The sequence below is a fragment of the Trichosurus vulpecula genome, chromosome 6, assembly GCF_011100635.1.
Source record: "Trichosurus vulpecula isolate mTriVul1 chromosome 6, mTriVul1.pri, whole genome shotgun sequence".
NCBI classification, from domain to species: Eukaryota; Metazoa; Chordata; class Mammalia; order Diprotodontia; family Phalangeridae; genus Trichosurus; species Trichosurus vulpecula.
The window spans coordinates 264,441,565-264,585,743 of record NC_050578.1 but is presented as its reverse complement, the minus strand read 5'-3'; the positions used below and the strand labels follow the sequence as shown (position 1 = coordinate 264,585,743).

Below are 144,179 nucleotides of genomic sequence, written 5' to 3'. Positions count from 1 at the left end.
TTGTTATCAGTTTGTTCAAAATGGTGAATATTGTACCAAGGGAATAATTTTCTTTTCTGTTTTTTTTTCATTCTTATTGAACTTAAATGCAAAAAGACAAAAAAGAAAACATTTCCCTGTATACAGTACAACATATAAAGAGAATTCAATGTAAAATAATAAACTTCCATTTCACATTGTTGACTCTTTTGGGAATTTTCAAAGCGACCCTGTTTTTTCTTCGAACTTTTTTTTTGTCCTCTGCTCTGCACTTTTAATTTTTTTTTCTCTTTTCTTCTTCACCCCACTTTACAGAAGGCTACCATTAGACAGAAAAAATTTATATATGTGTAAAACCATCTTATACATGTTTCAACGTATGAGTTCTTTCTCTGGACGTGGATAGCATTTTCCTTCTTTGGTCTTTTGCACTTGATTATTCAGGATTGAACCCCAAAATGGTTGGATCAGTTCACTGGGAATCATTTTAAAGACATCCTTCAAAACTATGAGGCTCCATGACCTCTCTGTTATATTTTAGTTGATAACCTCATTTAACAAAATGCATTATGCCCCAAAAGAAGACACTTTCTTTTTCAAGCATTCACAAGATCATATGATAGATTTTTCTCCCATTATATAGTCCATCTGTTCAATCAACTAACTGAACCTAAAAGCCTGAGTATTTCAGGTACCTGTTGGTTAGCGTGTGCCCTATAAAATTACCTTTAAAGATCTCTTCTGGAGCTATGATAATTATATCTTCATTTAACTTTTTAAGCCTAAAACAAAAGCAAACCAAACAAAAAAACAGCTTGATTCTTCTCCTCACTACAATCAACTCTGCGTACCACAGCCAGTTATCAGTTTACGTGACAGTTTGTTTCATGGAAAGAAACAAAAAACCAAAAGAACCACCACCATATAATATGTTATAACCCTAATCAGATCCCTTCACTTCATTGGTTTCTCATTGCTTGCAGAATATTGACCAAATGGCATTCTGACATTACAGGCCTTCTAGATCACGTTGCATTTCTGGTCTTTCCTTGAGTGATCCCCAATGCCAATATTTTCTGTCTTTGACCACCAAGTCCTTCAGTGAAATGGGTAGGGAGACTGATGCTAGCTACACTCCATCCCAGCCCACTGAGGAAGAAGAATTCTGCAGGATCTACTAGTAGACATCAATCTGTTAATTAAAGAGTCCTGTTTAAAGAGTCCGTTACCCCAGCAAAATTGTCTTCCTTGAAGTTCTCTGAAATACTATGCGCCTCATATTTTCTCAAACCACTCTGTCTACAAAATGGCCCTGAACACACAATCACAGATGCAATTCATAGAGTTGGAATATATCTCTGAAGAAATCTTGTCCAACCTATAATATGAACATGAATTCCTTCTGCAACATCCCTGACAAATGGCCATTCATCTTTTTCTTGAAGACTTTTAATGAAGGTGAAACCACTGCCTTCTGAGGAAACTTATTCTATTGTTGGACAACTCTAATAGCTAGGAAGGTCTTCCATATGTCATGCTATACTTCCTGTTTTGTAACTTCATATATAGTTCTTAGTTCTGCCCTCTGGGACTATGAAAAACAAAGCACATCTGTGACCCTCCTCTTCCTCCCCCAATTGCCGCGGGCCCACGTTGAGCGCCACTTGTTATGGGCTCCCGAAGCCTGGCAACTATGCTCGGGGTTCCCCCCAAGCCCCAGGCCTTTGCCTAAGCAAAGGACCTGATCTCGCGGACAATGAATGGGGCGGGAGCCGAAAAGATGGTGAGTGACTCCATTTATTCAGGGTAGCAGCAAACTTTTATATCTTTAGTGATGTAGGTACATTCTTTAGTTACATGGGTGAAGGACAAGTAAAATTCAAGACACCTGAGTACTAGGACCGCCCCAACTCCGCCTACTCTCCTCCCCTTTTCTTCCCGCACTAACCTGAAGCTCCCTGCGGGCAGGCAGTCCAGGCAAAGAACCGGAAGCTCCATGTGCTCTGGCAAGCCTGGACAGAGAACCGGAAGTTCCATGTGGGCAGGCAGGTCCGAGCAAAGACCTGCCTGGAATCACTAGGGAGGCAACAAAGGTGAGACCCCTTCTCCTGGCTCTACCCATATCTCAAAGCCGTGAGTTTATCTCAGCAGGCCCCTGGGCCTGGAGGAGGACAGGGCTCAGCTCTAACTCGGCCCAAAACACCCAATAGCCCTTCAAACCCTTGAAGTTAACTATTGTATCCTCCATCTTCTCCAGGCTTCCTCTTATTATTACTTTTCATTAATCCAAATTCTGTAAAGCCCAGGTAGAACCCCTAATCTAGCATAAAGCCTTCTCCGATCACATAAGGTCAGGATGAATTTCCTTCTATTGAATTCCTGATTGTTACATTATACACTTCTCTGTAACTAATAGTCTTAGAGATGTTCTTGGAGACACTGAGAGGTTAAGTGAAGTGACTTACCTAAGTTCACATAGTCAATATGTGTCAAAGGCACAAATTTGAACAGTGGTCTTCATAACTTTAAAGCCAGATGTCTATCCATTTTTTCCATGCTGTCTCTTAGTACCAGTCTGCATTGGCAGAGCTGGTTTCCTCTCTCTGAGGAGCCTCATAAATTGATGAAATCATGTAACTTAGACTCCTTGAAATTATACACTTCACTAGCATTTAACTAAAAATAAAGAGAATTCAGCAAACACATTAAGCATCAAAGTTTTATGTGCCAAGAATAGGAAAACAAATAATTGAGGAGGAACCATAGTACAGGAGAAGTGTGTGTGTACTGGGGTTGGAGTCAGAGAGTCTGAATTCATATCCTGGATCTATTATCTGCTAGCTTTGTGACCTTTGACAAGTTGCTTAGTCTCTTTGGGCTTTAGTTCCATTACTTGTAAAATGAGAGAGGTTGGACATGGTGGTCTTAAAGGTTTCTTCTTTTCCTAAATCTATGATCTAATCCTCTGAAGGACTTCATCTTCTTCTTTGTAGAAGAGTCATTTCAGTTGTAACCAACTCTTCCTAAACCTCTTTGGGGTTTTCTTGGCAAAGATTACTGGAGTGATTTGCCATTTTCTTCTGCAACTCATTTTATGATGAGGAAACTGAGGCAGCAGGGTTGACTTGCCCAGGGTCACACAGCTTGTCAGTGTCTAAGGCTAGCTGTGAACTCAGGCCATGCATAATGTCACTTAGCTATGCAATAAAAGAGTGAAGTTTGGGCCTCAGAGATGCATTAGCCAGGCCTCTGAGGACCGCTTCCTTTGAAGCCCTCTAGTGAGGCTAGATGCGCTAAATCAGCACCCACCAATTCCCAGAAGGGGCAGCTTTGAAGTGATAAGATCTTCAGTTTTCAATTTTTACAATCTGCCTCTCTGAAAATTCCCTTCATTGTTCTGTTTTCTGTCCTTTTCAAAGAGGAAGGAAACCACTTCATGACAGTTAGAGATTTTCACACACTAAGCATAATCCCTCCACCTAGGAAAGGCCTTCTAGTATGCCAAGTGAATTCTAATGTCCCCCTAAATCTTCTCTTCTGCGGGTTAATGATCTCAGAGTGAATGTGTTTGACTCATCCCTTAGCAAGGGGGCAGCTCAGAACAGTCTCTTGTAAAATCAATCAATGAATCCACAATATTTATTAAGCACATAGAATTTTCAGAAAAGTGAGAGAGGAATTGGGTACCTTGAGACCAAAGAACAAGTCAAGAAGGGGACAGGCCTATCCTGCCTACATCAATGCATCGTTCCTGGCTGGCCCTAAAAGTGAGTAGGCAGGAAGCTGTGATCTGATTGTGCAAGGGCATGGTTCTCAAAGCCTCTGGGCCAAGTCTGACAGCAATGCCAGCAATTCCTAAATCACAGATAATTGGGCGGAAATATTCATGTCCCTAATTCCTACTTCTGCTGATATCTTCAGGGATTATGCAGCGTGCAATCATTTTTTGTAATTTCTTGGTCCTTTTGAGATATGTGTTCTTCAGGGAACAAATTCAGTTTCTCAGACACAGATATAAATGCTTCTACCTTTTACAGGCTGGGGAGATTCAGACAGAGTTTTCTTTTGCTTTGCAGTGAGGTGTGGACATTCAATGTCTCCAGGAACCCGAGGCTTTTTTATCATGACTAACCTGATCTTGATGAGAAGGACATTATATGACTGGTGAAGGACAAAGTTTGCTTTAGACTGAGGTACAGTAAATAGAGTGGCAGCTGCCATCTTCCATGGGCTATCAAATACTATGGATAAAGATTTTAAAAGTTGTCATTTATCTTTGGAAAACCTATTTCTAAAGACTTAAAATAAACCTAAAAGACTGAAAAAATTCCTTGAAGATGCCTTCAGGGCCATCATTAGAATAACTGTCTGGAATGAGTGGACAATATAATAAAAGTAGGAAAGAAAAAAAGAAAACAAAATGAGAAGTGTTGACTCCTGAAAAAAGAGATGATGGGATGATGCAACTGAAATCACTAAAATTTTTGTTACCAGATTTAGAGATAGTGATGCAATATATTAATGTCTCTAAATGAAAGAGACAAAGAAGGGGAGAGGGCGAGAAGAGGAAGAAAGAGAGAGGCAGAGGCAGAGACAGAGACAGACAGACAGAGACAGAAAGGAAGAATAAAGAGAGAGACATAGACAGACAGATACAGAGACAGAGAGGAAGAAGAGGGACACACACGGAGAGAGAGAGACAGAGACAGGGAGACAGAGAGAGACAGAGGGGAGAGAGGGTGGGGGAGGGAATGAGAGAACATTGAGAACATTGACATGAAAAAAACTGATGCTTTTAGACATGAATTGATTCTCAAGGTCACACAGAGATCCAGTGGAAACACTGAGCACTGAGATTCATGCATAAGTGCATGACTTCACGTTGAAGGCAACTTCTGCTATACCACATTGTCTCTAAACACAAGTATATACAAAGTGTAGAAAGCATTCTGCACTATAAATGAGGAGGCCTGGGTTTCCAGTCTGCATTTATTATTCATTAATTAATTAATTAGTTAGGTGACTTCTGAGGAATCACTTCTCCCAGGAACGCAATTCTGTCCTATTAGATAAGCTCCAGGAGCCCTTTCAGTTTTAAAATTCTGTGTATGAATGAACTTTGTGTGTGTGTGTGTGTGTGTGTGTGTGTGTATGTGCATGTGCTCTATCACTGTTGGTAAAGGAAGAGGGGGGATGACTGGAGCTGATCATCAATATTTTATTTTGAATTTTCTGTAGAATTGAGGAAGGAGTGACCAAGGTGTTAATCACTGGGTTAGTAATGACAGGAATATTTGAAAATGTTCTGTAAAAAGAAAAGAAACTGCCTATGTTGGGAGATAAGGCTGGAACTGAAGCAGTTCCTCCGTCTTCTCTTTCTCTAACCAAATGAAATGTATACAGACAAATCCATCTAGTTCAGAGAACACAGAATCTGGGGGCAGTAAATCTGGGTTTGAATCCTGGTTCTGCGGCAACCTATTACAACCTGTGTAAACCTTATGGAAATCACTTAAGCTCTCTGGGATTCAGTTTCTTCATCTGCAAAATGAGGGGCTTAGATAGTCGATCTCAAAGGTTTCTGGAACATCTGTCTAATAATTAGAATGAAATCTATGGAATCACCCATTAATCCTTTGCATCTCAATGGTTAGTAATCAGGGGTGTTACTGAGAAAATGCCTTAGCATTATTGAGTATATTCCCATCTAGGATTCCATTTCATCACAGGGTCATAGGGTTCAGACCTCAGAAATCACCTCATCTAACTTCCCTTTTTTGGAAGATGAGGAAACAGGCTTGGAGAGTATAACTGATTTGCCCAAGGACATACAGCTAGCTAGTAAGACTCCAAGCCAAGTCTTTTTACTTCACATCCACTGCTCTGTCAATCATTCCCAGCTGCCTTTATGGATAGAATGGAATGCAGATAAAAGAGGGAGACAGGCATTAGTGTACCCCTTTTACAGAGAGGAGACGGGAGGTTTACAAGTATTTTACTGAATGTCAGTGAGAGTTGGTTTTTGAACCAAGACTATTTGACTTCAGATCCCGAACTCATTTCTCTGCATTACACAGGGAAAATCTGCTATTGAGGTCAATGATAAAAAGGTAAGGAATTGTTTAATGGCATATACATTGAAAAATAATTAACTGGAGCCCTGCCTCTACATTGAGCTGAAGGGAGAGATGTGGGGACACTTTCCTGCTAAGGAAAGATTGGGGATTACAGGGAGATGTTCCTCCAACATCTTCCCTCAATTGTGACTTTCTGGCAGTGGGGGAATAACTTAGAAGAAACCTAGTTTAAATACCTTACCTGCTGCAAGGATTTGGTTAAGCATCTATGTCATCTTCTGAAAATACAGTCTTTCTTCTTCCTTTAGACAACTTCATCCTGCTCCCATTTCTCCCTTCCCCCTACTCCACCAAACTCATCAGAAAAACACTCAAACAATGGTACAGGACAGTCTTTCACTGCTGTTGTGTATTTTTGTGATGATATATTAATATACTTTAGCATAATCCTGCACATTCCCAATCCAAGTTTGGGGACTAGTTTCAGCTGTACTCCAAGAACCACTCCATCTCTCCCCCTAAATATTCTAAAAGCTTGTGAGTTTTTAAGCCACTTCACTACTACAGAAGAAATTAAATAGAAGTGGAATTAGAAAATTAGGATTAGTAACAGGTCAATTTTCCATATAGCAGTCTTTTAAGTAATTGAATACAGCTGTCATGTCCCAAATTTTTCTCTTCCCCAGTTAAATATTTTTGGAACTGATCTTCATAAGATGAGGTCATTTACAATTCTCCTCTTCATAAAATATTGTTCATAGAAATGAACAAAAAATTCCAGATGCATCATGACCAGGTAAAATTTCTTTCACAGTCTAGGACACTATAGGTGTATTTGTATATAAAACCATTTATATTCAATATCTTGGCTGCCATGCAATGCTATTGATAAATAGTAGTGAGTTTGGAATCCCTTCTAACTTTGAAATCCTCAAATCAAAACTCTTAAAGCCTTTCAATTTTGCTGCTTAAGGGCAAAACATTAGGATTTATGTTTTTGTGCATTTTTATGTGTGTTTATATGTAGGGGTTTGTGTGTGTGTGCGTGTGTACGTGTGTGCGTGCGTGTGTGTGTGTGTGTTTAGAAGAGAAGGCCTATAGAAAGAGAAAATGACAGTCTGAAGCACAAGAAAATTTTGCAAATTTCTTCAAAAAGAAATGCAGTGTGCATTAATGGGTTAATAATATACTTAGTGGCAACAAACTTACATGTAATTCCAGATGCTTTTACGTTGTAATATTGGGCAGATATTTTATTTTTAACGGGTCTTTTTCCTTCTTAGTAAAATCATCAAGGTAGCATTCACTCTCTATGTTGCTTAGGGTTCTTATGAAGAAAATGTTCTGTGAAATGCAAAGAGCCAAATTACATGACCTTGGATTCATTTCTCCTTTGTTTCCATTGATACCAGAAGACCACAGAGACCTGGAGAAATGTCAAACCAAAACGATAGCACCAGAGTAACAGAATTTATTCTCCTCGGACTCACAGATTGTCCTGAACTACAACATATTCTGTTTGTGGGTTTTCTTGGAATCTATATTCTGACCCTGTTTGGAAATCTTGGAATGATTGTGCTGATCAAATTTGAGCCCCGTCTTCATACTCCCATGTACTTTTTTCTTACTAACTTGGCTTTTGTAGATGTGTGCTATTCCTCCAATGCGACCCCCCAGATGCTAGCTAATTTCTTATCTGAAAGGAAGACCATCTCCTTTGCTGGTTGCTTTGTGCAGTGTTACATTTTCATCGCTTTGCTGCTCACTGAGTTTTACATGTTGGCAGCCATGGCCTACGATCGCTATGTCGCCATCTGCAGCCCACTACACTATAGTGTGAAGATGTCCAGGAGAGTCTGCATCTGCCTGGCTACCTTCCCCTATGTCTATGGCTTCTCTGATGGTCTTCTCCAGTCTATCCTGACATTCCGCTTGTCCTTCTGTAGATCCAATGTCATTAACCACTTCTACTGTGCTGACCCCCCTCTCATCAAGCTGTCTTGTTCTGATACCTATGTCAAAGAACATGCCATGTTCATCTCAGCTGGGTTCAACCTCTCCAACTCACTTGCCATCATTCTCATTTCTTATGCTTTCATCCTGGCAGCCATTCTCCGTATTCGCTCTGCTGAGGGAAGGAGGAAGGCCTTCTCCACCTGTGGTTCTCACCTCATAGCTGTTACTTTGTTTTATGGGACTCTCTTCTGCATGTATGTGAGACCACCCACTGATAAAAGTGTTGAGGAATCCAAAATCATAGCTGTGTTCTATACTTTTGTGAGTCCTGTGCTGAACCCACTCATCTATAGTCTGAGAAACAGAGATGTGAAAGCAGCTTGGAAGAATGTGCTCATGAAGAATTCACTGAGGAAGATCGTTTCAAATGTATCATAGACCCTACTTATTTGAACCAAATGGCCCCATATTTGGAGACATTGGATGAGTAATGTGTCTAGTGTGCCAAAGTCTCAGTTTCTACCTGAGGGACAAGAATGGGATAAAAACTAAAATTACCCAAAATAACTACAGATTTGTTGTACATTATAACCTTATTTCGTATCAGATTTTTCTGTAAGTAGTAAAGAAACTGCCCTAAAAATCATCTTTGTTGGAGCTCCTATCAGAGAAAAATCCAAATGCACATAGAGCCTTTTAAAAATATTCCCCAAATGTGGATCTGACCAGAGTACTCCACTACTTCACGAAATCCTGTGACTCCTTGTTCGTTCAATAATGAAATCCAAACTTCTTTGTTTGCAGCTAAAGTCCTTAACAACTTGACTCCAATTTGGTTTTCCAAATTTATTGTTTTTATTATATAACATTATATCATATTTACTTCATAATATTCCCCTTTGTAGACTCAGTGGTCCAGCCAAATCAATATTCTGTCTTTTCCTTTCATACTCTGTTTCATCTCCTCTCTCCTTTTAATTTTTTTTTAAATAAAATTATTATATTTATTTAAAATTTATGTAATGAAGCAAGCATTTCCATAGCAGTATAATAAAAAAGGATTGCACATGAAACTGCAAATCTAGTTTGTACAAATCCATGTATAACTTACTATTCCTTTTAAATATACAGTAAAGTCACCAAGCAATTTCAATTTTTTTCTTCCCTCTGTCTTCCCTGCCATAGAGATGGTGACCATTAGACAGTATAAGACACAAAAATGATTGTGTGTGTGTGTGTGTGTGTGCGCAAAATTACAGTATACAGCCTTCTATCATGCCTGGGAAGGAATCTATGATTCTCCCAAAATGCAATTTTCCTTTCCTTCAAAGTCCTTTAGTATTCAGTTTTTATCTATTTTGTATAGTGAGTCAATCAGTCAAGTAAGTCAGTCCATGAGGATTTAATAAGCTCTGTATCAAGCTCTAAGAATGCACACACAAATGGAAAGAAATGTAATCCATGCCCTGAAAGAGTTTATGTAGTGCTGTAGAAAGAACACAATTAAAAAGAAATTGAAAAGAAGATTTCTGTCTTCTTAGCACTTAATAATGCTTAATAAATGTCGATTTTAATTGAACTTCCTAGAAGCTTGAAGGTCCATTCCCCATTTGATATTGCATTGTTTTATGTATTTGAAGACTTGTTCTATGATAACGATCTGTTTGGTTTAAAGGATGATCCATGAGGCAACTTGAAGGAGTATTTCCAAACCTGATGATGCCAACTGAAGCCCAAACAAAATATGCCAAATCAACATTCTTGAAATTAAATAAGTCACTAGATAATACACAAAACAAATTCATAATATCACAAATCTAATGCAACATTTCTAGTAAAGATGATTCCACCATTTATTACTTCTCTCTGGAGATATTTGCCTAAGTGACTCGATTCTTTAGAATGGGCTAGAAAATGTTTCAAGGAGAAAAGTGTCAAATTCCCAAGAAGGAATAAGGGCACACAATGAGAGTCATTGAGCATTCCCTTGGTATCTCAGACTAGATCTTTCCCTTGCTCACATGTAGGTCTTTCCATTGTGCAGTTTTGTTTCTCCATGCCCTGTTTTTATCCCATTTAGGAAGTAGAAGTGCGCTAATGGGGGATGTCTGAATGGAAGCTTAGAGGTTTTGCTCAAGGAAATCAGAGAGAGTGTCAGCATCTCCAGGAAAATGTTACAAACGCTAAACTAATTTTAGAAATTCTGGGCTGGGAGAATGCTGTTCTGGATACTTGAAAACATTTCACCATACTCACATAGCTGTTGTGGCTGCAAAGAAAAGCTCTGGGAAACCTCAGGCATTACAGGAACGGCAGCATTCCTCAGATAACTGGAAAAAAGGCTTTATATTAGCTGGGATCTCCTGTTCAGTCATCTGTCCATCTTGTCTGACTCTGCATCATCCTGTTCGGGGTTTTCTTGGCAAAAAATGCTGGGGGGATTTGCTATTTCCTTCTCCAGACGATTTTGCAGATGAGGAAACTGAAGTGACTTGCACAGGGTCACACAGCTAGTAAGTGCCTGAGGCCAGATTTTAACTCTGGAAGATAAGTCTTCTTTACTTCTAGGCCCAGTACTCTATCCACCGTGCCATCGAGCTGCCCAATACACCTCAGCATATTGGGAACAGTGATTACATTGCTCTATCCCAGCTTTGAATTCTTATTGAGCTCGTTTAAATTAATGTCAAAAGATGGAAATCTATTGTAAGTTATTCTAATAATAAAAGGTGATTCAGTTAACTAAGCTTATAGTCATCTTATTTATTTAATTAAATGAAGAGTACATCATACAAAATACCAGGTTGCTGAGCCATAGTGGGTATTGTTGGCCCTCTTAACCACTTCATCTGTAGTTTTAAACTTCATCATTTGTTGGACTGGTCCAAAAACTCTTCATTGGTGATGCTTGATTAAGGTTGCTGGGAGAAATATCAACAACATCAGATATGCAGATGACACTCCTCTGAGAGCAGAAAGTGAAGAGGAATTAAGAAATCTATTGGTGAGAGTGAGAGGAGTGCATAAAAGCTGACATGAAGCTTAACGTCCATAAATTTAAGATCTCGACAACTGGTTCCATCATTTCCTGGGAAAAACGGAGAAGAAATGGAAGCAGTGTCTGATTTTCTATTCCTGGGCTCAAAGATCAGTGCAGATGGTGACTGCAGCCATAAAATTAAAAGATGCTTGTTCTTTGGAAGGAAAATTATAGTAAGTCTGGACAGCATACTAAAAAGCTGAGACATTATCCCGTCAACAAGGACCCATATGGTTAAAGCTATAGCTTTTCCAAGAGCGATGTGCGGCTAAGAGAGTTGGACTTTGAATAAAGATGAGCCCTGAGGAATCAATGCTTTTGAATTGTGATGCTGGAGAAGACTTGTGAGAATCCCTCGAACCACAAGGAGATTAAATCAGTCAAAATGTAAAGAACTTCATTCACACCATTCACTGGAAGGTCAAATATTAAAGCTGAAGCTTAAATACTGTGGACACATAATGGGAAGATAGGACCCATTGGAAAAGACCCTGATGGAGGGAAAACATTGAAGGCCAAAGATAAAAGGGACAGGAGAGGATGAGATGGATAGACAGTGGCTTTGAGGCAAGGAACATAAACTTGGAAATAATTTGGGAGATAGTGGAGGATAGAAGGGCCTTGCATGCTATGGTCCATGTGATCATAAAGATTCAGACATGATGGAAGGACTCACAAATGACAAATATAATAAAAGAAAAAAAAGGAAGAGTAAAGATTCTTACAATGGAGGGAGAATCCTTATGTAAGAAATAAAAAAAACATTTTAATTGTAATGGGAGTGGACATATACACAGAATATATAGTATATTTTCACATGCACATACATACATTGATGCATACATATATTTACAATTACAATCTAAGGTTTTGCATCTACTAGCTATATAATTCCCTTGGGGGAGTCACTTTATCTCTATGAGCTCTAATTTTCTCATCTGTCAAATGTGTATAATAAATAATTTGACTACCTCACAAGTGTTTTGTGTACCTCAAGGTACATAGCCATAATTTACATATCTATGTGAATTATCACCATCACAGAAGTATCTGTCTTTGTAGACCCCACAGTACATTCATATTATTCTCTGTGCTGCTGAGAAAGTCGGATATTACATTTAAAACGTATCAGTGTTATTTGTATATAAGTGTGAAGCGACTGAATCACCATTAGTGGGGAGTTTCAGTTATTCTTCCAATTCTGAAAAGGCATCGATATCACTCTATCTTCATGTTTTAGTTCACATTGTCCCCTATGGCTGAAATGGACTATTTTTCCACCTCTTGTTTCAACTCTCTTGCCTCTTACTTCATAAACAATTTCATACAATTTCAATACCAGATTTAGAGGATCACAGTCAGTGATCCTATCTCCAAGACTTAATGCACTCAACTTTGCAACTCCTACACTGGCCATCCTGATTGATGAGTGCATGAAGACAATTCGCATAGCCACCTATTGCTAGCCAGTCCTGGTCAGATTTGACATTCCATGAGTCAGCTTCTAGCCATTTGTCTTGCTGATATTTTTTCTCCCCATTTCCATCTCTTACAGCCATGATCAAATCAGGCCCATTAACCTCAGCTTAGAGAAGCAGACAAATAAGGCCTATATCTGTCCTGTTAAAAACAAAACAAAAAATGTAACCCCATGCTTAGCAAATAGTCTGGTAAATACTAAGTGCTTAATGAATACTCGCTTGACTAATTGATTTCTCAAGGAGTTCAGTACCTGGCTCCCTTTCTTCCTCTCCTTCCTAACTGCTGTCCTTAAAAGTAGTGTGTGGCACAATAATTCACCCAAAATTAAATAACAATCAAAGGTTTCTCAAGGTAAAGACAGAGGCTTTATCTGCAAGTCTCGTGGGAGAACTAGACATCGCCCACTCCAGAGTGGTCTGGGGTAGGGAGGCAAGTGTCAGAAGGCAGACATGCAGTTTATATACCCATTAAAGGCCCCTCCCAAAACCCCCTTAAAACACAATTCTAAGAAGCCCCCAAAACCCCCTGGACCTCTGTCCCCATTCGTGGGGGTAGTTGGCCTCACATTCTTGAAACAAGGAAAGATTCTTAATCTAACACCTTAACCTCAAACTAACAGACAGCAGTTACAGGCATGCTCACCCTATGTGTATGCAGGATGTGGATATATGTGGTGTATGTGCAAGTTTAAGCGGGGGGGAGGTTAATTTTTAAACTTCAAGATATAGTTCAGGCATTATGGAAGCTAAAATATTAAGTATCCTTTTCCTTAAATGAGAGACTTTCATCCATTCCACTATTGATGCTCCTGGAAATATATTAACCCTCAAGTTCTTTAGTGTTCTCATATACCATACTATTCCAATTCAAACATGTCCTGGGAAGGTTATACCCTGTATCCCAACATAGCCTCTTCTGTGCCCTCTTTCTCAACCTCCAGTCCTTTTACCCTTCACTATTTTTTCTAATCTGGCTTCATTTTCCTCCCTACCCAATATAATTTATTTGTCATCAATACAACATTTTTTTTCTGTTTTCACATAACAACAATTATTTATACAGTGCCAGTTCTGATCCAGGCACCATGCTACATGCCTTATAAATATTATTTCATTTTATTCTCAAAACAAATCCAGAAGCTAGTTGTTATAATTATTCCAATTTTATAGACCTTTTGTTACATCACCCACAGGAAAGTTAACTCATTTATGGACCACTGGTTAATAGGTAAAAAAGAAAAAAAAAAACATGATCATGGATTCCATGAATTTCTATTCATTAGGAAAATCAAGGTTGATTGCTCTTGTGAATATTATGCACTAAGCAGTCTCTCTGCTATGTCTTCATGGTGGGATAAGCTAATTGAACCCCAGGGATTCAGTCCCAAGGTGACAAGGGCCTCATAAACATCATTCAGTTGCCATCATGTTTCTAAGAAATCTTTTTCCTTTCACAGGTAGGGTTGGAAATTCTGTGGGCTCTGGAATTCAGAGTAAATCATATGCTGCTTTGCTTTCATATTTAATTTGCTTTTGTTCCAAGGAGCAATTGTAGAATAGGAAGTGATGAGGAAAATCTTGGTGATGTGGATTGTAATTGGTAGGAAAAAATCAGTGTGTGATTGAATGTTTCCTCAAGAAAGACTTGGATTCCAATCCCCATCTGTCCCATACTAGTTTTGTATCCTTGAGAAAGGTATTTAATGTGTGAAATTTCACTTGCAAAATAGTGACTCTAATATTCCCTTACTCAATAGTTATGAAGAAATCACTATAAGCTTAAAGTGCTATACAAATATAAATGACTATTTTTTATAGGAAGCAAAAAAGAGCATTTCTATTACTTGTGTCATTAATTAGACATATCATCCTGGGTAAGTCATTTTACACCTGTGGATCTTTATGTCCTTATATGTAAGATGAGGGAGTTGAATTGAATGTTATCTCATATCAAGTACATTCAATCCAACAAGCATTTACTGAATTAGTGACATTTGTCAGGCTTTGTGCTAAGACAGAAATTTAACAGTCCCAACCCTCAAGGAACACATATACTTTACTAGAGGAAATCTACATACATACATACAAATATATACCAAACATAAAGAAAGAGAAAACAAAGTAATTTTAAGGAGAGCAAAAGTGATTAGAAGTGAGGAGGAAAGACCACGTGCAGCAGGAAGGGGCAGCAGATATGTATTCTGAAGGCAGAGGACAGGAGGGAGAGAATCCCAGGTATGGAGACAATCCAAGACAAAGTCATGGAAATGGTAGATGGAAGGGCACTTAAGGTGACAACAAACAATCAACCACTCAGTCACTGCATGCCAGGCATTATGCTAAGCACTGGGAAAACAAAAACAAAAAAGGCAAAAAGACAATCCCTGCTCTCAAGGAGTTCTCAGAAGTTTTCAAGACATTCTAATGAGAGAAACAACATGCAGACAACTATGGATGAACAAGTTAAATATGAATTAGTTGAAGATGCACAGAGGGAAAGCATAAGCTTTTAGGTTCTAGTGACCTGGGAACTGGGAAGCCTTCCTTTAGAAATAGGGATTTTAGCTTGGATTTAAAGGAAACTCGGGAAGCCGGGGGTAGAGATGAGGGTGGTGAGCATTGCAGACATGAAGGACAGGCATTGAAAATGTGCGGAGTCAAGATGGCATATCTTGGTCCAAGAAGAGGAAGGAGAACAGTGCAGCTTCATCGCAAAGTATGTATAGATAGATATGGTGTAAGAAGACTGGAAAGGTAAGAGGGGGGTAGCTTACAAAGGACTTTGAGTGCCAAACAGAGGACTTTATATTTGATCTTGCAGCTAAAGGGAACCACTGGAATTTACTGAATGGGTTGGGGGAGGAGTGGGAAGGTGAGACCAGAACTTTAAGAAGATCCATTTGACAGTTGACTGGAGGATGGAACATAATAGGAAGAGATGTGAGGTAAGTAGACAACCAGAAGGCTTTTGAACAAGCCCATGCATTAGGTAATGAAGGCCTGCACCAGGAGGTGGCAGTGTCAGAATAGAAAAAGGAGCAACACATGAGATGTCACAGAGTTTAAACTGAGAGGACTTGGTTGCAAGCTTGTGTGACTGGGAGTATGGTGGTACCCTCAACAGTATGAGGGAAGTTTGGGACAGAAGAGGGTTTTGGAGGAAAGATAGTAAGTTAAGTTTTGGTCATGCTGAGTTTAGAATGCCCAATCTGAGATGTGCAATACTCAGTTGGAAATGCAAGATTAGAGATCAGAAGAGCATTTGGACTGGATATATGGATTTGAAAATCATAAGCACAGAGAATGACAATAGCATCATGGGAGCTGATGAAGTCACCAAATCAAAAATAGTTTGGAGAAGAGGGACTAGAACAGTGCCATGTAGAATATGCACAAGTGTCCAGTATGGCCTGAACAAAGACGTAGCAAAGGAGACTGAAAAGTGATAATCAGATAAGGAAGAGGACCAAGAAAGAATGGTGACACACAAATCTCAAGAAAAGCCTGAAGAGAAATCAAGAAAGGAGAAGACTGAAAAAAGGCCAGTAGATCTACTAATTAAGCAATCATTAACAATTTTGGAGAGAACAATTTTGGTTGAAAGATGAGGTTGGAAACCAGAATGTAGGGAGTTGAGAGTGAAAGTAGAAGTAAAGGCATTGGTTATAGACAACCTTCACAAAGAATTTTGCTCTAAAAGAGAGGAGACATATGAGATAATAGTCTCAACACACCTATAGCATATTAGTCTGTATTTGCAACAATTTAGAAAAAAATTAATTTCCCCCAGAAACATTCTCTAAAGGATTTTGGGGGGTGTGAGTGTGGGGAGTTTAATTTCATCAGATAGCATATAACTTACAGGATAATTTCTGCAAAAGATGATGACCAAAAATAGATTATAAACTAAATTTCTGTATTAATGGAGGTGAATGAAGGGGTAGGTAAGCAAGGACATATTATTTATTTTTTTAAAAAAATACTTTCTAGGTTTTTCTGCAGATTTTTATTTGTATTTGTGTTTTGCTAAGATTCTTGTTAGACTTACCGTAAAGCTCTAAATATTATAGAATGAGTCAAGGCTACTCAGGAAAGCCAAGTACCACAACAACAGATAAATTATGCTCTCTGTGTCTATGTGTGTAGACATAGATGGCTCATCATATTTGCAGGTGATATAAAATTTGGAGGAAGAGTAAACACATTAGAAGACAAAGTCAGCATCCAAAGAGATCCTGGCAGGTTAAATTGATTGTAATCTTCTTAGACAATTCCATTGGAGTAAATGTGAATTATTAAATTTGGGGTCAAATGATAAAATTTACAAGTACAGGATGAAGGATGAGAAATTACACAACTGTCATTCAGTAAAAGATCTAGAGATTTGGCCAGACTGCAAGGTCAATGTGAGTCAGGAGGGAGATGTCACAGCCAAAAAAAGCTGAAGTCTCAACCCTTTCCACTTTGTGCTATGTCTAGTTCAAAGCTGCTCATGGAAATGGTCAAAATTCACATTTACACACTGTGTTTTAATATTGGCAAATCAAGTTGCCTTCATTACCTCCCCTGATCTTCAGTATATCCCTATGCAATAGGTGATATTAATGCCTTCTAACTTTGCCATGAGGAAACTGAAGTTCAGAACAATGAAGTGTGTTGCACAGGTTCACAAAGCTTTTGTGTCTGAGTCAGAACATAATCCCCGATGTCCCTGCCTCCAAATCTAGGACTTAATCACATATCCTTTAAAAAAAAATTCTAGTCTCTGATTTTATTGGTGAAAAAAATAGTCAGGGATTTTGCATTTCATTCAGAGAGGTGTAACTTAGCTCAACAAGTTACGGTATATGATTGTGATGGAAGACTACCATGCTATATGAAAGGAAATAATGAAGAGAGAAATGAGCAGAACCAAAAGAACATTATATACGGTCACAGTGATATTGTTTCAAGAATGAATTTGAACAAATAAGATATTTTGACTATTATCAATATCCAAATTAACTATAAAGGACATATGAAGAAAGACACTGTCTGCAGCCAGAGAACGAACTGATAAAAAGAAGTATGTACAGAATAATTTTGTACACACACACACACACAAACACCACACACTTACATATATATACACACACACACATACATACACACATACCTATTTGTGTCTAATGGTATCCATGTCTACAGTGCGGGGAAAGAAAAAAGAAATTTACATGAGAATTTTGTTGTATATTAGAAAGGAATAGGAAGTCATGCTATAGATTTACAGTTTCATATGCAATTATCTGTTTTTTATCTTTTTTATTGTACTACGTTATGGAAATGCTTGTTTCATTTGGGTGGGGTGGCTTCCATACTGGAGGTGAACAGGTGACAACATAAAACTATTGGGACATTTTGAATAAGTTTTGGTAGAGAAGATATCATTGGGTGAAAATGTATGATAGCAAAGGAAGATGGACCAATTACATAAGGACAAGTAATGACAAGTAGAAGATTGGGGTACGTACCTCACTGGCATTTTCATAAGGTTAAAAAAAAGTGAAGAAGGCCTCCAACACATTCAGAAGGCCCCTTTGTGACAAAATCATGTACAAACTCACTTTTGGCATTCAAAGAACTTCAGATTTTGACCCCTTCCTGCATTTTCAGCTTTATTGTATTCTGCTTACGTCTAGGTACTCTGTCTTCCAGTGACCAATGTCTGACCTCTTTGAGGTACCTCACAAAAGATGATCCATTTCTGGACTGGGAATTTTTACTGGCCATCCTTCATGCCTGGAATTCTCTCCCCTCCTGATATCAACCTGACTTCTTTGGCTTAAAGTCCCAGTTAAACTCCCATCTTTTACAAAGAGCCTTGCCTCATCCCCCTTAATGCTAGTACCTTGCCTCTATTGATTATTTCCATTTGCACTTATTTATGCAGCTTTAAAATAATAGCCACCTTTTAGCTACTGTGATCATATATTAATTAATTATGAATTTTAAGATCACTTTTATTAAGTCTTGCTAGGCACTAAGCCCCAGGCCCATACTCTTTTACTAACTAGGCTTAAAGCCCCAGGCCCACCCCCTTTTGCTGATTAGGTTTGAAGCCTTCAGGCCCTAAGTAGGGTATATATACTGGAGGTTAGCACTTTGCTTTAGGGCTCTTAATCTCTGGAAGAGTGTCATGTGATTTGACCAGATGGGAGTCTGGGTAGCTGCTGGAGCCTGCAGGCTTGAAAACCCAGATGTCAGTGCCTCTCTCTCTGGTAACTATGTATTTCTTTGGTCATACAGCTAGAGGCCTGTGTGTTGATAACTTTGTATGTTTGCTCAGTTTATATTGTCTCTGTTTATAATTTCTGTTCGTATTTGCTCCGAAGTTGAGGGTGCTGACTTTTCCCCTGAATTAAGTGAATGATGTATGTATGTTTGAGTAAAGTGAGATTGTTAAGCCCTTCAAGTTGCTTTCCTTAGAAAAGCAGATCAAAGGACCTGTGTTAGCAGCCTTCCTGTGTGCTGGTGTTGTTGGTCTTACAGCCCTGGTCTTACAGCGGCTGCTAGCAACATTTTTGTTACAAATACCTAATGGGAAATGGTCATGTTTATCTTCCCTTTTTACCTTCCTAGGTATTAATTGAACCAAATGTCCAAGATGAACTATACCATGGTGACCGAGTTCATTCTCTTGGGACTGACTGACCATCCAGAGTTGCAGCCTATACTTTTTGTAATATTTTTAGTAATCTACCTCATCACTGTAGTGGGGAATGTGGGAATAATTGCACTGATCAGGAGTGACCCCAGACTTCACACTCCCATGTACTTTTTCCTTAGCCACTTGTCATTTGTGGATCTTTGTTATTCCACCAATGTCACACCTCAGATGCTGGTCAACTTTTTATCTCAAAGAAAAACCATTTCCTTTGTTGGCTGCTTCATACAATTTCATTTTTTCATTGCCTTTGTAATCACTGATTATTACATGCTCGCAGTTATGGCCTATGACCGTTATGTGGCTATCTGTAATCCACTGCTCTATATTAGCAAAATGTCCAAGAACATCTGCATCTCACTGGTCACAGCACCCTATGTCTATGGCTTTGTCAACGGCCTGATACAAACTATCCTGATGCTCCATCTATCGTTCTGTGGCCCTAATGAGATTAACCACTTCTACTGTGCTGACCCACCTCTCATGGTCCTCTCCTGCTCAGACACTTATGTCAAAGAAGCTGCCATGTTTATAGTTGCTGGTTCCAACCTCACCTGCTCTCTCACAATCATTCTTATCTCTTACATGTTCATATTCATGGCCATCCTGCGCATCCGCTCAACTGAGGGCCGGCGTAAAGCTTTCTCTACCTGTGGCTCCCACCTGACAGCTGTCACTATCTTTTTTGGGACTCTTTTTTGCATGTATCTAAGACCCCCCTCAGACACATCTGTAGAGCAAGGGAAAATTGTAGCAGTTTTCTATATTTTTGTAAGTCCTATGTTAAATCCCTTGATCTACAGCCTGAGGAACAAAGATGTAAAGGATGCTGTGAAGAGAATTGTCAAAAATAAATTACAAACTAAATAAGAATACAATTTCCATCATATCTGCGTTTCTCCAATATTTTATATAGTTGGCCTCTAATAAGTGTTTGCCGATTAATTGACATTAGCACAAACATCCAAAGAGGCATCATGGTAATATCCAAGGGACATGTAGTAACCTGGATTTCTTTTAGTCCTTGTTATCCATGGTTGGAGCATGTACGTGGACACATCTGTATTTGCAGTATATGTATGAACATGTGCTCCATATTGAGACCATATACTTCCTACATTCACTTTAAAGGTTTTAATGTGATGTTTTCTTATGCCAGTCATTTCTTCACATGTAGTCCAAAAGCATGAAGTATAATAGCTTCCCTTAAAAAAAAGAAATCAAGAAAAACTTACACAGTAACCATGTATTGGAATGTATGCATCATTCATTTAACTTAGTCTTCTCCTTCTCTACGTGTCTTGAGGGGAGGAAATATGTTTCACCATTTGTTCTCCGGGACCATGACTGGACATTGGAATTAATCTGAGTTCAGACAATAACTGTGGTTTTCTCACTGACATTACTATAGTCATGCTTATTGTTAGCCTGGTTCCATTTTCTTTACTCTGCATCAGTTTACATTTATTTATGTTGTCTTGAATTCACGTGTGTTTCATATGGTATTACACTATTCCATTTTTTGCACACTTCAATTTGTTCATCCACCCCCCAACTGATCAAACCCACTATGTTTCCAGTTTCCCCTCCCCCCCCAATACAATGTACTGGTATCAGTATTTAGGGCATTTCTTTTATACCCTTGAGGTATAAGATAGGACAAGTCATGGAATCAAAAGATCAGAGACTGAGAGTTGCTCCTTACTATTTATTTCATAATTCTAAATTGTTTTTACAAAATGATCAATGCAATTCACAGCTCTGCCAATACTCTTTCTCTGTCTCTTTATATATAAATGCATACACATATATATGTGTGCATATATATGTATATGTGTGTGTGTTTGTATACACCTGCCTTCTCAGTGTTCCTCAAACGTTGCTTAGTTCCATTATTTATTAGCTTTGTCAATGTAATATATACTTTTAATTAGTAAAATTCATTCTTCCTATTGGATGTTCTAGTCATATTTTAAATTGGAGGTTGGGTTGGGTAATTAAAACGATGGTAAAGTTATAATTTAAAGATTTTCTTTTAAGACCACTGACTAAAAAAAACAGCAACAAACATTAAAGTTAGGGCTGATATCTGTGAGAATAATCCATATCTAAGACAGGTATACGCACCAGAAATCAGTGATATAACCACATGAAATTTACTAACAAAGAATACCCCATCATTCACTTGAGAATTGTCCAGTATTGTCACTCCCCACTAATTTGATGGGGCAGGGGACATATTTTCTTCTTTTGAGCAGTCCTTTAGGAACTTAATCTGGGAAACATAAATAGTTATTCAAATTTCTCCTTACACAGAGGTATCTTTAGAAAAATGGTATAAATCCAAAGCACCCCAGGTTGGATATTTTTATATTTCCTGCATGAAAATGAGCTTGCAGCCCATAAATATTACTTCTGAGAAGTTACCCAGGCTTTGTATGGTTTGTGTCAGTTTATTCAAGATGGTAAATATTGTACTAAGGGAATCATTTTCTGTTACCTTTCATTCGTCTTGAACTTTAATACAAAAAAGACAAAAAAAGAAAACATTTCCCTGTACATAACACAACATAAAAAGAGGATTCAATGTAAAATCATGAACTTCGATTTCACATTGTTGGCTCAAGGAAATCAGCAAGAGCATCAGCATCTCCAGGAAAATGTTACAAATGGGCCAAGATAGTGCCTGGAAAGCAGGGACTTGCGTGAGCTCCACCTCCCCCCCACCCCAGGTCCCTCCAAAACCTATAAAATGGCTCTGAACAAATTCTAGAGCTGCAGAATCCACAGAATAGCAGACAGAAGCAGGGCTCCAACCCAGGTCAGCTTGGATGGTCTCTGGGTAAGGTCTATCACACGGAGCTGGGAGCTGAGTGGAGCAGAGCCCAGTGTAGGCTGTGCCTGGACCAACCAGATCGGGAGCTAGGCAGAACAGGCCCCAGCACCCTGAATCAGTGAGCCGTGGCAGTTACCAGACTTCTCAACCCACAAACACCAAAGGAAACAGAGAATGTTAGTGGGAAAAGCTGGGAAGACAAAGTGAAAGGAGTTCACAGTTTGGCCACTCCCCCAGGGGCAGCAGAGGTGGTACAGCTCTAAGGACAGAACTACCATTACAGTTGTGTCTGGCCTGAGGCCCACCTGGTGGGAGGAATTAAGTGGCAGATCAGAGCAGGAGTTCAGAGCCTGCTTAAGATCTCAGTCAGGTTTGGGTTGGTGGTTCTTGGGGGAGGAGGAGCACTGGTGTGGCAGAGCTTGCTGTGCAGAAATAGCTCTGAAAACAAGAGCACAACCCCTCAAGCTCTACAAGCAGTCATACCCCGACGAAAAACTCAAGGGTCATATAGTTGGCTGGGAACATGGCCAGGCAGCTAAAACGGACTCAGATTCAGACTCACACTTTGGAATCTTTCTTTGGTGACAAAGAAGACCAAAACGTACAGCCAGAAGAAATCAACAAAGTCAAAGAGCCTAAATCAAAAGCCTCCAAGAAAAACATGAACAGGTCTCAGGCCATGCAAGACCTCAACAAAGATTTGAGAAAGCAAGTTAGAGAAGTAGAGGAAAAATTGGGAAGAGAAATGAGAGTGATGCAAGAAAACTATGAAAAACAAGTCAACGACTTGCTAAAGGAAACCCAAAAAAATACTGAAGAAAACAACACTTTAAAAAATAGACTAACTCAAATGGCAAAAGAGCTCAAAAAAGCTAATGAGGAGAAGAATGCCTTGAAAGGCAGAATTAGCCAAATGGAAAAGGAGGTCCAAAAGACCACTGAAGAAAATATTACCTTAAAAATGAGATTGGAGCAAGTGGAAGCTAGTGACTTTATGAGAAATCAAGATATTTTAAACAGAACCAAAGGAATGAAAAAATGGAAGTCAATGTGAAATATCTCATTGGAAAAACCACTGACCTGGAAAATAGATCCAGGAAAAATCATTTAAAAATTATTGCACTACCTGAAAGCCATGATCTATAAAAGAGCCTAGATATCATCTTTCAAGAAATTATCAGGGAGAACTGCCCTGATATTCTAGAGCCAGAGGGTAAAATAGAAATTGAAAGAATCCAACGAGTGCCTTCTGAAGAAGATCCCAAAAAGAAAATTCCTAGCAATATTGTCACCAATTTGCAGAGCTCCCAGATCAAGGAGCAAATACTGCAAGGAGCCAGAAAGAAACAATTTGAGTATTGTGGAAACACAATCAGAATAACACAATATCTAGCAGCTTCTACATTAAGGGATCAAAGGTCTTGGAATAAAAAGGTAAATGGAGCTAGGATTGAAACCAAGAATCACCTACCCAGCAAAACTGAGTACCATGCTCCAAGGTGAAATATGGATTTTCAACAAAAAAGAGGACTTTCACGCTTTCTCAGTGAAAAGACCAAAGCTGAATAGAAAATCTGACTTTCAAACACAAGAATCAAGAGAAGCATTAAAAGGTAATCAAGAAAGAGAAATTATAAGGGACTTACTAAAGTTGAACTGTTTTGTTTACATTCCTACATGGAAAGATGATGTGTATAACTCATGAGACCTAAGTATTAGCATAGCTGAAGGGAATATACAGATAGATAGATAGATAGATAGATACCTAGATACATAGATAGATACATAGATAGATAGATAGACAGATAGACAGATAGATGGCACAGGGTGAGTTGAATACGAAGGGATGATATCTAAAAAAAATAAAATTAAGCGATGAGAGAGGAATATATTGAGAGAGGGAGAAAGGGAGACATAGAATGGGGTAAATTATCTCACATAAAAGTAGCAAGAAAAGCAGTTCATTGGAAGGGAAGAGGGGGCAGGTGAGGAGGAATGAGTGAATCTTGCTCTCATTGGATTTGACCTGAGGAGGGAATAAAATACACACTCAATTGGATATCTTACCTTACAGGAAAGAAGGAAGAAGGAGATAAAAAAGTGGGGACAATAAAAGGGAGGGCAGACAGGGGGAGGAGGTAATCAAAAGCAAACACTTTTGAAAAGGGACTATGGTCAAGGGAGAAAACTGGATAAAGGGGGACAGGATAGGAAGAAGCAAAATTTAGTTATTCTTTCACAACATGAGTATTGTAGAAGGGTTCTGCATAATGATACACATGTGGTCTATGTTGAATTACTTGCCTTCTTAGGGAGGCTGGGTGGGGAGGGAAGAGGGGAAAGAATTTGGAACTCAAAGTTTTAAAAGCAGATGTTCAAAAAAAAGTCTTTGTATGCAACTAGGAAACAAGATATACATGCAATGGGGCATAAAACTCTATCTTGGCCTACAAGAAAGTAAGGGAAAATGGGGCTGGGCGGGGAATGGGGTGACAGAAGGGAGGGCTAACTGGGGAATGGGGCAATCAGAATATATGCCATATTGGAGTGGGGGGGAGGGTAGAAATGGGAAGAAAATCTGTAATTCAAACTCTTGTGACAATTAATGCCGAAAACGGAAATTATTAAATTAATAAATAATGATTAAAAAAGAAAATGTTACAAATGCTAAAGAAATTTTAGAAATTCTGGGCTGGGAAAATTCTTTTCTGGATACTTGAAGACATTTTGCCATACTCACATAGCTATTGTGGCTACAATGTGAAACTTCAAGTATTACAGAAAAGGCAGTATTTCTTAGATAACAGGAAAAAAAATCTTTATATTACCTGGGATCTCTTGTTCAGTCATTTTTTCAATCCTGTCTGACTCTTCATGATCCTGTTTGCGATTTCCTTGGCAAAAATACTGGGGTGATTTGCTGTTTCCTTTTCCAAATAATTTTGCAGACAATTTCCTTGTGAAGTGACTTGCACAGGGTCACACAGCTAGTAAGTGTCTGAGGCCAGATTTTAACTCTGGAAGATAAGTCTTCTTTACTTCTAGGCCCAGTACTCTATCCACTGTGCCACCAAGCTGCCCAATACACCTCAGCATATTGGGAACAATGATTACATTGCTCTATCCCAGCTTTGAATTCAGATTGAGCTGACTTAAATTAATGTCAAAATGATGGAAACCAATTGTAAGTTATTATAATAATAAAAGGCAATTCAGTCAACTAAGCTTATTGTCATTTTACTTGTTTAATTAAATGAAGAGTACATCATACAAGATACCAGGTTGCTGAGCCATAGTGGGTATTGTTGGCCCTCTTAACCACTTCATCTATAGTTTTAAACTTCATCATTTGTTGGACTGGTCCAAAAACTCTTCTTTGGTGATGCTTGATTAAGGTTGCTGGGAGAAATATCAACAACATCAGATATGCAGATGACACTCCTCTGAGAGCAGAAAGTGAAGAGGAATTAAGAAATCTATTGATAAGAGTGAGAGAAGAGAGCATAAAAGCTGACTTGAAACTTAACATCAATAAATCTAAGATCTTGGCACCTGGTTCCATCATTTCCTGGGAAAAACAGGGAGAAGAAATGGAAGCAGTGTCTGATTTTCTATTCTTTGGCTCAACGATCACTGCAGATGGTGACTGCAGCCATGAAATTCAAAGATGCTTGTTCTTTGGAAGGAAAGTTATGGTAAGTTTGGACAGCATACTAAAAAGCAGGGACATTATCCTGCCAACAAAGGCCCATGTAGTCAAAGCTATAGTTTTTCCAAGAGCAATGTATTGCTAAGAGAGTTGGACTTTGAGTAAAGAAGAGCCCTACAGAATCAATGCTTTTGAACTGTGATGCTGGAGAAGACTTGTGAGAATCCCTTGGGCAACAAGGAGATTAAATTAGTCACAATTTAAAGAACTTAATTCACACTATTCATTGTAAGGTCAAATATTAAATCTGAATGTTAAATGCTGTGGACACGTAATGAGAACACAGGACCCATTGGAAAAAAAAACCCTGATGGAGGGAAAACATTGAAGGCCAAAGATAAAACGGACAGAAGTGGATGAGATAGATAAGACAGTGGCATTGAAGCAAGGAACCTCAACTTGGAAATAATTCCGGACATAGTAGAGGATAGAAGGGCCTTGTATGCTATGGTCCATGTGGGCATGAAGACTTTCAGACATGATGGAATGACTGACCAATGACAAGTATAATACAAGAAAAAAAGGGAAGAGTAAAGATCCTTACAATGGAGGGAGCATCCTTATCTAAGAAATCAAAAAACTTTGTATTTGTAATGGGAGTGGACGTATACACAGAATACATATTATATTTTCACACACACATACATACATAGATGTATATATATATATATAGACATATATATATATGTAATATATATATATTAACTCACACACATATATTGTGCAGTGTTACATTTTCTTTGCTTTGCTGCTCACTGAAGGCAGCTATGGCCTATGACCGCCATATTGCCATCTGCAGCCCGCTACAGTATAGTGTGAAGATGTCCAGGACAGTCTGCATCTGTCTGGGTACCATCCCATATGTCTATGCTCTTTGCTAGTCTATCCTGACATTCTGCTTGTCTTTCTGTAGAGGCAATGTCATTAATCACTTCTACTCTGCTGATTCCCCTCTCCTCAGGGTGTCCTGCTCTGATACCTATGTCAAAGAACATGCCATGTTCATCTCAGCTGGGTTAAACCTCTGCAACTCACTTGCCATCATTTTCATTTCTTATGCCTTTATCCTGGCAGTCATTATCTGTATTTTCTTCTGCTGAGGGAAGAAGGAAGGCCTTCTTCACCTGCGGTTCTCACATGGTGGCTGTTACTTTGTATCATGGGACTCTTCTTCTACATGTATTTGAGACCACTCATAAAAGTGTGGAGGAATCCAAAATCATAGCTGTGTTCTATACTTTTGTGAGTCCTGCGCTGAACCTGCGCATCTATAGTCTGAGAAACAGGGATGTGAAAGCAACTTTGAGGAATGTGCTCAGGAAAAATCCACTGAAGAAGATGTTTTCAAATATGTCATAATCTTCCATTACCAGGGAGTTTAGTATTCATTGTATTTCACTTAATTCAATAGAATACATATTTATTATCTGTCTATTATATATCTTGCTAGGCTAGGAATATAAAAGCAAAAATAATATTTCCCCTGCCCTCAAATATTTTATGTTTTACTAAGGTATGGATGAAACAGAACCAGACATATCAAACCAGAAGGTAATTTGAGAAAGGAGGCAACGTTAACTAAAGAGAATTTTAAAAAGCTTCATGGATCATCTAAGCTGATTCTTGAAAAGAAATAAAGATTCTGAGGGGGTGGAGTTACTTGATTAATATTATATATATATAATATATAAATTTATATAAATATAAATATAAATATATATAAATAGCACGTTAATGTTTGCAAATAATTTTAAACGCTATTTCCTTTGATACTTATAACAATCCTGTGACATAGGTACTATTCTTTCCCATTTCACAGATGAGAAAACTGGGGTCCAGAAATGGTAAGAAAGTAGATGGTTAATGAATGCAGGAGAAAAAGCAAGGGTAGCCAAAAGAAAAATAAAACCAGGAGAATGATGTTACAGATGAGGGAAATGTCAGTCTCCAGGAGGACGCATTGAAGAGACTTTCATAAACTCCAGAGAGAACTAAGAAAAAGTCATCAGATTTAGAAATTAGGAGATCATTCCATGACTTCAGGGACAGAAGTGAAAACCACAGGGCAATAATGGTATTAGAAGGATAGATTTTCATGTCATGGAACACTGCATTTTAAGGAACCCAGTAAGGCTTCCCCCAGATGCAGCCAGGCAGATAAATGATGTAGTGGATAGACTGTCTGAGACTGGATGTGAACTCAGCCAATAGTTAAGTGCCCATTGCACCATTAATAGCATCTTGTCAATCTCCTTTTATTTGATAATTTCCAGATTGAAACTGTCCAGGGACAAGTCACTCTCCTGCTATTACTCTTTTCCTCTTAATTTTCTGTGCATTACTACAGAGGTGGATCTATTAACTGCTTTTGGAAATTGTATAAAAATGTTGGAATATATGCTCATGTTCTGTTGGCTCATTGTAAACATCTTTGGGACAAATCTAGTAATAGGACAGATAATAGGGATGACGCGTATCTCTTCCTGTGGAGTCTAAATCTACCTTTTGGGATCTATGATTTGCTGCTAGTTCTGTCCTCAGGGGCAAAACAGAATAAGCCTAAGACATCTCTTATATGAAAACCTTCACATACCTGAAGACAATGAACATGCATACCCTATGTCTTTTCCAGGCTAAATATCTACAGCTTCTTCAACTGATACTTTTATTTTAGCATTCTACATAGTGAATTTCATGTCCTTATTATGAACAGCATATTACTCTGTAGAAATGGTGGGACCTTTGATGTTAGTTTTGAATTAAAATTTGTTTTCTCACAATTTTGGGCATGGCAATTTCCTCAATTGTAACATGTCAAAATCCAGAGTGCTTATGGAGGCAAAATGGTGTATCAGGGGCAGCCACCCAGCTTAACTCTCCCAACATTACCCTCCAAACATCTTTAAAATAATGCCTCAAATCAAATTTTGGAGCCACAGAGCCAACAAAAGGTCAGGGTGAAACATTTTTGTGGCTGAAGAAAACTTGATAGGCAGGAGAAGTCTATGGCCCTGGGGTGGAGGATTGTCCAAAACCCGTATGTGGCGGTGGCAAAAGCAGGCGCAGCAGCAGAAGTAGCTTTGGAAGCTCTCAGCCCAGACATGATAAGGGAGTTAGAGAACTCATCAGAAAGAGATTACAGGGGACTATTTGTTGGCACTGGGTACAGTTGGCACTAATTTGTAATTATATTGCCCATATACAATTTTGGATCACATCTCCAGTGCAGAGAGGAGTGCTAGTGGTTGGTCACAGGGGAGAAGGAGTCCTGGTAACAGTACCAACGCAAAGAGGAAGGCTGCCACTGGCCAGTGCAAGGGAAAAGGAAGCCAGAAAAACACAATTCAAACATTGTGGAATCACAAGGAAGATCACACCAGATTTAGTGGCTTCCATGTTAAAGGAGTAGAGGGCTTGGAACATAATATTCCAAGGCAAAGAAGGCAAGAATAACATCAAAACTGAGTGTAATTCTTCAGGGAAAAAGTGGATTTTTAATGAAATGGAGGACTGTAAAGCACTCCTGATGAAAAGATCAGAGCTGAAAAGAAAATCTGACATTCAAACACAAGACTCAAGAGAAGCAAAAAAAAAGTAAACATGAAAGACTAATCATAAGGTGTAATGTTAATGGAATATAAAGATCTTCCCTGCCCATTAATAGGCCTCAGGTGGAGCCTATTAAGAGAAGCTTGCTTGTAGGAAGCCTCACACCTTTTCATAATTTTTTAATTAGGCACTGAATCAGGAGGCTTGTGATACCCTCTGGCTCTGAGAAGGGCATATATACTCTGAGGCGAGGTTTTGCTTTGGGGGCTCCATTAGGAGATCGACCTTGTAATTCCCTAGTCTAGATTCTGAGTAGCCTTATGTTCACAGCTCCCCCACTGTTCGGAGGTAAAGGCTCTCTTGATCCAATAATGTATGTAAAGTGTATAGCAATATTGCCTTGATTCAGGCAGTTAAGAGCCCTGTCTGTTGGTCTTTATTTCTCTGCTTATACCTTTTCTTCTTTTTTTCTTCTTCTCTGTATTTTCTCTGACATTCAGGGTGTTGACCCATCTCCTGAACTAGTGAATGTAGTTAAAAGATTATTGACACCTTTTTGAGCAGTCTTTTGGAGTAAAGCAATAAAAGAACCTGTGCCTGCAGCCATCCTGGGTGTGCCAGTGTGCTTGCTGTTACATAAGGGAATTGATAAAGTTAAACTGTTTATATTCGTATATGGGAAGATGATACACGTAACTCCTGAAAACTTTATCATTATTAGGGCAATTAAAAAGAGTTTACATAGAGGTGTGAGTCAATTATGCTGGAATTACATCAAGAAAAATGAAGAGGTGAGAAAGAGGAATTCACTGGGAGAAAGGGAAAGAGAGAAGTAGAACAGGTAAAAATCTCACCAAAAATGCATTCAAAGAAGAGCATTTACAATGGAGGGGAAAATGGGGGGGGGGGGGTGGCCAGTGCTTGAACCTCACTCTCATCAGAATTGGTTTAGAGAAGGAAGAATCTATATACTTACTCAGTTGTGTATAGACATGGAACTTAGCAATAAGGAAAGAGAATGGGAATTTGGGAAGGAGGCAAAAGAAATGGGGTGTGGGTGATGAAAGAGAGGGTGGATTAAGGAAGGCAGTGGTTAGAGGCAAAGCAGAGTTTTGATGAGGGACGAGAGAGAGACAGAGACAGAGACAGTCAGACAGAGAGAGAAACAGAAGAAAATGGAATGGAGGGAAATACACAGTGATCATAACTGAATGTGAATGAGATGCGTTTACTCATAAAACAGAAGCAAACAGAAGAATGAATTAGAAACCAAAATCCAACATGTTCTTTACAAGAGATATACTTGAAATAGAAAGATATACAGAATTAAAATAAAGGGCCGGAGCAGGTCTAATATGCTTTAGCTGAAGTAAAAAAGGCAGGTGAAGCAATCATGATCTGAGACAAAGCAAAAACAAAAAGATGTAATTAAAATGGATAATCATTGAATTTACATTATGCTAAAAGATACTACAGATAATGAAGTCATATCAAAACATTTACAAGTTTCTTTAATAAAGCCTTCCATTCCCAAATATATACTGATTATGGAATTGAGTCAAATTTATAAAAATGAGAGCCATTTCCTTATTGTTAAATGGTCAAAGTATATAAAAAAGGAGTTTTCAGAAGAAGAAATCCAAACTTGAAAAACAATGTTTTAAATCAGTATTGATTAGTGAAATGCAAATTAAAGCAACTCTGAGGTATCACCTCACACCTATCAGACATGACAAATGATGGAGAGGATGATGGAAAATATGTATACTGATGAATTGTTAGTGGAGTAGTGAACTGGTCCAACCATTTTGGAAAATAATCTGGTATATTAGATACAAAAGGTTATTAAAGCCTTGCATATCCTTTGACCTAGTGACAGCAGTATTAGGTCTGTATCCCAAAAAGATTAAAGAAAAAGGAAAAGGACCTTACAAAATATTCACAGCACCTCTTTTTGCGGTGACAAAGAATTGGAAATTGAGGGGATGCTCATAAATTGGGGAATAGTTAACTTGGGGCCATATAATTGTGATGCTGCACTATTGTGCTATAAGCAATGATGAGGGGGTGGTTTCAGCAGGGGAGAGGGGGATTGAAAGACAAATATGAACTGACACAAAGCGAAATGAGAACTGGGAGATCACTGTACACAGTAACAGCACCCTTGTAATGATGATCCACTGTGAAAGACTTTGCTACTCTGATCAAATAGTGATTCCAGTCAATTCCAAAGGGCTCATGATGAGGAAATGCTATATGCCCCCAGTGAGAGAACTAATGAACTCTCAATGCAAAGTGAAGTATAATTTTATAATTTTCTTTATTTTCCTTGTTTTTCTTTGAAATGTGGCTAATATAGAAATATGTGTGAATATGTGTATAATTGATATCATATTGCATGCCTTCTCTGTGTGTGGGGAATGGTGTGGAAGGAAGGGACAGAATTTGGAAGTCAAAGAATGGTAAAAATAAATAAATAATTAATTGGAAGGTTAAAAAAGAAAGGAAAATAACCTATATTCTAAAAATGCTTAAGTATCAATTGGGGCTAGCAGGAGATGAGGGGAGTTAAGAATGTCTATAATGGCAGTTAATGAATCCTATTTTAAGTCTTTCTGTCAATGTATGCTTGTGAGAATTTTGTGTTTAGCATTTCTTTTGTGTGGGAAAATAACAAGTTGTCCTATATTTGGAAAAAGCAAACAAGCCCATAATACCTTCAGCTGAGAATAATCACAAGGTTCAAATGAGACAAAGAATGGAGAGTGCTTTGTCAGCTTGACCACAGGGTTTTAATGGTATGCATTTATGCTTCCTGTGATAGATTACACTAGCTGTGTGTCTCTCCAGCCAGGCCTAATCAATGTAATTCTCTCAAGTGTCTCCCCATCCCTTGGATTAAGTAGCAGATGAATCAAATCCACCATTCCTTATCCTGCTGCAGTAACATTGGATCTGTGAAGGCCATGCCTGAGGGGCACAGGCTTTGGAAAATCCTACCGAACTGGGAAAGGTTGGCGTATAGTTCAGGTGAGATGCTCTATATTCTGCCAAGCTAAGTTTGAAGACACACATAACCAAAAAGTATATTACCAGGGCATGTATTTTGTTTCACGTACAGTAATTTGAAAAAAAGGAAAGGTAAAGATCCCCACAGTAAAGAGAGCAACCTCACCTAAATGTAATAGGGTATTTTAATAGGTGTCAACTGTTCAGTTTGGTTAAAGGAGGCAAACAGATTAAGTGACATATATATACATATATATATGTGTGTGTGTGTGTGTGTGTGTGTGTGTATACACTTTATTCCCTCAAAACTAACTTGTACATGATCATATAATCAGAAGCAAGCTTCTGATTGATTTTGAACAAAAAAGACAGGGTTTAAGTAAGGAATCTCAGTTGCAGTTTATGATCTCCATATCAAAGAACGGAACTTCTCACGTAAACAAGGCAACTGACAAGGTAGGGTCACTTAGAGATGCAAATGTCTCTAGCCCGCAGCTCTGGCTGCCAGCCTTTGTGTCACCACAGACAATAAAGATATTCCTGGTCTTTGAAGTTGCTGACACAGGAAAAGGGGATTTTTAGAATGGAGCAAAAGCAGTTTGGAGGCTTTAGATATTATTGGGGTTCAAATAATCAGAAAGGATTGACATTTCCTCCTTTTGGTCAAAGGTGACAGGAAGCGACACCTGTAGACCAAAAAAGGTGTGACTCTTCTTCAAGAAATGGGAAAGGAAGTTCTAAAAATTCTTCCTTTGCTGACCAGGGAGAAGAGCTAATCTCTTTGTCTGGAGCGAGCCCTTCAGACAGAGGGAAAACAACCATGGACAGCATTATTTTGTTCACTAAGGTAGTGGAATATTTGTGGGCCAAAGTCAGCCCTAGTCAGACCCCAATAACAGGAGAAAACAATGCAATTGTCCCTTTAAGATTTGAAAGTATCTTCCCATGCAGCTGTCTGGCAGGGGGCATCATCAGTGAAGTTCTCTGGTCCTTGGCATTTGCTCCAGCCATCTCTTCGGCATGGCATCTCAGCGTTTTCTTTTTCTTTTATTCTTGTAGGAACAAGCTTTCTTTCCATTCTCCTACAAAAGTTACCTTAGCACAACTTTAAGTTACCATTCCTAATCCTAATACCCTGATCATTTTTATGAACTCAAAATTGGAACCTCGACCAATTGTCATGATTAAGAAATTCATATCAGAACCCAGTTTCTTATACTTTACATTATCCCACTATTAATTTCCCCACCATGAGGATAAGATTTCACTACAGAATTTACAACAGGCTCCAGTACATACACAAATACAATAAATAACCAATTTTTAACACAGTACATATAAAATCTTAACCTTTCAGTCATGCCATGTTTCTTTGATGGCATTTACAAAATAAACCACAATCCATTCTTCTTTTAACATTGTTAATTGTAACAAAGCTTTAGACAGGTATGATATTAACAAAATAATATTCTCACAAGTCCTTGACCTAATTGTCTTTGTACCATTACCAAGAATTAAAAGACCCTAACTTATGCAGGAGCACTAGTTCCAGTCCTATGGTAACCTAAGATGTTCCATAATCAATTATTTTAATAGATTTGTTACTGTACTTACAAAACCTTCTGATTATAGAAATTTGCCACTAAGAGATTAGGGACTTAGAGTAAGGGGGGCATATTTTCCCCAGTTTCCTATCAACTCCAGGCAGAAGTTGTGTCAAAATGCAAGCTGCATTGAGCCAGGCTTAGTCTGTCAGGTTTCAGTTAAAGGGGATCAAGTCAAGAGGGTCCCACCTCAGCACATGCTGAACAGTTGTCCTCTCAACTTTACCATGAAATTATACCTGCAGTTCATGCCTGCCACCCCCCCCCCCCACAGGGCTGCTGGCATCTTGGGTCAGCCTTCCTTGATAGTCACACCTGGAGTTAGACTCAGAAGAACAGTCAGTTAATGATCCCATTAAGTCTTTGAATAGCAAATTCCAGTAATCAGTTTAAGATATGACTATAATCTCACATTGCTTAAGGAACATACTTAAGGCTAATTTTAAATAGCTTGCATGTATTTCAAAAATTGGACCATATAAATATGATAGGTAAAATATTTTTGATTTAATTCCAGCAATTAATTGCACAATTTGTATTAATACCCAATTGTTCTTATATCACTTTGAATATTTAAGGACCTTATTCTACATAGATACAAGCTAACTTTAAATCCCAGCCTTAGTCTATGGGACAATGATTCAACCTGACATTTATATCTTTATTTCACAGACTTCTTTTTTCCTTTGTCCGAATTATTCCCATTAATATTTAGAAACAATATTATCTTTCATATGACTATACAAGAGTACCAATTTACCCAATCATTTGATTATTCCTAGATAATTCTTAATTAATATAACTTAGTACCATCACTTAAATCTGGTTTTCCATTTTTGAAACTTCAGAGAATTTCAGTTTATATATCATCTGCTGTTTTCTATCTTTACCTAAATCTTGTACCCATTATAAGAATCTTTTAAAATGTGAAGGTCCAACCATAAAATGAGCTCATTGACCTTTTAAAATTATCAGAGAAATATCTTAATAAAGGAGAAATAATTTTACTTTTACCGCCATCTTATACAATTTTGTGTAAAAATCCAAATTTAAGATCTATTTACCAAAGCATAATAAATTTTGGAAACCAATCATATGCATTCGTATATAATTCTTAGAGGAATCAATCTGATCCTGTTACTTTTCTCAATGTTACTTTTCTCAAAATTTTGCCTTTCCTATTGACTTAGATATCTATCACATCACATCTTTGTCTTATTACTTTGTCTAATCATTTCCTCCTTTTGGAGGGTGTTATCTCTATAGTTTGTTTTTTTTTGGCAAGGCAGTTGGGGTTAAGTGACTTGGCCAAGGTCACACAGCTAGTACATGTGTCAAGTGTCTGAGGCCGGATTTGAACTCAGGTCCTCCTGACTCCAGGGCTGGTGCTCTACTCACTGAACCACCTAGCTGCCCCTATAGTTATTGTTTTTATTTGGCCATGTGCACAGGTTAAAATTGTTTAAAATTGTAAGCTATTCATTCTTGCATCCCATTATAGTGACTCAGAGTTGTTCCAATATCCATCTATTACCTAATAGATTTAGCATCGTGCTTACAAAACTTCTGATAATATGAATTTGCTATGAAAGAAATGAGGGATGATGTCATATATCTTAACAGAAGGAAAGAACTTCCTTAGCTCTGTTTGAATCAGAGCTTAAAACAATAGTAAACTGTAGTCCCAAAAAATCTTAAATAGCAAATAAATATCCTCCAGACAGGACTGTCCCAAATTTCATTAAGCATCAATTCAAATCAAGTTTCACAACTTTTCTGTATTCTAAAATACTACCTCAGATTCTCTCAACATAACAACTATGTAGGTGGGCAGGAAGGATAACTCCCATTTGTCCCCAAACCTGCTTATCTGCCTTAAACAAAAGAGGTTCCTGACTTTGATCTCACTACTGAATAGACACATATCTTTGTTTCTCAACCTTTTTTATTCTTCCCCAATTACACTCATTCCAGAGGAAATGGACACTTCAGGAATTGAATCTTTTACACAGGATTAGTTACAACACTAATTTTAACCCTTGCTTAGTGCATGGAATGTTTACAAATTCAGAGTAGGCCTCCTAAAAATTGCACAAGAGATTTTTTTTTCTTCAAAACATAATGTGGAGAAGACTTAGTTTCTAAAAATTACATACCCAATTAAATTAGCCTTTTCACAATAACAAAGTTTACCGGGACTTTAAAAACTTACTTCATAGGAATTCCTCTACACAGAAAACTGTACAAGATTGATAAGAATTCATGACTAGATGGTTCTAAAAATCCTTGTTTCAGTTAATACGCTCAATTTTCTTAGTTAAGTACAATTCTTAATCTAACAACATCTAGATTACAAGAGAAATTATTTTCCTAACAACATAGGTAATGTAATGTTAATCTAACTGCATAATACAAGAAAATTTAGAAATATAAGCACACCACAAGCAATTATCATGTATTTAAAACTTGAAACAGAACTAATTAATTACCAATCAGGTGACCATAACTTAGTTGGATGAGCAAATCAAATCTGGATTCATAATCACTAGTGGTAACATTTTGATTTCTAAGGCCCAATACTCTTAGCATTGTAAAAGAAAAGATTATTATTTATAAAATCACATTTTTAACAGTTTACAATGTATCCTGAATTGATGGAGATTACAAGAGCACCCAACAAAGCCTTTGTATAAATACTTGATTTATAGCAAAAACAATTTTAACTGAACTTCAGTTTAAATAAAGACAAAACTTGGAAGTTTATAATTTCTTAAGTTACAGCGATTGTGCAGCTTCTTAACCTAATAAACTCTAAGAAAATTTAGACTACATAAATGTAATAATGCCCTAAACATTATTATGTATGTAAAATTTAAACTACCCATTACCAGTTTAGGTAAATGCATTTCTAAACTAAATATGACATTTTAAAATCATCAAATTTTCATCACATCCTTTAAAAGAACCGAATTCACTTATATCAAAATTGGATTAAAATATCATTTCTATCACACAATGGTCTTCTCAAATTTCACAATCTAAGACAATTTTAGAAATACAGTATAATTTTAGAAGTACAAAAACAATAATTTCAAATGACACCAATTGCATTTCCAGATTATCATATATAGAAAATTTTTAATTTATTACTTTTGGTATTTAAAAACCACTTCAAAAGTTAACAATAACAGTAAATTGGAGAGAGATAATAATAAGGTTGTGTCTAACATATACCAGATGTTATGTTAAGCATTTTACAATCATTATATCATTTTGATCCCATAACAAGCACCATTATTATTTTCCCTTTACAAACCAGAAAATGGCTCTAACAGAAATGAAATACAGTTTTGTAACTGGGACAGAGAAGTGTGAAGTTTACCTAGAGCAGAGAGCAGAGGCTGGTTTGACAATTTTTGGAGGCAGAGCTAAGGAAATGCTAACCACAGTTCCAATCCATCTACCTCACCATTCCCCCACAACTGCAAAATTTAATGAGCCTAGGGCAGTTTGCAGCTGCTGGGGACAGAGTGGGTGAAATGTATAGGACCTGGGTGACATTTTCAAGCTTTGCCAAAAAAGATGGGCTACAAAGTGCCCAGGGGCACAGGACTGTCAGAGCTATTGCCAGTCTGTGAATTGCTGAGCCTCCCCTCCTTTTACCAGGTGGGGAAGAGTGATTTAAATTTTCCTGCATTCTCTTCTCTTTATCTGACCTGGAATAAGAGATTAACAAGAACTCTTGTGACTGTTTAACATTCCCGCACTGAGACACTCTCTTAACTCTGGGGAGGGAATGGGGAATGAGTGATCAGGATTAGAAGGGGGTGTTTTAGCATGAATGAGAGTTCCTGGAGTGATCTACAGTCTCAGGAATTCTCTCCCAAAATTCCAAGTAATCAGTATCCAAACCTTTTTAATGATTAATTCCAGAATCTGCTAAAAAGTGTTAGCTCTATTTCCATTGTAATTCCAGGTTAGCCACACCAGAAAATACAAGGAAAAGAGTCTTTGTTTCCCTAGCTGCAGCCTTAGAAATCTCTGGCTACCTGCATTTCGAATTTTACAAAGTAATAGATTCGTTTCACAACACACACACACACACACACACACACACACACACACACAAATGACAATTAACAGTACAAAACAAACTGAGTTCAGAATTTAACAAGAGAGAGGGAAATAAAGGCTTTCGTGAATAGGCTATTAGCACCTCTACGGTTTTTTGGGGAAGCCTCGGTGTTCCTGATTTTTCTGACTTTCCATATCCTACATCCAGAGTGTAGCTGTCCTTCTCAAAAGGCCTTAAGGGAAGCAGGGAAAAGGGAGAGGGAGGAGGACTAGGGCAGGCAAAGGAAAGGCGAGGAGTAGGACAAGGTGCATTTTATCCTCCCCTGAATCAGAGCCTTTCAGGAAGGCGAGGGAGTAAGGACAAAGTGCATTCATCCTCCCCTAAATCAGAGCCTTTAAGGGAAAGGAGGCAGGAATAAGGCAGAAGGTAAAAATGGAGCCCTTAAGGGAAGGGGGAAGGGGGAGAGGGAAGAAGACTAGGGCAAAAGGAGTGAAGGAACAGGTATGGCTGGGGTCTGGGGGAGATGCTAAAGCAGCTTTGTGAGTCTTAAGGGTCTCACTCAGCCGTCTCAGCAAACCCAAGGTGAGAAACATTCCCATCCCTGGCTAGATTTTTTGTTGGCCTTTAAACTTAATTTGGTTTTAAGATAAAGTAACTTTGACCAGTCAAAAGAACACCATTGTGGCCAACATAATTTGGGTTATCTTTAGTTAACTGACAGCAGTGCTGGTAGTATTTATGATCACCTGGTTGATCCGGAGTCTTATTTTTGATTGACCCATAGCTAATTTTCCTAGATCAATCCTTATTTCCAGGGGATCTATGTGCATTTTACTGCAGATCTGTGTTTCACCACAGATTTGATCCCTGCCTGCAGAGCTGGCTTAAAGGGAATTTCAGATTTCACCCAAACCCATGGTAGTCCTTTTTGGAAGCTAGGAATACGGCCAACTTACCCCAACCTTGTCAAGGCCAAGATTCAAGGAAAAATGAATCCTGAGGCATGTAAGAACGGCATTGGCAAGACTGGGCTGCAGTTAGTTTTTTGTCCCGGTTCCATCATTTCCATCTGAAGTTCATGGCACCATAACTGTCAACCTTCATGCTTGGTTAAAGGAGTCAAACAGATTAAGTGACATAAAAAATATGTAGTTTATTCCCTTAAAACTAACTTGTTCATGATCATGGTGATTGATTTTGAACAAGAAAGACAGGGTTTAAGTAAGGAATCTTGGTTACAGTTTATGATCTCCATATCAAAGAATGGAAGTTCTTAGGTAAACAAGGCAATTGACAAGGTAGGGTCACTTAGAGATGCAAATGTCTCTAGACCGCAGCTCTGGCTGCCAGCCTTTGTGTCACCACAGACAATAAAGATACTCCTGGTCTTCGAGGCTGCTGACACAAGAAAAGGGGATTTTTAGAATGGAGCAAAAGCAGTTTGGAGGCTTTAGATATTATTGGGGTTCAAATAATCTGAAAGGATTGACATCGGGTAACTTTACCTAAGTGTAATAGGGTATCGACACATACATACACAGAATGTCTATGAAAGATGTAACCATGAGAAGGATGACAGGAAGTTGTTAATCTACCAAATGAACAATAGCCCTGTGAATGATCAAGAGTTGCCTATTGGGTTACAAATTGTGGTAGAAGTGAAATGCATATATTATATTCTTGGAGTCAGAATCCCTGTGTTTTAATCATGGCTCTAACCCTAACCCACTGTGTCACCTGGGTTATTTCTTCTTGCTGGGACTCAGATTCCACATTTTAATGAGATACTTCTCATTAGATTCTGTGATGTCTAAAACCTATTTTCTTTCTACAATATGATAGTTCTGTGCATCTTTCGATTTGTTCCATGATAATGATCTATTGGGGATAAAAGATGATCTGTGATTCAATCTGAAGGGATATTTTAGCAAATAAGGTCCCAGATGAAAAACACAAAAATTCTTCGTACAAACTCACTTGAAAAAAAAAGGAAACGGCACAGCATCAACCAATCCAAACCCATGTTTACAGTGAAAATAATTTCACCAATTATGATTTTTCCCTGGAGACATTTCCCCAAGTGATTCTTGTTTCTTTGGATTGGATTAGGGGAATGCTTCAGGGAGAAGGGCCTCAAACTACCAGAAAGGTATAAGCCACCCACCTAGATTCTTCCAGAAGACCTCAGGTATCTCTAAGAAGAGTTTGCCCTTGCTCAGGTAGGTTGGGCCATTTGGAGCGTCACTTACTTCTCAACTGGAACTTAGCTTTCCAGCTATCTAGCATGTTTTCATTCCTTTGAGGAAGCAGTTGGGTGGTGAAGGGGTAGAGGCATACCTGAATAGAAGCCTGAAGGCTGTGGCAGTGGAAATGAATAAGTGTGGCTGGCATCTCTAGGCAAATCATAAGAAAAATGGCTTCAAACATTGAAATAGTGGAAATCACCCCTCATGACTCACCAGGCATTCTGCGGTCTAGTGTAGAATTCCAATGGCATAATCCATATAGAAAGGCAATCACTGTTGCCATTGTCAGCCACTGAGTTCTTACATTCTCCAGTGTGCGTCGGTAAAATAGCACTGAAGTATTTATTTGAGCCACCAAGTCAGCAGATGATCCAGACAAATTATTCTTAACTGCAGCCTGCATACCAAATGATTTAATAACACAGGAGAAATGGAGTTTGGAATTTATTTATATTTAGAAAGTATTGGATGTCAGATTTGAATTAGACCCCGATTTAACTAGAATGTCAACAGTCAGAAGGCACACAGAATATAAAATGCCAGAGCCTGAAGGGACCAGAGAAGACAAGACCTTGAATGTCAAAGTGGTGAGAAAGCATAAAACCTATCATTTGACAGAGAACGAAACTCCAAATGATCTGAGGTAGAAGAGTAGATATTCTATGAAATCTAGTAATTATAGATTTAGAGCTAGAAGGACTTTTGCAGGATACATAGTCCAAGCTGCTCATTTTGTAGATGAGGAAAAATTAAGATCCAGAGAGGGTGCTCATTGCCCCATGTCACACAGGTGGCAAGTGAGAAGAGAAGTATTCAAACATGGCTGTTCTCATTTCAAACGCAGTATTCTCCTCATTGACTTTGCTGTTGATAGCAAGGATTTATGTAAAATCAAAGCACACAAGAAATCTTTACCTCTGCTGGCTCAGGGTTGGGTCAAGTGTCTGAAACCAAGGACCACATACATTAGTGCTGGGCTGGGCAATTCAGAAAAGAGCTGCTGGTCTCTGTTGTGTTAGGGAATGATGCTTCTTGGGTTGTGCCTTACTACTTCTCACATTCTTGTGTTCCTTATTGTTAAGTCTTGGAAACCAAGAGAAGACAAATATTTATGCTTATTAAGCCTGGGAAGAAGATAGGTTTCCACCAGCTGCTAAACACTCATTCCCTTTCAGACCTATAAAACCATAGACTACATGCATCCCTGGTTGATGATTATTGCAAATGGTGAATTATGGCATGCTGGGAAGGAATTTTGGAGAGAGAGAAAGGAGGACTGAGAGAAAGCTGAAGGTAGCCAATTGCCTTAGTGAGGCAATTAGTTGTGTGACCCTGGTTATGTCACTTAACCTCTGTTTGCCTTGATTATTTCAATGATAAAATGGGATAATAATAGCATCTACATCACAGGATTGTTGTGACAATCAAATAAGCTAAAATTATGAAGTATTTAGTACAGTTTCTAGCATGTAGTATGCACTATATAAAGTTGTTGTTTTTGTTATTATCACTAATATAAGCAGGTCCTCTGATTCTGGATCCAGTGCTCTATCCACTACAACTAAAATATCATTGGTTGTCATGATAACTGTGATAAACAGGTATTTTACAAGAACATGCAATCATAGATTTCAAGTTGAAAAGGACCTCAGAGGACATTTATTCCAACTGCCTTTAAAAAAAAAAGATTAGCAAAATGGAGTCGAATGTGGTTAAATGATTTTTTGAAGGTCACATCTATTTCAAGCATTAGTCAGCTGATCCCACATTGTGTGACCCTGAAATTAATTGTGCTCTCCCCACTGGGCCAAAGTGTCTGTTATTGTGAGGGTGCTGAGAGCACAGGCATTAGCAGGAATGTGGTCAGTATGGAGCCTGAAAGTTTGTAGACTCCTGTCCCCTGAGTCCATATCCTTAAAAGAGAGCAAGTGAGAGCTTGAACCAAGAGAATGTACTGGGTCTAAATGCCGACTGGTCCTTGCGGGGGAGGGAAGAGGCGGTGATTAGCATTTAGATTCTTGTCACCACAAGATGCTTCTGATGTCCACTATCTGATTTCCATATAGTGTCTGAGACTCAGTGATGTGGGCATTTAAAGTGCTGCTTATAAAGATTAAGTGATTTACTGAAGAACAAAATCTGATCTTTTCATGAAAATAGGAGATAAAATTATTGACTGAGACAGAGAGAAGTAGCTTGGACTTGGGGCCTTGAGGAGAAAATAGAAGGTGTGGGACAGCTGCAGGGAGGATGAAATAATTGACTAATTGGAGATGAAATAAAGGACATCAGTGCAATTGGGAAGGGCCCAGTGAAGACTGATACCATATGCAGATCACAACTTTTCCACAAAGCATCTCCCCAATAACAACAATTCACTTTCATATAACGGAGGCAACTAGGTGACTCAGTGGATAGAGCACTGAGCCCAGAGTCATGAAGACTTGAGTTCAAACCTAGACTCAGTCAATCACTATCTGTGACCTTGGCCAAGTCACTTAGCCTCTGCTTGCCTTACTCTACTAGAAAAGTAAAAGGTAAACCACTCCAAGGTCTTTGGCAAGAAAGCTCTAAAGGGGATTTTGAAGAGGTGGACACAACTGAACAAAAACAAATCATATACCATTTTGAAACCTAAACCACACACTTTTTTTTATTAAAAAAACTACTTGCAGATAACGTGTAATATTATCTCCATTCTGCAGATAAAAGAAGTTTATGAAAGTTCAATGACTTACCCAAAGTCATTCAACTAGCAAGTGTCAGAGTTGGAATTTAAATCAGGATCTCCTAACTCCAAGTTCAGGCTTTTAAAACAATACCATGGTGTTTTACTACTTTAATCAACAGAATTAATAATTAATAATTTTTATTATCCTTCAGCAAAATCCTTCTTCAGCTCCTCATTAGCCTACTCCAGTACAGCCTAAGCCCTTGCCAGTCCCCCTAGTCTGCTTTTGAACACCAAATTAATAACAGACCTATCTTGTACCTGTAGCCTGGGTGTTATCCTAGCTAAAGGCAGGAAAGTTCATTGTCATTTTGGCTAAAAAACTCCTACAAATTACTGAGTACTGAAAGAACTGGAAAAGGGTATTGGTGAGGTACTGTCGTTGATTTTTTTTCAATGATCTTGTTGAATAAGAAAGGTATCACAAAATTGGGGAAAACAGGCATAAGTTTCATTAAAAAAAGATGAGAATGAAATCTACAACTATAGTTAGGATGCAAGGCAGAGTTTTGGTATTTATTGGTCTTCATGCCATTTACCAGCCAATGCTTTCCAAGTAGAAGATATAGTGGTAATGCAGAAGCCACTGCAAAAAGATGCAAGACAGCCCATGCATAAACTTTATATATTCGAGATTAAATCTATTGGGATGACATTTCTGGAGGCAGTCATCTGGTCCTAGGTCTTAAGGCAAAGTACAAGAATATAGTTAATGATTGGGGGTCCCTGAGGACTTCCAACCAATCCATGTTCTGCTAGGCTTTGGAGTCATTGGATTCAGGACTGGGGCATTCCAAGTGCCAGCTTCACAAAGGCAGGTCTGTGAAGATAATAGTAACCTTGAGGTGGTGTTTCCTGGATCCTCCTTATATACAGGAGAAGACTGAGAGTGCCACATGACATCTGATCTTGCTTCTTGATCTTGCTTTGGATTTATCAGTATTTTAATTGGTGGGTAGACAAAAGGATTATCTGTTTATTGTCTCTCATTCCCTTTCTATGGTTTAGGATCTCGCATATTAAAAGGATTATTTTAAAAAGGAAATTTCTAGGGGGAAAAGGGCAGGGAAAGGATAGAAGAGAGTGGCCTAGCTCAATTCATATGATTAGTCTGGAGTTAATGATACATTCTTATTTTCTTATTCTTGGAGCCAAGGTGTCAATCCCTTTTCACCAATTGGCTACAACTCTGAGTCACTGAGAGCTTGGACAAGAGGCCTCATTCCTCAAAGAACACAAGGGCAGTAAGTAGCAAAACTGTCCTGAGCTAATCCCCAAACTTTGAAGCAAGCTACATGGGAAACAGGTTGACACTGACTCAAGACTACTGTTTAGCACTTTGTAGAATGAAGCGTTTTGAATCTATACGGTGACTCATCAGGTAAGCACGCGGGGGCCTACTATTAATAATCAAAGTTCACATTTATATAACTGCTACGATGTGCCAGACATTGTACTAAGTACTTTGCAATTTTTACCTCATTTGATCCTCACAACAACTCTATGAGATAGATGTGATTCTTTCCCACATTTTACAAGTGAGAAAACTGAGGCAGAGGTTCGGTGACTTGCCCAGGATCACAAGCTAGTAAGTATCTGAGGCTGAATTTGCACTCAGGTCCTCCTGAATCCAGACACAACACTCGATTTACTGTGTGACCTAGGTGACAATGATTCCTGTAAAAGTTCACAGTGAATTATTAGAAGAATGGGGAGCAGTGCTCTCAAAGCACTAGCATAACATGATTAACAATAGATCATGGGAGTCGAATTTTATTTCCTTTCTTGACAGTGTAATTAAGCTATTATGTACTTAATGGGGTTGCTACAGTTATATTTTATCTAAATTCGAGCAGAACACTTGATAAAGTCTTTGAACTGTCTTTATAGAGGTGACATAGACACCTCTGGCCAGTTAGGCAAATTCAGAACTGACTGAATGATTTGGAGGCCAAGTAGTCATTTATGTTTGAATGTCAATTTGGAAGGAAGCCTGCATTGGAGTAGTCCAGACATCAGCGCTTGGTTCTCTCCTGTTTAGCATTTTTATTTGGGGCTTAAATAACAGAAGAAATGGTGTGCAGGTACACGGGCTCTTACTTCACATAATCACAGAATTCAGTGTTTGAATGGAACTCACAGTCTGTGTAGTCCAAACTATGCCTGAACATGAATAAACTCTATAATATTCATGGTAGGTGGTCATCCAACCTTTTCATGAAGACCTCTAGGGAAGTGGAACCCATCACCTAGTGAAACAGCTCATTTGGCTTTTAAATACCTTTAATTGTTGAGAGAAAAAAATCCTAACATCAAACCTAAATGATTCGGCTTTTGGTTGTTTTGGTTTTGGCCTCCTGTGGCCAAGCACAGCCAGTCTACTCCCCTGTCAATGTGAAAGTCCTTCAAACAGTGAGAGAGAATTCTCATTAAATCTTCTCTTTTCCATGATTAATACTCTAAATTTCTATAACCAGTTTTTACATGGCCTGAACTTGAGGCTCTTCATCATCTTGTTCATTCTCCTCTGCACATGCTCTATCTTATCAATGTCCTTCTTGAAAAAGGTGTCCAGAATTGAACAGACTATTCTAGATTTGATAAATTTTGGGAAATTACAGGAGTACTCTTCCCTTCTTTCCTGACACCAAGGATTGCATAACAAAGCTAAAGAACTCATTAACTTTTTTGGCTGCTGTGTATGTTAACTTACTTATTTTGAAGTATACTAAGATCCTTTTGAAATAAGCTACTGTACCACTCTCCTTACTCTATTCTGTATTTACAATTGTTGTTTTCTTTTTAATCCAAATGTCAGACTTTATATTTAATCATTTTATATTTAAAGTATTCCATTCATTTACATTTTCTTGTCAGTCAACAGCTTTCTTGGAATTCTGATTCCATTACATAATGGGTTAGGCATACTAAACAGTTTTTGATATCTGAAAATCATATAAGAATGTCATGTCTGCCTTCATCCACATGATTTTCAAAAAAAATGCCCAAGATCAAAAATTGATCACTAGGAAACTTCGCTAGATACTTTCCCTTAACTTGATATTTAACAAATGTCTTCCTTTTGGTTTTGGCCACTTAACTCAAAAACTGGATCTCTTATTTTATTAATATGGATTTTTCTCTCTAGCAATTCGGTTTCCATCTGATTCATGCCTGCCCATCCTCCAGGGATTTTGTTCATGTCTTCCTATAAATTAGAGCTTTACCTACAGTGATGCCCTCCATACTTTATCCTACTGTGAGAAGTATAGTAGTGGAACACTCTGGCTACCTATTAGTTTCTCACCCTTGCCGTGTCAGCAGTCCATCTTTTCCTTGTGCATATATTTCCCTTTGGATGGCTTTTAATCTCCATCTTTAGTATTCCCTAATAGCCTACATTATAACATACTTGTCCCCAGTGTGAGTCTTGACTGATTTCTAGGACATATCCATTTTCAATTCACTGGATACTGATTTTTAAAATATATTTCAACCCTTTAATAACTCTGGAAGGATATTTGTATTAAAACCATAAGTCTCTGTTTCTGGGTAAAACTGGAAGGGATTTGACATTTCCTAAAGGAAATATGGACTGCTCCTCTCCTCCTATTTAATTCTGGAACCCACTTATTTTCCACTTGTGCTGTCCATACCAATACAGAATATCCAGATCTATCTATCTCTCCATCTATCTATCATCTGTACATCTATCTAGATAAAGAGATAGATCCATGCGTCCATATCTATCTAGATATACAGAGCCATGCATCTATACGTATCTATTCAATCTAGACATAGATAAGATTTAATTTATCTAGAAATAGATCAATAGATTTAGAAAAGTTCTAAAGGTCAGAGATAACAGTGCAAGTCACAATCTAGGCAATATAAATTCTTCATCTACTTGGTCATTCCAGTGTGGATGGTCAAGCCAAATTATTTTGAGTGGTTATAGATCACTCTCAGGAAGCTTTGCATTGTTATAGGAAGTATGCAACCAACACAAAAATAGCTGAAAACAGAAACCTCTGAAGGACCTTACCATCTATATGAATTCTTCCTTCAAATTAGTTTCTGTGCTGGGTCTCTTTCATTTCAGTAGCAAACACCAATGAAAAGAATACATCACCCTATTGTATGTCCCCTGGGATGATTAAGATTAGAGGGATATGGAATGAGGTTATTTTTTGTTATATCTGTCATTTTTTTTAAAAAAAAAGATGTATGAATTGACAATATATTGTTGGAAAAGAACTTTAAAGACAATATTTTGTTCTTTCAAATAATTTTTTTTCATTTTCAAGAAGTGATAAGCAAGGTGGGAGCTTATATTCTCTACATGTTTCTGTCAGTTTTAAAATAACAATATTTCTTGAATGATATAATAATATATAGTCATGCAAGGTCCCCAATAGTGGTGCCATAAGAGTCATTGTCTAACACAGGTAAGTTACTTAGAACTACTACTAGCAGAACACCACAGATCTAGAGAATGTAAAAATCCTTGGATTTTAAATATTGGGGTGAGTGGGTTGGTGGAGTGTGCCACCTAGTGATAAACCTATTTTCTTAAAATGTCTGTTGATATCCAGCAATGTCTGGGGATACATGTTGGGGATATTTAGGATAAGATTCAAGTTTTATGTAGGAGTTAGAATAGGTGAACGCTGCATTAATAGGAATCTATGAAACATTGCTATGTTTGTATTTCCAATAAAAGTGGGCCCCGAGCCACATTCAATTTGATTCCACACGCTGCATGATCAATAGTTTGGGCCTTTATATCTATCCAGGAATAATTTACTGTTACCAGAGTTCTGACAAAGTGAATTCCTATGTTGAAACAAAGATAGCATTAGGTTGGCAGTAAAAAAAAAATGAACTCATATATACTTACTGGTCCATCAGTAAATCCTTCTGTTTCCTTAGGAGAGCCACTTAACCTCTTCTGGGCCTAAGTTTCCTTATTTATGAAATAAGGGGGTGATCTATAAGAATCTCTGAATAGCTTAGATTATATATTCCTATAAACTACCACTGAGAATAGCTGTGTGTGTGTGCATGTGTGTGTGCGTGTGTGTGTGAGAGAGAGAGAGAGAGAGAAAGAGAGAGAGAGAGAGAGAGAAGGAGGAGAAGAAGAAAGAAGAAGAAGAAGAAGAAGAAGAAGAAGAAGAAGAAGAAGAAGAAGAAGAAGAAGAAGAAGAAGAAGAAAATGTATGAACGTATGTGTATGTGTGTGTGAGACAGACATAGAGACAAAGACAGACCGAGCAACAGGTGGGGGGGGGAGGTTAAAGTGAGGAAAGTGAGACATTTGGAGATTTGTTTCTCATTCTCCTCCATTATTTATTTTAATTCATCTAAGTGGAAAATGCTGATTCCTAAAGAAATGAAGAGAGAGAATCACACATTGGTGACTGAATTTACTCTTTTGGGATTAACCAGTCGTCCAGAGCTACAGCCAATCCTTTTTGTGCTATTTTTAGTAATTTACCTCATCACTGTAGGAGGGAACCTTGGAATGATGGTGTTGATAAGGATAGATTCCCGCCTCCACACTCCTATGTACTTCTTTCTTGCTAGTTTATCATGCCTAGATCTATGCTATTCTACCAACATCACCCCCAAGATGCTAGTAAACTTCTTATCAGAAAAGAAAACGATTTCATACCCTGCATGTTTGGTTCAGTGTTATTTCTTCATTGCCATGGTGATTGCTGAATATTACATGCTAGCAGTTATGGCCTACGACCGGTACATGGCCATCTGTAACCCCCTGCTCTATAGTAGCAAGATGTCAAAAGCCGTCTGTATCCGCCTGATTGCTGGTCCATACATCTATGGGTTTCTTAGTGGTCTGATGGAAACCATGTGGACATATCGTTTGACTTTCTGTAGCTCCAACATAATCAACCACTTTTATTGTGCTGACCCACCCCTCATACGACTCTCGTGCTCTGATACCTTCATCAAAGAAACATCCATGTTTGTGGTTGCAGGATTTAATCTCTCCAACTCTCTCCTCATCATCCTCATCTCCTATATCTTCATTCTCATTGCCATTGTGCGAATGCGTTCAGCAGAAGGTAGGCGCAAAGCCTTCTCTACTTGTGGGTCTCATCTCGTGGCAGTGACTGTATTTTATGGGACTCTGTTTTGCATGTATGTTAGACCACCCACTGATAAATCAGTGGAACAGTCGAAGATCATAGCTGTTTTCTATACCTTTGTGAGCCCCATGTTGAACCCCATCATTTACAGCCTAAGAAACAAGGATGTGAAAGAAGCATTTCATAAACTGGTCAGAAAAATTGTCCTGTCTAAATGACATAGGTTACTTGGAGACTCTGAAAGATCTATGATCTTTAATTTAATGATCTATGATCTTTAAATTAATGACAGTCCACCAATCTCCCCATTGGTACATGTTGCAACCCATCCCATCCTCTTCTGCCATTTTTTAAATCAATGACTTTTCCTAAATAATCCAAAGACCATCCTCCCGATGTGCTGAGGGTCTTCCTTGGGTTCTTTTAACATTAGATTGATATTAGTATATTACATAGGTTGTCCCTTTGTGTTGGTAACCAAAAATGGGCTCCTTAGCACTTAGTCAACAAGTGCCCTTGAATAGTTTGGCTTTTTCCCCTGAACTAACTGAATGCTGTCTGTATCTTGGATTGGAGTAAGCTTGTCGGCCCCTTCACCTTGCTCCCCTTGATTAAGCAGATCTAAAGAATCTGTGCTTTCCTGGTCAACCCCTTCACCTTGCTTCCCTTGGTTAAACAGATCGAAAGAATCTGTGCTTTCCCCGGCATACCTTACACCGCCGCAGAAGCTGCTAGCCGGATGGTTAAAAACAGCTTCTGTTGGAGCCAGAGGCAACTACAGCCAAAGCTAAAGCAGTAGCTGCCGGTAGCAGAGCTGACCTACGTGTGGACTGAGGAGTGCTGAACAAGGACTTGAGGCCAGTGGGTATTCTTTTTACCGTAGGGGGAAGCATGTACATGATTTTGCTTTATACCATCGTGCTTCTCTGTGGCCTCCTGGTTACTCTTGTGAGGCAGACTCATTGGGCCTGGAGGCTTTTGATCAATGTATCAAAATGGGGATGCTGGTTTGTGGGTTTGTTACCGTGGAGCTTAAATATATGCTTCGATTCTTCTGCCTCCTACTTTGAGAATTCCTTATATCCGGCAGTTCCGAACCTTTCAGACATATATATGATCTTCTTTGAAATTATAAATTCTGCCTTCATATTACACCCTTTTCCATCTATCATCTTATTACAGGGCTGGATCATCTCCTTTACTAGCCATATACCCTTGACTCAACAAATAGACTTAAAACAGTGTATTTTTTTAGAAAACAAAGTAAATATTTACGAGGATTTGATTTGACTCAGTTCATGCTCAGCATAACTCCACTCTACTCCTGCACACACACATGGGTGGGGGGGGGAGAGAGAGAGAGAGAGAGAGAGAGAGAGAGAGAGAGAGAGAGAGAGAGAGAGAGAGAGATGTGTATTAACTATTTTTTGCATGTTTGTAGCAGGGCAGGAGGGAAGAATACTTATTTGCTTCTTGTGAGACCTGAGATTTCAAGAGACTCCTGGAAACAAAGCACTTTCTAGTCTTAGAGAGCTACCTTGGCCACGGAAGACTTTTGACTTGCTCAGGGTCACACAGCCAATATGCTCTCCTAGTGAACTGAAAAGCAAGTCTTCCTAAGTCTAAGGAGTGCTCCTCATCTGTGTAGTCTCATAGAGTAATTTAGAAATCACCATTTCACATCAAATTACCCTCACATTCTGGAAATCAAGAGGAGATATGGGGAAAATGTGTTTGCACTATGATTCTATTTATATTATCAACATTGAAGAGGGATGCATATAATGTTAGATTCTACTTCCTGAAATGTCACTTAGGAGAAATAGCAATTGACCCCATATCTATTACATTTCAATGAGGAATTTTGTTCTCATTTAATAATAATAACTGACGGGACTCACAAAGCCTGGACCTGTGATTTCATTAGTAAAGGAAACTTAAGTCTACACTTTCTCTGCAAGTTAGAATCTTGGAGCAGTGGTGTCAACTAAAAAAAGAACCAGGTTCACTAAACTGTACATAAAGATCCCTGCAGCTGGTATATTAACTTAGAAAACCATATATTAATATTATCTATATTTTTTTCATTGTAATTTATTTTGTTAAATATTTCCAAATTATATGTTCATCTAGTTTGACATCTCTGGCCACTGAGAGGATTAGTGACTTGCCTTTGGTCACATCTTCAGTCTATGTCAGAGGGAGATCTTACTTCAAATCAGGTCTTACAGAACAACACTAAGTTCCCTATGCCATGCTGCCCAGAATACAGAAACACATGATTTTATTTAGATGCCTCCATATTTGTATTTGCAGGATTTATACTCTTCAACTGTCTCATCTTATCACCTTCATTTTCCTTCTCATCACCAGCTTGTAAATTTGTGCAGCAGAACATAGGTACAAAGGGTTCTCTATATGTAGGTCCAATCACATACCAATGATGTGTTTTGGGGAACCCGATATTGTATATATGTTGGACCACCATTGATAAGTCAGTGGAGCAATCTAAGATCATGGGTGTCTTTTATACCTTTGTGAGATTCATGTTGAATACTATTAAGTACAGTCTAAGGAAGAAGATTATAAGAGAATACTTCTGAATTGATTAGAAAAATGCTAATTAAATAAAATATCGGAATATCTTTAGCTATATATATTTCTATATCTATGTCTATCTGTACCTATATATTCACATATAAGCATGTATACAAGTATATATGGCCAGCTATGTGGTACAGTGGATAGAGTGTGGGGCCTGGGGTCAGAAAGACTCATCTTCATGAGTTCAAATCCAGCTTAGGACACTTACTAGCTGTGTGGCCCTGGGCAAGTCACTTAACCTTGTTTGCCTCAGTTTCCTCATCTGTAAAATGAACTGGAGAAGAAAACAGCAAACCACTCCTGTGTCCTTGCCAAGAAAATCCCAAATGCCATCACTAAGAGTCAGACACAGCTGAAGCGACTGAACAACATACACACATATGTGTGTATACATGTCTAAGTATGCACACTTGTATAGCATTATGTCTGGGAAACATTTTACACACATTATTCTCAATTCATCCTCACAACAATCCTTAAGGTTAGATACAGGCAGTATTATTTCCATTTTACAAATGAACAACTTGAAACTAGAGAGGGTTCCAGATATCTTAACTAACCTGAGCAGCAACAGACAGATTTTCACCTTCAAGCAATGTAAAACCAGGCTTGATGTGCCTGCCCCATTCCCTTTAATATAAGTAAAACAGAGCTAATACATGTATAAATGCATACCATAAATCTTTGATGTAACTAGGTTCCTACCTATTTTTCTCATTTAATGCATGAGGAAACTGTGTTCTTTTTTGCTCACTGTGCTCATTAGGATGAAATCAATAGCACCCTCTTATTGATTACTGCATTATTGATTTGGAGAGCTGAAAGAGACCTAAGAACCCATCTAATTGAACCCTCTCATTTTACAGCTGAGGAAACTAAGGCCATTTGAGGTTACGACTTATCCAAAGTAATTTTCGTAGAAAGCGTCATAAGTATGATTTGACCCAGTGGTCTCTTGTGTTTGGCTGGTAAGGCAATATGACACTCCTCTATGTGCTTACCAGCGCTATGACTAGAGCCTAAATTAGATTCAACAAACATGTATGAATTGTGCCAGATACTGTCTTAGGGTATATGACGACAAATATAAAATAATCCGTCTTCTAGCAGTTTATATCCTAGTGAGGAAAATGGCATCTTCATGGTTAAATTGATACAATTTTATTAGGGGAGCTGGAGGATCAGGAAAGGCCTGTTTTCAGAAAGCAAATTGTTCTTCTCTCCCCACCACCCTCCTCGGGGGGAAAAAGTCCTTTTCATTGCTGATTGCTCTGCTTTTATTTCTATAGAAAATAGAGCTCAGATGGAAAGATCCAGTCTAAAATGGAGTGCAGTTCTACAGAAACTGGCCGATCATCCTGAGCTAAAGAATATCTTCTTTATGGTGTTTCTGGGAAATTGCTCACTCCCTCTAGTGGAGAATCTTGAGATGACTGTACAGATTAGCATTGACTACTATCTTCTTACCTGGGCCTACTTTCTCATCAATAACCTGGCAGTTGAGGACCTATACTGCTACTCAAATGTAACCTCCAAGATTTTGGTGAATGTTTTATCTGAAAATATCCTTTTCACCTTTGCAGTTTACTTCCTAAAAGGATACACTTGCACTACTCTGTTTCTTGCTCAGCATATCTTTGCTGCGAAGGCTTACAATAAATGCGTGGTCATGTGCAAGCCAAGCGGATATAGCATCATCCCCAAAGGGATCTACATTTGTCTAGTTGCTGCTTCCTATGTGTATGGTCTAATATATGTCTTGGTTCAACCAAGATTGATATTCAATTTGTTCATTGCAAACACAATAGCATGAACCAGTACTTTGAAATGCTTCTTATAAAAATAAAATAATGCCCCAAAAAGCCAACCCCAAACAACAAGAACAATGACAATGAGAGCAAAAACAAAACATGCTCCGCTGGGCTGTCTATCATCTCCACATTGCTCAAGAGCATTGTGGTTATCCACATATTCATCTTCTGCCATTGTGTGGGTGCGATGTTCTAAAGGAAGGAAGAAACTTATTTTTAACCCAAGAAGTATCATATTAAAATGGAAATAACACTCCAGTTGGACTTAGGAGACTTTTGTTCAGATCTTTTCTTTGCTTCTTAGGATCAGATTGACAATGAAAAGGAGCCATAGATAGCATGTAGGTTAAGCTTATTTGAGAGATGTTCACATCACGGCCCAGAGTGATTAAGGATTGTCCAAAGTCACAGACCTAGTTAATTGCAGAGCTGGCCTGTAAACTCATGCCTATAACTCCAAATCAAATGACTTTTCTCAATGGTATACAACGATAATTTAAGGTAGTCAGGACTTGGTTTCTTTATTTGTAAAATGAGTGTAATAATACTTGCATGAGCAAAGGTTAGTGTTAGGATGACATGAGATTATGTGAAGTATTTGTAAAACTTAAAGCATTTAGTGAAATAATGATATTAATACCTAACATTTATTATATTGCTCCAAGAATATCAAAGTGTTTTATAGACCTGTATCATCTGCTTTGATCAACACAACAATCTTGGGAAATAGGTGCCATTATTATCTCCATTTTGTGGATGAGAAAATTGAAGCGATGAAACATTGGTGAACGTTTTATCTAAAAATATGCTCATCACCTTTGCCGTTTGCTTGCTATCTTCCTGAAGATAAGAGAGAGTGAATGAATTTCCCAGGGTCACAGATCAAGTAAGTGTTTGAGTTGAGATTTAAACTTATAATTTCTTGACTTCAGGTTCAACATACTCTGCCACATAGCTGCCTCTAGAGGAGACATCAATTAACATCATCACCCATGACACAAGAGGTTTGGGCTACTTGACATATAAGGTTCATTTAATTTCTAATATTCTATGAGTCTATGAGTTTCCTATCTCAAGCTTGTGACCATTGTGACTTAGAGTCAGTGAGTGAGTGAACAAGAATTTATTAAGTGCTGACCATATCCCAAGAACTGTGTGAGGAACAAGGGATAATAAGAAAAGCAGAAACATACACCATGCTCTCAAGAGGACACTGAAGGGAATACTAGTTCTGTAATTGCCTGCCTATGTGACGTTTGGCCAATTACTTCTCTCTGGGCCTCAGTTTCCTCATTTTTAAAATGATAGAATACACCAAGAAAATCTCTAAAGCCCCTTCCAATGGTAAAGCTATGATCCAAAGTGTATTAGTATATATTAGGGAAAGTGGCCTCAATATAAGATCATAGGCAAAGTCTAGGATGACTGTTTATTGGTCAGCCATTTTACAAATGCCTAAAGTATATTTAGCAACTTAAATCACTCTAAAATCAAGATTCTCCAACTTCTGGATCTCAGAATCCCTTTACACTCTAAAAATTACTGAGAACCCCAAAGAGATTCTGTTTAGGTGGGTTATCTAGCTGATCAACTATGAATTAAAATTTCTTAGTTATATTATAAAAATTGTTTTCTTCTTGAACATTCCCTGGAACAGTCTCAAGAACCACTGCCCTACAATAAGGAAGGGTGCCTGATCCTTGATGGATGTATGGATGAACTATCCCAGCACACCTGGTGCTAAGCCTCATGAAATAGAGTAGACTGGACTATAAGATGGTAAATCTACCTTCCATCACCAGAAGTTCTTATACTCTGCTGGCACAGACCATAACCTACTAGATTGACCATCACAGAATGATGAGGCATAAGTGAAGGTCATCCATGGAGGCTCCAAGGCAAAGAATTACCTGAATAAAACAATATTTTTCACAAGTATGATGATAAAATAAGGTAATAATGTACAAATAATTAGGGCAAACCATCTATCAAATTAATTTATTGTGTTGTGTGGCATGTTTATAAGTTAGCCCACTTTTTCCCTACTTTTTTTTCTTTTTTGCATGGAAGGAATACCACTAGTTCTATTTCCCAAAGAGACTATAAAAAAGACCTACATGTACAAAAAAATATTTATAGCAGCCCTTTTTGTGGTGGCAAAGAACTGGAAATTGAGAGATGCCCATCATTTGGGGAAGGGCTAAACAAGTTGTGGTATAAGAATGTAATAGAATACCATTTTTCTATAAGAAATGAAGAGCAGGCAGATTACAGAAAAAAAAAAACCTGGAAAGACTTACATGAACTGATGCTGAGTGAAGTGAGCAGAATCAGGAGAACATTGTACATGGTAACAGTAGCACTGTGTGATAATCAACTATGATTGACTTAGCTCTTCTCAGTGATGCAGTGATCCAAGACAATTCCAAAGGACTCATGATGGAAAATGCTAACCACATCCGGAGAAAGAGCTGGTGGAGTCTGAATATAGATCAAAGCATATTATTTTTTCTTGTGTTTTTCCCCCTTGTTTTTTCCTTTTGTTCTGTTTCTTTTTTCACAACATGACTAATGTGGAAATATTTTACATTATTGCACATGCATAACCTGTATCACATTGCTTGCTATTCTGGGGAGGGGCAAGGGGAGAGAAGGAGGTAGAAAAATGTGTAACTCAAAATCCTTCAAAAAAGCAACGCTGAATATTGTCTTTACATGTAATTGGAAAAAATAAATTAGTATTAAAAAAAGAATTACCAAACTATAAAGGCCATTTGACAAGGACGTCCCTTACAGCACATCTTATCATGTGGTCATGTAGAATCAATCATTTACAATCATTAAGTGGCTCATTTATGCCAGGTGCTTGGGAGACAAAATAAAGAAATAGTCCTTTCTTTCATCAAGTTTACATTCTAAAGGGAAGATAGCATGTGCAGAAAGAAGCATATAAAGAACAATACAAAGAATAAACTGCAAATAAATACTCTAATAAAGGGGAACCTAACATTTTCCAGGACAACTCTTTCAACTCACTTTTGGGTAGCATTATACAGAAGTTTTTCTGTACATTGGACAAGAATCTGTCTTCGAACTTTCAACTCAGTGCTCTTCCTTGAATGTTCAGGTCTTAAGTACAGTTAGTCCCTTCTTCTGCTTCACAGATCTCCAGATAAATAAAAATGACAATCCCTCTACTCCTGTCATCTTATTGAGCCTTCAAAGCATCCTCTATCTTCCTTTAAGTACAATTTACCCAATACTGTCTTCACTCCTCCTATTATGTTGCTCACTTTACTCTAGATACATTGGAGACTTTCAAGGTTTTCCTTAAAATACATTACTCAGAACTGAACAGAACACGCTAGATGAGAAACTCTGACCAGAGTACAGAAAGAATGCCATGACTTCATTCCTGAGACTGTGTTTATCCTACAGAAGTAGAGGACAGCACTCCCATTTCTTATGAATGTGCCTAACAGACATACATGTTGAAATTCCAGTCCAGTAAAATTCCCAATCTTTTTAGAAGAAAAATTACTATGCAGATCTACCTCCCCAATCCCTCAAAGATGTTAGATTGTACTTAGAGAAAAAAATAGCATATATAGTGATTACAATTAAAATGTATACAATATATATGAGATGTGATGGGAGTGGGAACGACTAATGACTAGATTGATTTGCGGTTGTGTTATTCAATCATGCCCAACTATCTATGATCTTGTGATCCCTGGCGTTTTCTTGGCAAAGATACTGAAGTGGATTGCCATTTTCTCCTCCAGTGTCTCCCCATTTTACACATAAGGAACTGAGGTAAATAGGGGTTAAGTGACTTGCCCAGAATCACAGAGCTAGTGAGTGTCTGAGGACAGATCTGAGCTCAGATATTCCTGATTCCAGACTTGGTGCTCTGTGCACTGTGGTGCCACCTACCTGCCTCTAGCTGGGGTGAATAAAAAAGGTCTTTTGGAGAAGGTGGAACTTGAGTGGAACCCCAGATAGAACTAGGAATTTCAAGTGGTAGAGATAAGGAAGAAGAGCATATGATACATGGAAAACAATCAGTACAGATGTACAGAAATTTGAAATACAGTTGCAAAAAGACGAACAGAAAATAGGCCAGTTTGAACTGAAAGGAGTGTGTGAGAGATCATGTTGGAACCAGATTTTGGAGGACTTTAAATCATAAATATAAAAGTTTCTTTTTTATCGTAATCATAAAAGGGAAACATTTGAGTTTTTTGGCAAAGGGATTGTTTACCCACACACACATGTGTGTAGACACATGTGTTTTACATATGTATGTATGGATACATATATAAATTTATATGAGCATGTATACAATTTGTATCATATATTATAGTCAACATACATGAAGTACTCAATAATAGCCTACTCTGTAAGAAGAACTAGGAATACAAAGACAGAAATAATTTTTGTCCTCAAGTTTACATTCTACAGGAAAGGGCAACATGTACATAGAAAAAAAATAAAAGCAAACCACATGGTAAGTAGATGCACCCATGGTACAGAGGATTAGAACATGAGGAAGACAAAGAGTCTAGTTCCCTTACTAAATTGTTCTGTCAATTAAGAATTCCCAGAGATAATTAGAGGAACATACCTTTAATTGTTACAGTTCAGTATTTTGGAGAAATTCTTTGGGGAGAAGTGTTCAGAACTATAAATCCAGACATAATTCTCTCTTAATTCACTCACAGGCACACAGGGGCTCCTTGGCAGTGGCCATCACTCTTCCACAGGCCAGTCTATGTGCCAGAGATTAGACCCAAGGGATATTATCGCTGGTTCTGACATTCTTCCGTCTTGGCAGAAAGAAACTCAAGGTTAGTGATTGCTTAATGATGAGGTAGAAATTTCCATTGCTTAGTAGAATTAGCATTCAGATTAGCCACAGAAGACCAGGATTCACATGCTACCTTCAATACTACTACCTTGGGTAAATCACTTTTCTCTGAGCTTTGGTTTCCTTTTGGCTAAAATGAGAGAGTTAAATTAGATGGTTACTAAGTGAGGGACTTTCCCAGATCTGATTTGTATGTTCCCAAAAGAAGAGTTGGGCACACAGGTATGTCTAGGGTGATAGCTGTTTTTAGAATCCCTTTCCCTTCAAAAGATTGATAATCCTTAATGATTAGTTCTGAAAGGGGCCTTCATAGTTTCCCTTCTCCTTCTCATTTGAATAAGAAGAAAATGGGCTCTAGGAAGAGGAAATTTGCCTAAAGCCAATGGAGGATCATTAATAATTTGAAATATCCTGGTGGTTCATTAATACAGTACCCTTTTCTATAACACAACCAAACCTTTCATTTTTAAACATTCCAAAATGCACAATGGCACTGGTGCAGATTTCATCTTGCCATGATCATGCTATGGGTTGGGGAATATAAGAGTTTGGATCAGTAGCAAAGAGTCTCTCCAAGTAATTGATATTTATATAGCTATTCCTAAGTTGGCAAATTGCTCAGTCAAGCCTAAAAAAATCCTGTGAGATAGTTACTCTGCAAGTTTGATTTTCTCCATTTTACCCATGAGGAAATTAAAACTCTGAGGGTTTGTGTGACCATGGACACACAATCAATGAATGTCAAAAAAGACAAGATAGGAATCCAAGTCTTCCTGATTTCTAGTCTAGTCATGCCACCCTGCCTCAAAAAAGGGAAGGAGTAAAATGAAAAACAGAAAAAAATGAGAGGGAAGAAGGAAGAGGAGGAAATAAGGAGGAAAAGAGAAAGGAAAAGAGGGCAGGAGGGAAGGAGAGAAAGAGGATTTAGCTAGAAGACTTAGGTCACCACAGCAGCAAAACTATGTTTTGTCCTTTATTACCATAAAATAAAATTTGCTGGAATCAAAAGCATGCCTCTAGCCCATGGAGACTCTGAAGATATGCAGGGATATTCGCCTCTATATTTAGGGCTGGTATTCATCTCCTGACTCCATGAGGGCCTCCTCATGGTGTCTGCTCTTAAATGTTGCTCTCTGCAACTTCTAATACCCATTGGTTTATCTAGAGTCTGCTGCTTCCATGTTTTTACTGGAATGAAAGCATTCAGAGCAAGCACTGATTTTTGTGTTTGCTTTTGTATGCCCCTTGTAATCACTAGAAATTGTTGTGCCTGGGAAAAGGACCATTAATGTTCCTGATACAGGTGACAGGAGGGGATGGGAGACTGGGGAAGAGGAATATCAGAACATGGTGGACAACCTGCAGTTGGAGGGATCTCCATCAGGAGCTGGGGACAAAGGAGCAAGATGGAGGAGGAGTCCATTGCAGTCCATCAGCTGGTAGCTTCCTACTGGTCTCTCTTTTCCCCTTTTGTAGACAGTACTAAACAATGACAGTACTTCTTTCCTTGGAATACATGACAAGTCCATTGTAATCAGACCAAGTATATTAGACCTTTTCATTCTTCTCATGTACCTACAATATTTTACACTGTGTTGGATAGTTCTGGTTTGAAATGTGAATTTTATTTGGATGAGTGAAACCAAAATACAACCTTCCTATTCAGGAAAAATAAAAACAAACAACCCCTCCCCCAAACTTTCTATGGGAACCTGTCTTTTAAGTAGAAGACACTACGTCAGAGGTTCTCAAAATGTGATCAAGGCAACCCTGGCCCTTTTAAGAGTTTCACAAGGTCAACACTATTTTTATAATAATATTAAGACATTTTCATTTCTTATACAATAAATACTGAGGGATATGTCTCATACAAACAAAAGCTCCCCTCCGGGGACCTCAATAATTTTTAGGAGTATAAAAGTGCTGTACTATGTGATTTCAAGATCTGTCTTGTCAGGATCTGAACCATTCAGGGAAGGTGGTTGTCTATCTTATGCTGAAAGCGCTCCAGTGAAGTGAGGCTTCAGTTTTCACAGAAAAACTGTTCCAGTGTGAGATTAGTGACTCCTACCTCCTTGCATTTGTACAGGCCCTCAAGAAATGGTCGAAAAGCTTTATATTTGGAGTGAAGAGATCTGGACTCAGATTTGTTACTGACTAGCTACACAACCCTGGAAAAGTCATTATCCTCTCAGTCCTTGATTTTCTCACCTGTAAAATGAGAGTGTTGGACTAGATGGTCTAGTTTTAGAAAACTGTTTTTAAACACACAAAATAAAATATTTAGAATTACATTGAAACGAATTATATTAAAATACAATTATTAAAATATTAAAAAAATAAGGACCCTAAGTTAAGAATTAAATCTCAGAGAATAAATTCCTTGAAGGCAGGGGAATGTCATTTTTTTTATTTGTATCTTCAGAACATAATACAGTGCTTTTCTACATCAACAGCACATAATCAGTGTTTGTGGAATTGTATTAAGGAAATATATGCTTAAATAAACACTCTTTTGTGAAAACTTAATTGTATTAATTCTGTTTCAGTCTTCTGTGAAGATAAAAGTGGACTTGGTCAGCTAGAGAGATTCTATCCCATTTTGTCCTGACTCGGACCCATACCAGGTAACTTCCTAACCAGGACGATAAATTCACATAGGCCCTAAAACATGCTGAATTTAAAGTCAGAAAATCTGTGTTAAAAAAAAAGGGCTAAGATTTCCCAGCTATTTGACATTGGACAAGTCTAACCCTAATCTTGAGCTTCAGTGTGTGTGTGTGTGTGTGTGTGTGTGTGTGTGTGTCTGTGTGTGTGTGTGTCTGTGTGTGTGTGTGTGTGTATAATGTTTTAGTATTATTTACCCTAATCATGTCCTGAATTTTGGGGAGGCATCAAAGAGATAGCTTACATAAAGTAATCCTTTAAGTGCTATATAAATATGAGCTAACATTTTTTTTAGCTTATAGGATACAACCTTTTACTAGACTAAAGGGAGGCAAAGTCACTTTTTTTAGCCTTTTAGCTGTGGAGCCAAGGTTTTAGGGTTAGGCCTTCATATTAAAGTAAGGCATGAATCAAGAAGGAAGAAGAAATCAGGTATTTATTAAGTACTTACTACAGCTAGGTAATGTGCTATCAGGATCTGTCTGAACAGGAGATGCACCGTGATATAATAGAAAGGAATGTGTATTAAGTGCTCTGAGAGCCAGGTTCCAGTCTTAGCTCTATTTGAGAAAGGAAAAGTCACATATCCTTTCTCTGTACCTTGGTCTCTTTATCTGTACAGTGAAAAGGATGTTTTGTTTTATTTTTCTTTTGTCTCTAATGGTCCATGGCATTGGAGGCTGCTCTGATATAGCATCTAGAACATTTGATGCAGAGTAAGAAGATGTACATGTGAATCTCAGCTCTGGTCCTTGCTAGCTTTTTGACTTTGGTGACCCAGTTTCCCCATCTGAGAAATGGGGCTAATAATATGTGTACTACCTATCTCACAAGACTGTTGTATCACAAAATAATTGGCCTAAACCAGTTGGTCAGCAAGTGAATAAAAATTTATTATATATCTACTACGTTTCAGACATTATGTTAAACACTGGGGATACAAAAAGAGGCAAAAGACAGCCCCTGCCCTCAAGGAGCTTGTAATATAATGACAGCACATTACAAGTTTATATAATATAAACAGCATCTCTTTTTATCAGTTTGAACACAGACTCTCCTGTTGCTTACCTGGGACTGTCCCTATAGACATTAAAGTTTAATTAAAAGAAAAATCTACCTTTTAGGAGCTTGCATTTTTTGCCTGAGATGTTGAGTATGTAAGATTCCAAATTGGTGCCTTGGTAGTCTTCAGAGACTTCTGCCTGCAGTGGCTTCTCCAAAAATAATCTTTAGGAGTTCTGGATTTGGGCTAGCTCCTCCTTTGTTCGGAGGGATAAAATCCATAGTACAATGCCCTAAAGGACCAGCTCACTCTGCTCTTCTATATAAAAACAACAAAGCTTTCTCACAATGCAGAGAAAGATAGAATCACGGGCTCTAGATTTCTAGTCCTCTTCTACATGAGGCCAACCACTCAGACCCCTTTTATGTGGAAAGTCCTCCCACAGGGCTAGCCATGTTTGAGTACTTCTGGCTATTAGAAGAGAGGAGAAAAGTGGGGAAGAGGCAAAGGAAAAAAGGAAATAAAATAGGAAATAGGGTAGGAAGGGATTTTATGCTGAGGAGATCCACAAGAGCTGCCTGCTGTGCTAGAGGATTGTGATCAAGAGTAGCAAAACAGAGAGGAAGAAAAAAAAGATGACCTTGCTATGAAGATAGTGGTTTAACATTTTCTTTTAATAAATCTTGAAGCAGAGTCAAGGAGCCCGGATCTCTCCTGGGGAAGTGATGAGCAGGAATGTCACCACAAACCCTGAATTTATTCTCTTGGGACTAACTCAGCGCCTGGAGCTTCAGGTCCTATTCTTTGTCCTCTTTCTGACCATCTACGTAATCACTGTGGTGGGCAACCTGGGGATGATGGTGTTAGTGCAAATCACTCCCAGGCTTCACACACCCATGTACTTTTTCCTGAGTCACTTATCTTTTGCAGACCTCTGTTTCTCTTCCAATGTGAGTCCTAAGATGCTGGAGACTTTCATAGTGGAAAAGGCCACCATCTCCTACTCAGCCTGTTTGGTGCAATGTTACCTTTTCATTGCTTTGGTCCATGTGGAAATCTACATCCTGGCTGTGATGGCCTTTGACCGCTACATGGCCATCTGCAATCCTCTGCTCTATGGCAGCAAGATGTCTCCCACTGTCTGCACCTCTCTCATCTCAGTGCCCTATGTCTATGGCTCCCTCACAGGCCTCATGGAGACCATGTGGACCTACAGCTTATCATTCTGTGGCCCCAATAAGATTAACCATTTCTACTGTGCTGACCCTCCTCTCATCAAGTTAGCTTGTTCTAGTACTTACAACAAAGAACTCTCTATGTTTGTTGTTGCTGGGTTTAACTTTACTTTTTCCCTGCTCATCATTCTTATCTCCTATCTGTACATCTTCCCAGCTATCCTCAGACTTCGCTCTGCTGACAGCACGCGCAAGGCCTTCTCTACTTGTGGTTCCCACCTGACAGCTGTTACTATATTTTATGCAGCTCTTTTCTTCATGTATCTCAGACCACCCTCAGAGACATCTGTGGAGCAAGGGAAAATGATGGCTGTGTTTTATACCACTGTGATCCCCATGTTGAACCCCTTGATCTACAGCTTAAGGAACAAAGATGTGAAAGAAGCCTTAAAGAAAGAACTCTTCAGAAAAGACCTCTCCAAATAAATCTTAGTCATTTTGGTCACAGTATTCCAGTGATATTTAAGTTACTAATGTTATATCACATGGTGTCATGGATAGAAGGCTTGGAGACAAGAAGATGAGTGTGCACATCATGCCTCTGGAACATACCAGCTCATGTAACTTCTTAGCATTCAAAGCATGTGCATCAGGTTACCTATGTAAAAACATAGGTTTGCTGCACCCTTGTCTTCTCCAAAATTAAAAATAAAAAGCTACCATTTGTTTTTAGAGGTCTAGGCTACTTTAATATTATGCTGACAAATTAAAGCTGGTAGTTACTTTCCTGTTATAAGGTTTGTAAAGGCAATTGGTCCAATAAATTCAAATGCTTATGAAAGGTCTCTTGGGGTTGCATGGATTTTGCTGTGCAACAGACTGTTTATAATTCTAACATTTCTTTTAGGTATGGAAGGAATCTTAAGACTTGTAATTTTGAGTGCTACCTAAGTTATCTTGGAGAAAGGAACTATAAGACATTACTATAAAATAATGAGATAACGCTAAAAGTCACTAACATGAAAACCAGCTTTGTATTTCTGCAAGACCCAGTTTCCTCATAGAGCATTTGGGAGACAGAGACAAAATAAAGTGTGTAAAGTTCTTGCCACCCTCAAAGCATTATATAAATTTTAGTTATTATGTTTTAATTATTATTAATTATTAATATTATCATTATATATTATATACAATATATTAATATATTATTTAATTATTCAATATCATTTTCATCCTTTTCCTTCCTTCCTTCCCCTCCCTACCTTCCTCTTTTCTTTCTTTATTCCTTCCTTCCTCTCTTCTTTCTTCCCTCCTACCCTCTCTCCTTTTTACCTTCTTCCTTATTTCCTTCCTTAATCCTTCCTTCTTTCTCTAATCTTTTCTTCTTCATGTACATGTATAAGAATGTAAGTGCATAAACTCATTGATCATCTTTGCCTACCTCATATCAGGCTCAACTAAACACTCCCTCATTTATCTAGCTCTATAGAAAAATATATGCTTCTACATATTTCTACAGTTTCTGTCTGGTCTCATTTCACTTCTGGCAATTTCTAAGTGTTCAGTGAATTAACAGGTGGCAGAAGCAGTTGCCTTACTAAGGAAAAACCCTCAGTGGCAGGTCAGTGATGGGAGTTTCTTTCCTTCTCTCTCATCAACAAGCCATCCACACTTTAGGCACACTCTCCCTTTTGGCCCTGCCCCATCTCTAGACATACCATTACCCCCATCCCCACAAAATGGAATCTTTTATTCAAGGCTAATACTTCAAGGATCTTGCCTCAGATGACTGAAGTCTCTGGTCATGAAGACCACCATCCCTGAGGCTTTCTGGGGACACCTTTGGTTGTATCTTTTCCCTAGCCTTTTTTGTTCTATTTTGAGGTGACAGTCCTGGCATCAGTGTGTGTATTTCTGGGGGTGAGGAATGTGGAGAAGTGGGCAAGACCTTTGGACTGTTATTACCTTTCCCTTGTTCCTGAATCCCACCCTTTATGCTTTCTTCAGTTTCTCCACTTAAGCCATATAGTCTTCCCATAAATAGACACACACACACACACACACACACACACACACACACACACACACGCATATATGTGAACATGCGCAAATATACATACACAACCTAATACTTTCAGCTTTGACAGGTCCATATAATTCTTCTGTGAAGCCTCATAAGCCCCAGCCATGAAGTCCAACCATAGCCAAGTAATGTTCTCTTTAACACATGCATCTTTGAAAGGGACACCAACCAGAGAATAGGTGTAGTGGAAAGGACTCTCCCTAACCTGTTCATTGAGGATTTGTTCCCAGTTACTCAGTGGTACAGGGACATCTGCTGCCCCAATTATTTGTGGCTGGAATGTGCAAATTCTTAGGGATTACAAAGTAGGGAGAGTGGATTCTTATCTCAGCTAATTATTCACTATTTTTCTGGTATATAGCTTGCTTTTTTATATACTTGTTTGCATGTGCCCCATTAGATTGTAAAGAGCTTGATGGCAGGGATGGTCTTTTGCCTCTTTTTGTATCCCCAGTGCTTATCACAGTCAGTGCCTGGCACATAGTAGGCGCTTAATAAAAGTTGCTGAATGTCGATTTGATGTTGATAGTAATGGTGAAAAGGTAGAAATCACTATGAGGCATATCTGCCCCGGCCCTAATTCAAAGAAATTTGTTTACTGGAGAACCTCAATAGGCAGTCTGCTCCATTGACACAACAAATAAATACAAATTGACCTCTTGGGAAAAGCATGGGGTTTGGCAAAATCTTCCATTGTAGAGAGTACAACTAAGTCAATAAAAACATAATGAAAAGAATAACAGGTGGTGATTGGATGAACTCATTTCAGGTTCACAATATGACATTTACTAATTGGATCACTTGAGGCCAATGACTTTACCTCTTGGCTTCAGCTGATCTCATTGTAAAATGAAAAGGTTGGACTTGATGATCCCCAAAGCCCTTTCAGCTCTGACACTTCACATTCTATTTCCATTCCAATGTCTGTGACTGCTCTGACATTTCATGTTCTATAGTCTAAACTATCTTCCAGTTCTTAGTCTGTGGTATTCTATTAGATTAAGTCCCCTTTTACTCTGCATGTGTATGAGATGTATGGATTATACTTATACAGGACCCAAAGACACTAAGTAGGGATTTGTTTACTGTTCCTGAAATTTTTAAGTGTTTCTTGTTGACAATGCCAGTTGTAGATATGTCTAATTCTTCTGCACACTTCTGACAAAACAGATGCACACACACAGACACACACACAAACTTTGAAATGATGGAAACATAAGTAATATTGAATGAAAAGCAAAATTTGTAAACATTTCCACATTCCTTGTTTAAAAAAAATAGTGTAATCCTCTCAATTAGGATCTACCCCAGGGATGTTCAGTATTCCCCGTTTGGATTATTCTTTTGGGTGTGTCTATGAAATTCTCCAGGGATAAAACTCCCTTATTATCAACCTTGGTATAAATCCTTCTAGAGCAGATCCTTCTTGGAACTTGTTGTCACTATGAAAATAACTTTTCTTTCTCAGGTAGGAATGACAATCTTGCAAAGTTACAGTCTGAAATTTATGTACACATTGATTTCTTTTATTCAATTGTATTTCTTTTGTAGTGTGGCATTTTAATGCTGGCTTTTAGGAGGGGGTGGTGGGGAAAAAAAAGGATTTGAGACTTTTATATAGAAAATGATAAGCCAGATTCTGGAAGAAAAACAAGAGACTAAGGGACCAAAGATGTGGGTTGTAGGCCCATCTCTGCCATTGACTTTCTCAGTGTGAGACCTTGAATATGATATATCCCCAATCTGAGCTTCAGTTTCTTCCTCTAAGAAATAAGGTTGTTATGGCCACTAATATTCCTTCAGGCTACAAAATCCTATGACTTTATAATCTCTGAAGTTCTTTTTATCTCTAAAAGTGAATGAAATGCCTTTCTATGAATAGAAATCAGGTGAAGTATAATTTACATTTCTTTTTATATAAATTTTCTACCAATTTCTATAAAATTATGAAAATATTCTCATTTCTGAAAATTCTATAAATTTTCATAAAATTATGAAAATATTCCCTTTCCTGTTCTTACATGTCAAAACAATGATAATGTTTTATGATTCACAAATTACTATCTATACAGTAATTGCATGAGGCAGATGGTATAATCATCAGTATCTCCACTTCAAAGTTGAAACTGAGTCCCACAATATTAAGGTTCTTTGCTTATGTAGAAGAGTGGGGGAATGCAGAAATTGAACCACTGATTCATGTTTATGTTTCTGATAGTGTCCAGTGATATGAAATATGAATATAATGTAGACTATTGTGTCTTTTTGACACAATGTGTCTATTGGAGGGGAGAAGGGGGTTCAGTATTTGGAAGCCCGTTTCTCTGATTTCTACATTATCAAAAATAAAAAGTGAGCTTTAAGAGAAAAATAACAAAGAAAAATTGTGGTAGGGGCAAACAGGAGTTCTACAGTGGGGTTGGGAGGTCAGAGTATGTAAGAATGAATGTGACACAAAGAAAGAAGGGAGGAAGAACAACTGAACAGTTGGAGTTAAGTAAAAGGTATGAGTAAGAGGTCTTCCTACCATGATGAGATGGACATTTTCAGGAGTATGCAGGTTAATTTACTCCAGGCAGTAGCAATGTAGATCCCCAGGTAAGCACCATCAGGAAAGGGCTTGTTCACTACCGATTAGACAAAAAATAAAATGAATGGTAATTGGGGAGTCCTTGCTTCATGGTAATAAAGTGGATATTTTTCAAAGCAGTATAAATCATAGGGAAGGCTGAGGTCTTCCTGGTGAAAGTATATGAGAAGTAACAGATCTTCTTCCCAGATTGTTAAATTTGATGACCACAACACCCTCTGGGTTATGGGATTATAGACTGAGAAATGATAAGGATGTCAGAGGTTGGTGATTCATGTGGGGCCTAAAAATACCTCCAGAGGCATAGCTGGGGATTACAAATTCCAGGGAAGGCTAAAGACTTCAGGAGCATAGGTGCTGTTTGATTGTCACTGCTTAATAAGGGTAAAGACTTCATAAAAGAAAGGCTATATGGCGAATCAGAATCTGATTGAGAAGATAGTGTGGCTTTTGTTATTCATTTGTGAGGATATGTTAGGGTGAAAGAACAGGGAAGTAAGAAAATTACCACAGTAGAAGGAAAGTAGGCTCTATTATAACATACCGGTTAAACAAGATGAAATGAACAAAAATTGCAAATGATTTGGGAAGAGTCTCCAGTTGAAGGTAGAGGATTCATAAGACAAAGACAGATTTGAGAAATAAACAGTTTTCTTGAAAAATAAAATTAAAATGTCCTTAATTAGCAAATTAGATTTCTGAGCCATCGTTCCTGAATATAGGAATGATCAGCTCGGAGAGACCATGAAGATGGCGGCTGGTAAGCACGGACTAGAGTGAGCTCCGTACCCAAGTCCCTCCAAAAACCTATAAAAATGGCTCTGAACCAATTCTAGAACGGCAGAACCCACAGAACAGCAGAGGGAAGCAGGGCTCCAGCCCAGGACAGCCCGGATGGTCTCTGGGTGAGCTCTATTCCACAGGGAGCTGGGAGCTGGGAGCTGGGAGCTGGGAACGGAGTGGCGCAGAGCCCAGCCTGAGCGGCGTGGACCATCCAGACCAGAAGCCGGGCGGAAGGGGCCCTAGCGCCCTGAATATGTGAGCTGTGGCTGTTACCAGACCCCTCGACCCACAAACACCAAAGACTGCGGAGAAGGTTAGTGGGAAAAGCTGGGGGAGTGGAAGGAGTTCGCGGTTCGGCTTCCAGCCCCGGGGGCAGCGGAGGTGGGGCAGGTACAGCTGTTGTTACTTCGGGCTCCAGGCCCACCTGGTGGGAGGAATTAAGTGGCGGATCACAGCAGGGGTGCACAGCCTGCCGAAGATCTGAGCCCAGTCTGGACTGGGGGTCCTTGGGGAAGGAGGAGTGCGGCTCTGACAGAGCTGGCACCTCCCCCCCAAACGTAGAACATAGAACTCTGTAATCTACAAGCAGTCATACCCCACTGAAAAACTCAAGGGTCAAGTTAGTTGGTTGGGAATATGGCCAAGCAGCGAAAACGCGCCCAGATTCAGTCTCAGACTTTGGATTCTTTCTTTGGTGACAAAGAAGACCAAAACATACAGCCTAAAGAAGACAACAAAGTCATAGAGCCTACAACCAAAGCCTCCAAGAAAAACATGAACTGGCCCCAGGCCATAGAAGAACTCAAAAAGGATTTGGAAAAGCAAGTTAGAGAAGTAGAGGAAAAATTGGGAAGAGAAATAAGAAGGATGCGAGAAAACCATGAAAAACAAGTCAATGACTTGCTAAAGGAGACCCAAAAAAATACTGAAAAATACACTGAAGAAAACAACACCTTAAAAAATAGACTAACTCAAATGGCAAAAGAGCTCCAAAAAGCCAATGAGGAGAAGAATTCCTTGAAAGGCAGAATTAGCCAAATGGAAAAGGAGGTCCAAAAGACCACTGAAGAAAATACTACTTTAAAAATTAGATTGGAGCAAGTGGAAGCTAGTGACTTTATGAGAAATCAGGATATTATAAAACAGAACCAGAGGAATGAAAAAATGGAAGACAATGTGAAATATCTCCTTGGAAAAACCACTGACCTGGAAAATAGATCCAGGAGAGATAATTTAAAAATTATTGGACTACCTGAAAGCCATGATCAAAAAAAGAGCCTAGATACCATCTTTCAGGAAATTATCAAGGAGAACTGCCCTGATATTCTAGAGCCACAGGGCAAAATAGAAATTGAAAGAATCCATCGATCGCCTCCTCAAATAGATCCCAAAAAGAAATCTCCTAGGAATATTGTTGCCAAATTCCAGAGCTCCCAGATCAAGGAGAAAATACTGCAAGCAGCCAGAAAGAAACAATTTGAGTATTGTGGAAACCCAATCAGAATAACCCAAGATCTGGCAGCTTCTACATTAAGAGATCGAAGGGCTTGGAATGCGATATTCCGGAGGTCAATGGAGCTAGGATTAAAACCTAGAATCACCTACCCAGCAAAACTGAGTATCATGTTCCAAGGCAAAATATGGATTTTCAATAAAATAGAGGACTTTCAAGCTTTCTCAGTGAAAAGACCAGAACTGAATAGAAAATTTGACTTTCAAACACAAGAATCAAGAGAAGCATGAAAAGGTAATCAAGAAACGGAAATTGCAAGGGACTTACTAAAGTTGAACTGTTTTGTTTACATTCCTACATGGAAAGATGATGAGTATGATTCATGAGACCTCAGTATTAGGGTAGTTGAAGGGAATATGCATATATATATATGCATATATATATGTTTATGTATATATATAAGTCAATGTGTATGTATGCATGTATCTATGTGTATATGTATGTATGTGTATATATATATATATATATGTAAAAGAAAGAGAGCAGACACAGGGTGAGTTGAGGATGAAGGGAAGATAGCTAAAAGAAATAAAATGAAATTAAGGGATGAGAGAGTAACTTACTGAGAGAGGGAGATAGGGAGAGATAGAATGGGGTGGATTATCTCCCATAAAGGTGGCAAGAGGAAGCAGTTCTAGGAGAGGAGGGGAGTGGGCAGGTGAGGGGGGAATGAGTGAACCTTGCTCTCATCAGATTTGGCCTGAGGGGGAATACCATACATACTCAGTTGGGTATCTTACCCCACAGGAAAGAAGAGGGAGGAAGATAAAAAAAAAAAATAAAAGGCGGGGGGATGATGGAGTGGAGGGCAGATGGGGGTGGAGGTAATCAAAACAAACACTTTGGAAAGGGGACAGGGTCAAGGGAGAAAATTCAATAAAGCGGGATGGGTTGGGAAGGAGCAAAATGTAGTTAGCCTTTCACAACATGAATATTGTGGAAGGGTTATACATAATAATACATGTGTGGCCTAGGTTGAATTGCTCATTCTTAGGGAGGGTGGGTGGGAAGGGAAGAGGGAAGGGAATTTGGAACTCAAAGTTTTAAAATCAGATGTTCAAAAACAAAAAAACTTTTTGTATGCAACTAAAAAATATGATACACAGGCAATGGGGCGTAGAAATTTATCTTGCCCTACAAGAAAGGAAGGGAAAAGGGGATGAGAGGGGAGGGGGGTAATAGAGGGGAGGGGTGACTGGGGATCAGGGCAACCAGAATATATGCCATCTTGGAGTGGGGGGGGAGGGCAGAAATGGGGAGAAATTTTGTAATTCAAACTGTTGTGAAAATCAATGCTGAAAACCAAATATGTTAAATAAATAAATTGCATTTAAAAAAATAAATTAAAAAAAAAAAAAAAGGAATGATCAGCTCTGGGCTGGGGATGAAACCTAAGAGGAAGAATAAGGCATTTTGCTAGAGACTGAAGAAGTGAATGGAGAGCTTTTAACTGAAAAGGGGGAAAATAAATCTAATAGTCAATGTAGCTCCAAATAGTCTGGCACCACAGAGAAGAACAATACAATAATTAAAGTACAATCTAGGAGGGCAGCTAGGTGGCACGATGGATAGAGTGCTGGGCCTAGAGTCAGGTAGATTTTATCTTTCTGAGTTCAAATCTGGCCTCAGACACTGACTAACTATGTGACCCTGGGCAATCACTTAACTCTGTTTGCCTCTGCTTCTCATCTGTAAAATGAGTGGAGAAGGAAATGGCAAACCAATCCAATATCTTTGCCAAGAAAATCCCAAATGGGGTCATGAAGAGTCAGGCATAACTGAAAAATGACTGAACAACAACAGACTAGATGAAAAATGGTAGAAAAAAGATAACATCAAACAAAGTAGCTAGAGCCAAGGGCTTTCCACATCTGTATGCATGTGCAGAAAGTGCAGTCAATAAACTACATGAACTAGAGAAGCTAAAGCAGTCAGGTAAATTGGACCTCATAGGTAGCAGTGGGGTTTAGAGATATGGGTCTTATGACTTGAATTTGGCTCCAAAAATGTAAATCTTATTTAAAACAAACAAACAATTGACTAAATGGGGGGTGGAAGGTGGGGAGAGGGAGGCTGATGGGAAAATCATGGTGAATATTAATAGGTGAGAAGAATTGAAGTAGAAACAATATTGCTCTAAGGGTCTAGTCCTGATCACCTGGACATAAGGAAGAATTAGAAAGGAGTTTGGGAAACAGATGGCAACGTAGGTATGCAAGCATATGACAGCATAGTGAGGGGAGGCTTTGACTAATCAGAAACCAGTTGACATCTTGGGAGAAGGTCATCTTGATACATATTTAGCAAGGAGTTTGACTAAGTTTCTCATGCTACGCTTATAAATGAAATGGAAAGGGGTCAACTAAATTATAATAGTTTAATGTAAGTGGAACTAGACAAATAACAGGACTCAATGAGCAATCATTAATAAGTCAAATTAAATTCAGGGAAGAATAGAGTTCTTAGGAATGTGTCTCTGGCTCTGTGTTATTAAACACTTCTGACAATGCTTTGAATGAAAGAATACAGGCACACTGACAGATTTGCAAATATTACAAAGTTTGGAGGGACAGCTAATATACCAAGAGACAGAGTTCAGATCCCTAAATTTCTGAACAGGCAAGATGATGGGCTGACTACACTAAGAGTACATTTCTTAGGGAACAATGCAAAGTTCTACATTTTAGTTCAAAACAGAAACTTCACATTTATAGAATAACCAAAAGAGTTGGAATGGCCTTCAGGGAACATCTTCTACAGGTCCTTAACTAGGGGTCTACAGAAATCCCCATGGGGATAAATTTTGAGAGGTCTTATGAACTTGAATAGGAAAAAATAAGCATAATCAATTTTCTCTATAGTCCTACATATTTTATTATATGCATTTAAGAACATGATTCTGAGGAGGGGCCCATAAGCATCACCAAATTGCTAAAGTGACCACAACACACAAAAGATGAAGAAGCCCTGATTAAATTCAACCTTACCTGAAGAAAAATTTCCTTTATAATATACCAAAACGTGGTCATCAAATTAGGCTTCAAGACTTTTAGTGAGAGGTAATCGGTGCAGTGGATAGTCAGGAAGACTCATCTTCTGGAGTTCAAATCTAGCCTTACACACTTACTAGCTGTGTCACCTTGGGGCAAGTCACTTAACCCTATTTGTCTCAGTTTCCTCTTTTATAAAAATGAACTGAAGGAGAAAATGGAAAACTATTCTAGTGCCTTTGCCAAGAAAAACCCCAAATGGGGTCACAGAGATTTATACATAACAGAAAATGACTGAACAACAACAATCCTAATCCATTAGAAAGAGACATTGAAAGTAAGCGAGAGAAAGAGAGAGAGAGAGAGGAAGGGAGGTAGAGGTAGAGACAGAGAGAGAGAGAGAGAGAGAGAGAGAGAGAGAGAGAGAGAGAGAGAAGAGAGACAGACAGACAGACAGAAACAGATTAACTTATACTCAGGTGATCTGTCTGTAAACCACTTTTGCCAGACCCAATGTTATTAGAGTTCACGTTCCTAATCTGGTTTCCATTGTTGGGAACAAGCTTCCTCACCTCTTTCCTCTTGAGGACTGGATACAAAATTATGCCAAGGTCTAAGCTCTAATGACAAGTTCTAAAGGTCAGTGGAAGTGTCTCTTTTTCTGGAACAAATTATTTTATTTTATTTTATTTTATTTTTTTAATGGGTAATTGCCCAGTTAATAACAAATCCACTTCTTCCATGGAGTCATGGAGTCATGACATATGTCGATGCTTTGTTCTATCTGCAGTGCAGGTAGGCAAGGGCCTGATCCTTCCAAATCTCAAGAAGGTAACTTGAATACAAGTATGATGTTGCCAGAGATGGTTAAGCAATCAAGCTCCTTATATAGAAGTAAATCCTAATTAATAGGAGACCATATCCAAGAAAGGCAAATGCTGCACATTTGGGGAATAGTCAAGATTGAGTCAGAAGCTCTAATAGAAAGAGTTAAATTAAACTTCTGCATCATAGATTTGATAAGACGGCTGTGGGTGCTAGAATATGTCTCTAAAAGACTATACTTAATTAAAAAAAGAAGAGAACAAATTAAGTACGGTAAAATGATATTTTGCACATTGAGAAGATCTATACAGACAAGAAAATTCAAGAACTAGAGTAGGAGGAGACTGATGGAGAGAGTCTGTATAAAGATGAACAAAGAGAAAACAGACGCAAAGATACTATGGAGATACACCACTAATTAATTCTGGAGATATTACACTAAATTACAAGTGTCAATTGTGGTTCTAAGAATACTCATATCTGTACCTGATAGCCACAATAATTAGGATCAGAGGAAAAAAGGTCAAAGGGAAAAAAGTGAGAGTAAATAAAATGGAGAGAGAAGGGGAAGGAGAAAAAAGAACCAAAAGAAAGGATAACATTAAATAATAATAATAGTTGATATTTCTGTAGTGTTTTAAGTTTTTCAAGTTGTCACATCTTATATTATCTTTTCTGAGATTTAGAAAAGCTATGTACAATAAGAACAGAATTTACTATCATTTTACAGATGTGGAAACAGAAGCTTACAGGAATTAAACTACACGTCGATGTTTCCACAATTACTTTGGTTCCAGAGGTGGGACCCCGAGGTCATGCTGCCTCTTAGGTCCCATATTCTATGAATTGTCCCTTGCTGCCTCCAGTTGTTAGGTGGTTCCATCCAAAGCTGCTTTGTTTATGCAAGGAGATTCTTTGAGTGGAAATAAAAGAAATGAAAACACAATAATGGTGAAAGTTGAGAGGAAGAGAATGGAATGCATCTCATTTTCAAACAGAATATACTTTTATCTAAAAATAACTCAATGCATTTATTATTACCTACATTTAATGACTCTTCGATATTAGCAGGTACAAAGCCGAAAAGGGTGGATCTCATCTGGGGAACTGATGAATTGGAATGTCACCACAAACCCTGAATTTATTCTCTTGGCACTAACTCATCGCCTGGAACTTCAGGTCCTGTTCTTTGTCCTCTTTCTAACCATCTACATCATCACTGTGGTGGGCAACCTGGGGATGATGGTGTTAGTTCGAATCATTCCCAGGCTTCACACACCCATGTACTTTTTCCTGAGTCACTTATCTTTTGTGGACCTCTGTTTCTCTTCCAATGTGAGTCCTAAGATGCTGGAGACTCTCATAGTGGAAAAGGCCACCATCTCCTACTCAGCCTGCTTGGTGCAGTGTTACCTTTTCATTACTTTGGCACATGTGGAAATGTACATTCTGGCTGTGATGGCCTTTGACCGCTACATGGCCATCTGCAATCCTCTGCTCTATGGCAGCAAGATGTCTCCCACTGTCTGCACCTCTCTCATCTCAGTGCCCTATGTTTATGGATCCCTCATGGGTCTCATGGAGACCATGTGGACCTACAGCTTATCATTCTGTGGCCCCAATAAGATTAACCATTTCTACTGTGCTGACCCTCCCCTCATTGAACTAGCTTGTTCTAGTACTTACAGAAAAGAAACATCAATCTTTGTTGTTGCTGGGTTTAACCTCACCTTTTCCCTGCTCATCATTCTTATCTCCTATCTGTACATCTTCCCAGCTATCTTCAGGCTTAGCTCTGCAGACAGTAGGCGCAAAGCCTTCTCCACCTGTGGGTCCCACCTGACAGCGGTCACTATATTCTATGCAACTCTTTTCTTCATGTACCTGACACCACCCTCTGAGAAGTCTGTGGAGCGAGGAAAAATGGTGGCTGTGTTTTACACCACTGTGATCCCCATGTTGAACCCTATGATCTACAGCTTAAGAAACAAAGATGTAAAAGAAGCCTTAAGGAAAGAACTCTTCAGAAAAGAACTTTCTAAATAAATCTTAATGTTCACTTGTCTAAAATTGTTTACCATTCCTTAAACTCTGTGAACTTGGAAATGTCCATCACTCTTCTTGCACAAGCAATTTGGTCTAGTCTGCATGTGCCAGAGATTAGGCCCAACCAGCACTACTGCTGGTGCCGATGTTCTTCCTTTCCAGGCAGAAAGAAATTCCAGGTTAATGAGTATTATAATGACTAGGTGGAAAGTAGCACTCTTCAGTAGAATTAGAGTTAAGACTAGTAGCAGAAAACCAGAGTTCACATCCTGCTTTCAGGTCTTACAACTTTGGGCAAATCGTATCCTGTCTCTGGGCTTCAACCTTCATGTATATGATGTGAGCAGGCTGAAACAGATGATTATTAAGGTCTTTTACAGCTCTGAAATGTATGTTCCCTAAAGAAGAGTGTTAATTATATTGAAATTTCTTGGTAATTTCTGTTTTGTAGGACTCCCTCCCCCAAATGATTGGAGAAATAGTTGTAGAGATCCAAAAAAGGCCTTAGAGATCATATAGTTTTTGCTCTCCCTATTTTAATGTGAAGAAAGTGAGCTCTAGAGATGGGAAGAAACCTGAATAAAGTCATGCAGAGGTTTATTAACAGTTAGAAGGATCCTGGAAGTTCGTTAACTCATTGCCCTTTTCTGTACTATCACAAACTTTGTTTTGGGGCATGGGGGTGGTGTGGAGCACAAAACAAACAAACAAAAAACCCAGAAAGCATAATGACATCAGTGCATAATCTCTTCTTCCACTGACAGAGGGCTGCAAGATGTCAAGAGAAAAAGAAAGTGGAGGGAGGAGGAAAGAATAGGAGAAAGAAATGGTGGAGGGTTAGAGAGAGAAGGGGAAAGAAAGGGCGGGGGGGGAGAAAGAGAGAGAGAGAGAGAGAGAGAGAGAGAGAGAGAGAGAGAGAGAGAGAGAGAGAGGAAGGAACCAAGGAAGCAAGGAAGGAACAAAGGAAGGATGACAGAGAAAGAAAGAAAAAGAAAGAAAGAAAGAAATTGACATTTATATATCTCTTCCAAGTTGGCAAATTGTTTCATAGTATTTCAACTGAACTTCACAAAACTCTGTGAAATTGTTACTGCAGGTTTGATTTTCTCCATATTACACATGAGAAAATTGAAACTCTTGAAATTTCATGTGACCATGGACACACATCACATGGACAATTAGTAAATAATCAAAGACACGATTTGAATCCTGGTCTTCCTAACTCCAAGTCAAATTATACTACACTGCTTCAAGGAAGGAAAGAAGAAGTAAAATGAGAGACAAAAAGAAAGAGAGAGACAGAGTCAGAGAGAGAGAGAGAGAGAGAGAGAGACAGTGAGAGACAGAGAGAGAGTGGCAGAGAGACAGAGAAACAGAGAGACAGAGACATAGAGACAGAGAAAGTGAGAGAGAGAAAAAGAGAGACAGAGAGTAGGAAGGAAAGGAAAAAGGAAATAAGAGCAGGAGGGAGAAAAGGGAGATTTGTCTGGAAGGCTTTGGTTCCCACAATAACAAGATCATTCTTTGCCCTGAGTTACCCCCGTAAATATAGTTGAAATCAGAACCATGCCTCTAGCCCTTGGGGACTGAAGATGTGCAGGGATATTCGCCTCTATATTTAGGGCTGGTATTCATCTCCTGACTCCATGAAGCCAGCTCTCTTTTCTGAGGATGCCCGAGGGTGTAAGCTCTTAAATGTTGCTTTCTGCAACTTCTAATACCCATTGATCCATCTAGAGTCTGCTGCTTCCACATTTTTACTGGAATTAAAGCTCCTTCAGAGCAAGCAGTTTTTGGTGTTTTGCCTTTGTATCCCCAAGTACCAGTGCAATCACTAGGAACTGTGCTTGAGGCAAGGGTAACTGTTGTTCCTCATGCAGGTGACAGGAGGGGATGAGAGACTGGGGAAAGAGGAAGATCAGAATACTGTCACACAAACTGCTGTTGGAGAAATTTCCATCAACAGCTTGGGACACGGAAGGAAGATGGAGGAGAAGTGTATCACAGCCCCTCAAGCTGATAGCTTCCTGCTGGTCCCTTTTTTCGCCTATATTAGGTACTTGGCTTTTGTAGTCATTCCTAGACAGTGACAGTACCCCTTTCCTTATGATACATGACTTAACCAATTTAATTAAGTAAAGTGTTTTTTAGAATTTTTTGTTCTTCTCATGTACTTACAATGCTTTGCATTTTGTTAGGGATGGTTCTTGTTTCTTTCTTTTTTATTATTTTTAATATGTAGAATAATACGTAGAATAACCATCTCCCACAGCATTGGTTGCACTAATAACACAGTACAATAAAAAAGATAATTGCATATCTAATATGCACCATTTGCTATTCCTTTCAACTATACAACAAAATTATCATGTACGTGTAGATGTATGAATGTATGTATACGTGTGAATATATACACACATTTACATACATGCATATATACATATATAAATTATTCTATTCATACTTCTATTTATCAGTTAATTCTCTGGATACAGACAGGAGCTTTCTTCATATGTGCTTTATAATTAATTTGGTTATTTATAAAGGTCAAAATAACTTATTTGCTCAGTCATTTTTAAAACAATATTGGTGTTAACTTTACATAATGTTCTCGTGGCTCTGTTCATTTCAATCTTGATTATTTTGAGCAAATCTAATTCTAAAATCACCAAACTCATCATTTCTCATAGCACAGTAGTATTCCATCACAACTGTATACCAAAATTCATTCAGCCATTCCCCAATTGATGGGCATCCCTACAATTTCCAGTTCTCTGCCACCACAAAGAGAGCTGCTATGAACATTTGATGATATATACCTTCTTTGCCTTAATCATCTTTGGATCTTTGGTTCTTGTTTCAAAAATGAATTTCATGTGGATGAGTAAAGCTAAATGATAACCTTCCTATTACAGAAAGGGCTTTTCACAGGAACCTAAGTTTCTAGGTAGAAAGTACTACATCAGAGATTTTCAAAATATGTTTTAAAGACCGTTGGTGGGTAGCCAAGACTCTTTCAGGAGGTCTACATGGTCAAAAATATTTTCATAATTAGAGAAAACATTTTCATTTCTAAGAGGACAAATATCGATAAACAGAACCCATAAAATAAAAGATTTCTCTGGGGTGTCTAATAATTTTTAAGAGTGTAAAGAGCTACAATATGAGTAAACACAATGGCCAAGTACATAGTTTTCTGATCCCCACAATTTCCCAGATCTTTCCAAAACAGAAATTATGTGCCAAAGATAAAGCAGGCTGCTTCCATGTCTAGGATGCTCACTGACCCTAAGATCAGTCAGCAACCCTTATCCCCTCCCACAGTATTGGCTGCACTAATAAACACAAAGACACAACACAGATTTACATCAAAACACCTCCTTCACCTTGTTACCCCCTACCTCCTCCTTCTTTTCAGGGCCAGATCATTTTACACATGAGGAAGCTAAGGTAAACAGCGTTAAGTGAATTGCCCAGGGTCACACAGCTAGTGAGTGGGTTAAGCTAGATTTGAACTCAAGACAATGACTTTTCTTGAATGCTGATAGTAATAGCCAAAGACCAGAACTCAGTGTAAGGCAAATCTGCCCTGACTCTAATGCAAAGAAATTTAGTCACTGGAGAACTTCAAAAGGCATCCTGCTTCATTGACAAACCAAATAAATCCAAGCTGATCCCTTGGGACAAACATGGGAAGTGGCAAAAATGTTCCAATGCAGAGAGCAGAATCAAGTCCATAAAACATGATGTAAAAGAATAACACGTGTCTTTGGATGACCTCATTTCAGGTTCAAAATATAACATTTACTAGTTGAATGACTTAAGCCAATGACTTTACCTCTTGGCCTCTCTCTATTTTATTGTAAGAAGAAAGGGTTGGATTCAATGATTTTCAAGGCCCTTTCCATCTCTGACACTTTACATTCTAAGTACATTCTAATGTTCCTTCCTGGTCTGACATTCTATGTGATATAGTCTATAGTATCTGCCAGATTTGAGCCTCTGGTAGTCACTGGTCTTAGGTCACCTCTTATTCTGGATGCCTATGAAATATATGGATCATACAAGACTCATATAACCAGACTGAAAGACACTAAGTAAGGACTGTTCTACTATTCCTGAAGGTTTTAAATGTTTCTTGGGGACAACAATACCAGTTGCAGATATGTCTAGTTCTTTGAACACTTATGACAAAACACACATACACTTTAACGTGATGTAAATGTTGTTATTTGGCTTTCATTTTCAAAGAGGACCAAGAACGTAATACTGACTAAAAAGCAGAATTTGGCAACGTTTGGGTGAAAAAAAAGAAACGTAATCCTCTCAACTAGTTTTTGTCCCCAGGGATGTACAAGATTCCCCATTAGGATTATTTTTCTTGGTTGTGTCTATGAAATTCTTGAGGGATAAAACTCCTCATTATCAGCCTTGGTATAAATCCTTCTAGAACAAATCCTTCCTGGAGCTAGGAAACTACCTTTTCTTTCACAGGTAGGACTGAAAATTCTGCATAATGCAGTCAGAAATTTATACACACAGACTGAATTTTTCCCATTAAATTGTATTTCTTTTATACTGTGGTATTTTGATGCTAGAGTTTGGAAAAAGCAGGGAGGAAAAAAAGGGATTTGGGAGTTTTGCATAGAAAACGATAACCCCACTCTTAGAAGAGACAATATTCTGAGACAGAGGATGTCTAGGTTCTAGCCTTGTCTTTGTCACCAACTCCTCACTCAGTTTCCTCCTCTGTGAAATAAGGGCGTTTTGACACTAATGTTCCTTCAGGCTATAAAATTCTATGACTATAATCTCTGAGGTTTTTCTACCTGTAGGATTTAATGAAATACATACCTTTCAATGAAAGGAAATCAGGCTGATTATTTATTTTTCATATTTATTTTTCTATAGCTATGAAAATCTCATTTCTTTTCTTACATATCACAATAATTATAATGCTTTACAATTCACAATTTACAAACTATTATCTCTGTAGCAATTATATGAGGGAGATATTGTAGTTACTACTATCCTCATAGTATTCCATAGTGTTATAATAAAGTTCACTTAAAGAGAAGGAAGAATTCTATGAGGGTTTTGGGAAATAGATAAGCATACATCAATGTGTAGTGATTGAAAGATTTAATTCTCCAGACGTTTTTTGGCATTCTCTTTCTGCCAACATCAGGGGAGCTGATAAATGTATATATTTTCCTAAGTATAACTTATACTTCAGAAGATAGAAGTGTCAAGTGAAATTGAGAGAGGATTCTATTCAACAATCAGGAATTTCTTGGTGAAAGATAATGGCAAGAGCTATCAGGAATAAATGAAGATATTATCAAAAATGTTGATGTTAGAGGAGAAAGCCATGCATATGCATTGATATGCACTTTAGGTTTCAGATATAAAATGGTTTAGAAAAAGATCAAATACCATTCAGTGGCCTAATATTCCGAAGGCAAGAAGTCTGCCTAAGTGTTTAGAAGGTCTCAGGAATGAAGTTCTGAAGATATAAGCAAAAAAGATTTCAATGTGGACTCAAGAGGAAAGGTACCTGAAGAGACTAATAAATGTAAACAAAATTCACTCTAAAATAATAGCCTAAAAAGACACATATCCAGGAGACAAAAGGGCAAATATCAGAGATTAATAAAAAGCAGTGGCACAGTACAGTAAGAATTGTGTGAAGAACACTAAAACCCGGAAAAAAAAAGAAAATTTGAGGCTTCTAGTGAATATAGGAAGAACAACAACAAAAAGTTGGGTTTTTTTGTTTGTTTGTTATTTTCTCAATGTTGGGTCCAGGAGGAGGATCCTAGATGGAATAAGAAGGTTGAAGGCTGAACTATTGAATTCTTAATTTGCTTCTGTTTTCTCTTCCATGTAAAATGACTTTTAAATGAGGAAGGATAGAACAAAAGTAGATCAGAGGGAGTGGAAACCTAAGATGATTAGGGCAGCCTCTAGCTGATCTGAATGAATTAAATTAAATTAAATTAAATCCTAGTATGTTTAAGGAACTTGTAAATGTGATTACAATGTCACTGTAAATGATATTTAGATGATTTTTTGGAAGCAGGGATCATACAGCTGAAAAAAGTATGTTCCCAGTTTCATTTTTTTAAAGAGTGTAGTCTGCTGTCTGTAGAAAAGTGAGCTTGTTTTTTATTCCTGACAATATTTTGGAGTACATTATTGATGGTATGTATAGTTTATAAGCAATTAGAATTAGAAACGATGATTCTTAAAACAAGAATAGCTTCTTCAAGAACAGGTCTTGCCAATTATTTATTTACCAAAGTGAATAAACTGCCAGAATGATTAACCAACCAATAAGTATCTGGAATGTTTTAGCCACAGTACTACATGGTGGGGACATAAAAGAAAGAAATTCTTTTTTTAAATCTCTAGTCATCCAGAGTTTACATTCAACAGGGGGTGGGGCACTACAAATACAGGCAAAAATAAGTGTCCCAAAAGTTTTAGTGCAATTTCAAGATTACTAAAGCTGTAATGTACACTAAAGTTCCTGGGAGAACTTGCAATACAATACAAGTATGATGTTAATACAAATGTGCATACCAATACCTGGGAGCCCAGGGGGGAGTCGACTAACAGCTGGGGAAGTTAAAATAGCTTCATGAAGAATGTGATTTCTGGGTTGATTCTTCAAGAATGGGAAGGACTCAGTGACAGGAGGCAAAGACGAAATACACTGCAGGCATGGGGGATTGCCAGTACAAAAACACTGGCCATAAGAGGGGATGATGGCATTTTATGGGGGAGGCTGTCCTAAAGGCAGAAGATGCTTACATTTCAGCAAAGAATCTGATGAACTCTCTCATGCTATGCTTGTGAATGAGATGAAGAGTGACCAACTAAATTATAACAGCCAATTGGTGTAGTGGAGTCAGGAAGACTCATGTTTGTGAGTTCAAATCTGGTCTCAGACACTTACTAGTTGTGTGACCCTGGGTAAGTCACTCAAACTTGTTTACCCCAGTTTCCTCATCTGTAAAATAAGCTGGAGGAAGAAATGGCAAATTACGCCAGTATCTTTGCCAAGAAAATATCAAGTGGAATGAGGAACAGTAGGACTTCAGTGAAACAACTGAACAATAATACCAGCAAAAAGTTGATTAAAGTAGCTGATTGACTGGACCCAATGAGCAATCATTAATTAGTCAAAATCAATTTCAGGTGGGTAGTTATAATGGCATTCTCAGGAATTTGTCTTTGGCTCTATGCTGTTCAACACTTTTCCCATTCCTTTGAATGAGGGAATAAAGGCTGCCTCAAAGATATTCAAATAGCACAAAGCTTGGGAAGAGAGATAAAAGGCTGAGAGACAGAGCTAAGATCCCCAAATTTCTTAATAGGCAAGAATAATGAGCTAAACGTACTCAGAGGATACTTCACAGAGAATAATTCAAAGTTCTGTATTTCAGCTAAAACAATCCAACTTCATACACACAGGATAAGAAAGAATCAGATTGGGAAGGGATGTCATGTGCTTTCTATGAGTAGTTCATAACGGGGTCCAGTAAACTGAGGAATCCACAAATAGATTTTAAGGGGTCTTTAAACAGGCACTGCAAAAATAATTAATCATAATGTGTTTCCTTTGAAGTTCTATGTAGCATAAGCTTGGAGAAGATAAATGACTTTCCTGTGTTCACACAGTAAGTTTCAGAAGTGGGATATGCACCCCAATCATCCTGACTCATGTCCAGTGCTATATGAATTGCCCCTAGCTGCTCCTCGCTGTTAGAGAGTGCCACCACAAGCTTCCTTGTTTAGTAAAGGAGATTTTTGAGTAGAAGTAATGGAAGTAAAAACACAGAAAGAGGGAAAATTAAGAGGAAGTAAATGGAAGGCATCTACTTTAAATAAAAAAAGTTATTCTCTCTTATTTATATTATTTTCTATATTTAATGGCCCTCATATATTAGGAAATACAGAACCAAGGAGTGTGGAGCTCAACTGGAGAAGTGATGAGTGGGAATGTGACCATAAACCCTGAGTTTATTCTCCTGGGACTAACCCATCGCCTGGAGCTTCAGGTCCTATTCTTTGTCCTCTTTCTAACCATCTACATCATCACTGTGGTGGGCAACCTGGGGATGATGGTGTTAGTGCGAATCACTCCCAGGCTTCACACACCCATGTACTTTTTCCTGAGTCACTTATCTTTTGTGGATCTCTGTTTCTCTTCCAATGTGAGTCCTAAGATGCTGGAGACTTTCATAGTGGAAAAGGCCACCATCTCCTACTCAGCCTGTTTGGTGCAGTGTTACCTTTTCATTGCTTTGGTCCATGTGGAAATCTACATTCTGGCTGTGATGGCCTTTGACCGCTACATGGCCATCTGCAATCCTCTGCTCTATGGCAGCAAGATGTCTCCCACTGTCTGCACCTCTCTCATCTCAGTGCCCTATGTCTATGGCTCCCTCACAGGTCTCATGGAGACTATGTGGACCTATAGCTTATCATTCTGTGGCCCCAATAAGATTAACCATTTCTACTGTGCTGACCCTCCTCTCATCAAGTTAGCTTGTTCTAGTACTTACAGAAAAGAAACATCCATGTTTGTTGTTGCTGGGTTTAACCTCACCTTTTCCCTGCTCATCATTCTTATCTCCTATCTGTACATCTTCCCAGCTATCTTCAGGATTAGCTCTGCAGACAGCAGGCGCAAAGCCTTCTCCACCTGTGGGTCCCACCTGACAGCTGTCACTATATTCTATGCAACTCTTTTCTTCATGTACCTGACACCACCCTCTGAGAAGTCTGTGGAGCAAGGGAAAATGGTGGCTGTGTTTTACACCACTGTGATCCCCATGTTGAACCCTATGATCTACAGCTTAAGGAACAAAGATGTAAAAGAAGCTTTAAGCAAAGAACTGTTCAGAAAAGAACTTTCTAAATAAATCTTAATGTTCACTTGTCTAAAATGGTTTACCATTCTGTGGACTTGGAAATGTCCATCACTCTTCTTGCATAGGTAATTTGGGCCAGTCTGCATGTGTCAGTGAATAGACCCAACCTGCACTATTTCTGGTGCTGATGTTCTTCCTTTCCAGTCAGAAAGAAATTTCAGGTTAATGAGCATTTTAATGACTAGGTGGAAAGTAGCACTGTTTAGAATATTACGTCTAAAAGCAAAAGACCAGGGTTCACATCCTTTTGTCATTCTTATAACTTCAGGCAAAACATGTCATGTCTCTGGGCTTTGACCTTCATGTATATGATGTGAGCAGGCTGAAGTAGACGATAATTAAGGCCCTTTACAGTTCTGAAATATAGGTTCTCTAAAGAAGAGTGTTAGTTACATAGAAGTATGTTGGGTAATTGCTGCCTTTTTTAGGACTCCCTTTGCCAAATGATTGAAGAAACAGGTGTAGAGGATTAGATTCACAAAAGGCCTTGGATATCATATAGTCCTTTGCTCTCCCTATTTTAATGTGAAGAAAGTGAGCTCTAGAGAGGGGAAGAGACCTGAGTAAAGTCATACAGAAGTTTATTAACTGTTTGATGGATCCTGGAAATTCATTATCTCATTGTCCTTTTCTCTAGTATCACAGAACCTGACTTTAAAAAATCGGAAAGCATAATGACATCAGTGCATAATCTCTTTTTCCAGGGACAGAGGGTAGGAAGATGTCGAGAGGAAAAAAAAGGAAGGGAGAGAGAGGTATAGAATAGAAGAAAGAGACAGGGGAGAATTAGAGAGAGAAAGGAATAGAGAAAGGAAGGAAGGAAGGAAAGAAGGAAGGAAGGAAGGAAGGAAGGAAGGAAAGAAGGAAGAAAGAAAAAGAAAGAAAGAAAGAAAGAAAGAAAGAAAGAAAGAAAGAAAGAAAGAAAGAAAGAAAGAAAGAAAGAAAGGAAGGAAGGAAGAAAGAAAGAAAGAAAGAAAAAGAAAGGAAGGAAGGAAGGAAGAAAGAACGAAAAGAAAGAAAGAGAGAGAAAGAAAGAAAAAGAAAGAGAGAAAGAGAGAGAGGGAGGGAAGGAAGGAAGGAATTGACATTTATATAGCTGTTCCACTTTGGCAAGTTGTTTCATACTATTTCAACTGAACCTCACAAAAATCTGTGAAATTGGAACTTCGGGTTTTAATTTTATTTATTTTAATGAGAAAATTGAAACTCTTGAAATTTCATGGGACCATGATCACACATGACATTGACAATTAGCAAATAATCAAAAATTATTTACTACAAGATTTGAATCCCCGTCTTTCTAACTCCAAGTCAAATTATGCTACACTGCTTTAAGGAAGGAGTAAAATGAGAGAGAGAGAGGGAGAGAGAGAGAGAGAGAGAGAGAGAGAGAGAGAGAGAGAGAGAGAGAGAGAGAGAGAGAGAGAGAGAGACAGAGAGAAACAGAGAGGCAGAGAGAGACAGAGACAGAGACAGAGGGATAGAAATAGAAAGACAGAGAGTAGGAAGGAAAGGAAAAAGGAAATAAGGGCTGGAGGGAGAGAAGAAGGGAGGGAGATTTACCTGGAAGACTTTGGTCCCTACAATAGCAAGATTGTGCTTTTCCCTGAGTTATCCCCATGAATAAAGTTGATATCAGAATGATGCCTCTAGCCCTTGGGGACTCTGAAGATGTGCTCAGATATTTGCCTCTATGTTGAGGGCTGCTATTGATTTCCTGAGTCCATGAAGCCAGATCTCTTCTCTGAGGCCTCCTTAGTGTCAGCCCTTACATGTTGCTCTCTGCAACTTCTTTTTTTTTTTTTGAGCAAGGAAGGCAGGGCAATGGGGGTTAAGTGACTTGCCCAAGGTCACAGAGCTGATAAGTGTGTCAAGTGTCTGAGGCCATATTTGAACTCAGGTCCTTGTGACTCTAGGGCCAGTGCTCCCCTCACTGTGCCATCTAGCTGCCCCTGCAACTTCTAATATAGATTGGTCCATCTAGAGTCTATTGCTTCCACGTTTTTTTACTGGAATGAAAGCTCCAAGCAGTTTTTGGTGTTTGCTTTTATATCTCCAAGTACCAGTGCAGTCATTAGGAACTGTGCCTGAGGCAAGGACCAAGGTTGTTCCTGATGCAGGTGACAGGAAGGGATGACAGAATGCGGGGAGAGGAAGATCAGAATACTGTCACACAACCTGCTGCTGGAGAAATTCCCAGCAGGATCTTGGAACACAGAAGAAAGATGGAGGAGGAGGAGGAGTTTATCACAGCTCCTCACCTGGTAGCTCCCTACTGGTCTCTTTTTCTCCTACATTATGTAATTGGCTTTTGTAGCCATTCCTAGACAGTGACAGTACTCTTTTCCTTATGATATTTGACTTAACCAATCCAATTAAATGAAGTGGTTTTTTAGAGTTTTTTGTTCTTCTCATGTACTTGAAATGCTTTGCATTTTGTTAGGAATGGTTCTTGTTGCTCTCCTTTTTATAATTTTAACATATGGAATAAAACAAGCATTTCCATAACATAATATAATAAAAAAAGATAACTGCAAATTAAACTGCAAATCTACTATGCACAATTTGCTATTCCTCTCAACTATACAACAAAATTATCACATAAATTAATTTTTTCCTTTTTTTCCTTCCCTAACCCTCCCTAGAGATGGCTACAGAGACACATATACACATATATACACATATATGTATTTATGTTTATGTATGTATGAATGTATATATATATATATTTGTGTACAGACATGCACACATCTATAAATTGTTCTATACATACTTCTATTTATCAGTTCTTTCTCTGGATACAGATAGCATCTTGCTTTATATGCCCATGACAGTTAATTTGGGTATTTATTATAATAGTCAAAATTACTTGTTTATCGAAGTCATTCTTAAAACAATATTAATGTTATTGTATACAATGTTGTCTTGCTTCTGTTCATTTTGCTCTCCATTATTTTGTGCAAATCTAATTCTCAAATCAACAAGCTCATAGCTTTCTCATAGCACAATAGTATTTCATCACAATCACATACCACAATTCGTTCAGCCATTCTCCAACTGATGGGCATCCCTACAATGTCCAGTTCTTTGCCACCACAAATACAGCTGCTGTAAATATTTGGGGATACATAGCCTCTTTGCCTTTTCCCCCTAATCATCTTTGGAGCTTTGGTTCTTGTTTAAAAAATGAATTCCATGTGGATGAGTAAGGCTAAATGACAACCATCCTAGTCTGGAAAGGGCTTTTCACAGCAACCTAAGCTTCTAGGCAGACAGTATTACATCAGAGATAGTCAAAATATATTTCAAAGACCGTTGGTGGGTAGCCAAGACTCTTTCAGGAGGTCTACACGGCCAAAACTATTTTTCATAATTAGAGAAAACATTTTCATTTCTAATATGGTGAATATCGATAGAACCCATAAAATTAAAGCTCTCTCTGGGGACTGTAACATTTTTTAAGAGTGTAAAGAGATGCAATATGAGTAAACACAATGGCCAAGTACATAGTTTTCTGATCCCCACAATTTCCCAGATCTTTCCAAAACAGAAATTATGTGCCAAAGGTAAAGCAGGCTGCTTCCATGTCTAGGACGCTCAGTGACCCCAAGATCACTCAGCAACCCTTATCACCTCCCACAGTATTGGCTGCACTAATAAACACAAAGACACTACACAGGCTTACATCAAAACACTTCCTTCACCTGTTAACCCCAGCCACTCCTTCTTTCCAGTGCCAGGTCATTTTACAGATGAGGAAGCTAAGGCAAACAGAGTTAAGTAGATTGCCCAGGATCACACAGCTAGTGAGTGTCTGAGGCCAGAATTGAGCTCAAGATGATGAGCTTTCTTGAATGCTGATAGTAATAGCCAAAGGCTAGAATGCAAAGAAATACAGGCACTGGAGAACTTCAAAAGGCATCCTGCTTCACTGACAAACCAAATAAATTCAAGGTGATCTCTTGGGACAGCCATAGGAATTGGCAAAAATGTTTCAATGTAGAGAGCAGAACCAAGTCTGTAAAACATAATGTAAAAAGAATAACAGGTGTCTTTGGATGACCTCATTTCAGGTTCTAAATATGACATTTACTAGTTGAGTGACTTGAGCCAATGACTTCACCCCTTAGCCTCTGTCCATTTTACTGTAAGAAGAAAGGGTTGGATTCAATGATTTTCAAGGCCCTTTCCATCTCTTGACACTTCACATTTTGTGTACATTCTAATGTCCTTGCCTGGTCTGACATTCTTTTATATAGTCTAGAGTGTCTGCCAGATTTGAGCCTCTGGTAGTCACTGGTCTTAGGTCACCTCTTATTCTGGATGCCTATGAAATGTATGGATCATACAAGACTCATATAACCAGACCGAAAGACACTAAGTAAGGGCTTCACTACTGTTACTGAATTTTTTAAGTGTTTCTTGGGGACAACGATATCAGTTGCAAATATGTCTATTTTCTTTGAACACCTATGATAAAACACACACACACACACACACACACACACACGTTAATATGATCTAAATATTGTTATTTAGCTTTCATTTTCAAAGAGGCCCAACAACATAATACTGAGTGAAAAGCAAAATCTGTCAACATTTCTAAATCCCTTGTGTGAAGGGGAAAAAAAAAAGAAACATAATCCTCCTAACTAGTTTCTGTCCCCAGGGATATCCAAGATTATCTACTTGAATTATTCTTCTTGTGTGTATCTATGGTATTCTTCAGGGATAAAACTTCTCATTATCAGCTTTGGTATAAATCTTTCTAGAACAAATCCTTCCTGGAGCTTGTTGTCACTAGAAAACTACTTTTTCTTTCACAGGTAGGACTGAAAATTCTGAATAATGCAGTCAGAAATTTATACACACGGGTTGAAATTTGTCCCATTAAATTGTATTTCGTTTATATCCTTGTATTTTAATGGTAGAGTTTGGAAAAAGCAGGGAGGAAAAAAAAAGGATTTGTGAGTTTTGCACAGAAAATGATAACCCAGCTCTTAAAAGAGACAACAATATACTGAAAGACAGGATACTAGGTTCTAGCCTTGTCTTTGCCATTGACTCCTTACTCAATTCCCTCCTCCGTGAAATAAGGGAGTTTCGACACTAATGTCCTTCAGGCTATAGAATTTTAAGAATATTTCTGAGGCTTTTTCTACCTTAAATTCAATGAGATACTTTTCTATGAAATGAAATCAGGCTGATTATTTGTTTTTATATATATTTCTTTTTCTATAGTTATAAACATAATTCTTATTTATTTTCTTTCATATCACAATAATTATATTGCTTTACAATTTACGAACTATCATCTCTGTAACAATTAGAAGAGGGAGATATTGTACCTACTATTATCCTGATTTTATAGCTGTTCAAACTCAGTTCCATAGTGTTATAGTGAAGATCACTTAAACAGAAGGAAGAATTCGATGAGGATTTTGGGAAATAGATGCGACACAATTTGGGAAATAGACACGCATACATAAATGTGTAGTGATTGGAAGATTTAATTCTCCAGACATCTGTTGGCATTCTCTTTCTGACAACATCAGGGGAGCTGATAAATGTATACCTTTTCCTAAGTATAATTGAGGCTTCAGAAGATAGAAGTGTTAAGTGAAACTGAGAGAGGATTCTATCCAAGAATCAAGAACTGCTTGGTGAACAACAATGGCAAGAGCCATCAGGAATAAATGAGGACGTCATCAGAGATGTTAATGGTAGCGAAGGAGAAAGCCATGCATATGCACTGATATGCACTTTAGATTTCAGATACAAAATGGTTTAGAAAAAGATCAAGTGTCATTCCATGACCTAATATTTTGAAGGGGTACATCTGCTCCAAATGTCTAGAAGTTCTCAGGAGTGAGGTTCTGAAGATATAAGCAGAAAAGATTTCAATGTGGACGCAGAGGAAAGGTATCTAAAGAGAATAATATGAATGGATAGAGAATTCACTCTAAAAATAATATTCTAAAAAGACACACGTCCAGGAGAAAAAAAAAAAGGCAAACATCAATAAAAAGTAGTGACACAGTCCAGTAAGAATTGTGTGAAGAACACTAAACCCGAGGTGGCGGGGTGGGGAAGTTGAGGCTGCCAGTGAATATAGGAACAACAAAAAAGTTTTTTGTTGGTTTGTTATTTGCTCAATGTTGGGTCCAGGAGGAGGATCCTAGATGGAATAAGAAGGTTGAAGGCTAAACTACTGAATTCTTAATTTGCTTCTGTTTTCTCTTCCAGGTAAAATGACTTTTAAATGAGGAAGGATAGAACAAAAGTAGATCAGAGGGAGTGGAAACCTAAGATGACTATGGCAGCCTCTAGCTGATCTGAATGAATTAAATTAAATTAAATTAAATCCTAGTATGTTTAAGGAAGTTGTAAATGTGACTACAATGTCACTGTAAATGATCATTAAATGATTTTTTGGAAGCAGGGATCATACAGCTGAAAAAAGTATGTTCCCAATTGCATTTTTTTAAAAAAAAGATTATATTTTGCAGACTGTAGAAAAGTGAGCTTGTTTTTTATTCCTGACAAAATTTTGGAGTACATTATTGATGGTATAGTTTATAGGCAATTAGAAGTAGAAACAATGATTACTGAACCTAGAATAACTTCCTGAAGAACAGATCTTGCCAATTATTTATTTTTTTACCAAGGTGAATAACTGGCAGAATGATTAACTAACCAATAAGTATCTATTAGGTACCTACTATGTTCGAGTCGCAGTTCTAGGTGATGGGGATATAGATAGAAAGAAAATTTTTTAAAAATTCCTAATCACAAAGAGTTCACATTCAGATAGGGAGTGAGGCACTACAGTTACAGACAAAAATAAGTGTCCCAAAAGTTTTAGGGTAGTTTTAACATTGTCAAAGCTGTAAAGTACACTAAAGTTCCTGGGAGACCTTGCAACACAACATAGGTATGATATTAATACAAATGTACATACCAAGTAGTTCCAATATCTGGGAGCCCAGGGGGGAGTCGACTAACAGCTGGGGAAGTTAAAATAGCTTCATGAAGAATATGACTTCTGGGTTGATTCTTAAAAAATGCGAAGGACTCAGTGAGGGGAGGCAAAGAGGAAATACACTGCAAGCATTGGTGACTGCCAGAGCAAAAGCACTGGCCATAACAGGGGATGATGGCATTTTATGGGGGAGGAACAGAGAAAAGGCTGTCCTGAAGGCAGAAGATGCTTACATTTAAGCAAAGAATCTGATGAACTCTCTCATGCTATGCATGTGAATGAGATGAAGAGTGACCAACTAAATTATAACAGCCAATTGGTGTAGTGGAGTCAGGAAGACTCATGTTTGTGAGTTCAAATCTGGTCTCAGACACTTACTAGATGCATGACCCTGGGCAAGTCATCGAAGCTTGTTTGCTCCAGTTTCCTCATCTGCAAAATAAGCTGGAGGAAGAAATGGCAAATTACTCCAGTATCTTTGCCAAGAAAATATCAAGTGGAATGAGGAACAGTAGGACTTCAGTGAAACAACTGAACAATAATACCAGCAAAAAGTTGATTGAAGTAGCTGATTCACTGGACCCAATGAGCAATCATTAATTAGTCAAAATCAATTTCAGGTGGGTAGTTATAATGGCATTCTCAGGAATTTGTTTTTGGCTCTGTGCTATTCAACACTTTTCCCATTCCTTTGAATGAGGGAATAAAGGCTGCCTCAAAGATTTTCACATAGCACAAAGCTTGGGAAGAGAGATAAAAGGCTGAGAGACAGAGCTAAGATCCCCAAATTTCTTAATAGGCAAGAATAATGAGCTAAATGTACTCAGAGGATATTTCACAGAGAATAATTCAAAGTTCTGTATTTAAGCTAAAACAATCCAACTTCATATATACGGGATAAGAAAGAATCAGATTGGGAAGGGATGTCACGTGCTTTCTATGAGTAGTTCATAACGGGGTCCAGTAAACTGAGGAATCCACAAATAGATTTTAAGGGGTCTTTAATCAGGCACTGCAAAAATAATTAATTATAATGTGTTTCCTTTGAAGTTCTATGTAGCATAAGCTTGGAGAAGATAAATGACTTTCCTGTGTTCACACAGTAAGTTTCAGAAGTGGGATATGCACCCCAATCATCCTGACTCATGTCCAGTGCTATATGAATTGCCCCTAGCTGCTCCTCGCTGTTAGAGAGTGCCACCACAAGCTTCCTTGTTTAGTAAAGGAGATTTTTGAGTAGAAGTAATGGAAGTAAAAACACAGAAAGAGGGAAAATTAGGAGGAAGTAAATGGAAGGCATCTACTTTAAATAAAAAAAGTTGTTCTCTCTTATTTATATTATTTTCTATATTTAATGGCCCTCATATATTAGGAAATACAGAACCAAGGAGTGTGGAGCTCAACTGGAGAAGTGATGAGTGGGAATGTGACCATAAACCCTGAGTTTATTCTCCTGGGACTAACCCATCGCCTGGAGCTTCAGGTCCTATTCTTTGTCCTCTTTCTAACCATCTACATCATCACTGTGGTGGGCAACCTGGGGATGATGGTGTTAGTGCGAATCACTCCCAGGCTTCACACACCCATGTACTTTTTCCTGAGTCACTTATCTTTTGTGGATCTCTGTTTCTCTTCCAATGTGAGTCCTAAGATGCTGGAGACGTTCATATTGGAAAAGGCCACCATCTCCTACTCAGCCTGTTTGGTGCAGTGTTACCTTTTCATTGCTTTGGTCCATGTGGAAATCTACATTCTGGCTGTGATGGCCTTTGACCGCTACATGGCCATCTGCAATCCTCTGCTCTATGGCAGCAAGATGTCTCCCACTGTCTGCACCTCTCTCATCTCAGTGCCCTATGTCTATGGCTCCCTCACAGGCTTCATGGAGACTATGTGGACCTATAGCTTATCATTCTGTGGCCCCAATAAGATTACACATTTCTACTGTGCTGACCCTCCTCTCATCAAGTTAGCTTGTTCTAGTACTTACAAGAAAGAAACATCCATGTTTGTTGTTGCTGGGTTTAACCTCACCTTTTCCCTGCTCATCATTCTTATCTCCTATCTGTACATCTTCCCAGCTATCTTCAGGATTAGCTCTGCAGACAGTAGGCGCAAAGCCTTCTCCACCTGTGGGTCCCACCTGACAACTGTTACTATATTCTATGCAACTCTTCTCTTCATGTACCTGACACCACCCTCTGAGAAGTCTGTGGAGCGAGGGAAAATGGTGGCTGTGTTTTATACCACAGTGATCCCCATGTTGAACCCTATGATCTACAGCTTAAGGAACAAAGATGTAAAAGAAGCCTTACGGAAAGAACTCTTCAGAAAAGAACTTTCTAAATAAATCTTAGGGTAAATTTTTAAAAATAGTTTACCATTTTGTAAGCCACTATTGTGGGGGAAGCTTCAAAACTATATTTTGTTGTCTTTTTTACTTTCACTTTTTATGACAATGATTATATCTATTTGGCAGTTGCCAAAGTAGATCTTATTCTTTCTGGTTATGGTTTACAAATTAATTATGACAATAAAATAAAATATTAAATTGTAAAATTCAATCAGGTACTTGAAATTACAAATTATATTTATTAGTATGCATATTATTCAATTACCTTTATTTCTAGATTTTTTTCTCTTCTCATGCATGTGTATTATGTGTCTACCAACAAAAAGGAAGATCATGGAAGGCAGACACTTTGATTGTTGTCTTCATATGCCTAGTAATATGTACAGATTTTGGCATTTTGAAAGTATTTAATAAATGTTTAATGAAACATTGTTGAGGCAAACAATTTTGAAAGACTTAAGACCTCTGGTCCACACAATGAGCAATTGTGATTCAAAGAGATCTATGATAACACGTGTTGCTCATCTTGTGATGGACTCAGGGAATAGAAGGAGATAGGTTTTTTTTTCAACATAACTGAAGTGGGAACTTGTTTTGTTTTGCTATTCATATTTGTGACATGGATTTTTTTCATTTTAGTTTCCTATAGGGGTGGGGCACATGTTGGGAAAGAGTTGTTTTTTTTTTTAACTGAAAAATAAATTCTTATTGATTAATGATTGATTGCTTATTGAAGTATGTGATACGTTATTGCTCCCAGTACACTTTACACTCATGGCCTTGTGTGTTTTTCCAGGAATGTCAATTCCTTTTTCTAGACATCAGTTTTCCTCATCCATGAAATGACAGATTTGAAGAAGATTGTATTTTGGGTTCATTTCAGCTCTCCAGTCCTTGGCCTGATTAACCTTATTTTTAATTCCTGCTATATTTCTGAACTTCTTCCCTGCCAATGGTGGAATGTCAGGTCATATAAAGCCTCTGGTCAGACAAAGGATTTTTCCCCAGTGGGAGGAAGGAGGTAGAAGTGAGAGAAAATTCTAGAAAAACTGTTGCATCTACAGATGCAACACAGTAGGAACCAAAGAAAATTCACCAACTCTTGGGTACATCATTAATCAGTTTCTTCATGGTTGTTTGATTCAGAACTTCTTGGGTTCTCCTTACCTTAGAATGGTATATTTATAAAGGGTTCTGGCTTCCTTTTCCTCATTATTATTATTATTTTTCAAATTACCTTTGAACCATTCAGCTTTCTTGGATGCAATCACACAGCTCTGGGAGGGGCTGGTTTAGCGGAATCATTATATATGCTCCTTTATCTCTTGGTACTAAAATTAACCTGAGGGCCAAGGAATTGATTAAATGGATTACATATGTTTCCTTTATTCATATATGTACTAGCTGGGTATTTGTATTATATGAAAAAAGCGCAATGAAGGATCAACAAAGTGTGGAACTATTTTTGATTCCTTACTAGTTACAGATATTTCATTTACTTCTAGAAAAGGAAATTATGGTGAAGAGCCTGATATAGCAGGTAAGGAATAAGAAATAATGGTGACCATCCACAAATGTAATTCTTGAGTATAGGGAATAATAATACCTATTAAGTGAAATAGATAACCAGAGGCAGAAGGGATGACAATAGAGATTATCTAGTCCAAGGCTTTCATTTTTGAAGAGGACAGAAGCCCAGACAGATAAGGTGATTTGGCTTAGGTCAAACATTTAAAAAGCTAAGTCCTCTCTCCAAGGTCAATGATCTGGTCATTATAGCATATGGCTTCTCTAACAAGCATTTGTTGAGCACCTGCTAGGTTACTGGAGCATCTGTTGTGGTGGTCCAGTCATTTCAATCGTATCCCACATTTTAGTACCTCATTTGGGGTTATCTTGGCAAAGATACTGGACTGGTTTGCCATTTCCATCTCCAACTCATTTTATGGATGAGGAAACTGAGGCAAAGAAGGTAAAGTGACTTGCTGAGGATCACACAGCTAGTAAATATCTGAAGCTAGATTTAAACTCACAAAGATGAGTCTTTCTGAATCCATGTCTGGTACTCTATCCACTAAGCCAGGTAGTTGCCATGAAAGAAATATAGGATCTGTTGGCTGTCCTCAAATTGCTTCTTACCTCTCATAGGTGGGGCAATGCATGTATAATAAGAAATCATCCTAGAATTTTCCTCTGCCTTCTTTTCTCATCTTCTAAACAAATACTTATTATATACCCATGATGCACAAAACATTGAACTTGGGATTGGGAATACAAAAGAGGAAACAGTTTCTGGCTTGAAGGAGCTTATAATCTGTCCATGGAAATAAACATGTACATATGTAGGAACAACCAAACTAGATATACGGTAAATTGTACAATCTGTAATTGTATATGCATGAAGACAAACTTATTTGAGGAAGCACAGACATCAACAATGTGATGTGGCTGAAGGTAAAGATAAAGGGTCAAGGCTTGGGGAGAAAAGTCAGGTTTTCATGGAAAAATAATTGAACCTTGAAAAGAGATAAAGATTCTGAGTGATAGAAATGAAATGGAAGTGAACTCCAGGGGAGAGTGTCAGTAACCCTTGCTCAAATGCTCAGAGAAGAAAGCCATGATATAATGTTTGAGGAATTTCAAATAAATAGGCTAAGTTGCCTAATGTGAAAGGAAATAACATGAAATAAGGCTAGAAAAGTGGGCTTATAGAAACTAGAACGAAGAAGATCTGACCTGAGCCCCAATAAAGAACATTTACGGGTTGCAGAATCTTATTCTCAGGCAGTCTTACTCATGGTAACACGAAAAAGCAACATATAACAATGGAGCTGTCATTGGACTGGAATCAGGAGGACTAGCTATCACTTAATCTCATGAAATCAGAGTCCCTCCTCTTATAAAATGAAAGAATTGGGCTATGTGATCCTTAAAGTCCCTTCCAGCTCAAAAATTCTGTTCTATATCTTAAAGTCACTCAGTTCTGAAATTCTGGCCCACGTTTTAAGGTCCTGCTGAGATCTACCATTCTACAAGATCCATGTATAGCTCTATCATTGACTTGGGGGTTTTATTCTACTCCTAAACTATTAAACTGTTAACAGTTTATCAATGTACTGTGCAAATGTCTGATTTCCCTGTGTACCCATGACAAAACCATGATGCAACACAAGTTAAGCTAAGTACAAAAGAAAACAGGCTCATATTTGCGAATCCCAGTGCAATCTTACTAATTGGCATAGTCCTCTGGGCACATCCAAGATTCTCCACTTGAACTGCTCCTTTTTAATAGGTTTGAGTATTAGATTAGGTATAAATGTTTCTTCAGCACAGAATCCTTTGACCTTGGTGTCACCACAAGAATGTCATTTCTTCCACAGGTAGGATGAAAAAATATCTGTGTAATGCATTCATATGCTAAGGTGTGGTATTTTAATGTGCATGGCATTAGGAGCTGAAGGGATTTGCTCAGAAGACAAGCTAACTGATGAGCAGGAGAGGGCCTGGACAGCAGGTCAGGAGATAGCTCTTAGTCATGCCATGAGACTGACTGAGAAGGATGAGTATTTTCTACTCTCTCCATTTTGACCTGCTTGTTTGTAAAATGAGGGGACTGGACTGTAGGCCATCTAAGATCTTTTCTAACTCTCAAATTTTGTGCTGCTATTATCTTTAAAGCTATATCAAACCTCCAATATTCAATGAAATGTCTCTAGGAATGGAAAATCGGCTGAGAATAGGTTTTTCTTTATTTTATTATAAAGTTTCTAGAAGATTATCTATTTACTTATTTCACAGAACCATTAAAAAAGATTTTGAAAAAGAAGGAACCATAGAGATTATACATTCCACTTATTTTGCAGACAATTTTTTTTCTTTAACTGGGAGTTTTATTTTATTAATTTAATTTATTTAATATATTTAGTTTTCAGCATTGATTTTCAAAAGAATTTGAACTACAAATTTTCTCCCCATTTCTATCCCCCCCCAACTCCAAGATGGTGTATATTCTGGTTGCCCTGTTCCCCAGTCAGCGCTCCCTTCTGTCACCCCACTCCCCTCCCATCTCCTTTTCCCTTCCTTTCTTGTAGGGTAAGATAAATTTCTACACGCCATTGCCTGTGTATCTTATTTTCTAGTTGCATGCAAAAACTTTTTTTTTGTTTTTGAACACCTGTTTTTAAAACTTTGAGTTCCAAATTCTCTCCCCTCTTCCCTTCCCACCCACCCTCCCTAAGAAGTCAAGCAATTCAACGTAGGCCACATGTGTATCATTATGTATAACCCTTCCACAATACTCATGTTGTAAAAGACTAACTATATTTTGCTCCTTCCTAACCCATCCCCCTTTATCCAATTTTCTCCCTTGACCCTGTCCCTTTTCGAAAGTGTTTGGTTTTGATTACCTCCTCCCCCATCTGCCCTCCCTTCTATCATCCCCCCTTTTTATCTTCTTCCTCCTTCTTTCCTGTGGGGTAAGATACCCAATTTAGTGTGTATGGTATTCCCTTCTGAGGTCAAATCTGATGAGAGCAAGATTCACTCATTCCCCCCCACCTGCCTTCTCTTCTCTTCCTATAGAACTGCTTTTTCTTGCCACTTTTATGCGAGATAATTTACCCCATTCTATCTCTCCCTTTCTCCCTCTCTCAATATATTCCTCTCTCATCCCTTAATTTGATTTTATTTCTTTTAGATATCATTCCTTCATCTTCAACTCACCCTGTGCCCTCTCTCTCTACACATATATATATATGTACATATACACATACATATATACATACATACACACACATATATATACATACACACACATATATATTTATTTATATATATATATTTATATACATATATATCTCTCTATATAAATATATATTTTTATACATATATATCTATATATATCTATATACATGCATATTTCCTTCAGCTACCCTAATACTGAGGTCTCATGAATCATACACATCATCTTTCCATGTAGGAATGTAAACAAGAAGTTCACCTTTAGTAAGTCCCTTGCGATTTCTTTTTCCTGTTCTTTTTCTTGATTACCTTTTCATGCTTCTCCTGATTCTTGTGTTTGAAAGTCAAATTTTCTATTTAGCTCTGGTCTTTTCACTGAGAAAGCTTGCAGTCCATATTTTGCCTTGGAGCATGATATTCACTTTTGCTGGGTAGGTGATTCTTGGTTTTAATCCTAGCTCCATTGACCTCCGGAATATCGTATGCCAAGCCATTCCATCTCTTAATGTAGAAGCTACTACATCTTGGGTTATTCTGATTGTGTTTCCACAATACTCAAATTGTTTCTTTCTGGCTGCTGGCAATATTTTCTCCTTGATCTGGGAGGTCTGGAATTTGGCGACAATATTCCTAGGAGATTTCTTTTTGGGATCTAATTGAGGAGGCGATCGGTGGATTCTTTCAATTTCTATTTTGCCATGTGGCTCTAAAATATCAGGGCAGTTCTCCTTGATAATTTCTTGACAGATGATATCTAGGCTCTTTTTTTGATCATGGCTTTCAGGTAGTCCATTAATTTTTAAATGATCTTTCCTGGATCTATTCTCCTCTCAGTGGTTTTTCCAATGACATATTTCACATTGCCTTCCACTTTTTCATTCCTTTGGTTCTGTTTTAAAATATCTTGATTTCTCATAAAGTCGCTAACTTCCACTTGCTCCAATCTCATTCTTAAGGTAGTATTTTCTTCAGTGGTCTTTTGGACCTCCTTTTCCATTTGGCTAATTCTGCCTTTCAAGGCATTCTTCTCTTCACTGGCTTTTTGGAGCTCTTTTGCCATTTGAGTTAGTCTATTTTTTAAGGTTTTGTTTTCTTCAGTATATTTTTCAGTATTTTCTTGGGTCTCCTTTAGCAAGTCATTGACTTGTTTTTCATGGTTTTCTCGCATCCTTCTCATTTCTCTTCCCAATTTTTCCTCTACTTCTCTAACTTGCTTTTCCAAATCCTTTTTGAGCTCTTCCATGGCCTGAGACCAGTTCATGTTTTTCTTGGAGGCTTTTGTTGTAGGCTCTTTGACTTGGTTGACTTCTTCTGGCTATATGTTTTCGTCTTCTTTGTCACCAAAGAAAGCTTCCAAAGTCTGAGACTGAATCTGAGTGCATTTTCGCTGCCTGGCCATGTTCCCAGCCAACTTACTTGACCCTTGAGTTTTTCAGCGGGGTATGACTGCTTGTAGAGTAAAGAGTACTATGTTCCAAGCTCGAGGGGATGCACTGTTGATTTCAGAGCTATTACAGCCAGCTCCGCCACACCAGCACTCCTCCTTCCCTAAGAACCCCCAACCCGGACTGGACTTAGATCTTCAGCAGGCTCTGCACTCCCGCTCTGATCTGCCACTTAATTCCTCTCACCAGGTGGGCCTGGGGCCAGAAGCAACTGCAGCTGTAGTTCTGTAGCTGCCCCACCTCCACTGCCCCCCGGGATGGTGGCTGAACCACGAACTCTATCCGCCTGTCCTCAGCAGCTTTTCCCACTAACCTTTCTGTTGTCTTTGGTGTTTGTGGGTTGAGAAGTCTGGTAACTGCTGCAGCTCACTGATTCAGGGCGCTAAGGCCCACTTCGCCTGGCTCCTGGTCTGGTTGGTCCGCGCAGCCCACGCTGGTCTCTGCTCCACTCTGCTCCCAGCTCCATGCGGGATAGACCTCACCTAGAGACCACCCAGGCTGTCCTGGGCTAGAGCCCTGCTTCCCTCTGTTATTTTGTGGGTTCTGCAGTTCTTCTCTGTTGTCTTTGGTGTTTGTGGGTTGAGAAGTCTGGCAACTGCCACAGGTCGCTGATTCAGGGTGCTAGGGCCTGCTCCACTGGGCACCTGGTCTGGTTGATCTGCGCAGCCCAGCCTGCTCCGCTCCCAGCTTCGTGCACAAAAGACCTCACCCAGCAACCATCTAGGCTGTCCTGGGTTGGAGCCCTACTTCCCTCTGCTATTTTATGGGTTCTGCAGTTCTAGAATTGGTTCAGAGCCATTTTTTATAGGTGTTTGGAAGGACTTGGTGGGGAGCTCACGCTAGTCACTGCTTTCCATCCGCCATCTTGGCTCTGCCCCCTTTGCCGACAATTTTGCATTTGAAATTTACAAAGTATATTTCTCACCCTAACATTTTGAGACAGGCTGTGTAGGTTTTATCATTCCCATTTTACAAACAATGAAACAGGCTTAGGGAGGGCAAGTAGTCAGCCTAAACAGATAGAGCAGATCTCCAATACATGCAGTCATTACTCTCCACTGGCTATCCTCTAACACTCTCTTCTCAAGTAGCTCATGTCCCAGGCTCCTGTTTATTGTCTAATGGGAGCCTTACCAAGGCCATGATACTCTTATAAACTGTTTTTACTTAGAGTATCGACAGAGCTGAAGCTGAGGGACATTAATTGTCACCTAGTTTAACCCCCTCATTTTGTTGATAAATAAGCTGCGGCCCAGAGAGGTTAAATAACTTGTCCAAGAAGTCATAGGTAGGAAGTGACAAAGCCAGGATTCAAACTCAGTTCGTGTGACTCCCAGTTTGAGACTCTCTCCTATGACACATCTTATTAATGACTTTCAAATGGAAAAAAAAAATTCTAAAATCTACTATATCATTCACTGATTCATTCATAGGTACAAGAGCTTTGCCTTCTGAACTAGCTTTCTCTTGTCAATGCACTTAAGAATTCTTCAAGATTAATCTCTTCATATTCCTTCTTAATGGTAGTATTAATTCAGCGTACGAGCTTGGGAAAGTTGCTTCATTTCTCTGGATTGAGAAAAAGAGAGAGAGAGAGAGAGGGAGAGAGAGAGTGATAGTGAGAGTCTCCTTGGCTTATTTAAGCTGAGTTTAAGCTCCTTCTTTATCTCATTTTATTTATCCTGGCCACAGCTCCTGTTTCCTTAGTATCTTCATCTCTTTAAAAGCATGAGTATGGTAAATTCCTTACTTTTTCCCTTTTTCCCCTGTGCCCACTCCAAACTTTTCCTTTGTCCATCTCTCTAAGAAGACAATCTCTTCTACCTTCAGAATTTTTCAGAGTCTACCATGACCATTTCACAAAAAAATAACACCTCCCCAAATCACATTCAATGGAACTCTTTATTAGAGTATAAACCCTCAGGACAATTAGCTCCCTTGACATTCTCTATTGGTAGTATTTCTGAAATTGAAACCAATATGTCTATAGAATGGTGATATTTCAGGGCACAAATCTCTTCCTGGAGCATATTAGGATATACTTTATAAGGGTTGTAACTATTCAGTCTATGGGTAAGAGGAGTCTTATGATTGAGGCAACATTTATATCCTCAAGGCTGAGGAATTTTACCAGGAAATCATGTTTAAAAATACTACTCACTTTCTCCTATCTTCACTTGGAAACTCATTAATACACTAATACTCATTAAAAAAAAAGTTGCTAGAACCATTAGACTGGGGTTTTTTGGTTTGTTTTTGTTATTCTATGATTAATTTGTTAAGACAAGTATCTATCATTCTCAGTTTAGTATGAATTAGTGCAATAGGTTACTCTTATTTTAAGTTAATGAAATTATATGCTGAGGGGGAAAGCAAGCTGGTAGAATAAACAGAAGGTTAGAAAAGTTGCATGGTGTAACAAATAGGGTACCAGCATTGTTGCTAAGAAAATTTTGGTTTACATCTTACTTCTGACACATACTAATTAGGTGATTATTTGCAAGTCACTTAACCTCTTTGTATAACAAGGGACTCTCCAAAACTTCTGCCATTTGCATTGGAACAAAAAGTTTCCATGCTGCAAGATACCTATGTAGGATGAAGTCCCAGGCTTCATAAAAAGCAAACATGAATAGAACAGAACTACAGAATGAACAGAATAGAAGTAAGGAGATAAGAGGACGAGAGGAATGAGAGAACCATAAGAGGGCAAAGGGGAGGGACATAGAAATGGCAAACACAAAGAGAGGTAGGTGATAAAGCCAAACTTCACTTCTTTTATAATTTTGTCATGGCATGACAAAAGACCTGATAATTTAGTAGTATATATGATGCATTTAATAATGTTTTGTGGACTTGAAATGGAGTTGATTTTCAGTACATTCTTTAGGGAAGCAGGGACCAAGAAGAGTCTTCTGCATTGCTTATATAGCAGTAAAGTACAGAGTGAGGCAGGCAATAATCCTGCTATACTATGTTCTTATCATCCAATAGTTGAAGTACTTCATTTTAGAAAGGGAATTTGACCAGTTTGAGTAGATTTGGGGTATGTTGGCCAGCATGGAAAGAGGATCAAAGATCATTTCACAAAAGAATCAAGGATTAGCTGGAGTAGTTGGGAAGCAATGATTCAGTGGAAGTGACAGACGTCTTCAAGGTTTTTTTTTAAATGTAATGCGAAAGATCATATTTATTCTTCTTGGTCCTGGAATATACAGGATAGGACCAACACTGGTAGAAATTAGAGTGGCAAATTTTGGTTCAAATCAAGGAAAAATAAACAAACGTCCTAATAACCATAGCTATGTCAACGTGGAATGGTTTGGCTTTGGATTTAGGTAGTGGGTTTGTCATCTCTGCCAGTGTTCAGCCAGGGGCTGAAGGACCACTGCCTGAGGATGCTATAGGTAGAATTCATCATAAGGGCAAGGGTTGGACTAGATAGCTTCTGAGGTCTTATGTACATGAGTTTATGCAACAGACAGAATGGACATTCAGATGGAAGGAAAACCTATGTGCTCACCTCACATTCAGGCAACAAATGGGGACAAATTACTTGGATATTTCAATTTCAGAGGGCAGGTTATCTCTCCCTGATTCCAAAGCAGCAGACTGATACTAAAGGAACAATGAAGTGATTTATGTGACACACGGGAACAACTCCTTCCTTCACCTTCCAAAAGAAAAAGAAAGCAGATTTGATGAGATACAAATAATTCTTGTTGTTATGGCTGTGGAATTTAAATTGAGTTGTGTTTAGCCCCATCTACCTTTTCTTATTTTCAATATGAATGTTGCTGAGATCATATAAATGAAGCCCTTTAACTCTTTGTAGGGAAATCATGATAACAAGGGCAAAGGAGCACTCATTATTTGTTTCTACCTTTCTTGTTAAATAATAGAACCAATGACTCTTAAGTGGAAACCAGGAAATGTCCAACAGAAACTACACTCAAGTGACTGAATTCATTCTTCTGGGATTAACCAGCCATCCAGAGCTGAGCACTATTTTCTTTGTGCTGTTTCTCATGATCTACATGGTCACTGTGGTAGGGAATATTGGCATGATTGTTTTAATCAAGATTGATTCTCGACTTCACACCCCCATGTACTTTTTTCTCTGTAGCTTATCATTTCTGGATCTATGCTTCTCTACAAATGTCACCCCAAAGATGCTTGAAAACTTCTTATCAGAGAAGAAAACCATTTCCTATACTGGTTGTTTGGTCCAGTGTTACATTGTCATTGCTGTGGTGCTCACTGAACATGGTATGTTGGCTGTCATGGCTTATGATCGCTACATGGCCATCTGCAACCCACTGCAATACAGCAGTAAAATGTCAAAGAGCGTCTGTACCCGGCTGGTTATTACTCCCTATGTCTATGGATTCCTTCTCAGTGTCATGGAAACCTTGAGGACCTACAATTTATCCTGCTGTGGTGCTAATGAAATTAACCACTTCTACTGTGCTGACCCCCCTCTCATCAAACTAGCATGTTCTGATACATACAGTAAAGAGCTATCCATGTATATAGTGGCTGGCTATAGCAATGTCCAGTCCCTTCTGATCATTGTTACATCATACATGTTCATCCTTGTGGCCATCCTCCAGAGCCGTTCGGCTGAGAGCAGGCGCAAGGCTTTTTCCACATGTGGGTCCCACCTCACAGTGGTTACCATATTCTATGGGACCCTGTTCTATATGCATTTAAGGCATCCCACTGAGGAGTCTGTAGAGCAGGGGAAAATGGTAGCTGTGTTTTACACAACAGTGATCCCCATGTTGAACCCCATGATGTATGGCCTCAGGAACAAAGATGTGAAGGAGGCCCTGAACAAAGTAACTAGAAGAAAAGTTTTGACTAAATAAAAGTGCTAATCTGTTACCTTTTCACTTTTATGAACTAGTAGATAAATTTACATAAGTTTCTTTATCAAATATGTGTACACACACACACAAACACAAACACACTTTCTAACTTTTCCTACTTACACTAAATGTAAGGAAAACAGACTGTTTCTGAGATTAAAAATCATAGGTTTGCTCATTTCTAAATGAAATAAAATTTTAAAAGGGAAGAGTCATGAGAGTTGTCATGCAAGTGAAGATAAAACCATGGGATTGCTTGTGTCCTTGTCTATAAATATGGGAGGACAGTACTGAATGCAATGTAAATTTATGACATGAGGGAACAGGGGGCTGGGGCCAATAAATGAATAAAGTCAGATGAAATATCTAACAGAGATCATTGGACTCACAGGATATTTTCAGAGGTCTCTCAATTTGCCACCTACCTATATCTTTTTCTATATCATTACCCTGTCTCTTCAATTCTGTTAATAATCATAATAATAATTATCATAATAGATGGCATTAGGACTTTGCAGTTTGTAAAGCACTTTATATACATTATCTCATTTGAAAAAGCCAACTCTTCCTTTCTACTCCCATTGTAACCAACATAATTCAGGCTGTTATGACCTGTCCATAGGACTACTACAATGGCTCCTGAGAAGTATCTCAGCTTCCAGTATCTCCATCGATTTCTAATAAAGTACATTCTTTATCTCTTCTTGATAGCTAGCTCTTACATGATTCTCTTATTAGTACAGTAGAAACAGCACCAGATTAAGGGTCATAGGATGATGAGAGATATTATAAAACTAGAAATGATAAAATTTGGTAACTGATTAACATTTCCCTTTCCCTAGGGGTGAAAATGGCATGATATTATTCAGGTTTCTAATTTAATTAGAGGCTTAGTGAAATTTTACTGTGACATTAAAAAAGGGGAGGGGTTGCTAACCCAAAAATATATTTAGCCTATGTACAGCAATTTAAAAAAAAATCAGAGAAAAATATGTTGAGTGCCCTCCCATACTTTGGAAACACCATTTAAAAAGACACAATTGCTGTACTAATGACAAATAATTCTTACCTTTCTCATTCTAGACTAGGACTTCAGTTTCTTCCTCTTTCTAGAATGGCAGGTTGGGACTACTTAAGAGAAAAACGAATTTCAAAAATCCTCAAACACCTTTGAAGGCCCCTTTATGTGATGCAATTCATTAATTAAATAAAAATCTTTTGCCATTATTATGCACCTAAGTTGCCATTTTGATCTTCTAGACCTCCCCTAAATTATCACATGGAAGGTAAGGAGACAGAAATTGTCTGGTGCCCCAACCAAAGCTGGAAACCCCTCCCTAAACTACTGTTGAGAAGCTAGAAGATGAATTCTCACCTGCTGCCACTGAGGGGCTCCCTTTCCTAAGCAGCTCTCACTGCTCTATTGCCCAGTTCCCAACAGGTACAGAAAGTCTACAGTCGAGTGACCCCTCTATCCTACCTGTATTTGAGATAATACAGTCTTGATGAGGATGGGATCTGAACCCCCAAAAGGAAAAAACATGTCTTTGGGATCTGGATGCCAACAAGGAAAATTCTTCCTTGATCTTCCTACATGGCCCAGGTCCCTGGCATTCACATGGGGTACCTAGCCTTCCCAGTCCTCTGTTACCTTCCCAATCACTCCAGCCTACTAGCCACTCCTATCCAGATCTTCTAGACCCCTTTTCACAATCACCCCAGCCTACTGGCCACTCATATCCAGATCTTCCCACAAAATCAATTTTTTTTCCTATACAAATAGACAGTCTCATCTACCCAGGGCAGATTCTTAAAATCTTGCCCACCCAATTAGTGTTCTAATAAACCTTGTCATTGACTAAAAGAAGGCTTTGGTTGATTTCATTCAAGGCAAGACTTGTGTCATTATTTTGGGGGGCCAGCGCCCCCTAGACCTCAACAGTCTCATTCCACTCTAATCCTTGGAATCATTATACTCTGGGTACAGGACTCTGTGCTATGGCAAGGCTCCCCAAAGTCCTCAGGGTATTGCCATTTGCATTGCTACTTTCCTTATGAGAACCTATTTCCTGGACTCTCAAGCCACCCTGAATTGAACCCAATGTTCCTTTACATAATGTCTCCTCCAGTCAAAATGGGAGTGCCATGAAAATAACAACAGTCTCGTTTTTTTTTTGTTTGTATTTCCACTTATATGCTGTTCAGTCGTTTTCAGTCATGATGGACTCTGTGATCCCATTTGGGGTTGTCTTGGCAAAGAGACTGAAGTGGTTTGCCATCTCCTTCTACAGAGGAAAAGAACAGAGGCAAACAGGGTTAAGTGAATTACCCAGGGTTGTACAGCTAATAAGTATCTGAGGCCAGATTTGAATTCAAGAAAATGAGTCTTTATAATTCCAGGCCCAGCACTCTATCCATTGCCATTGTGGTAAAAGGAGAGGACAACATTCAAGCAAGCAACATACTCCTTCCTTCTAGGGAAGAAGGAAACACCATTCCCTCAAGTCTTATCTTTCTTTCAGTTCCAAGTACTTCCTCCTTTGCCAGAATTGCCAAAGGCCCTGAAAAGACTCTACCCTGAAGCCAAAGTCCAGTGAATCTTGACAATTTATCAAAATCTTCCCGTAATGATTAACAAGCTCTCTCCCCTCATTTCTTTAATATTGGATGTCTAGTATTTTTTTAAGGGCAGATATGTCATACAGTGGGTACAGAACAGAGCCAAGTATCAGGAAAACCTGAGTTCAAATTTAGCCTCCGACACTTAGTAGCCATGTAATCCTGGGCAAGTTACTTAACCCCTTTTACCTCAGTTTCTCTTCTGTAAAATGAAGTGGAAAAGGAAATGGCAAACCACTCTAGCATCTCTGCCAAGAAAACCCCAAATAGGGTCAAATCTGGCCTCAGACACTTACTAGCTGTGTGACCCTTGGTAATTCAGTTAACCCTGTTTGCCTCAGTCCTTTCTTTGTAAAATGAGCAGGAGAAGGAAATAGCAAACTACTCCAGTCTCTTTGCCAAGAAAATCCTAAATGGGGTATTGGAGGGTCAGACACAACTGAACTACAGTATTTTTTTAAATTGCTAAATAATGGTTTTAATTGATTTGGTAACAACATTGTTTGACTCAAAATACTGACAAAGCATCCAATGTGATAGAAGACTGTTATGAGAAACAAAAGAAGGAATTCTGATTACACAGGATTAAAACTACTCCCAGCTTTAAGTAATAACAGAATGTAAGTCAGAGATGACGGTTCTAATCAGAGCTGTGACCCAGCAGAACCAGGCTTCTCGTTAAGTAAAAGGTCAGAAGCTTGTATGTATGCTTCACAAACTGTTTGAGGGGGAACATATTAAGTAAGAGAACGTGAAGCGGACAGTTAGGAGGTTGCACCTAGCCAGTGGAGAGCAGGGGGGTGGGGGGAGAGAAATTCAAACTGGGAACAGCATAAAAAGCCTTTGTCTGAGCAAGCATACTCCACTAGGAATTACTCATTCAGTAAGAATGTAAAATAAATGTAGAATAAAATGGGAACTTTCCCGGCTTCACAATGAGTATTGTTCTTTCTAGAATGAGCACACTTCTCACACTGTGGAGCATGGAGTTAGGAAAAAAAAAAAACAACTATGACTACAGCCATAAAAATGGAAGCAATAACAACATTAACAAAACAATCAAATGAGGATGCTGCAAAGGTTAATGACCAAGCCTGGCCTCAGAGAAGAGACATGTAAGAAGGCACCTTTCTCTCTCCCCCATTACTTTATAGAGCCGTAGGACTATGGGTGTGGAATACTGCACATAATGATAGACTTTTGATGGGCTGGTTAATTTTGCTGTACTCACTTTCTCTTTTTCTTCTTCCTTCCTTTTTTTTTTAATTAGGGATGGCACCATGTGATGAGGAATAGAGGAATATACCTACTGTGTTCCAGGATCTGTGCTAGACACCAAGAATGCAAAGAAAGGCATTAGGAAAAGTCTCTGCCTTCCGGGTCCTAATATTCCAGCACGGGTAGACAACAGACAATATATAAGACATAAATATCAAGTAAAAATAAGTGTGTGTGTGCGTGTGTCTGTATGCTGATAGATAGATAAGCACACATACAAAATAGTTAAATGCAAAGTAGTTTGAGAGTATCAGGAAAGGCTTCACATGGAAGATGGAGATGAAAGCTCCAAATGAAAGAGTTTAGTATTTCAGGCATGAAGAATGACCAGTGCAAATGCTGATGGGGAATGGAGTCTTGTGAGTGGGGAACACAGGGGCTAATTAGCCTGGATCTCAGAGTGCAGGAGTGGAAGTAATGTCCAAATAGATTAGAAAGAAAGATTGGGACAATGTACAGGATTTTAAAAGTTAAACAAAGGATTTCATATTTTGTTCTGGAATCAATAGGGGTTAGGTAAGCAAGTCACATGGTACATTCTGTGCTTAAGCAAAAATATTTTGGTAAAAGTGAGTAGAATGGACTGGGGGGAGAGGAGAGGTGTGGAACAAGTCATCGAGACAAATTAAGAGAAAGTTGCAATAGTTTAGGACAGGTGATAATGCCTCAACTAAGCTGTAAGTAGGTATTTGTGTGAGTTGCAAGAAGAGTTTGGATGTGATAAATGGGTTGGTTAAAAGACAATAATTTCTTCTCTCCTTCCCCAGGTAAAAGAATATAGCTAAAGGAGGGGAAAAAAAGGGGGGAAAGGTTTCCATCAATAGAGATTATAATGCTAGTAAGTGATACGTATATAATATTTAAACATATTTATATAATTTATTATATTTATATATTTGTGTATATATTATATTTTATATATTTAAACTTACATTTATATAAATTTATATTTCTTAAATATTTATATAATATTTTAAGTATTTATATAATATTTTAAACTTTGCAAAACACTTTACACACTTCCCTACGGAATACATAACCACCCCTTGAGGCAGAGAGTATGGACATTATTATCCTGATAAACTGAAACAGAAAGCAAATTCTTCCTCCCAGAGCTCTGAATCAGGAAGAAGGCTGTATTCTTTACTTGTGACACCCCTTCAGAATGGAATTTATGCTTCACTTCCCCGTTAGTTGAAGGAGTCTGTAAAGGAAAGTCTTGGTTACTGTGATAACTGGCTGCACCAAGTCATCACAAATCTGCAGCAATTCCTCTTTCTTCCCTTCAATTTCTCTCTCATGCTGTGCCATTGCTAATTCTAATGTTTTATAAAAAACATATTAGTGTTGGCTAACCTTGTTTTGTGTTAGATATTAGATGCCGGTAGAAATCAGGGTATTAAAAAGCTGGAAAAGTGAAAACTCATCTAGCACTTAGTGTAAGACTGGAAAATGAGGCAGGGATCCAGCAGCGTCCCCCTATCCTAGATAATAAATCTGTTGGAGCTGCTTGCAACTGTCTAATCCAGTCTAAACTATGAAGGTGGAGGTGTTAAAAATAAAGTGATTTTAATCTGAGCCATCATTTTATCAGACTATGTCAATATCAATTTATAATACATATTCAAATAGGGATAGATATCAACATGAATTATATGTGTATATACAAACACACACACACACACACACACACACATGCACGCACACACACATATAGTTGTTGGTTTGTTTGTTTGTTTGTTTTGCAAGCTCCAAAGTCAATAATTTAAAAGGAATAAAGGAGAATTGTGTCATGGCAAGGCAAGTTCTCCTGAGTTCCTCTATGCCCAGTCATGTACCACACACACACACACACACACACACACACACACACACACACACAGGATTGGACTAGTTCAATTTGTCCTAAGACAAAGTACTCTGTTTTACAAACTCTTTTCAAAAACAATCGCCTCCCCACCAAAAGAAATGTTGTTAACCCTTAAGTTACTTTAATATGCTATCTATAATATTCTTCAATTCAAAGTCCTTATAGTAACAACAATGATAATTTTTGGACCTCCAAACCACCAAACTAAAATATACATTTGTTATGGTAATTAAGGTGGGACTTTTTTTTACTGTTTTCTCTTTTGGAATGTTGAAGTAATCAATTACCTTTGATGAGTCTTGCCTTTCAAATGTAATGGCAAGCAAACTGAACTTTTTGCTGTCTTTGTTTTAGAGTGCTTCTCAGCACTAAGGAATTTTTGATTGAATCAGGAGTCTTTGATAGGGATTACTTCAAGGGAAGGCCTAGTTCACATAGGTTTGTGTCACATGGTTGTGTTGCCCTCTGACCCTGAGTAAGAGTTTAAGTCACAAGAAGGCCTAAGTCACATGGGTTTGAGTTGAATCACATAGTCGTGATGCACTTGGACCCTGAAGAAGTGTATATAAACTCAAGAGACTAGGGTTTTGCCTTTGGGGGCTCACTCACTGAAAGATTATTGGTGTAGAGATTATGGGTAGCTGTTAAGGAGCCCTTGGCTTTGAAAACACAGATGTTGGTGCTTCTCTCTCTGGTTGCTATGTATGTATAGCTTCGGTCAGATAGCTAGAAGCCTGTCTGTTGATATTTTCTCTGTAATTTCTGTTTGTATTTGCTCTGAACTTCAAGGTGCTGACTATTCCCCCTGAACTAAGTGAATGATATAGATATAGATATAATATATATATATAAAATTAAAGAGAGATTCTAAATCCCTTAAAGTTGCTTTCCTCAGAAAAGCAGATCAAAGAACCTGTGCTAGCAGCCCTCCTGTGTGCTCCTGTTGTTGGTCTTATGCCCCCACAGCAGCTGCTAGCCACATTGTTGTTACAACATTCTACCAATATTTATGAAAATACTATAAATTCTGAACTCCAATTATAGAATAATATATTTATAAAATTATATATTTTATGTGAGATGTTCTATAATAATTTTAAAAAGTCATCTAGTAAGACTTCACATGGTTATTTTCATTTGCAAGATATCATATTAAATTTCCTTATTTTACAAATTTTATCAAGCACAATAACATTCTAATAAAATAAATTTCAAATTGGAAGATGTTTAGCATAATATAATAAACATATATGGACTTAACTTTGATGTTAGACATCTTTATGTTAACAAAAGTTTGTAATATTTGGCTCATCACCAGACACAGCTTAAAATTTTATTCATCAAGCTTATTTGTATATTTCATTTTAAAAAAAGAATAAAGCGGAAAAGGTTGCTTATAAGGATATGTGGTTGAAAATGGTAAAAAGTATTTTATTTTTACTTTTTTAAAAGTCTCATTTATTTATTTTTGGTTTTCAACATTGACTTCCATAAGTTTTAAATTTTCTCCTCTTCCCCGCCTGCACCCTCCCCAAGACAGCATGCAATTTGATATGGGCTCTATACAATACATTCCTATTAAACACATTTCCACATTAGTCATGTTGCATAGAAGAATTAAAATGAATCGGAGGAACCTTGAGAAAGAAAACAAAACAAAACAAAACAAAAGGGAAAAGAGTCTGATTTGCTCTGCATTCTGACTCCATAGTTCTTTCTCTGGATGTGGATAGTATTTTCCATCATGAGTCCTTTAGAAAAGTTTTAGGTCCTTGTGTTACTGAGAAAAATTAAATCTGTCAGAATCAATCCTCGAACATTGTGCCTGTTACTGTGTACAATATTCTCTTGGTTCTGCTCACTTCACTCAGCATCAGTTCATATACGTCTTTCCAGGTTTTCCTGAAGTTGGCCTGCTCATCCTTTCTTATAGCACAGTAGTATTCCATTACATTCATAGACCACAACTTGTTCAGCTATCCCCCAATTGATGGGCCTCAAGTTCCAGTTCTTGGCCACCACAAAAATAGCTGCTATAAATGTTTTTGTACATGTGGGTCTTTTTCCCATTTTCATGATCTCTTTGGGATACAGTACTAGAAGTGATATTGCTGGGTCAAAAGGTATGCATATTTTTATAGCCCTTTGAGCATAATTCCAAATTGCTCTCCAGAATGGATGGATCACCTCACTGCTCCACCAACAATGAATTAGTGTTCTGACTTTCCCACGTTTTTTCCAACATTTATCATTTTCTTGTATTGTCATGTTAGCCACTCTGATAGGCATGATATGGTAACTCAGAGTTCTTTTGATTTGTATTTCTCTAATCAATAGTGATTTAGAACATTTTTTCATATGACTATAGACAGCTGTAGTTTTTTCCTCTGAAAACTTCCTGATCATATCCTTTGACCATTTACCAAGTGGTGAATGACTTGTAATCTTGTAAATTTAACTCAGTTCTCTCGATATTTTAGAAATGAGGCCTTTATCAGAGATACTAGTTGTAAAAATCCCTTTCCACATTTCTGCTTCCCTCCTAACCTTGGTTGCATTGGCTTTGTTTGTGCAAAAAACTTTTCAATTTAATGTATTCAGAATTACCCATTTTTCATTTTATAATGTTTTCTATCTCATTTGGTCAAATTCCTCCATTCTCCTTACATCTGACAGAAAAACTATTCCTTGCTCCCCTAATTTGTTTATAGTATCAGCCTTTATACCTAGATTGGGTACCCATTTGGACTTTACTCTGGTATATGGTGTCAGATGTTGGTCTATGCCCAGTTTCAGCCATACTATTTTCCAGTTTTCCTGGCAGTTTTTGTCAAACAGTGAGTTCTTACACCAGAAGTTGGGGTCCCTGGGTTTATCAAATAATAGATTACTATAATCATTGACTATTGTGTCTTGTGTACCTAAACTATTTCACTGATTTACCTTTATATTTCTTAGCCAGTACCAACTGGTTTTGATGATAGCTGCATTATAATACAACTTAAGATCTGCTATGGCTAAGCCACCTTTCTTAGCATTTCTTTTCATTAATGCCCTTGATATTCTGGACCTTTTGTTCTGCGACATGAGTTTTGATATTATTTTTTCTAGCTCTATAAAATATTTTTGGTAGTTTGATTGGTATGGCACTGAATAAGTAAATTAATTTAGATAGAATTGCCATTTTTTTATTATATAAGTGTGGCCTACCCATGAGCAACTGATGTTTGTTTTTCCAATTATTTAGATCTGACTTTATTTGTGTGACAAGTTTTTTTGTAATTGTGTTTATACAATCCCCTTTCTTCAGCAGACAGACTCCCAAATATTTTATAATGTCTACAGTAACTTTAAATGGATTTTCTCTTTCTAACTCTTGCTGTTGGACTTTGTTAGTAATATATAGAAATGCCAATGATTTATGTTGGTTTATTTCATATCCTGAGACTTTTCTAATGTTGTTTATTATTTCAAATAGTTTTTTCTTTACTTGATTCTATAGGACTTTCTAAGTATATCATCATATCATCTGCAAAGAGTGATAACTTAGTTTCTTCTTTGCCTAGTCTAACTCATTCAATTTCTCTTTCTTGTCTTATTGCTAAAGCTAACATTTCTAGTACCATGTTGAATAACAATGGTGATAGTGGACATCCTTGTTTCTCCCTGGATCTTACTGGAAATGCATCTTGCTTATCCCCATTACATGTAATGCTTGCTGATGATTTTAGGTACATGCTACATATCATTTTAAGGAAGGCTCCTTTTATTCCTATGTTCTTCAGTGTTTTCAATAGGAATGGATATTGTATTTTGTCAAAAGCTTTTTCTGCATCTAATATGTTTGGTAGTTTTGTTATTGATATGATCTATTATGCTGATAATTTTCCTAATATTGAACCAGCTCTACATTCCTGGTATAAATCACACCTGATCAAAGTGTATTATTCTCATGATAACTTGCTGTAATCTTTTTGTTAATATTTTATTTAAAATTTTCACATCTATATTCATTAGGGAAATTGGTCTATAATTTTCTTTCTCTGTTTTGACTCTTCCTGGTTTGGGTATTAGTACCATATTTGTGTCATAAAAAAGACTTTGGTAGGACTCCTTCTTTGCCTATTTTCCCAAATAGTCTATAACATATACAAATGAATAATTCTTTAAATGTTTGATAAAATTCACATGTAAATCCATCTGGCCCTGGAGATTTTTTCCTAGGGAGCTCATTGATGGCTTGTTCAAGTTCTTTTTCTGAGATGGGGCTATTTAAGTATTTTACTTCCTCTTCTGTTAATCTGGGCAATTTATATTTTTGTAAATATTCATCCATTTCCCTAACATTTTCAAATTTGTGGGCATACAATTGGGCAAAATAATTCCTAATTACTGCTTTAATTTCCTCTTCATTGGAGGTGAATTCACCCTTTCCATTTTTGATACTGGTAATTTGGTTTTCTTCTTCCTTTTTTAAAATCAAAAAAACCATAGGTTTATCAATTTTATTGTTTTTTATAGGAAAAGCTCTTAGTTTTATTTATTAATTCAATAGTTTTCTTAACTTCAATTTTATTAGTCTCTCCTGTGATTTTTAGTATTTCTACTTTTGTATTTAATTGGGGATTTTCAATTTGTTCTTTTTCTAGCTTTTTCAGTTGCATATCCAATTCATTGATCTCCTCTTTCTCTATTTTATTCATGCAAGCATTCAGAGATATAAAACTTCCTCTAATTACCACTTTCTATGCATCCCATAAGTTTTAGTATGTTGATTCATCATTGTCATTCTTTTGAATGAAGTTATTGTTTCTATCATTTGTTGTCTGACCCACTCCTGTGGGTATAGGGTCAATGCTGTCCTCTTCTGAATGCATATTTTGATCTTCCCTGTCTCCTTAATAAGATTCCATGGTCTTTCCATTTCTGGTTTGCTTCCTGTTCATTGTGATTGCCTTTTTCCTGGATTTTAAAGTAGATCTCTGCTTCTGGGGCACAGGGGGTTCTGTCTCAAGCTTCTTGTGCTGGGAGTTAGGGTCTTGGTTACTGGTTTTGTGTGCTGTGGCCTCTGGTTCTGTCAGCTGGAAGCTATATAATGCTGCAGCTTACCTGGTGCAGAGTAGAGCTGGCTGGTATATGCCAATGCTGAGGCCAAGTAAAGTCTTTCTGAGTTTCCCCAGGGTTACACTGAAGCTCATGACATAATGTGTGGTCTGGCCACTGGAGGTCTCTTCTTCCCCTGGGGCTGCTCTAGAGCACAGGCAGGCTCAGCCACTGGTGGACACCCATTTGCACTAGTGTCTGCCAATTTCTTTGGCTGTGCAAAGGAGTGCTTGGGGTCCTGGTGTTGGCGTTTGCTGGCTCCATCCCCCTGGGGCTCAGGATCTCCTGCTGGTATGTCGAGGTGGGGCTTGCTCATCACTTCTCGTCCTGTCCTGGTCACCTTCAGCCACAGCAAGAGGGACCCTTCCCATCGATCTCCGTAGCCTCTTGAGCTAAAAGACTGCTGTACCCCATCTGCTGGCTCCACTATTCCAGGATTTTTCCTGGGGCAATATTCTCTGAGTTTTTGAAGGTCAACGAGAGGAGATAAGAGCACTTACTATTTACTCTGCCATCTTGGATCCCAGAAGTTCAAGTAGGTGACTCTCAAACATTTAGTCTGTGGGCTGATAGTCCCAGGAGTAGCTGCTGCTGCTGCAGCAATCCCTGTGCTTCTGTCTCACCCAGCTCTGACAGACCCCTGTCCTGCGCTGAGAGGTTTGACAATTGCCACTGCCACCTGTGATTCATTCTGCCAGGGCCTGTTCCTGCTGTGCTCTGATCAGGTGCAGACCTTCATGCTCTGTACTCTTCTCCCTGGTGCAAAAGATCTTTCCCATCAACCCTTCTGGTTGTCCTGGGCTGGAAATCTGCCATACTTTGTCTCCTAGTAGATTCTGCCACTCTAATATTTGTTCAGATTCATTTTTTAGAGGTATCTGAAGGAATTTGTGGGAGAGCTCAGGTAAGTACCTGCTTTCACTCTGCCATCTTGGCTCCACCCCCAAAAAGTATTTTATAAGCTCTCTAGCTGAAATCAGAATTTATTTTTAACACCCAAGCCAGCTAACCAAACAAAAATTAGTAACTAGGTACGATATACAACAATTTTCTACTAGTTAATGAAAGGTGCTGTATTAAACAATACAGGTACTTGAAGTTCATTTGTGTATGTTACTTAATTTTTTTTCACAATGTTTACATATAAATTAATCTTTGTAAGGAAAGAATGTCTTTGAGCATTACTTTCTTTTTTTCTACCTCTGGAACCCTTACTAACTACACACTCACAGAAAGTATGCTGAATGACTGACAGTATTACCAACTATTTCATGTGAAAATCAGTAGAAGACAAGCTTACACTGGAAAACAGCCGTAACACTGTAATAAGGAGCAACATGTTGATTTCTGCATAACATTTTTTATGGTTTGTGATGGTCTGAAGATATCTTAAAATGCACATATGCTCTAGTCACTGTTTTCATACAGTATGACATTTATCCTCCAAGAATGCAATATTCCTAATGGACGGGTAATGCGATTACACAGATAAAAATACACAATTCCCAATGTAACAGAGGAAAGTGAGGGAGCTACAGTGAACAGAACTGTGTAATAAACAGAGTACAAATGACAGTATGAACATATGTCTGACCATTGGGAATCAGTTTGTGCTAGAATGTTGAAACCTTATGATGGTTTGGAAACAATGTGATAACAGGCTGAGAAACCGCAATAAATGATGTTATGCTTAATTAGAAGCTATTCGTTCGACGTACTTGCTGCACAAACATCAAAATTGTTGCGTGTATAATTATGAGTATTTAAAATTGCTACAGAAATAAACCTATAATGCTTCAAATATGCACATGATTGTTGTCAGAGATGAAAAAAAATATCTATATCTATATGTATGTATATATGTAACATAACTGGACAATGATTTACTGCTTAAGGTGCCATTAAAGTTTATTTATTTATTTAAGCACAGACCCCTCTGCACAATTATTATAATCTTCTAAGGAGTTCATGAACAACTAAATGGCAACCATTGGTCAGAAAAAGGCTAAACTACAAGTGAGTGAAAAGTTCAAACAAATAAGATTTAGGTTGGAGGTATGAAAAATCGTCCTAATACTTATTACTACCCAATAGTGGATTGAGAAGACTCAGAATGTTGAGGATTCCAATTTATTGGAGGTCTTCAAGTAGACAATGAATGACAAATAGTGTGGGAGGATTTAGAAAAGGTTAAGCTCAGGAAAGCTTTTGGAGTTACATCCCAGTCTAGCCTTTAATTCAATGTCATTAAGTGGCTACTGGGTACATAGTTGTGCTCTTTTCGAGAGAAAGAGAGAGAGAGACAGAGACAGAGAGAGAATGAATTTCAACTTTTCTTTAAATTCTTAACAAAGGAATTATGGACATTATTGAAATATGCATTATGTGTAAATGCCCTAAGTGTGAGTTTACACTGTATGGGACATCCAGCTTTAATGGAAATGCATTCACTGCTTATAGAGGGGATCATTTTGTAGTTACACTCTTAGAAATTTGACATTTCTAAAATTGGGTTTATTCCCCACCCCTCCTCTTCTCCCCCTCCCAACCCATTTCTTCCTCTCTCCCATGATTAAACTGGCTATATAGAGAAGAGGGAGGCAATATCCACCTCCACAAAACCTTTCAGATCTTTACCCCCACTGTCTTTTTCTATTATCCGTTGCCACCAAGACTGTACAAACTACCTTCACGCCCTGACAGACCTATTGCAATAGCCTCCCAACATATTTTTCCACATTTCCTTCCTGGCTGTGAAGGATAAGAGAATTCATCTTTGGGATTACTGCCAGATTATTATTTCTTAAGTAGAGGTTCAATCCAGAAGTGTACTTGAACTAGCTGAAACCAGATCATAAGACCTAATTATAGAGATGAGATCACAATCCCCAAAAGGAAAATACCGTATCTTTGGGATCTGGACCCCAAAAAAGGAAAAGCCCCTGGACTTTCCTACATGGCTCAGGTCCTTGGAATTCACTTGGGACAACTGGCCCTTCCCAGTTAAGTAACTACACTTTTATTGTCTGCACCTGGCCCTATTCTAGACTGCCACTCTCTAAATTTCATCTATACTTCTTCTGTGTTCCCACAGTCTTCTACATAAAGGATCCATCTTGCCTCCATGACTATGCTCAGACTCCTTAAGAGGATAGATTTTTAGAATCACTCCCACCTTCTATCAGTGTTCTTATAAACCTTGTTTTTGGCTGAAAGAAAGCTTGGGTTGAATTCATTTGAGCAGGACCCATGTTACTATTTCAGGGACTCAGCACCCCTAAATCTCAATATTAGTATTTAGTGTTCACATTGAAACTACTTGAAGAATGGTGAGAAATTCAAAATGGTCAATAACGTGAAAATGCTAAAATGAAATAATCTATCCTTATGGAAAAGCCTGGTGACTACCAATGAAGTTTTTTAGGAATAAGCTGTCTTTAGGAATATTTTTCTAAGTATTTTGCATATTTCATGGAAGATTATATCCACAGCCATAGACCTCATTTCTTCTGGGACTAATTAGAAAATTTAAATATGCATTATATAATTATTATCATATATGATATATATGACATATACACATATATATGTGTGTGTGTATATATATATATGTACACACACACACACACACACACACACACATAGTTTAGGGTTAGGATTGGCATTACCTAACTGATTGGAAAATGGCTTCTAACAATTAGAATGGCTCTTCTGTACTACACTCACATCGAGCGCTGTACTTCACAACAAACCTACCCCACTCAAAGAGATCAGGCTACTGAATGAAAATCTTTACCATACAACAGTTAAAATTCAGGTAAACTGAGACACCAAAGTTCTGAGAATTATCAGTTTATTAGTAAAGTGCTCATTTATCAATAAATAGGATCTCAGCTTCCTCAGCAAAGCTAAGACCCCAAATGATAACTATCTTTCTAGTCTTTTTACACTTTACTCCATCCTGAGAACTACCTTTCATAAGTAAGAATTAATAAGAGAAAGGGGAAAAGTCAGCAAAACTAACCACTATATCAGCTGAGTCTTAACAGTATATGCAGCAATCTAAAGGAATTTCCCACCTCTTCAAAGATGGTAAGGAGGTGATTTTGCCTTTCATAAATTCAAGCTCATTTAACGAATCATAACTTGTTCCCCACTTGTGAAGTCCTGTTCTTTGTTCTGTATTCCCCAAAACTATAAAAGAGAGTTACTTTCTGTGACCTTTGTCTCTAGCCTATCTCAACCAAACGTAGAAATGTTCATACCTCCTTCTCCCTCTACCTCTCCCTCTCTCTCTCTTTGCACAAACATATACACACATGCCTGCTTGACTAAAATTGCTCTATGTACAAGAAAGACTTAAAATGGTTTTGGGGAGAGGTCACTATGAACTGAAGTCATCAGGAAAGGAATCACAACGGAAACTGGAATTTCAGATGACCCTTGAAAAAGTGTACGATTTATCTGACAAGCCCACAAAACCTTGAGTTACAGATTGTTATTTTATTAACGATGGCAAAAAATGGAACACATTTAAAAAAACAAAAATTACTTTCTCCAACAAGTTTTATTCTCCAGGTAATTCCTTTTGTTATGTTCCTTTTCAGTGAGAAACAGCTTTAGGTTTTCAGTCCTAAAGAAACCCAAAGCAGCTTCTAAGTTATCTACTTCTGGTTCCCTAGGGAGTTGGTACTTAATTTCTTTCTTAAAGACTGAGTGAATCATGTTCTTCAGGGACAGAAGATAGTTATCCTTTTGGGACACAGACATCAATAAAACCTTGTACCTAGCTGTTGTGCCAAAAACTTGTAAGGAGACAGCTGTTTCCTCATTCTAGGTAGGTAAGAGTATTTCAGAATGTTTATTCTCCGACAAACTGATTCATATTTTACATCAGCTAAATACTATTTAGCTGAGGCATCATTTTAATAGTTATTAATTTGGTAAAAACAATGACTAATAACATCATTGTCAGAATCTATGAGAATGAGGCAGGTGAATGCCATATTAATCACCGAAAAAGCTGAATAGATTTTTGGGACAAATACATTTAAGAATTATGAAAAAAGATCTGTTTGACCATGACTTCTTATCATCTATTGGAAAAGGTAGCATGGTACAGTAGAAAGCCCACTAGAATAGGGTTCAGGGTATAAAAGTTTGAATCTTACCTACCTCTGTTATGTTGTTATTTGAATGATTCTGAGGTGTAAATTTCTGCCTTTGTTAAATTAAAGGGTTGGCCAATATAACTTCTGAGGACCTTTCCAGCTCTAAATCTATGGTTTCATAACTAGGAATATTATTTAAATTAGAAATTTTATGTAACACATGAATTCTCAAGGATGTGTTTCTAAACAAAGGCCAGAGAAACAGCTTTGACCACATAGGTTGGACAGTTGCTATTTATTAACAAGAACATGTCCAACACATGGCTAATGAACAATTAGTAATCAGTGAATTAGTGAACATAACTGCATTGTCTTCTGGTACCTACATAACCTTAATGGCCTTCTGTCAGAAGGTTTATTTAATATCAGTAAAATTAATGGGGAGGGAGAAATTTGAGAATTTGGAAAGAACTATCATGATAATTTATGAAGAATATTTTTTAAATGATGGCTACAGACAACAATGTGTAACATTTACTTATTTCTAAAATATGCCCCTCCAATTACATGTAAAAAACCCCACAATTTCTAACATTTGTTGTTAAGTTTTGGGTTCCAAATTCTTTTCCCCCCACCTGCCACCCCTCTCTGAGATGGTAAGCAATCTGATATAGGTTATATGTGTGTAATTATGTAAAACATTTCCATATTAGTAATTCTGTGGGGAAAATGAATAACATTTATAAATGGGGAGAAGGCTAGCTAAAAAAGACAAAAGAAGAATCATGAAAAGAGGAAGGGGTAATTTCCCTGAAAGTAGTATAACAGACACATTTCATTATGGGTAAAATGTTTTTCTTCCCTCTTCTTCTTCTTTTTCCCCCCCTAAAGCTAGGTGAAGATGGTGGTAATGACACCAGGCTGAGTTCAAGACAATAGGCAAGCAGTTACCAGGTGAGCACATGAGTCAATAGGGCTCTGAGGTGAAGTGAGACTTTGAAAAGTTGTCATTGATATTACCATCTTACTTGTGTATCTATTAGCTCACCCTTAAGGCTTTTTCTATTGTCATGATTGAAATTAAGGTAAACTGAGGCACAGAGATCCAAGCACATTCAGTGTATTGTTAAGGCTATGAATTACCAATAAAAGGGGTCTTTAGATCTCTAGCAAACAGAAAGACTTAGAATGTGGAGAGACAGATAATTTTTACAGATAAAAGGATGAGCATCCAAAAGCCAGAAGGCAGCATCAAAGATGGGGAGAACAATGAGATTTGTTACAAAGCCTGGAGCATCATGGATAGGAAAACAATATGCTTGGCTGGAAATCTGGAATGCAGGGGTAGCAACAACCCCTCCTTGTCATTAAGGAAGGCTGACTGATTTATGGAGCCCATCTACATCCTGCAGGGCTTGCTAGTGGAACAGAGATAACAGAATTCCTGGTACCCATCTGCATCTTGAAGATCTTGTGAATGAGAACACATCTCCCTTAATTTTACAGTAAGATGTGTAGAAATAATATATTTCTTTGACTTAAGGTGATTTATGGGACAACAGCTCAGAGAAGAAGCCAGAACTATGAACTCAAATCAGAGTCAAAGAGATTTAGGTAGTTATACAAAATACAGGGAAAAAAAAATTTAAAAAATCAGCTACAAATGGAATTACAAAAATAGAATTGATTAAGAACTGGAATCAATTTGATTTTTCTCACTGTATCACTCAGTATACAATCATATAGACTAAGGGCAAATGATGGCGAGGTCACTCAATCCATTGCAGCTTAATGAGTTCCCTGTATAGGATTTTGAGAACCACTAATGGGTGGGGTTTGGGAGAGGAGATGACTGCATTGGGAAAGACCAATAAGGCCCCTGTAGAGGACTCAGATGTTATGCAGAATAGATTGAGATTTCACCTTCCATGAGCTGTTATCTTAATTCTTTAAGAACAAGAGTCCAGAACTCAGGAGAAGGTGGCTTTTTTGTTTGTTTGGGCATTGCTGTTATCGTTACTGGTTTTGTAGTATACTCATGAAATGTTTGAGGAAAAAAAATCAGGCTAAATGTACTTTATTCTCATCTTTTTTCTGACTGAGCTGCTTTCACTAGCATGTCACTATATCCTGATGCATTTTCCTGCTCAGTCAGCATTTCCCTGCTCACTCACCTTTGATAACTTCTACACACACACACACACACACACACACACTCTCTCTCTCACACACACACATACACACACACACACTCACACACCCCCCCCCACACTCTCTCTCTCACACACACACACACACACAAACACCTTACAGAGAACAAGGTATTCATATTCTTTCCGTGTTTAAGATAGGATTTTGTGGTTTAGGTTAGGTCTACAGAACACAAAAAAATCATTTGAAAAGTGGCAAAACTGTCTCAACTGGTGGTTGTATCTACTACATGTCCAATCAACCCTTCCCTCCTTGGCAAAACCCACAATGAACTGAATACTGGCTCAATAGAATTGACAGAACAAATCAGTCATAAAATTAAAAATGCTCTATGGTCCCCTAAGCAGATGAGGGTATATTTATTACGGCTGTTCCGGTTACTTGGAACCTGCCAGACACCATGTTAGGTACTGGAATCATACAACTTCTAATGCTAGAGATTCAATAGGAAAAAATATTACAATGTAATTATCTTATAATTAGATTCACTGTTCACGGTCACTGCCATCTTCTTTGTTTTCCATTACTGGTATTACTACAATTCTGTCCTATTCTTGATTCTGGGTTTGTGATAAGAGTGATCTTAAATGTTTCACAAAATTCAAAATATGGAAAACTGTATTCCACAAAGGAAGCAATTATGAATATGTCATTTCCTTGATCAAGAATCCCAGTGACTCTTCTCCTTCTAACATAAAAAAGGCCTCAGCTTAATATTTCAATTCCTTCAGTCTAGGTCCAGACCCAGCATTCAGAATAGGGATTCTTAACCATTATTATTATTATTATTATTATTATCATTATTACCACCATTATTATTTTTTGTATCATGGTCCCTGATGGAAATCTGTGTAAAACCAATGGAATATGACACAGAATAATGTTTTTTAACATATAAACTAAAATAATAGGACTACTCAGGAAACAATCACATTGAAATAGTTATTGAGACATTTTAAACATAAATAAAACAAAAAAAAAACATGAGTACATATTACTCCCTTGCAAGTACTCTGTATTCCAGTCAAACAGGACTATGTACTATTTCCCTAACTAAGCTTTCCATATTTCATCTCTGTCTATTCATGCAGGTTTTCTCTCATAAGTGGAAACATTACTTCCTCACTTTAGCCTATTATCTCGAAGAGATGGTGCAGTGGTTGGAGTGCTGGGCCTGAGTTTCAAATACCTGAGTTCAAATAAGGCCTCAGGCACTTTTGAGCTGTGTAAACCTGGATAAGTCATTTAGCTTCTGTTTGCCTCACTTTCCTAAACTATAAAATGGATATTAATATCACCTACCTCCCAAGGTTCTTGTCAGAATCAAATGAGATATATGTAAAGCACTTAGCATACTGCCTGACATATAGTAGGAACTTAATAAATGCTTGTTTTCTTCTTTTCTTGAACTTCTTGAATACTTACATTCCTACAACTCAATCAACCAGTCAATAAGCACTTATCAGAGCTTTCTATGTTCTATGTAAAGTGCTGAGCACTGGAGATACAAAGAATGGCATACAACAGAGTCTCTTCTACTGTTATTCTAATGTAATTATAATTATAATAAACTAAGATACAACCTTACACTGTAAGTTTTTCTTGTTACTGTTCTCTATGTCACTAAAATTCATTACATTTTGGGATGTTGTCTCAAATTCTGTAGAATATAAGTTTCCTGGGGGTGGGAACAGTTTTCCATTTTGGAGAATTCCTAGAATGAAGGAGAGGGCTTTGCACATGGTAAATGACTAAAAAATGCTTTTTGAATTGGATAAGGAGACGCAAAAAATAAAAGCTAAACATAGCATCCATGCCAAGTAATGGGTAAGCATAATGCTTCTTACGTTGAGGGTAAGGTAGTACAGTACAGTTGGAAAAGCAACATCTTGCAGACATTCAGTTGTGTGATCATAGACGGAAAAAAAAACCCTCAGTGTTCTCAGCTACAAAATGAGAATGGTAATCCTTGCATTGCTGATCTCACATGGTTAATTTAAGACAAATGTTTGGTAAACCACAAAAACAAAATGAAACATCGTGAGTTATTAATTATTGCTAGTTACGATGATGGTAGTGAAAAAAACAATTTAGAGGAGAGGAAGAAGGGTGGCACCTAAATGGCACCTATTTTTCTCTGATCCCTCATTTAGGCTCCCAGATGGAATAAATGGCTGAGATTAATTTCACCAGGGTAACTGAGTTCATCCTCTTGGGCATCACTGATAAGCAGGAGCTGAAGATGCCCCTCTTCATAATGTTCTTGTCTATCTATATGTTCACAATGGTAGGCAATTTGGGTCTCATCACAGTCATTAGAATGGACTCACGACTAAAAACGCCAATGTATTTCTTCTTAAGTCATCTGGCATTTGTAGATTTTTGTTATTCTTCTTCAATCACACCAAAGATGTTGGGTAACTTTTTATATGAGAAAAATATAATCTCTTTCTATGCATGTGCTACTCAACTAGGTTGTTTTATTAACTTCATGAACGCAGAATGCTTGCTGCTAGCTTCCATGGCCTATGATCGCTATGTGGCAATTTGCAACCCTTTGCTGTATATGGTTTTGATGTCTCCTAAAATCTGTATTCAGCTTGTAGCTGCTCCCTATATCTATAGTTTGATGGTCGCACTCTACCATGTTATCCTCACATTCCGCCTCTCCTACTGTGGTTCTAACGTTATCAACCATTTCTATTGTGATGACATGCCTCTCTTGAGGCTGTCCTGCTCTGACACCCATTTCAAACAAATGTGGATTTTTGCCTGTGCAGGAATTATGCTTATTTCTTCCTTTTTGATTGTCTTTGTCTCCTACGTGTATATTATCTCTGCGATTCTAAAGATGCAATCAGCTGAAGGTAGGCGTAAAGCTTTCTCTACCTGTGGCTCACACATGGTGGCTGTCACCATTTTTTATGGGACCTTAATATTTATGTACTTACAGCCCAGCTCAAACCATTCCCTTGATACAGATAAAATGGCCTCAGTCTTTTATACAGTGATCATTCCCATGTTAAATCCCCTGATTTACAGTTTGAGGAATAAGGAGGTGAAAGATGCTCTGAAGAAGGCCTTAAGCAACAGTAATTATGCCCTTCTTTTAATTAAATCAAGAAAGTGACTTAAAAACTAAGAGTTTTCTTACTATCTTAATCACTTAAACATTGCTGATCCATAATGAAAAGATGAAACATAAGTGTTACAAAAAACGTTAGAACTAGAAGAGATTTTGGATATCATCCAATTCAACTCTCCTCTCAATTCACAACCATACGATAGATGTTCAAAAATCACTCTCAAAAGAACTCAACTTGATGTAATCCTACAACACAATAACATGGATATTTGTTTATTTTTAAATGTTATCTTACTATTATTGCTTATTTTTTTCATCAGCTCAATTCCAATTTCTCCCTTCCCTATTTTTCTATCAAAACTAGGTAACTCCTTTACTACCCTTCAGAGACATGAGAATGTTTTCTTCAAGAATGAGAAAAAAGCAGTTCAACAGAAACAATTAACAGTTCAACTGTGTCTGACAGTATATATGCAGTATTCTACCTCATTGCCTTCTACATCTTCAATGAATATATTATATGAATAAATGTTTTTAAGCCAAAATTATATAATCTATAGAATCTATACCCCCCATAGTAATGAACTGAAGAAACAAAGTCAAAACATAGACCTAAATTCAAACTCACTAACAACCTTAAAAGTAAGTGGGTGAGAAAACAAATCACAGAAACAATGAGTGAGTATGAGAAAAAAAATATATAGCAATGAGGCAATATTCCAAAACTCCAGAGCTTTAACAGCCTCAGAGCAGCGGAAAAGATAAGTCCATTTTGTAAAATCATTGGGAACTATGACCAAAAATTTCTTAAACGCTGCATATCCTTTGATCCAGTGATACAACTATTAAGCCTGTACCCTTAAGTGATTTAATTAAAAAAAAAGGAAAAGAAAAAAGAGGAAAAGAACCAGTTTGTATAAAGTGGGGAAAAATAGGAACTTCAATCATTTCATCATATCTTGATGGACCAAATCCCCAACCATCTGGAGACCTAATAGTGGAAAGTTTCTACTGAAGAAAAAAAAATAAAATGCTACGAACTATGCAAGGACATGGTAAAGCCAATGGTCTCATCTACTGTTATAATAACTATTTAATGGGAGGCAGGTTGGTGCTCTGTGGACAGAGTGCTAGGCCTGGAGTCAGGAAGACCTGAGTTCAAATCTGGCTTCAGACACTTACTAGCTGTGTGATTCTGGGCAAGTCACTTAACCTTTTGTGTGACTTAATGCACTGGAGAAGTAAATGGCACTCCAGTATCTTTGCCAATGTAAAGTATAGTTGAATTTTGTTTCCACAGAGATTGTATGAAAATATGATTTGAAGCAATACTGGTGGCTAATTACAGGAAATAAAACTGCTTTTAGAGGCAGTTGAAGAGTTTGGCCACTTGAAAATCAACATATCTAAGAGGCAGATTCCTTTCTTTGTTCTAAGGCCTTTCCCTGTATCTCAAAAGAATGGCCAGGCCAGGTGTCAATCACAAAAGGATAAAAGCCATTAAATCCAGATTAGGTATTAGATAATGGGTCTTTTATCATGCTTTTGTCAATTCTCTTTAGCAATTGAGAGGGATCCTTTCTCATGCTGTCTGATGCAGACAACTGGAAATGAAACCAAAAATATAAAGAATAAAGTGTATGTGGATGAGAAGGGAGGGGGAGATTGAAATGTGGAAATGAGAAGATGTAATCAAGGGGTGAGGTTTGGTGAAAGCTCACCAAGGAGGGTTAGGGCTTGAACTTCGAATCTGGAGGAATTGTAAATAGAACCTTTGTAACTAGCTTAACCAGGCTTGTGCCAGGTCAAGTCACCCCGTCAAAAAATTATGTGAAATAAAAATCTTTTTTTTTTCTAAATTCACTCATGGCCAGGTAAAATTCATGGTATTTCGAACAATACTGGGGCTCATTCAGGATATTAAAAAAAACTCTTGATTAGAAAGCACTGAAGGACAAGAAAGAAGAATCCCATTAATTTCAAATGGTTCTCATGCTTCCACACTCTTGCCCATAGACTGTTAAGAATCTCAGGACCAGACTGATTAAAGAGGCTGTTGTGAAAAGAAAAAAAAAAGAAAAAGAAGTGGATTTTCCTGAGAAGGAAAAAGGAGTGAAGTATTTCTAACACCAAGAAAACCCCATGGACAGTATTGGTATGCTATGGTCCAGGGAGTCAAGTTTGACACAACTGCACAACAACAAAAACTATTTAGTGTTCTTGGATAAGACAACTGCACGTTTTGTTTAATGGTTACTTCATCATTATAGTTTTGTCTAAATGGACACAACTTTTAAAAAGTATTTGTTCACATCCTTTTATGCTTTAACAGGGAATGTTGTCTCATTCTGATTACAAACCCAGCTTTATGGAAAATATTGTCCCAGAACACCCCTCTTCCTTTTTTCCTTGACTGATTCCTCCTTTCTTCTATTCCTTCCTCCCTTGAGAAAGTTGTTATTTATCTATCTTACGGTGTGGCAGAAAGTTGGTGAATGGTGGTGTACTCTAAGAAGGAAAGAAAAATTACGAAAAACTAAATCTGAACCATTGGAGATGAGGTTGCTCCCTAGAGAAGTCTCTTTGGCATGTTAATACTTATATGCTTTCAGTCTGGCCTTCTATCTTTGATGCTAAATCATCGGAACTCCTCTCTCAAGAGATCCCTTTACTCTCCATTGAGAGAATTCTCCAGCAAATATCTATAGCAACTTTTTTTTTTTGTAATGGCAAAGAACTGGAAACTAAGGGAGAGCCCATCTATGGGATAACAGTTGAATTATAGTATATGAATGTAATGGAATGCTATTGTGTTAGAAATGAAAGGGATAGTTTCAGAGAAGCCTGGGAAAAGTTATATGACCTGATGCAGAGTGAAGTTTACAGAATATGGGGAATAATTTATTGTAATATTGTAAATACTGTAAAAATAAACAACTCTGAAAGACTTAATGAAGTGATCAACACAATGACCAAGCATGATTCTAGATCTATGATGAAACATGCTACCTATTTTCTGGCAGAGAGGTTAAGAATTCATAACCCAGACTGAGGCATAGGAACACACACACACACATACATACATATACATATGTATGCACGTATTATTTATAGGCCAAGTGTAGAAGTTTGTTTTGCTTGACTAAGAATATTTGTTTCAATGAGGAGTGATGATGGAAGGGTGAAATGGAAAAAAGAAAACTGGCTATTTCCAAAAAAAAATATTTTTGAAGAACAGTTCTCATGTCAAAAAAAAAATAATGAAATTGAAAATAAAAAGGTTTAATAAAGTATCAATTTTTTAAACTATAAAATCAAAAGTAAACCCAGAGAAAACACATAGATACAATACTGACAAATAGATAAAATCAAAATGAAATGACTGGATAGATAATTTCAATCCACACCTTCCCCCAAAAAAGGTGTAGGCATGGGTATGTTTGTAGGCAGTAGGAAAGCAGTCAAAAGATAGGAAAGAGATTAAAGGTAAGTAAGAAAGTGAGGAAGATGGAGGAGATAATCTGCTGGAGGAGATAGGATACAAGGGGGTTGTTTACGTTGGTGGAGCAGTTTGCCTTTGGAAGGACTACCTCCTTGAGACAGAAAGGGATGAAGGAGATAGTGAGAGATGATATCTAAGTAATATGAGATGAAGAGAAGGAGGGGCAAACAGGGAGCTCCTGGTAATTTTTTTCAGCAAAATGTGAGGCAAAGTTTTCAGCTGATGGGGGTGGGAGAGTATGAACCATGGGTAATTTAAGGAGAAATAAAAAGGTTTGGAAGAGTTGCTATGGTAAGTGGGATACTGCTTTGCAGCAGTGTGGGCTCATCTAACGTCACATAGTATAAATTTGTAGTGAACCCAGTTGGCATGGTTTTGATTTTTCTCTATCTTCATTCAACAGTATGTATGTAGGTGCAAAGGCAGCAGATGGTGGGAATAATCAAGGCTGATTACAAGGCAGACTACAACTGGTGATATAAGAGGGGCAAGGGATTCAAGAGATTAGGATAGTGAAGAAGTGAACTAGTTCAACAAGGGATCACAGCTGGGAAAGGCGAATGTGGATAACATAGGGGTGATGGCTTGGGAGGGAACTAATGGGTAGAGGAATTGGATATCACAGTATAGAAGAAGAGCAGGGTTTGTGTATCTGAAAGTTAAAAAAAAGTGATAAGCCTGAAGACTGCAATCAGATAAGTGTATTTCAGAATTCATGAATACGGAAGTGGTATATTTGTGGGTGATGGCAAGATCAAGAACATGGTCATCTTTGTGCATGGCTGAAGTAGAATGCAGTAGGTCATGGTAAATTAATATACTAAGCAATTGAGATGTTATACATGAGGAGGTATCAATATGAATGTTTAAGTCCCCTGTATGAAGATTATTAGCTCTCAGGCATTTAATTGCTATTTCTATGATGACATTCTTAAATGGACCTATCGTGACTGAGGAGACAAATGAAAAGAATGAAGCAATCCATTGTCACAAGAAAAAAATCCTAACCAAAACACTACACTTAAAGAAAGAACTGCTTCAAGGAAAGAAACATGCAATAAAGCAACCACCATCATTGCTGTAAGGAATGACTGCATTTTAGTTCCACCAAAATTATATGAAACATGATTTGAAGTAATACTGGTTGCTAATGTAAGGGATAAAACTGCTAGTAGAGTGGGGGATGTTGTCCACTTGATAATCACCATATCTAAAAGTAGGTTCCTTTTCTTTCTTCTGAGAAAGCCTTTTTCCTGTGTATCAACAACTGTGGGACCAGGTGTGGTTCACAAAGGATGAGGTCCATTAATCCAGAGGCTGTCTTAGATAATGGGACTCATTCTCATAAATATCCCAGGTTTGAATCTTCAACTCACAGCTTTTCCCAATTCTCTTAGCAATTGAGAATATTCCTTTCTCATGCTTGCTGATGCAGACAAACTGAGAGGAAACTAAAAAAGCATTTATTAAATAAAGGATAAAGTATGAGGATGAAAGGGAGAAGGGGGAATTGAAATGTGGAAATGAGAAGATGTAATCGGGGAGTGGGGTTTAGGTGTTTTCAGATAGGCTGTGAACTCCAACCAGACCAATGGGATGCAGGAGGGGAATTCGAATCAGGACGGTTATAAAAAGCTTTTGTAACTGTCTTAGAGTGTGCTTGCACCTAAGAAGTGACCCTTTTTCACAAGGGGTTTAAGGTCAGGTCACTGTCAGAAATAACATGAAATAAAAATCTTTTCTTTTCTAAATTCACTCATGGCCAGGTGGAATGTTTGGTTAGATGATTATTTCTCACATTGCACATTATACTTGTTTCAATGAAAAACTGAATCAATGTGATAGCTTAAAATGGTACAGGTTTAATTTTTTATTATTAATTCTAAGAATCAGTGAATCTAAAATCAAAAAGGTGCTATTTGTAGATACTTAAATAAGGAATAATAAAAATGACCATTTTGAGGAAAGCTGAAGGAATTACATAAAGTTATTTTTAAAGTAATTTAAAACCTCTTGGTAAACTGTAAGATAGAAAACTGAACAAAAAAATGAATGAATAAGTAAATAAAAGGTTACCAATGATATTCTCAAAATTTTAAGCTATGACTTGTCAATTAAGGCCCTGCCAAGGCACTGAAGGAGGATTGTCCATTGGCAAAAAAAACAAACAAAAACAGTAAATCACTCACATCTAAATGAGTTTAGGAAAATGAACAAATGAAAGAATGAATGAAAAACTGTATTTCGATTCTGAGTGCTAGACAAAGTTTGAAGCCATACTTCAAACTGGCAGAAAAAAGTACAAGTTTCATTGATTTTTATCAGCTTGTTGTGACAGAAACAAGTTTTTCTTTGTTATTTTGTCCAATTTTTTAAATAATTCAAAACAATTCTATCTATCCATAGAAGATTAAAAAAAAAGACTGGATGAAAAATGTTTATTGTTTAGGATATGATATGAGGTTGATGAAAACCTGTGGAGAGAAGGATATATACCTTGGATGAGTTGCAAAGAAACTATGATATGGATGCAGGAATTAATAGTGGAGGAAAAGTGATGAAATAAGCTTTGGGAAATTGTGTTAATGTTTTAATGTATCTGAACATCTGCTCATAACAAAGGTTCGTCTTTTAAACATCTTTTAAACTGATGATACAGTCTGGCATTCAAATGAATGTCCACCTAAAAAGAACCTGGTAGACTGCAATTGGTAGGTCACAATGTATCACTGAAAAACTGAAAAGAAGCTTCTTACAAAGGAATTCATCAGTGATGTGCAACTGGAAAAGAATGTGAACGGGTCATGGAGTAAGGGCAAGGAATAAGCAATGGTCAGTATAGGCACTAGAATCCCATTTAATCCCCATACAATCAGATGCAGAAGGCCACTAGTCAGATGGCTAGTAAGTTCTCTGGATGATTTATACAATCACATAACCAACAACTGGCCCACACTAAAAGGAATGCATAGGTTACAATAATATGCATTGTTGGAGGGGGTTATCTACATGGATGAAATCAGAGATTTAAGCATTGAAATTTCCAAAAATATAAAGGTGATACTCATAGAACCATGAATTTAGAGCAGTAAGGAACCTTACAGGCCACTTAGTCCAGCTCCTATAGATGAGAAAACTGACACTCATAATCTCAAACAGGCAGTGGTAGAGAAAGCATTCAAACCAAGGTCCTCTGATTCAAACCAACGTTCTTTTCTGGTCATCCCACAACCAGAACATTGTGCTAATTTCTGAGACTAACATTTTATGAAGGATGTTGATAAGGTAGAGTACCAAGAGATCAGTGAAAAGGATAGTGAAGGGCCGTGAGATTAACTGAAGGCACTGGGGATACTTTGTTTTGTTTTGTTTTTGTTTGATTTTTAGCTTGGATAAAAGATAATAAGGGGGTATGTAAACTCTTTGATAGCAGGGACTGTTTTGCATTTACCTTTTTACACACAGTACCTAACATTGCTTTGCACACGGTGGGTACTACATAAATGTTTGGTAGGAGTGGATTTGAGATGGATCTTGGACTTATGCAAGAAATCCATGAAGCTAGAGAGTGACCATAGTTGTATTAAAATTAACATATCATACTATTACGAATAACTGAAAATATTCTGGAAGCAAAACTTACTTAAAAATCATTCTTTGCCACATCACTCACTTTGTGAGAAGCAGGCTTAGATTTTCCATCCCTACAAACAACAGAGCAGCTCTTCAATTAAAATTCAGTTTGCTTAGTGTTCTCCATGGTTGCATATAATTTGTCAGCACCTGACTGAGCTTAGGACCAGCTGAAAGTGAGATTCCTTTGGGACACAATCATCAATAAAACCTTGTTCTCAAATGCTATTCTATGGCTTTATGACAATCTAGCTGCTCACTCATCTCAGGTAAGACAAAATATTCTGGCTGACTTGGGAGAGCAAATCAATTGTTTAACATCTTTGATAGCTTCGAATCTATATCACTTTAACTATAAGTAGTGGTGGGAACCAGAATTAGGGCAACACAATAACAGAAATGCTATTGTTCTTGAAGTTTAAAATGGCAAGCCCATAGTTTATATTAATATTTCATTAGAATATTTAAACAGGGAAACACAAATTAAAGCACTTGGAGAAATGCTTAGAGCACCATGCTGTCATCTTCTGTTATGAAAGCATTCTAGTAGAATGGATACAGCACTGGATCTGAATTCCAAAGTTACTAGTAAAGGCAAATCTCAATCAGCCAACTCTTATCTATATGACTTTAGGCAAGTTATTCAATCTTTCAGAGTCTGAGTTTCTTTCTTTCTTTTTTTTTTTTTGTAAAGCTAAAGAGTTGGAATAGATGCTTTCTAATGTCAGGTCTAGCTTGAAATCTATGATCTCATAAATGGGAATATTAACATAATGAATCTTGTATAATACATGAAGTACTGGGTTTTCATTGAACCCAAAGGTCACATATAATAAAGATAGTCTGGGCCTAGTAAATTGATCAAATACTGTTTATTAGTCAAAACATCTATCAAATAATGTAAAGTTAGGAATTAGGGAACTAGAGAACATAATAACCACATTGACTTTTGGCGCCCAAGCAATCTTAATAGTATGTCAGTAGAAGACTGGGTTATGTTACTGTTAGTTTTATTGATGGAGGATGAGAGGTTGTGGTCTTGAAAGAATGGGGAAGCAACTAAGTTGTTAACTGATTATTTTTTTAATATTAATTAATGAAATAATACCATTCAGAAATGATGGGAAGGATACTAATAAGGATTGCTAAAACAAGAATCAAGAAAGGAGGAAAGGATACTTGCTTGAATACCTTGTAAATATTCGGTCATTTTTTTTAATAAGCTGAGATAACAGAGATCTGAGGTCACGTGACATTCTGCAGGGCTCTCCTGGATAGCCCCATGCTGCTGGTAAGGGGGTAACCTGAACCTTCTAGAGGTTTTTCCTAGTTCTAAGTTACTGAAGAGTGAATCACCTTGAAAGCACAATACAGTGGGGTCAACCAGGTCATCCCAGATCACCTGGCCTAGGTTTAAGTGGGAGAGGGGGGGTGGATCCTGGGAGTAATGACAGTAGGGAAGAGGTGGTGGCTATAATAAGTGCTGCAGTATTTTTCTTAAGATCTTGGTTTGAACAGATTGGGATTTCCTTTGTATGAGGAAGATGGTGACATATGCACCTAATTATTTTTTGATGGCAGATGTTCAGAAACCAGAGGGGGATTTTTCTGACTTTTTACAGTTAGTATAATGATCATGAAGTATTATGCAAGATCTCACATTCCAGATGTACAATTATATGCAATCCCAATTATCATTTTCAGATGTAATTTATAATAAACCCCAAAATATAAGTAGAAGATATCACAATTTCTAAACCAATATCCTTCATTCTTTTTAAAGTACCAAGCTACATGACTTTATCTTTTCCCAGCCATCATTCTATTTCTTCCTCTGACTCATTTTATCAACTCATTTCATCATTGGTAACTCCTCCAGAAGAGAACTCCTTAAGCTGGAGAGTCATTCTATTTATACAGTTAAAAACAGGGTACTGTGAGCTTAGATGACATCTACAGAATACTAAAATAATTTGTTGAAAAGTAGAAAAAAATTATGACAAACTATTGTTGATTTACATAAGGTACAACAACCAATCTGATTTCTTGTTTCCCCTCCCTGAAACACCTGGTAGTTTAAAGGAAATGCCAATGTCAAATTCAGTAATGTAATTTTAACTGCTGTGTGGTTCCTAAACAGGACAGGTTATACCTACTTTGGCTATGCTGGGACCTAGGGTTTGTTTCAGTACAGAAATCAAAGGGGAGAGGTCACTTTGATGTCATTAATTACGTAACTAATTGCCCTGTTTCTTATCACGGGGCTACTAAAAGTCAACCCTTTTCTTGCTTCTGAATTTATCATAGAAACAATGAAAAAAACCAAGTTACAGATGTAAGCACTTGTTAAATGATTACTGACTGAAAATACTAGGAAAACTTCAAAATGAGAAAAGTATTTCATAGAGAAAACTCAAATTCATATTTCGCAAGTAGTTGAACATTTCACCTGATGCCTCCATAGCTTCCTAATTGGACTCCTATCTTCTAATTGGATTCCAGGTCTAACTGGATTTCTTCCAATCATTTTTGTTCCAATTCATCCTTCAAAGAATTGATAAAATCATCTTAAGATTTCCTTCTTCTAATCTGCGGTTTGTAGTTGTTCCCTGATGCCTCAAAGATAAAATATACACTCCTCATCTGGACAGTTAAAGCTTTGTCAGTCTGGCTTCAGCTTTGTCTACACTTATGCCACATTACTTACTTGTACACACTTTATGTTTGAGCCACAACGATCAGTTTATTGGTCCTCTAGCTCAGTAACCTCAACCCTATCTTTATTCCCTCCTTAGTTTCATTAAAGGATCAACTGAATATCACCTCCAATCGTGATCCCTAGTACCCTTTCCTCAAATTGTATAGGGAGTACCAAAAGTCTTAGCATTATGTTAAGCTATTAAGGCTTAAAACCACTCTAAGAACAGTGAGAGTTAGATTGAAACGGAAAAGGAGATGGCAGAGGATGAGACGGAGGGATACTATCATGGAAACAATGAACTTCTTGGACCAACTTCGAGAGAAAGTGGAGCATGGCAGGGCCTGGCGGCCTATATTCCATTGCGTCACAATGAGTTAGATATGACTGAACAACAAAGGAATGCTGAAACCTCCTGCACTTCATTTATTTTTCTCTATAAATCACATTAAGTGATTAAAAGGACTTCATAGGTCACAGAGTGCAAGTCCCTAACTCTACAGATGCCTGGAGGAACTTAGGTTACAGAAATACTAAATGGCACAGTTGGATTCGAACCAAGTTCTTTAGACTCCAAATCTTATAATTCTCTTCACTATATATCACATAATCTTCCTTCTCACTCTGCTATCAGTAAATCATTTTGCTTTGAGCTAACTGTCTTCTCTCCCTGATTATAGAGTCAAAGGAAACACACCAGTTGGGGTTCAAAATCTATGTATTTAAGAATGGGAACTCACAAAGTACTTTCAAAGATGTAGTACTGATTACCCACAAAGTATGCAACCTTCAGGTTGGATGTCAAGAAGTGGGGTGGATTTCTAAATGTTCAGAATCCTTCACTGTTCTCAACACCTAGTGTATGTATGCATGCAGTACCTGTGTGTATGAATGCATATGTGTCTATACATAAACATACTGTACATATAAATATATACACATACACAGTGTATACAATATACATACATCCAAGTCCAGTAATGAAGATCTACAACTACTCTGAAATATATTACCTGAGAGTTGTTCTGAAGTCTGATTAAGTGTATCCAGGGTCACAGAAACAGTCCATGAATGAAGCAAGATTTGAATTCAGGTCTCTTGACTTAAGAGACTAGCATTCAGTCCACCAAACCGCGCTGCCTCTCACAAAGTAGGTGACAAAGAAATATTCACTGAATTTGAACACATAGACAAGAACAAGAATGACAGTTGCAAACTAGTCCTGTACGACGAAAAATAGAAATGAAAATTCTCTTCTCTAGACAGTACGGCAGCATAGATGTTACAGTGGAACAAGTACATACTTGGAATAAGAGACAAAATTCAAACTTAAGTCTTGACATTTATTAATGACATTATTTTGGATGTTTAACTGTGTCTTGATTTGCCAAAACAATAAAATGGGAATGAAATACTAATATTTGCACAACCTACTTCACAGGATCATTATGAGTCCAGTATTTGGCAATCACACCAGGTTTTGTTTTATTTTTACTGTATGCTATCCATCATCATTTACTTTGATAATGACGACGATGATGAAAAGTGTGATTTAGTGGCAAAGAAAAAGCCAGGAGCTAACCGATCTTTCATCTTTTTTTTATTTTTTTTTAATCTTGGCTAAGGTCCTAGATGGAATAAATGGCTGAGATTAATTTTACCCAGGTAACTGAGTTCATTCTCTTGGGGATCACTGACAATCAGGAGCTGAAGATGCCCCTCTTCATGGTGTTTTTGTCCATCTATGTGTTCACAGTGATGGGCAATCTGGGTCTCATCATAGTCATCAGAATTAACCCACGACTAAAAACCCCAATGTATTTCTTCCTAAGTCACCTCGCTTTTGTTGATTTCTGTTATTCTTCATCCATTACTCCCAAAATGTTGGGGAATTTTTTGTATGAAGTAAATACAATCTCTTTCAATGCATGTGCTATTCAACTAGGATGCTTCATCGCTTTCATGGATGCAGAATGCTTGTTGCTAGCTTCTATGGCCTATGATAGGTATGTGGCCATTTGCAACCCCTTGCTTTATATGGTTTTGATGTCTCCTAAAATCTGTATTCAGCTTGTAGCCATTCCCTATATCTACAGCTTTCTGGTTGCACTGTACCATGTTATCCTTACTTTCCGCCTATCCTACTGTGGTTCTAACATTATCAACCATTTCTACTGTGATGACATGCCTCTCTTGAGGCTGTCCTGCTCTGACACACATTCCAAACAAATATGGATTTTTATCTGTGCAGGAATCATGCTTATTGCTTCCTTTTTGGTTGTCTTCGTCTCCTACATGTACATTATCTCTGCGATTCTAAAGATGCAATCAGCTGAAGGCAGGCGTAAAGCTTTCTCTACCTGTGGCTCACACATGGTGGCTGTCACCATTTTTTATGGGACCTTGATATTTATGTACTTACAGCCCAGCTCAAACCATTCCCTTGATACAGATAAGATGGCCTCAGTCTTTTATACAGTGATCATTCCCATGTTAAATCCCTTGATCTACAGTCTGAGAAACAAGGAAGTGAAGGATGCACTAAAGAAGGCCTTAAGAAACAGCAATCATGGCTTTAAGTAAACTTAGATATTGACTTAAGGAAATGTAGTATTTTCTTATTGTCTTCTTAATCAGAAAGTTATTGGTGAAATCACTTTAATGAAAAGAAATGGCACAAAATAGTGGAATATTCAAGGTAGAAGGGACTTTGGAAATCATCTGCGTTAGTCACCTCTTCTAATTTCTCAACATGGGCACATCTAATATCGATAGCCAATGAGCATTTATTAAGTGTCTACTAATTGACAGGGTAGTAATTGGGGATACAAAGACACAAATCAAAGAATTCCTGCCTCCAAGAAGCCTGTACTTTAACTGTGGATTTTCTGTCTCTCAGGGGAAAAAAAAAAACTCTTTGATCCTCCCACACATCAAAATATTCCATATTGAAAGCTTTTAATTAAATATTGCTCTCCCCTTCCATCAAATATTTCAGGGGACGTGCAGATGTCTGTAATTCCTTGTTTAGTTCCTTTTGGTACACTCTTCATGGGAAGCACGGCTTTATTTTAACCAGTCTTACTGGCTTAAATCTCTTGTCTCTCAAGACGGCCATAGAGAACGTGGTAGAATTTCAAAATAATTATCATAAAAGAAGTCTATCCTTTCTTTTCTCTGGAAAAACACATCAGGAAAGACTTAGCTCTTACTGGAAACCAGGTGCCATTCATTCTTGGGTCTAAACATGGCCAAAGTACCTAAAACCCCTCGGAGAAGAAAACGTGGGCATATAACCCAGCAGTCCAAGGCTTCTTTCCTGCTGGTCAGCACACCAGAAAAGGCTGTACCCAGAAGCATGTCCATATCAGGTACACATTCCCAGGGTCTTAGACAATATCATCATGCCATTGCTGAGCCCTCTAGGAAGGCAGACCTGGATCTTTACTTTGTTTCGAAAATCACCGAATCTATATCAAGGCAAAAATCTTATCATATATTGGGCAACCAATAACGGCCATTCCTATTCCTTATATGTAAAAGAGAATACACAACTTTGACTCATTTCAATTGAACAATATTTATCAGACATCAACTACGTCCAAAGCACTGTGCTATGCCCTGGAGATACAAAAACAAAAATAAATTAGTTGATACCCTCAAAGGACTTATATTCTACTGGGGAAATGAGGAGATAAAACATGTACAGAGAGTAAAGAAAAAAAAAAAACAAGATAACCCTGAGGAAGAAGATGGCACTAACTACCAGGGGAATTCAAAAGGGCTTCACCTCAGTGCTATATCTTAGTTGAGCCTTCAAGAAAGCTAGGGATTCTAAGAGGCTAAATTAGGAGGAGGTGTGTCCCTGTCAAAGACAGAAAACCAGTACACAAATGTAAGAGATAAAATGTAGAAATCAGGGAACAGTCAGAAAGAGAGTGTGTGAAAGGGAGTGGATATCAAGGAAGTGATTAGCAATACAGAGCTCTGCTATATCCTTGAAGAGACAAATAATAAGGTCAAGTTTAAACCCTCTTTCTCTTGATAGCCTTTCCAATACTAGAAGACAGCTATCACATCCTCCTTAAGTCTTCTCCTCTGCAGACAAACACAGAAGGAAAATCCAGTTAATTCCTGATTGAAAAGAACCAAAGTAATAATAGCCTTTTTAGTTATCACTTCATCCCAAGCTGGCACTCTGTATTAGTTACCATTCTTTTCAAGCTATGTCCCTTGAGAATAAAGAAATTAGCAAGATTTCATTCATTTATTCTCTAAGAAAGATGAGGTTAGGAAGTCAGCTGATTCATTCTAGGTCCTCTAAGACAGAGAATAATGAGACTTCATCTTTTGGGTTGGAGTTACTTCAACATTAGGAAATTCCATAATAAATATTCTTATGAAAACATGTTCCAAGATCAAATAGGAAACGTTTTTAAACTGCCTCATAAGACTTTCTCCTTTACCACACCAGCCACATATTAGCATGGGAACACTTCTCAGATTTCATTACTTTTCAAAATTGCATGGCTTCTAATATCCTGAACTTTGAAATTCTGTTCACCAACCATAAACTTTTATCTTTTCATCTCTCTTCCTCTCTCATTCACACTAGGTCTTCTCTTTACTCATTATGATGCCTAGGAATGGGCCCCTGAATATTCCCATTGGTTCCAACGGGTACTTGATTTGCCTCTAAACCCAAACCCAAATGCATCACTAGCCACTACGTCACAATCCCTTACCTCCTAATATGCTGAGGTCACCAATTTGCTAATCTTCTTTCCTCAATAAGCCCCACCTTCTAGTTTACTTGTTCCTACTTCTGGTCTACCAAGTATCACCAAAGAAAGTCAATGAACAGTCATGATTTCATTATATAGTACATAACCTCATTTGCTAATTATAGACTACCTTTATTAAGGTCTTTGTTTAAAGCAAGCAGCTTTATCCTCCTATTTAAGAGAATACTGGGATTAACGTTTGTATCTATTTATATGCATTCATTCATTCTCCACCTCTGAACATCTCTATAATCATTGACTATTACCTTCTTTGCTTTAATTACAGAAAAATCTTTACTTTTCTCTAATTCTAATCTTTATCACTAGTCCTGATCACATTTTCTCCAGCCTCTTCCAAGAATCTGATAAAAAATAAGTCATGTATCCTCTTTTGAGCATTTTCAAATTCTCCTTATCAACTGGAACCTTCAAAACATCAATTCTCACCAACCATGAAAACAAGTCTTGCCTTGCCGTTTCTACCCTACTGAAGTACCATCTCATGCCCATTTCAGTTTTCTTTTGAGTCTAAGATGAAGTGTGACAGAAATGAATGAAAGATTACAGATGTGTTCTAAAGCGGAAATTCTTAAATATGGTATGGAAGTGATATTACACAAAACTTCCTTTTAAATGATATGAAAGTTAAGTAGGATAATTGCAAGCTCAATTTAAGGAAGCAGTGTATCCTGACAGTCACGAAAACTAATACTAGCTTAGACATCAGAAGAAAAACACAGTATTCAGAAAGAATGAGTTAGTAGTTCTACTATCATCTACCCTGCTCAAGTCACATCTTAAATTCTATGGTCTGCCTGTCCTGCGTATCATGCATAATTTAGGAAAGACATGGCTGGAATTTGACAAGAGCCAGGTGATCCTGATGATGAGAGGACTGGAGAACATTTCATGAGGATGAGTTCAACAAAGTGGATGCTCAGTCTCACAGACTAAACGGAGGGATATGTGGGGTTCAAGTCTGTGAAATTTGTCACAAGTACAAGGGACTAGTCTGACTAGTCCAGAACAGATCTAGGAGTACAGGGTGGAAGTTGCAGAGAAGTGTAATAGGGGTGGGAACTTTCATAAAAATTCATTGTCCAAAAGTAAAGTGTGCTACCTCAAGAGTACTTCGCTTTCCCTGGAAGTCTTTAAGCAGAGGCAGGGGTTATGACCCTTGTTATCAGTTAGGTGGAACAGTAGAAGGGGGGAGGGGTTTGCAGTAGACAAGATCTGGGTTCAAATCCCTCCTTGCATACTTATTAGCTGTGTGACCCTGGGCAAGTCATTTGATCGATCAACTCTGGGTCTTAGCTTTCTCATTCATTCTCTAACCTGAATTTCCACTTCTGTATCTAGCACCCTATGAGTCATTTCTGGGCCATTCTGTATGGGGCTTGCAGCTTTGCAAAGTGCTTTTTAAATATGTTATCTCATTAGATCTACACAACCACCTTCAGAAGAATTATCCTCATCTTACCTACCAGGAAGCTCAGGCTGGGGGAGGTTAAGTGACTTGCCCTGGGCTCAGGGCTAGAAAGCATCTGAAGCAGAACTTGCACCGGGGCTTCCTCCAGTGCTCCATCGACTGTGCAACCCAGCCAGGCCAGAGACTCTCATTACGATCCTGGGTCACCTTAGGCAAGTTGCCTCAGTTTCCTCATTTGTCACACGAAGGGACGCTAGCTCTAGGATCCTGTGAAACATAAGTCCCTTTCCCACAGACCCGGACACATAGTAGGCGCTTTAAGAAATACTCGTTCGTTTCCTTCTTTTCTACCTCCCGTCTTCCCTCTGTGCCTCAGCTGCCTCATCTGTCTCAAGAGGGAGGTAATCTGCACGGCCCCCGAGCTTGGGGCTCCTGAGTCCTCGGGGCCCCTCCTCTGAGCCTCAACTTCGCTGAGCTGTGCACCAAAACCACCACGGGGCCAGAAGAAGGCCGGAAATTCAGGGCATCCCGGAATTTCCTCCTTCCGGTCCGTCACGAAAGGTGCCCCTAGCGAGCTGAGCGTTTCAGTTCCGCCTCGAGCCCAGCGAGGAGAAAGGTTCCGGCCTGGGACCTTCTGGGCTCTGTCTCTGCCCGAGGGGGTCAGGAGCCGGGAAGATCACTCTGAAACCCGCCCCCAGCCTGTCTTCTGAAGGCCAAATCCAAATCTCCAATGACCCAATCTGATAACTGGAGGACTTGGTCCATTGGACTAGGGAACTCCCAGATGAGGAAACTCCTTGCACCAAGGCAGATAGGCACCCTCACTGAGAATTATGTTCTTAGAACGGTTACTTAACCCGAGGTCTCTCGGTTTGGTAGATTAAAAAATTTTATTTTCCTTTGGTGTCCTACATTTTTTATTTTACCCATTTAAAAATATATTCAGGGCTGCCCAAGGTAGGGTGATGAGACAGAAAAGGTGGAGAAGCTGTGCACTAGATGGTCCCTTCAGGCCCATCATGTGCCCTGGGAGAAGGTGGGGAGAGAAGAGCCAAAAGGAAGGAAGACCTAGGACTGTTGGCTCCTCTCCCCACTAGTAATTATTTCCTATTCGTTCTGTGTGTAGCTAGTTTGTAAATAATTATTCAAATGTTTTCGCTCCTAGATTGTGAGGTTCTCAAGGGCAGTATCTGACTTTTGCCTTTCTTTGATTCCCTAGCACTTAGCTCAGTGCCTGGAGTGCAAGGAACACTTAATAAATATGTATTGACTGACTGACTCCAAAGAAGCAGGAAATGACCATTTTTTATGCACTTACTGTATGCCAGGCACTGTGCTCAGCTTTACACATTTGATCTTTACGATAACCTTAAAGGTGCTATTATTATCCCCATTTTTCAGTTCAGGACACTGTGGTAGACAGAGGCTAAGTGACTTGTCCAGTATCACACGGCT

At 38.1% G+C, this 144,179-nt stretch overlaps 9 protein-coding genes and 1 pseudogene across 11 annotated transcripts; all 10 read left to right on the top strand.

Moving 5' to 3' along the window:
* Positions 1-7,490: 7,490 nt before the first annotated feature.
* LOC118853478 (olfactory receptor 5M11-like) lies at positions 7,491-8,450 on the top strand. The gene has a single exon (XM_036763584.1). It carries the CDS (start codon positions 7,491-7,493, stop codon positions 8,448-8,450), a length of 960 nt encoding a protein of 319 aa, XP_036619479.1.
* Positions 8,451-19,167: 10,717 nt separating this feature from the next.
* LOC118853893 (olfactory receptor 1030-like) lies at positions 19,168-20,106 on the top strand. Its single transcript, XM_036764130.1, has one exon. The coding sequence runs from the start codon at positions 19,168-19,170 to the stop codon at positions 20,104-20,106; it is 939 nt and encodes a 312-aa protein (XP_036620025.1).
* A 5,556-nt stretch (positions 20,107-25,662) lies between these two features.
* Positions 25,663-27,140, top strand: LOC118855089 (annotated as a pseudogene).
* Positions 27,141-48,369: 21,229 nt separating this feature from the next.
* Positions 48,370-49,326, top strand: LOC118854051 (olfactory receptor 1030). Its single transcript, XM_036764358.1, has one exon. It carries the CDS (start codon positions 48,370-48,372, stop codon positions 49,324-49,326), a length of 957 nt encoding a protein of 318 aa, XP_036620253.1.
* Positions 49,327-62,788: 13,462 nt separating this feature from the next.
* Positions 62,789-63,724, top strand: LOC118853955 (olfactory receptor 5M8-like). Its single transcript, XM_036764213.1, has one exon. The coding sequence runs from the start codon at positions 62,789-62,791 to the stop codon at positions 63,722-63,724; it is 936 nt and encodes a 311-aa protein (XP_036620108.1).
* An 11,408-nt stretch (positions 63,725-75,132) lies between these two features.
* On the top strand, positions 75,133-85,001 carry LOC118855088. Its single transcript, XM_036765208.1, has 3 exons — positions 75,133-76,062; positions 77,949-78,137; positions 84,024-85,001. The coding sequence occupies exons 1-3, from the start codon at positions 75,133-75,135 to the stop codon at positions 84,999-85,001; spliced, it is 2,097 nt and encodes a 698-aa protein (XP_036621103.1).
* A 4,338-nt stretch (positions 85,002-89,339) lies between these two features.
* On the top strand, positions 89,340-94,342 carry LOC118853977 (olfactory receptor 5M8-like). 2 transcript variants are annotated; one of them, XM_036764247.1, is made up of 2 exons: positions 89,340-89,366; positions 93,431-94,342. In XM_036764247.1, exons 1-2 carry the CDS (start codon positions 89,340-89,342, stop codon positions 94,340-94,342), a joined length of 939 nt encoding a protein of 312 aa, XP_036620142.1. The 2 variants fall into 2 exon arrangements, with proteins under 2 accessions (XP_036620142.1, XP_036620143.1); XM_036764248.1 differs by lacking the exon at positions 89,340-89,366 and having other exon boundaries at positions 93,407-94,342.
* A 10,120-nt stretch (positions 94,343-104,462) lies between these two features.
* Positions 104,463-105,401, top strand: LOC118853968 (olfactory receptor 1030-like). Its single transcript, XM_036764229.1, has one exon. It carries the CDS (start codon positions 104,463-104,465, stop codon positions 105,399-105,401), a length of 939 nt encoding a protein of 312 aa, XP_036620124.1.
* A 20,362-nt stretch (positions 105,402-125,763) lies between these two features.
* Positions 125,764-126,723, top strand: LOC118854061 (olfactory receptor 8U9-like). Its single transcript, XM_036764370.1, has one exon. The coding sequence runs from the start codon at positions 125,764-125,766 to the stop codon at positions 126,721-126,723; it is 960 nt and encodes a 319-aa protein (XP_036620265.1).
* Positions 126,724-138,152: 11,429 nt separating this feature from the next.
* On the top strand, positions 138,153-142,056 carry LOC118853973 (olfactory receptor 1044-like). Of its 2 annotated transcripts, none has more exons than XM_036764245.1 (2): positions 138,153-139,061; positions 142,036-142,056. In XM_036764245.1, exons 1-2 carry the CDS (start codon positions 138,153-138,155, stop codon positions 142,054-142,056), a joined length of 930 nt encoding a protein of 309 aa, XP_036620140.1. The 2 variants fall into 2 exon arrangements, with proteins under 2 accessions (XP_036620140.1, XP_036620139.1); XM_036764244.1 differs by lacking the exon at positions 142,036-142,056 and adding an exon at positions 140,906-140,937 and having other exon boundaries at positions 138,153-139,062.
* The last annotated feature ends 2,123 nt before the right edge of the window (positions 142,057-144,179 follow it).

Excerpts from the sequence above, each read along its gene's own strand:
- LOC118853893 (XM_036764130.1), top strand. The coding sequence starts at position 19,168 with ATGTCCAAGATGAACTATACCATGGTGACCGAGTTCATTCTCTTGGGA.
- LOC118853977 (XM_036764247.1), top strand. The coding sequence starts at position 89,340 with ATGAAATGTATGGATCATACAAGACTC. Across the intron at positions 89,367-93,430 it reads GTATGGATCATACAAGACTC|CCTGAGTTTATTCTCCTGGG; the intron begins ATATAACCAGAC and ends GTGACCATAAAC.
- LOC118854061 (XM_036764370.1), top strand. The coding sequence starts at position 125,764 with ATGGCTGAGATTAATTTCACCAGGGTAACTGAGTTCATCCTCTTGGGC.
- LOC118853478 (XM_036763584.1), top strand. The coding sequence starts at position 7,491 with ATGTCAAACCAAAACGATAGCACCAGAGTAACAGAATTTATTCTCCTC.
- LOC118855088 (XM_036765208.1), top strand. The coding sequence starts at position 75,133 with ATGAATTGGAATGTCACCACAAACCCTGAATTTATTCTCTTGGCACTA. Across the intron at positions 76,063-77,948 it reads TCTTCAGAAAAGAACTTTCT|GTGACAGGAGGGGATGAGAG; the intron begins AAATAAATCTTA and ends TTCCTCATGCAG. Across the intron at positions 78,138-84,023 it reads ATATTAGGTACTTGGCTTTT|GAAATACAGAACCAAGGAGT; the intron begins GTAGTCATTCCT and ends CTCATATATTAG.
- LOC118853973 (XM_036764244.1), top strand. The coding sequence starts at position 138,153 with ATGGCTGAGATTAATTTTACCCAGGTAACTGAGTTCATTCTCTTGGGG. Across the intron at positions 139,063-140,905 it reads GAAGGATGCACTAAAGAAGG|TTCTTATGAAAACATGTTCC; the intron begins CCTTAAGAAACA and ends CCATAATAAATA.
- LOC118853968 (XM_036764229.1), top strand. The coding sequence starts at position 104,463 with ATGTCCAACAGAAACTACACTCAAGTGACTGAATTCATTCTTCTGGGA.
- LOC118854051 (XM_036764358.1), top strand. The coding sequence starts at position 48,370 with ATGCTGATTCCTAAAGAAATGAAGAGAGAGAATCACACATTGGTGACT.
- LOC118853955 (XM_036764213.1), top strand. The coding sequence starts at position 62,789 with ATGAGCAGGAATGTCACCACAAACCCTGAATTTATTCTCTTGGGACTA.